The sequence below is a fragment of the Copadichromis virginalis genome, linkage group LG3 (genome assembly GCF_057382275.1).
Source record: "Copadichromis virginalis isolate Kocher_CV1m ecotype Utaka linkage group LG3, C_Virginalis_male_GT1.1, whole genome shotgun sequence".
Classification (NCBI taxonomy): Eukaryota; Metazoa; Chordata; class Actinopteri; order Cichliformes; family Cichlidae; genus Copadichromis; species Copadichromis virginalis.
Window position 1 is genome coordinate 12,922,708 of NC_140620.1, and position 142,162 is coordinate 13,064,869.

The window sequence follows — 142,162 nt, forward strand, 5'->3', positions numbered from 1 at the left end:
AAATAAGCAAGTGGTTCTTTTGGGCTTTCTGAACATTTGCTGAATAAAAATGCTCAAATTTTGATTTTTCAGCTGAGTGCTGTTTCTGAGGGGTTATTATTTGAGACCAGATGTTAGCCAAAGTGAGTAAATGCACTCACTGAATTAATCAAAAACCCAGAGAGTTACCAAGTTAGTGAAACAGGGGAACAACTGAGCTTTGCAATTGCTGTCGTTACCATAATGAGTCTGAGAGATCTGATGATGGTGTGCTTCACTTCACACACACACAGAAGAAATGTGATTAACAGAACTCATGTGTTATGTTGCCCCACAGCAGTAATAAACAGTAAAGTAAGGCAGCTATTTGTTCTTGTGCTCTGATCGGACATTTATCTGCTGTGTGACATGTTGTCTTACAGATCACTGGTGGACAACTTGACAAAGAACTTGAAAATGTATCTGTAGACACTTTGTTACCTGCTGCAAAAAGCTGTAATTTGCTCCAATTTCTTTAGTTGAATCTATAAAAATTTCTGGAGTTTGACAGGCATGCAATAGCATTTTTGCGCCAAAGATCTATCCAGTCTTTAAGTGATGCCGTGAGGAATCCTGCTTCCGGGCCCAGACTACCCTGCATTTAGTAAGGTTTTTGTGTTTTTAACATGTTTTAATGCTTTGTATCTTGTTCTATTTAATCTTAAAAAAAAAAAAAAGTGATCACTGACTCTCGGCCTCCCTTGGTTTTTATGACCACTATTCATTTTAAAGCTCAGTTTTTAAACCCTTACGATGTAACTCCAGCCCATGCAGCAGTATATTAGTGACTAACGAAAAAAACTGACTGACGAAAAAAGTTAGTGTTCATCCTCCAGCTTCACTATGCTAATCTCATGCTAACATAGCTGTGTAGCTATCATTATAAATCAGCTAGTCCAACTTCAGTAACCTTACAAACATCACTGCTGTTTAGTTTCCTGTTTTCATTTATGTCGGAAGTGAGAGCAGAGCTGTACGTCTTAATTTGTTTAAGAAATCTTTCAGTCAGCACAGGCTATATTATATTTAGATGGAAACTAGCGCGCTAAGTCTCTGCTAACTTCTAACTCTGTTAAATGTAATAAATTCTGTTTTCATGGATGCCTGGATGTTAAACTTAATTGTTACACCTGGTGGAGCAGAACGCTGATCATTTTATTACAGATGAAAGAATTTAGACAGTTTTTCAACTCTCAGTAATGCTGCAGTGATCATTTGACTTTGGGACCTGCAGCGGAGTTTGGGCCCAGACACAACTAATGACGTCAGACTTAAAGACCAGATGAAAACCTGGCCATGTGTACTGAAATGAATGTGGTTACCAAGGAACAAATGTGCGGCTCAAGCTAAGGCTACAATAACAATGCTTAGTTTGATAAAAGATGCTTCATCAATACGGTTAGGGGACGTTTTTTTGTTTTGTTTGGTGATCGGTGAAACATTTTGGGACATTTTCCCATTTCCATTATTCCAAATTGATTTTGTTTTAAAGAAGAAATTACTCATGCAGCTGTTTCTCTGTTTCTTTGGCCTCGTGAGTAGACGAGCAGAGACCGTTGGAAGAAGCAGAAGAGCAGATTTGGGATTTTTAAAAAGAAAAAAGCTTCCAGTAACTTCTTAACATATTCACTCCATAATTACTTTACTATGAAGAGTTCACATCTATAAACCTAGTGTTTCCAAAGTATAGGTGAATAAAATGCTCACATTTTTTTACTAACATTACATTCACACTAGCATACACACACACACAGGGCTGAACCTTACCACGACTGTGGGCTGACGTCCGGCAGGTGCTCAACACTGAAATGAAAGTCAAACCACACAGTGTGTGAGTGCTTCTGAAAACTCCCAAACATTTGAGTCTATGTATTTGTGTTACTTATATTTGACACAAAGTTACGGGTGAAGCTCAGTCGTTATTTAACTTTCAGAATCAGAAAAGGGTTCATTGCCAAATGTTGAGCAGATTTACAACAGGAAATTGCTGCAGTGCTTTGTGCGAAACATACTATTAGACAAACACTTAAATAAACGTAAAAACAGAAATAAAAAAAAGTGCTAAGCAACATCGGATAAAACATAACCAAGTATCACAATTACGTAACTCAGTGTGCCATGTAAACAAAGAGATCAAAATACATGTAGCAAAAATCCAAAACCATCTCTGTGGTTCTTAAGCTACAGTATAGTATATATAGTATGCTGTTTGTGATGAAAAAGTTTTGGGTTTGTTGTTCAGTACTTACAGAGCAGAAGCAAAACTGTCTTCATAGCGTCTGCACGCTGCAGTTTCACTGACCGTTTTGTAGCAAAAGTGGCGACAACATCCTGTTAAAAAACCACATACTGTTGGGGGGGGGGGGACTTTAGCAAACCAAAAAGAACATGAGACATTTTAACCTTTACCTTGCATACCTCTGGTATTCATTAACATTTTTTAATTCCAATCAAAGCATCTTTTGTCATAGATGAGCTTTTTCCTATTATACTATCTTAATGTGTTTGTGAACAGAGCGAACACAGGAAAATAAGACACAACACACATCCTCTCTCTGCATTTTTGAAAGGTCAGCGCTTGTTTTGACACAGAACAGTACAAACAGGCAAAAGCCAACTGCATGGACAAACTGTACACTTGTTCCGTGTCTGTGTCTGTGTGTGGTGACGATGGTGGTGGTGGTGGTGGGGGGGGGGGGGGGGGTCGTCACTTATTACTCATAGTTTCAAACCATGTGTAACAACAAGTAATCAAAAATCACAAGTTTCAAAAACTGCAGTTCCTCTGAAGTCCACTTGAGTCAGACCACAGTGCCCCTGCTGGGCAGCAGTTGATGGTGGAGGCCCCAGTGAACCAATTTCACTGTTAAAGTTGGCACAACGATCATCGGGCATCTAATAAGGATGCCTCCTGGGCATGCTGTTCTGACCATGTGATTCCGTGAAGTGGGAGATTACATCGCTTAGCTGGCTCTCTTGAACCCACCCCAGAATGCAGCAGCAGATGGTTATCAGGTTGTCTTTTTGCCTTCCTTCAAGTCACGTCAGGTTCTAGTATTTTCTCATGATTCTGTTTGGGGCATGTTCATATTTCAAGCCTTGTTTTGTCCTGTAGCGTCCATCATGCTCCTGCTCATAATCATGTTCATGTCAGTTATCATAGTTTAGTTTTTCCAGTTTAGTTTTACCCCTGTTTGCCTTTTTGCTTTATTTTTGTATTCATGTTCCGCCACAATAAAAGGCTCGCTTTTTGTTTGTGATTTAGTTCCTCCTTCTCTCAACGCACAGTCAGCTCGCACCTGCTCTGTCACATGATCCAGGATAGGTGGACATGTGGAGACATTTTTCATTTTGTACAATTAAATGAACCAAGCTGTTTGTTAACAGAGTCTTGCTATACAATATATGATTGGATACACAGAACTGTCACTGAACACTTTGAAGCTTCCCCTCTGGACTAGTTTTCTCACTTCGATAGTAAGATCCACCCTAACCAACCTCACGTGGGTTCAAAATACCAAGATGGTGATGTAAATATAGCTCGAGGCTTCATGCATGGACTTAACAGGGACTTGCATGTTTCTGCTCTCCCTCAGTGATGATGTCATGGTAGCTATGTCCATTACACATGCTTTCACTTGGTCTGCAGCAAATAACAATTAGCTCTTGAGGTTAAATGAATGCAGAAAACACAAACAACTTACATTAAACATTTAAATAAATCCAAAATTTCTTTGTGCCTACAAGTCTTGAATGACTTTCTTTCTTGTGGCCATCTGGACAAATTGCTACTCATGCCATTACTGTCCAGTAACACTTTTCTCTTTAGATGTCTTCCACCCACACTCACACATCTAGCTTCCTGAAAATAGCCACAGTTTGGCACCATGGTGCCAAACTGTGGCAAGTATTTTATCACAGTATGTCAAGAATTAACACCTGTAGAATTGGAAAGCCCATTGTTTGTGCTTTGTTGATTATTTCATCAACCTGAGCATTACCACCTGTGATTTATGCATGGCCTGAAACAGCGATATCACCTCAACCTTTTTGCAGCACATTTCAGTCATAAAGTATTAACTATGGTTGCAAAGCGAATGCTACAAAAGCTGATATTGGTGCCTTTATGCAAAAATTTATAAAAGACCACAGTTCCACTTCGGGGGTTTTCTTTCCACTGGTGTCTGTCTGACTGACTGTGGTTATGACTGAAGATGTTTTGTTTGAGGTGACGAGCAGAAACAGGAAACACACGCGTCTCATTGTGTTTGTCATGCAACTCAGTTTAACTCAGGATGGTTGTGAATCTGAGTGAGATATTTGAAAATGATATTTATTAGAATAGTTCAGAATAGAATAGGATAGAATAAACCTTTATTATCACAAATTAGACATTTTGATGTTAGATAGTTCTTATAGCAAGAGGAATATAGACACAAAGTAGTCCTATATACTTAAGCAACTGAAATTTGTTTGTACAGAACTAAACTGTGTTCTTTAATCTAACAGCTGCTGATGAGAATGACCTGCGGTAGCGCTCCATCCTACACTGTGGGTGTAAAAGTTTACTGCTGAACGAGCTCGTACAGGCTCAGGTGGAGATGGCTTAGACCCTTTTTGTGGAGTGCATTTGTGTTTGTGGACCAATGCAGTTTGTTATTGAGGTGAACACCCAGGTATTTGTACTCCACCCCCGTTTCAATGCCCAAATCCTGGATGTTCACTGTTGTAATAGGCGGTGACTACCGTACACTACGAAATCTCCATTTGCACTATTTGCCTATTTTGCACCACTATGCCTCCTTACTTGAATATTGTATATTGTATATTGTATATTGCATAGCTTTTTTTTTTGTTATACGTAAAATTGTATTGTATTTATTTAAATTTTTACTTTTTAATTATTTTATTTGCATTTTTCTAATCACTAGGGTTTGAGAGTAACGCAATTTCTATTCTGTGTATGTCCTGTACATGTGGCAGAATTGACAAATAAAGTTGACTTGACTTGACTTGACTTGACTAAGACCAACACTGCAAGTCTGGAGACACACAGCGTTTATCTGCATGTGGCAGGGTTGGGTTACAGACTACAAGTATGTGTGTGGGATGGTTTATAATCTGCACTGAAATCCAGTAGCTGTGTGATAATGGTTTGGTACCAATATTACATGAGATCCTAAAGAATATATGAAAAAATATTTTAAAATATGTGCGTGAATATTCTCACCTCTGTTCTTGACTGTACCTGGTCTTTGGTTCCTGTGGTAACGTGCTGAGATTGGTGCGAACTGTTTGCAAAATAAATGGTTTATGAGGTCTTGTTTCGAATGCCTAAGCTCTGGGATTTTACCATCCTTGCTCTTTTAAACCACATGTATTGTGGTATACATACATTCAAGGTTCAAGGTTCTTTATCTGTCACATGCATAGTTATACAAGTATAACACACAGGGAAATGTAGCCTGACACGCTCCTCGACACGTGCAAAAATTGGGGGGGGGGGGGGGGGGGGTAGAGGAAGAACATTATATATTTAAATATATGATGTATATACATTCGGTGAATGTGCAGTAGTAGCAGCCAGCAGGTGAATTCTGTACATTAAGTGAATTGAATAAGAATAGACATCTGACTATTTTACAGGATAGACAATGTAAACATATTTAAAATTAAAGGAATTTGAAATGTACATTGTTCCTTGGTTTAGTGTCTGGAAGAGAGTCCTGTCTCAGTCAATTATAGATGATGTGAGAGGGCGGGTGTGTGTGTTTAGGGCACGGATGGCTTGGGGATAGAAGCTCCTCTTGAGTCTCTCTGTCCTTGCCCGGAAGATGCGGAACCTTCTACCAGATTGCAGAAGTTGGAACAGTTTGTTGCCAGGATGGGACGGGTCCTTCAGTATCTGCGCTGCTCTAGTCCGGCATCTCCTGGTGTAGGTGTCCTGAAGCGGGGGGAGAGCAATCCTGCAGCAGCGTTCTGCTGTACGGATCACTCTCTGGAGAGCTTTTTGGTCCTTAACACAACTGTTCCCAAACCACGATGTCACGTTCTGTGTGAGGATGCTCTCCACAGCGCCTGTTTAGAAAATCCAGAGGATCTTTGGAGAGACCCTGAACTTCCTCAGTTGTCGTAGGTGATACAGGCGCTGCCTAGCCTTTTTGGTCTGGACCTGAATGTGGGCAGCCCATGTCAGGTCTGAGGAGATGTGGACACCAAGATACTTGAAGGACTGCACCCTCTCCACTGGAGCTCCATTGATGATAATGGGCTTGTAGTCTCTGTGCTGACCCCTTCTGAAGTCCACCACCAGCTCCTTGGTCTTGCTGACGTTCAGCTGGAGGTGGTTGTCCTGGCACCACGATGCCAGATTCTTCACTTCATCCATGTAGGCCGCCTCATCGTTATTGGAGATGGCACCCAACACCACTGTGTCGACTGCAAACTTCACAATGGTGTTGGAGCCATGGGTGGCCACACAGTCTGAAGTGTAGAGGGAGTAGAGCAGTGGCGAGAGGACACATCCCTGAGGTGCTCCTGTGTTGATGGTAGCAGGCTTTATATTTTATAATTATTATAGATGTTTTAAGGCTTTAATACCCTTCACTACATGCTTTATACACTTTTTTCAGACAGGCATGAATATTTTCACACTTTTAAACACTCTCTAAGTTCAAACCATCGTAGAAAAAAAAGTCCAGAAATAGAATGAAACTAAAGATCAAACCCTTTTTTCAGGTTTAGAACATAGGAATAGAGCAGCTGCCAGAGAATTCAACATTTATGAATCAATCGTACGAAGTAGGGGAAGCAAGAAGAATGAGCTGAGTAAAGTTTAACTTATCTGACTGTTTTGTTTCGCTTAATGCGCCTTATAATCCGGCGAGCTTTATAATCTGAAAAATACAGTAACTTCTACCTTTCTTTAGCATGTCCAGATGTCCAACTTTTTGTGCGATGGTTAGCATCTTCCTCAGCCTTTTGGGTGCTACCACAGATTCCTTTGACTGCAAAACGTTTCGTCAACATTGTTGTTTGTTGGGGGGAAAACTTACAGTAAAACACTTCAGAGTCACACTGCTAGTGATCGAAGATTTATGGGAATTTGACAAGCTGAATGCATTACAGGTGTACAGGAGACACGGCACGAGACTGATTGACAGTGGTCTACAGCCAATGAGGAAGCAGAACACTATGCGCTGTTTAAAAAAAACATGCAAAATTGCACAAGAAAAATCCACAAAACAGGGAGGCCACGAATGGTGAACAGCAGGTAATGTTATAGCGTTACCTGCTCTAAAGCACACATTCAGTGTTGTGGACCATGATATTTTATTATAGCAACTAGAGCATGTTGTAGGTATTAAAGGTACTGTGCTGCAGTGCTTTAAACGATATCTATTTAGTAGACTCTACTTTTTTAATGTAAATCAAAAGTCCTCTTCACACACTTAGATGTTGTGTGGCTGTCCTGGCACACCCAAGAGCACAGCTGGCTCATTCAGCACTCAGCCAGATAACCAGGCAGTGTTAATCAGGCTCTACAACAGTTACAGGTGTTCTCGTCCTACTATCCATTTTATTGGTTTATTAAGCAGTGTAGTGACTTATTTGCTTGCTTCTGGGTGTGGTGGGGAGTCTTGTTGCATTAATACTGGCACTTGGATTTAGCTATTAGCTTAAGCTACTGTTATTTCTAAGACCTGAAAGCTGCCAGTCATTGCCTCCATCAAGCGGTTGGTGTTTAAGTGCTTTGGTCCAGTCAAGTTGAGGAAACGCCTACAGCAGCTCAGTTTTTGCTCGTTTCCTGTTGACGTCCACTTTACTAACAAGCAGCATTAAAAGGTATTGATACTGCTATCACTGGTGGACTTGGGGGATCTTAAAAGTCCTCTATAATTAAATCTCAGTGTGTTCAGGCAGCAGCTGGTGGATTTGAGTAACAAACTCAAGTACATGTCGTTTTTCATCTTTAGACCCATGATTAGTGTCAAGTTTGTGCTGCCATTGGTTTTTCAGTAGAACATCCAAGGCACACATCCAGCCTCTGAGAGGAAAAGCATCAGTTACTGCCATAATTTACTTAATCTGTATCTAATATTTGCGTTTTGCATGTTTTAAACAAATATAACAGTAAAAAAAAATACCTTTTTATAACAAACCAAATCTGAAATCAGAAATGATTGCTTTGTTTTTTGTTATTGAATGTGGTGTAATTTTAAAGACCTGACTTCCAACATCAAGTCTATCTACATTACTCCACCACACCAAAATAACCAAAAAAAAACCAACACATCAGACTAGCATGCTAGCTAAACTCTACCACTCCCCATATGATGAATGACCTCAGCTGTACTTCATTTATTCAACAGACAAACAGAAAAACAGAAAAAACTGAAGTAAAAAAAATTAAATCTGATGTGGCAAATATATGTTAGCTTATATTGACACTAGCTAACCAGGAATTGGTTTATAAAACACATACTGTCACTGCTAATGAGCTGATAACATTATAGTGTAATGTAAAATTAATAATTGGATTAACAAAAACAAATGCTGCATAAAAATCAACACACCATAGTTTACAACACTACAAAGGACATGTTTGTGATGCCCTTGCAGAGCAAAACCACTGACATAGTAACAATACCTGTAAAAACATTTCACTGCCACTTGGCCAGGAGTGGACGAGTGCTTGCAGACGAGTCCTCATCTTTCATACAAATATGGAGGTTTCCACCAGTATATCTAAGACCGGTGTAGCTCAGACATGTGACGCTTAACAAACAGAGTTCATTTCAAAGGATTGTAAAATAGCTGAAATGTGTAAAATGTTATAACACAGAATATATCAGTACTTTTAACACATTTGCTTTATTAATAATAGCCTAATAAAAATATGAACATTTACAAATTTACAGTTTCTAACCTGAGTATATGAGACAATAGGAGAAACCTACAGCCAGTATATATAAATGAACTGCAGCTAAACTCTGATTATCATTTACATTATGTGTGGACATACTAATATATTGTATATACAGTTTGTATATAAGGAGTTTTTTAAGCGGTCTTTTTCTTGAACGGCCCCGTTGCGGTATGTTAAATACCCCAATTCTTTCATCTGTGGCGATCGTGGCTCAAGAGTTCGCCTTGTAATCAGAAAGTTGCCAGTTCGAGCCCCGGCTTGGACAGTCTCGGTCGTTGTGTCCTTGGGCAAGACACTTCACCCGTTGCCTACTGGTGGTGGTCAGAGGGCCCGGTGGCGCCAGTGTTCAGCAGCCTCGCCAGGGTGGCTGTGGCTACACTGTAGCTTGCCATCACCAGTGTGTGAATGTGTGGATGACTGGTTGCGAAAAGCGCTTTGGGGTCCTTAGGGGCTAGAAAAGCGCTATACAAATACAGGCCCTTTACCATTTACCATCTTTGGGCTGAAGGAGAAACAACACTCGGTGTATAAATGGTGTATAAATGCTCAATCAAAAATCTCTTTATTCTATACAATTCTTTCTATACAACACTTTGAGCATTACCGATGTCCAGACGGGAGATGTGCACAGGAGGGTGTCTGGCAACATCTCGAAGTGTCCAACAGTTACAAAGACTCTTACAGCTTTTTCCCCCTCCCTTCAGGGCCATAAAGCCTAAACCCTCACATTCTTTCTATCTTACAACGCCTAAGTGACGGCCTTGGCTTCCTGTTTTATCTCCTCCTGATGAGATGGGGCAGAAAAACTCTACAGTATGTTCTGTTCTCTTTGTAATCAGAAAAGGAAGGCCATGATTCTACACAAACAGCATTTCTTATAACTCAGCAGTAAAATGCATCATAAAACAGTGTAATGATTTCACAACCTTTAATCAAAGGCATAATGTGGCCTATGGCCGTACAATGATTCAACAATTATTTGATTAGAAGTATAAGGTGGATAAGATGGTGTAATACTCTCACAGGTAAGATGGTGTAGCTTCACCTTCCATCTCTTCTGCTGAGGTCGGGAAAAAAAGACATTCAGTGATTTTAGAGTAAAATTATGAAGCCACTACACAGTGTGTAGATGTGTATGCCTGCTGACCTTTGACCTGCCGGGCCAGGAGACGTGGTCCTGCCAGTCCGATACCCAGTGCACCAACTGGAGCTGTGATCAAGATGGCTAACACCGCTAATGTTAGCACGTCCAAACCAAACTTAATTAAGGCCTCGTCCCCTTCCTCCCTCGCCATGTCCAATGCCTTGGAGCCAATGGCAGCCTAGCACATACAGACATAAATAACTGCTCAGGAGAAGTGCAGATTAACAATGAAGGAGTTTATCGTTAAGATCACAGAGGTGGTTTTAAGGGAAACAACAGTACTTTTTTAGTTCTTAGTCATAACTGAGGAAGATGTATAGGACCTTGGGTTTCATGACTAATGAAAAACTAGAACATGTTTATGAGATTAACGTAGTAATTTAGGAGCCATGTAGGTAGCTAATCAACACCATTACAATCTAATGATTTCAGTGGTTACAAAGAAAAATCTATATGATATCTTAGTAGCTGTTTTGACCACCAGTGGCATTTTAGGAGTGTTTAGAGGCTTTATGCAGAAGTTTCTGGATAAGTCTGAGGTGCTTCTAGTTCTGGTTTAATAAAGTCGGGCACACTATTCTTGAAAAATGAATATCTTCTAGCAGTCTAATATCAGGATTACACACTCACAGACCTGCACAGTAGCTTTAGGCAGCCAGGCCACAGAAATGAAGAGCTTCTCTTTTAAGCTGAATCCTCCGTAATGAACCAACAGGAAGGTGACAAGTAGACGGATCACCAGACCAATAAGAATGCAGGCCATACCCAGACCTAAGGGCATAGACACAACAACAAAGAGGAAACCAGTATCTTAACTTTCCTCAAGCCGTGAAATTTTTTGCTCTGCAGGTTAAAGCTCTTTGATTACTGGGCCCACTGGGCTCCTAGTAACTGAGAACAAAATCTAGACACAAATGGAGCAAAGTCTAACTGAAATATACTGGTAGTATAATGTTCTTACCCACAGTACTTGGGCTGAGTGCTTTAATCGTGATCTCAGCTCCAATCAGACCAAAGAGAAGTGGCTGAAATACATCCCATGACCGACCAACTATTTCTGCTACTGGTGCCTGATTGCGAAGTTAGAGATACCTGGATTAACCACATTCCATGGTGCCAGCCATTAAAAGACATGTTGATTTAGGGTAAACATGACAAAATCCAAGGGGCAGGATGCAGGTTAAAGTGATCCTGATATATGATACCTTTTCAGTCTTCCAGCCCAGTGCAGCCAGGAAAGCCAGCACCAGTGTACAGAGACTTCCAGCTCCAGCAAAACCTATAACATTACAGGTGAAGACTGAAAATGTGGACAGACCCAGCAACATGAGGGTCCTCCTCAATACCAGATCCTCCTGCGATCAGACAGAAGATATTAAAGACACATTTTATGAACAATTAAAAAAGGAAAAATCATATTAATAAAAAAATGTCAAACCTGGTCATTGCTGGGGAAGCAGTACAAGAACATGCCCAGGATCATACCAGCTACGATGCCTCCCACCACCTCCAGCAGACCTTTCAGTATGTTCATCCATGTAGAACCTGCAGGACAAACACAACGAGACCATGTAGACTAGAAAAAACACAAACCATAAAGCACAGGACAGAAAAACTTTCTTTGACCTGTAGAGAAGGCGATTCCCAAACAAGTAGAGAATCCTGTTATGGCGAGAATAACATCAAAGCTTCCAGCTGCAAGCAGGAGGGTGGGGATTCCCTGAAGAACAACACACAGTGACATTAGAGCTTTAAATGTTCTTGACCCTTTGGAAGCTCTTGGGTTGGTGAAGCTTAACTATTAGTCAGTCCTGAAGGAGCCTTGAGCTCTTTTGGGTGATTAGGAGTGTCACTTTGATTTAAATAAACTTCAAGTATTTTAAGACTTTTAGTAGTAGCTGTAGCAGCTACTACTAAGTAGCTGAAAGTACTTGTGTATTACAAGCTTATGAATTAATTTGGAGGAACTGATCGTGGACTTCAGGAAGACCAGGAAACACTTGACCCCTGTTTCAATCCAGGGGGTCAGTGTTGACATTGTGGAGGACTATAAATACCTTGGAGTACACATTGACAATAAACTGGACTGGGCTAAAAACACCACAGCACTTTACAGGAAGGGCCAGAGTCGTCTCTATTTTTTGAGGCGACTGAGGTCCTTCAACATCTGCCAGAGGATGCTGAGGATTTTCTATGAGTCTGTTGTGGCCAGTGCGATCCTCTATGCTGTTGCATGCTGGGGGAGCAGGCTGAGGGTCGCAGATGCCAACAGACTTAATAAACTGATCCGTAAGGCCAGCAATGTTGTGGGGATGGAGCTGGACTCCCTCAAGGTGGTGTCGGAGAGGCGGATGCTGTCCAAGATAAAGACAATGTTGGATAACACCTCCCACCCACTCCATGACATGCTGGTCAGTCACAGGAGCACGTTCAGTGGGAGACTGAGATTACCGAAAAGCACCACTGAACGACACAGGAAATCTTTCCTGCCTGTGGCCATCTCCCTGTACAACGCATCCACTTAACACACTGTTTACTGCAACAGCTACACCCCTGTTGCACATGCTCTTCTTCTTATCCAGCTATTTATCAATAAGTGACTAATGAGTGACTAATACCTTATTGATAAGTGATCAATAAGGGATCAATAAAGTATTCTGATTCTGCTTAAGCTTGTAACTTTGTAGAAGGTATTAAGGGCCACAGTGGGTCTCCTAGAGGTCACTGTGGGTCCTTGTAAAGGGGCTAGGACACAATTAGGAAGCTTAGCAATCGCTCAGAATGTGTTGATGGAGCTAGAGCCATTACAGCAGTTCTAGAGTCCTCTAGAACTGCTGTAATGGCTGTTATTTTTAGGTTATACTTGCTCTACATACGCCTACACACATGTTTTCCCACGTCTATAGACTCATCTCAGGCTCATCTGTTTTTCCGCCCATATGCTGCCCCTTCTGGCAGGATGAACCTTTCATCAGTCAAATGTAGTGATGATAGTAACAGGTGATAATTTACCTTCTCCACTCCATATCCTTCTCTCTGCAGAAGCAGCATTGAAGGAAAAACAACTGCTGGAGAAACGGCAGCCAGTACAAAACTGCACAAACACACACACCACAGATACAGTGAGTGTCACTTTACTTACTTTGGATCAGCCATACAGAAAGAAATAGCTGCAATTAACATGCAGAAACCACCTGTTTAAAGTCTGTTTAAAGAGATTCCAACATGTCAACTAAAGTATTGACTAAGACCATTGTGTGTGTATGTGTGTGCGCAAATTACCCCAGTATGAAACCCCAAACCCATGGAAGACCCAGCAGGAAGTGAGAAACCACAGCAGCAACGCAGGCTTCCACCATACAGGGTCCAACTGCAACACGTACGCACACTGCTTTCAGTCGACTTAAAGCCTGCATGCAAACAAGGATTTAAGAGACTGCATTTGATTTTCTGTGTGTAACTACCAGCATGTCAGGAATTGTATGCTGCTACAGTATTTGACTGTTTGTGTACCTCAGGGTTGAGGCCCAGACCAGCTCTGGTCAGGATGATGGACAAGGCGATGTTCCTCAGAGCTGCAGACCAGTGAGTGTCAATGAAGATGGCGTCCGTTACGTAAGGAACATTACGCAACAGCAGACCCGCCAGCAGCATACCTACACGCACGCACACACAAGTTTGTACAGGCATGCTGTAGTTGTAAGGACCATAACTAACATAATGTGTGGTAGCACTTTGTGATATGGCCTGTGACTGAGGGTGTGATCCCCCTAAAATTAAATGGAATTTAATTGTATTTTATTTGAAATCACAATGTACGTCTAAGTATCTACATATACTTACTGATAGATACTGTACATAGGATAAGAGGACAACAATTCAAGTTTTACTGACATGAAGAAATAATAAGCAGTGAAGATTTTCAGGTAATATAGTGGAAAAAGTTTGTATGCATGAAGTACTGTTAGGGATGCAGGCTGTATTATAGAGTGGATTAACATTGCCTTTATACTTTCCTATTATGCATTATTTTGGTGTTTATCATGGATGTTCCAATATTCAAATGTCCATTTATGTCACATATGAGGACTGTTCTTCTTCTCCTTCTTATAAGAAAATAAAATAGCATTGTACACTGAATAGCAGAGGCCCATGTGAGAAAACTGAGCCAAGTCGAACTTGACTTTTTCTTTCACAACCACCAACCACAACTTTCAAATGGACTACAAAAGAACTTTAGTAAAACTACAAAAAAAGCAAAATATGTGGCAGCTTTTGTGTTTGTGTTTTTCAAACAAAAGCTGCTACATAACATTGCATACACCCCTGAAAGTAGAACATATTTATAATGCAAAACACTGACTGAAAGCAAGTGGTTGGATTGATGGAGAATGGATCATTCTCAAAGAGAGAAATCGCAGCACCCCCTAGTGTTCTAGCTGCACAATTGCAGCACATAACAGCGCTCGAGTATAAATGCTGGGAACTTGCATGTGCTACACTGTAAGCTCTATATTTAACACAGGAAGTATTTATTACGTTTTACATGACCTCTATTAATCTGGATGAGACTACAACACAATAAGTTACTGGGCTGTACCAAGTAGCGGAGGAAAGGGGGGCAGTGTGGGCAGCTGGATCATTCCCACCAGCTTCCCTCCCAGCACGGAGCAGATGAAGAGGATGATGATGCCGAACAGGTTCCCTCCAGGTAAACACTCTTTTCCCGTGATGGACCAGACGACTCCGAACAGCAGAGCAAACAAACACACTGCAAGCAGACGGGAAATCTTTTAGACTCGTTAAGTTTCATAGTTTCTCTATTTCTCTGATAGTACACATATTCACAGTCAGTGTTGGGGAGTAACAGAATACATGTACCGCCGTTATTTAAAATACAAAATATGAGTAACTGTATTCCGTTAAAGTATACAGCATTGTCACTGGAAGTGGTTTGCATTGTTTATATATTTATATTATTTACTGTAGATACCGATTAAAAAGGTTTTATGTTGTGAAAAACTGAAATCTGGAAATTGGAATTGGTGTGCCTTATTTTGTTGATGTTTTTACAATGTACAATTTTTGGATACTCGACCCACTTCTGGTCCTTGGGCTGATAATTCTCACATTATGAGTGTTTGTTACCTTTAGTGATGAGCAGGTTGACGAGTCCCTGAGGTCGAGGACATCTGTCCTTCAGACTGATGCAGGGCGCGCAGCATGAGGAGGGTGACTCAGATGATGGCATCGTCATCTGTCCACACACAGATTTTTTTTTTCTGTTTTTGATTTTTATTTAATACATATGATCAAGTTAGATAATTGGACCTTAATCACCTGATCACACTTGCCTAGATACTGCCTGGTAATTCCATGGCAACCACTAAATGCTAGGGAAAAAATATCTCAACAGATTACTGCAGTTTGCATAGAAGACTCCACCTTGTCTGAAATATTGCCGATTATCGGACATTTGTCTTTCAAGTAAAAGTTGTGCCTTTTTATTGCAACTTCCAACTGACAAAGAGCACAACTTGCAACAAATTTCAGCTAGAGATTGCTAGCAACTACTTCCTTTTGCAACCAGTTTCATAGTTACTACCTCCTGCTACCACCCACCAACCGGATGGGAAAATAAATTTTTTTTAGCAATTGATCATTTCCAGAACATTGCCAACCAGTCTTTATGTCTTAAGCTGGGCATACACTGTGCAAGTTTTCTTTTTCTTCAGTCGCGTTATTCAGCTTCTGCTCTGCTTTTGCACAATTGACTCGCAGGGTTTAGAAGTTCATAGGTCACGATGCAGGGTCTCACACTATACGGCCCGATGCTCAGATACGACCTGAGTGCTCACACTGTGCATCCATAACATGAAGCTTATAACACAAAATCTGTCGCTTGCTCTCCCTCTCTGTCTTTCACTCACACAGACACACACACCCAGTGGTCCTAGCCTGTTAGGCGCCCTGGGCGAACACCCCCTCTGCCCCCCCCCCCCCCCCCTCCACACACACACACACACACACACACACGCACACACCTCATACATATGAAGAGAGAGAGAGTATGCATAGTATGCAAACGGCTACTAAACAGACATCATACTTCGTCATGCAATGAGAACAGGACAAATCAACAATTAAAATTGACTAATTAATATTATATTATTGTATATATTGTTAGGAGTTTAGTCTGTTACTGTTGCTATTTTTACCATTTCTTCTTGGAGTAACTGTAACCCACATAATTTCCTTAGGGATTAATAAAGTATTCTGATTGTTTCAGGATGACCTGCCATTATCCAATCGCACATCTGCTTACCTGCATCTTTTGCTCGTTTCTCCTTGTAGGAGCCATAATTACAGTTTTTTCTGAATGCTTAAACCCTAACTGTGATTCCTGTAGCACAATTTCTAAAACTATTCAGACTTATAGCAAAACCACTCACTGAGTTTGCAAAACTAAAAGCACAAAAACTGCTTTGCACTCAGTTTGCAATTTTGTAACACACACTTTGCAAAACTGTAGGCACAATTCACTGCACAACACTCAATTACCAAATTTCCAACACACTCCTAGCAAAAGTATACACATGTATGGCTATCATTAACACTAATTTGCCAACTGTCTGGCACACTTTCACATGTGAAAACTTTTTTAGATAATTAGTTCACTTTGCAATCAGCCTAAGCACTATAATACAGGTAAGCTGTGTGTGCGGAGTACAATGGAGGGAGCAGAAAGAGTGAGAAGTAGAGGAGGCCGAGGAGGACGTGGAGGTGAAGAAGTAGGATGAAGAGGACGACAAGGACAAGGAGGAGCAAGAGGAAGACGAGGAGGGGGGAGAGGAAGACGAGGAGGGGGGAGAGGAAGATGAGGAGGGAGGATAGGAAGGGTAAGAAGAGTAAGAAATAGAATTGCTGATGACATCAGAGCTACAATAGTGGACCATGTAATCAACCGTGGAATGACCCTGAGGGTAGCTGGCCAACGGGTCCAGCCTAACTCGAGCCGCTACACTGTAGCAAGTACCATAAGGACATTTTGAAATGGGAATCGGTTAGTACAGTCACTTTGCACAAAGATTTGTAGCACTGCCGTATGCCAATGAGAAACACACCAATACCATTGATGTAAAAATACTGAAGTTGTTACTTTACAGAATTGCTAGATGACCAGATGCTGGGGGCAGAGGAAGCATGTTCACTGCAGACCAAGTAACCCATATAGTCATTATGGCGATTGCAAATGATCCTATACTTGGAAATAAACACTTGTGTTTGTTTTGATGTGTTTGAATAAACACCAGTTTGGATCCCTCTATGCTTATGGATCTATGACAGAAGTATGAGCTCAAACTGACATAGCCTACCTTGTGCACAGAGAAAGCAAAAGCCAGATGTGTTTTGTATTCATACCATCAGTGTGCAGTTGGCGCATTGTGTGCTTAGTAGATGATGGCTTGTGTGTACTGTTTGATACGGAAACACCATTTTTACGAAGGTGTGAAGAGTTAATCTAGCTGTGTTTGCTTTTGCAAGAGAACTACAATGTTTTGATTATTGGGTGACAGGTTTTCTTATTTGTGTGAAGAGTTTTGCAAAATTAGCCAATAGTTACAAAAAATGTGCTTACGCAATCAGAAAAAACTGTAAATGTATTGAATTTTAAGGATCACTGGGTTTTCATTTGTTTGGTTGCTATGGTGATGTGTAACGGGAGTCACGCGGGTGCTGGGTCGCCGTAGTTTTTGTTGACCGCAGCACAACGAGTTTCCCCTTAATTGTTGCATTAGAGCCTGTGATGTTTTATTGCTCTGTAAACTTTTCAAGCACTTTAATAAACAAGCAATTCCACCTCTCGCATTATGGCGTAAAGTTGACAGCGCGTCAGGCAAATAGGCAAGCTCAGTCCCCGGCCTCTAGCGACTGAGGAAGTCGCTACACTCCTCCTCTTCTTTTCTCTGTTTTTAAACTTTAAAAACGGGTTGTGTGTGAGACTTTAAATCAACAAAATATAAAATATACATTTTAAATTGTTATTGATCCCTTTACCCCGAGTCCTAAAGTGTATATTTATTGTTTGTTTACTTGCACTGCTGTCTCACTATATACTGGACTGTATGTAGCGGAGATGACAATAAAGTTTACTTTGACTTCAGCAGCGAGCAGGCGCACCGAGGGCTCTCGCGCTCACTTTTCACGTATAGAATTTCAAAAAAACATCGGTGCAAATTATAAGTGCTCATCTGTCCACATGCATTTGGCCTAAACCTTTATAATCACAGAGTCTGGAGCAAGAACAACCCCAACACATGCATATGTTTTCTATAAATAGCCTTTCAGGGGTGACTCATCAAGCCCTCACCGTGGTCGTGCCGTCCAGCTCCTCCGTCTTCCTCCGGGGCATTTCTCTGTCCTCTTGACCAGCCTGAACTTTATTCCCTACCTTTACCAGGAACAGGTGCATGCGCGCGCGCATGTGTAAGAGAGAGCGCTAACTGGGTTAGAGACATGGACTGTGAGTAAGGTGGTGTCCTTTATCCTCTTCTTGCCAAACCTCTTAAAGTGGGTGCATTTCATGGTCAAGAATTATTAAGACCCTAAAATGTACTCCATATAATTGCTGTTAACATTTAAAAAATGCTAAAAATAAAATAAAATAAAAAAAGCTAAAAAAAACAACAACAACAACTTCTTAAAAGGTATAAACATAACATGATAATGTGATTTACAGATTTTTCATGCTCAGAGATCTCTTTAGAGATGTAATTAAATAAAAATAAAAGTAAGAGGTAAGACACAGATTTTCCAGCACGATGGAGCACCGTGCCATAAGGCAAAAGTGATAACTAAGTAGCTCGGGGAACAAAACGTTGAAATTTTGGGTCCATGGCCTGGAAACTCCCAGATGTTAATCCCATTGAGAACTTGCGGTCAATCCTCAAGAGGCGGGTGGACAAACAAAAACCCATAAATTCTGACAAACTCCAAGAAGTGATTATGGCAGAATGGGTTGCTATCAGTCAGGATTTGGCCCAGAAGTGATTGAGAGCATGCCCAGTCGAATTGTAGAGGTCCTGAAAAAGAAGGGCCAACACGGCAAATACTGACTCTTGGCATACATGTCATGTAATTGTCGATAAAAGCCTTTGAAACGTATGAAGTGCTTGTAATTATGTTTCAGTGAATCACAGAAACAACTGAAACGACGACTGTAGACTATTTCGATTCAGAAAAGTTTAATTATTTAGCCTTGTTGTGCAAACAAGCCTGCATAACTTAATACATATAGAATTTGAAAAGTAACAAATGTTATCTAAAAAGTTCTGATGAGTTTTGGCAAACATCGAAGCAAATATCAATAGTGTCGATACCAAGTCGGCATCGGTATCGGATCGATACTAGCCTGGTGAGATTGATCCTTTACTTTGAGTTCTGCTTGTTTACAACGCTGTGCAAAGACGAAACAGCCAGGTCGCTGTGTCAGCGGAGAGCAGGCACACTTTGCTCCCTCTCCCCCAACGTTATGTTTCGGTGTTGCGCTGTCACGTCACGTGACTTAGACATTTTGGGGGTTGTTAAGTTGTTTACATATTAATTATATTTTCACCAATTGTTTTTGTTGTTGAGAATTTTAATTGTAATTTTTGTATTATAGTTTATCAACAGCATTTGTTTTAATTTGTTTACTGGTTTGCGTGCACTTAAGATAAAAAACAAAACAAAGATCACCACCACAGCAGACCCGATGGCTTTTTCATGGTTCACAGCATCGTTTATTCTTACAATAATCACACGGTCGCTGTAACAGTACATTCAACGGCTGCAGCTCTCCCACTGCCAGCTGTACACATCACCACCACCAAACCTGCAGTGGTATCGCAGAACACACCCCGCCACATACCCCCATCGCCCGCCAACCTGCCAACACAGACGATGATGCAATTCTACACTACAATCACCTCCTCCATCACCGTGTGGTACGCTGGAGCCACTATCAGGGACAAACAGAGACTGCAGCGTGTTGTGCGCTCTGCTGAGAAGGTGATTGGCTGCAGACTCCCATCTCTGCAGGACCTGTACACCTCCAGGACACTGGGGCGTGCAGCTCGGATCTCAGCTGACCCTTCTCACCCTGGACACAGTCTGTTTGACCTGCTCCCCTCAGGCAGGAGGCTCCGGTCCATTCGCACCAGAACCTCTCGCCATAAGAACAGTTTCTTCCCCTCTGCTGTTGGACACATGAACAATAACCGTATGACTGTTCCCACCACTAACACATGACCCTACGCTGTGTTCACTGCATCATTCCATGTTTGGCACTGATCACCACCTGCACTCATGTATATATCATGTATATATATATCTACTTAGCACTTTTTATTTTTATGTTCATTTAAGCGTGGTCCCTCCGGCGTGCCAGCCTCCAGCTAACCCCGAGCCGCACGCTGTCCACCCTTACAGTAATCACACGGTCGCTGTAACAGTACATTCAACGGCTGCAGCTCTCCCGCTGCAGCCGTACACATCAACACCAAAAACAACAACACGAGCAGAAGTTGACGAGCAGAAGCAGGAAACACACATGTCTCTTTGTGTTTGTTATGAGACTCAGGATGGTTCTGAATCTAACTTGAGATATTTGAAAATGATATCTAAGACCAACACTGCAAGTTTGGAGACACACAGTGTTTATCTGCATGTCCCAGGGTTGGTTTCACATGCTACTAGTATGTGTGGGCTAAAACCCATTAGTTGTAGCTGTGTGATAATGGTTTGGTACCAATATTACATGAGACCCCCCACGAATATATAACAGAAATATTAAAAAATGTGGCCGTATGCGGTGTAATGGCTTATTTGACGCCCTGTTTGCGGAGTGACTGATTTGCTGGAGTAGAGATTTTAGTGGTTCTTGTTTTTGCTACGTTTGCTTGTTTGTTTTTTATTGCAGTGACCGAGGATAAGCCAGTACCCACGGGACATCTCTGGTGGTGGAGTCCTCTTCCACACTGCTTTTGCTGAACAGCAACTTGGGTGTAAAATTTTAGGGTATTATTTTATTTTTTGTTTTTTTTGCTTCTTTGGTACATAAATGTTGGGTCTGCGCTTGCAGCCCCGCTGGTTGAAATGAAACAACCCCCCATTGTAAAACCATAAATGGTGTGTCATAACAGTTAAAGCACTGTGTGCGAGCATGTGTGCGTGTGTATGTGTGTGTGCGTGTTTATGCATGTGCGAGCATGTGTGTGTGTGTGTGTGTGACATCCTGCTGATCACAAAGGGTCATCTCCTCTCACCCTTTATATGGCTCAACTTTAATGGTTCACTATGGCTAAGAGTGATCATCCTTTACAGAGAAGACAACCAGAACCTTTAGATTGGAGTGTGCCTGCAGTTTAACACTATAGCCAATTGCTTCGATGTGTAGGGGAGGAACAGAAGAATATCTAAACATGCAGTTTAAGGCAAGGTTTACAAGTGTAAGTGCAACAATGACAACATTGATCAAAATGAACATAACAATGTGATTTTCCTCTAATGGTCCTCGCTGTTAGTCCAGCTCAATATTAGGCTGTTTTGCGTAATTTGGGACTCTACTATAGGATGGCCCTCCCACACTCATCTTTTATTGTGATCCATGCTGAAATTGTTTAAGGAAAAAAGCGAATATCTTAAAGGTATCTTAATACTGAAACCAGACTGCCTCTGTGTATTTTCATCTTCTAGTCGGTTTGTTTGAAAATCGCCTCTGTCAGTGCGCCCCAGAGCAGCTGTGGCTGCAACGTAGCTTGCCATCACCAGTGTGTGAATGTGTGTGTGACTGAATGTGTAAAGCGCTTTGGGGTCCTTAGGGACTAAGTAAAGTGCTGTACAAATACAGGCCATTTACCGTTTATATTTCCTACGTTGAAATTCCTCTAGGTGGCATTATTGCATTTTAATCATATCCACACCACACTTGTTTTTCACAATTTGCAGTATGCTTGTTTTCTTAGCATTAACTCGGCTTTTGCTCGTTTCCTGTTCACAACATCTACTCAAAAAGCAAACAACCAAATGAAACAATCTGCATTAAAGCAATGGATACTTTTATCACTGGGTTTGTATGGGTGTGGGCTTTTTGACTACACACAGCTGGCTATATACTTAGAATTCTTCACTCTTTTAACCAAATACTTTTGCAAAGAAACACAATGCTGCCATGAATCCCTCATTAGGGTTAGGCCCATTTACACAGTTAAAATAAAACTCCAGCTCTAGATGAGTTGCTTGAAACTTGGTGGTTGTTAAAAGGCTCATTCCACATCCATTAAATTTCAGTGTGTTCAGGCAGCAGCTGGTGGACAAGGATTTGAGTAAGAAACTAAAGTACATGTCATGTTTTTCATATTTAGGGCCAACTTGATACCAATCATGGGACTATCATTAGTTTTTCAGTAGAAAATCCAAAACACACATCCAGCTGAGAGGAAAAGCATCAGGAGATCTTACCTTCACAATCACCAACGTAATCTTAGGTGGAATCACTTGGATCAGTTGAACCACAGAGTGAAGGAGAAATGGTAAATGCTCAACTCACTGGCCAGACACAAAGTGTGACAATCAAACACATCAGATCAAGCATGGATCCATGGTGCAGGCTGGTACTGTAGATAACTGTGCCCTAAGAATCATGACACACTGACATCTGTGGTGAATGTGGCCATGTGAGCTCATAAACAGTTCAGATACGTGTGTCATAGCTTCGTCATGTCATCCCAGCAGAACCTAAAACCTTAGTTACCAATTAAGACTGTATTGTGTGGTTCTAGCTGCCATAACTTAAGTAAATAGCATGTAGTCTTGATGCATACAAAAGAGAAACCTTTTTTAATATTCTAACTTTATTGATAAATATTTATTGAGCTTTGAATTAAAGCTGCACATGTAAATTACAGCTGATCAATAGGACATCACACAATTACAGCATGCTTAATGATTACACGATTACTGATACAAGCTTCCAGGCTGGCAGCCGTGCGTGTAATGAAGTGTGTCTCAAAGATAAACATTCAGATTATTTTGTATGAGTATTATCTAAGAATATATTAATATATCTTTGAAAATGTCATTAGACAATAGATTACCCACCCAGTTAAGATTAGTCACTTGCACATTTGAAGCTGTTTAATGAAGCTATCTGTTACTGCCATTAATTACTCTTGTAAATAACCATGTTTTAAGCACACAAAACAGTAAAAATGAACATTTTAGCTTCTTATAACCAAACCTGACACCAGAAAGAATGTGATGTCAGTTTAAAGACCTGACCTCCAGCATCAAGTCTGCCTTTGTTACTCCACCATATCTAAACTCCAACACATCAGATTAGCATGCTAGCTAAACTATCTGCCAGTCCCCATATGATGAATGACCTCAGCTGTACTTCACTTATGCAACAGACAAACAGAAGAAAATAAAAAATGAAGTAAGAAAATGAAACCTGGTGTGGCAAATACGCTTTATGTTAACACTAGCTAGCCAGAAATTAATTCATAATATAGATTCTGTCACTGCTAATGAGCTGATAACATAATCTGAGTGTAATGTAAAATCAATCATTGCACTTTACCAAAATGCATAAATATCAGTATAGTACACTACACAAACATTTGCACATTTACAGTTTCTAACCTGAGCATATGAGAAAATAGAAGATATTGACAGCCAGTTTATATAAATGAACCGCAGCTAAATTCTGTTTATGATTTACATAATGTGTGGACATATATATATATATATTGTATATACAGTTTTGTATAGTCAGTTTTTCCACTCAGATGCTTCATAGCTTGCTCTCGAGAGTCCCGTTGTCTTTTTCTTGAACAACCCCGTTGCGGTAAGATGGTGTAGCTCCACCTTCCGTCTCTTCTGCTGAGGTCGGGATTTTTAGAAAGGGGAAGAAAAGACATATGTTGTTTACATATGACTACATCTGACACTGTTCAGTGATGTAAGCCACTACACAGTGTGCAGATGTGTATGCCTGCTGACCTTTGACCTGCCGGGCCAGGAGACGTGGTCCTGCCAGTCCGATACCCAGTGCACCAACTGGAGCTGTGGTCAAGATGGCTAACACCGCTAATGTTAGCACGTCCAAACCAAACTTAATTAAGGCCTCGTCCCCTTCCTCCCTCGCCATGTCCAATGCCTTGGAGCCAATGGCAGCCTAGCACATACAGACATAAATAACTGCTCAGGAGAAGTGCAGATTAACAATGAAGGAGTTTATCGTTAAGATCACAGAGGTGGTTTTAAGGGAAACAACGGTACTTTTTTAGTTCTTAGTCATCTAGATCTAAAGGCCTTTAGATCATAACTAATGGCGAACTAGAACTTCTTTGCGTGGTTATTGTAGTAATTTAGGTTTTCGAAGTCAATAAAGAGAATTCAGGAGCCATGTAGGTAGCTAATCAACACCATTACAATCTAATGATTTCAGTGGTTACAAAGAAAAATCTATATGATATCTTAGTAGCTGTTTTGACCACCAGTGGCATTTTAGGAGTGTTTAGAGGCTTTATGCAGAAGTTTCCGGATAAGTCTGAGGTGCTTCTAGTTCTGGTTTAATAAAGTCGGGCACACTATTCTTGAAAAATGAATATCTTCTAGCAGTCTAATATCAGGATTACACACTCACAGACCTGCACAGTAGCTTTAGGCAGCCAGGCCACAGAAATGAAGAGCTTCTCTTTTAAGCTGAATCCTCCGTAATGAACCAACAGGAAGGTGACAAGTAGACGGATCACCAGACCAATAAGAATGCAGGCCATACCCAGACCTAAGGGCATAGACACAACAACAAAGAGGAAACCAATATCTTAAATTTCCTCAAGCAGTGAAATGTTTTGCTCTGCAGGTTAAAGCTCTTTGATTACTGGGCCCACTGGGCTCCTAGTAACTGAGAACAAAATCTAGACACAAATGGAGCAAAGTCTAACTGAAATATACTGGTAGCATAATGTTCTTACCCACAGTACTTGGGCTGAGTGCTTTAATCGTGATCTCAGCTCCAATCAGACCGAAGAGAAGTGGCTGAAATACATCCCATGACCGACCCACCATTTCTGCTACTGGTGCCTGATTGTGAAGTTAGAGATACCTGGATTAACCACATTCCATGGTGCCAGCCATTAAAAGACATGTTGATTTAGGGTAAACATGACAAAATCCAAGGGGCAGGAGGCAGGTTAAAGTGATCCTGATATATGATACCTTTTCAGTCTTCCAGCCCAGTGCAGCCAGGAAAGCCAGCACCAGTGTACAGAGACCTCCAGCTCCAGCAAAACCTATAACATGACTGAAGAAGACTGAAAATGTGGACAGACCCAGCAACATGAGGGTCCTCCTCAATACCAGATCCTCCTGCGATCAGACAGGAGATATTAAAGACACATTTTATGAACAATTAAAAAAGGAAAAATCATATTAATATAAAAATGTCAGACCTGGTCATTGCTGGGGAAGCAGTACAAGAACATGCCCAGGATCATACCAGCTACGATGCCTCCCACCACCTCCAGCAGACCCTTCAGTATGTTCATCCATGTAGAACCTGCAGGACAAACACAACGAGACCATGTAGACTAGAAAAGAACAAACTGAACAGCACAGGACAGAAACATTTTGTCTGACCTGTAGAGAAGGCGATTCCCAAACAAGTAGAGAATCCTGTTATGGCGAGAATATCATCAAAGCTTCCAGCAGCCATCAGGAGGGTGGGGATTCCCTGAAGAACAACACACAGTGACATTAAAGATTCATATTAGAGCAGAAGACTTGCTCTTTCTTGACTCCCATGGAAGCTCTTGGGTTTGAGGAGCTTTACTGGAGGAGCCCTAGATCTTTTTGGTGATGCTTTCCCTTCCTTTAAATAGACTTGAAGTGATTAAACGCTTTGAGAAATAGCTGAAGGGATTCTAGTGGTGTATTATAGGTATTGGGGTTGTTGTGAAAACCAATAAGGTGTACAACGCTTTTAGAAGAGTATTGCTACTTAATCAGTATCCTATCAAAGTTTCAAGTGTTGCTTAAGCTGGCTTTAGTGACTTTGTATGAGGTATTAAGGACCACTGTGGGTCTCCTAGAGGTCACTGTGGGTTCTTGTAAAGGGGGTAGAGCATGATTAGGAAGCTTAGCAATCACTGAGAATGTGTTGATGGAGCTCGAGGATCTCTAGAGGCCCCTATATTGATTTTATTAATGGTGTCAATTGTTATGTAATGTTTACAGTCCTGCAGGTGGTTCTGCTGTTATTTTTATTTTATACTTGCTCTGCATAAGCCTACACAGATGATGTGTCATGTCTATAGATTCATCTCAGGCTCATCTGTTTTTCCACCCATACGCTGCCCCTTGTGGCAGGATGAACCTTTCATCAGTCAAATGTAGTGATGATAGTAACGGGTGATAATTTACCTTCTCCACTCCATATCCTTCTCTCTGCAGAAGCAGCATTGAAGGAACAACAACTGCTGGAGAAACGGCAGCCAGTACAAAACTGCACAAACACAAATATCACAGGCACAATGAGTGTCGCTTTACTTACTTTGAATCTAGTCATACAGAAAGAAATGGCTCTGTGTGTGTGTCTAGGGATGGGTATCGTTTAGGTTTTATCCGATACCGGTGCCAAACCGGTACTTTTGAAACAGTGCTGGTGCTTAAACGGTGCTCAAACCGGTGCTTAAATAATAGAGAACACAAAATTCAAAAACCTCTCATGTTCAGCTGTTCTTTTTGTAAAAAGATAACAATGTTAGCCTTTTCTGCAGCTATAGTGCATATATGGTATCACTCTTGGCTGGAAGCAGTGCTTAAACAATGGAATAAATACAAACTTTGTCCAAAAACTTCTCATGTTTAGCGGTTTTCCACTTTTTCTTTGGTCATTTTAGCCTTTTTGGCCAGGGTGAAGGGAGTATCTGCCATCAAACAAGAAGACAGCCGCATGTAGCTATGATGATGTTTGCTAGTTCACCTTACATGCATTAATGTAATAACGTGGTTAGCCTACTCAACGTAAATTACACACGAACAACATGAAGCTACTCACACAAAGAAGAACGGATGCTGCTGCATCATCATCCTCATCATTTCTGCTACACTGGCAGGGCTAGGGGCCAGGACTCTCCTGTTTGTGTTTTTGGGGGATGTTGCTAACTCCGGGTCCGATAACAGGCACCACACCCACAGTAGATGTGCTCGGTGTGAGGTCTCGCAGCAAGCTATCAAATACGGCGCATTTCTCGGCTTTTAAAAAAAAAACGCTATGCGTCGCCAGGTGTTTCATCGGATTTGAGGTGTTACCTCCTTTGACAGTATCACAGTATCAGCTTAAGGCGCTTGTTGCAGGCTGCTGAGTTTGTATATTTTGCTGTGAAGTACAGCCAGACTTTTGACCGCTTCGCCTTGGGCATTTTTAATCTGTAGCTCTGCTCTAAAAGAACCTACGTACCTGGGCCCGCCCACTATCCTCGGAAACGTAAAATGATTGGCTAGAATTCAAAGTGTATCACAGGTCAGGAAAAAAAAGCACCGAAATGTGCGCTGCTTTTCGGTCTGGTTACTACCGTTTATGTCAGAACCGGTGCCATCATGGCACCGGATACCGGTACCCATCCCTATGTGTGTGTGTGTGTGTGTGTGTGTGTGTGTGTGCACTTTACCCCAGTATGAAACCCCAAACCCATGGCAGACCCAGCAGGAAGTGAGAAACCACAGCAACAATGCAGGCTTCCACCATACAGGGTCCAACTGCAACACGTACGCACACTGCTTTCAGTCGACTTAAAGCCTGCATGCAAACACAGAGTTAAGAGACTGCATTTGATTTTGTGTGCAACTTAACTTAGACTGATATTTAAATGTACACGTACCTCAGGGTTGAGGCCCAGACCAGCCCTGGTCAGGATGATGGACAAGGCGATGTTCCTCAGAGCTGCAGACCAGTGAGTGTCGATGAAGATGGCGTCCGTTATGTAAGGAACATTACGCAATAGCAGACCCGCCAGCAGCATACCTACACGCACGCACACACATACACAGGTTTTTACATGGTTGCCACACCTGTAAGTACCCCAGCTAACATAATCTGTGCTAGCAAAATACAATGATTCAACATGCATCTGAAATTACAATTAAATTCTTTTTATCTACAAATGCTTCCTGGCAAATACAGTATGTTATAATAAAGGGGTAACAATTCGTGTTTTACTGGAATTAAAAAAAATAATTACAGTAATTTTAAGTAGTGTATCAATATTTAAGTAATTTACACTATGCTGTACTTTTAGAGATGCAGGCTTTATTATTAAGGGGATTCGCTTTGCCTTTTTGATTTCTTATTATGTTGGTGTGTATCACTATTCAAATGGCCAAGATAAAATTTCAGATAAAACACACAGAGAATCAATTTAATTCCAGGGGAATTACAGCCATATGCTGTATTATAAAGTTCTACCTAATCACTGTCTTATTAAATCATCATCAAATGGACCTACGTCTCCTCAAAGCAGTGATTGGTCCAGTGCTTCCACCTTTGCATTTTTGCTTACTTCTAATGTCACCATTTTCTCTTTTAATTGACTCAAGGAGAATGGATGAACTCCAAGAGAGAGCACAAACCACTCTCTACTGTTTATGCTGCATATTGCAGCACATCACAGACACACAAGCATAGCTGCTGGGAAGATCTACATCAGAGGCTCTTAACACAGATTTTATAAACTAGAGCTGGGCGATAAACGATAACGATATGTATTGCGAAATAACTTTTCCCGATAGAAAAATGAAACTATTGCGATAGACCTCATCTCTCTCTCTCTTCCTCTCTTATAAAAAATGAATAGCCAATTCAAATTAAGCAGCGCAGAGCCGAACCAATCACAGCCGCAGCGTCATGTCACCTAACTTGTTACGTACAGCTCAAGTGCCAAGCCGCACATGTGTATTTGTTTGGAAAGCAGCCAGCGGCCGGGTAATGGAGGAAATGAGTGTGCCGACTAGAGAAAAATCAACCGAGAGCGTGACCGAAGGTTACCGAAGAGAACACAGATGACGGATGCCGGAGAGATTGTCGAAAGGAAAGGCAAGAGAAGTTCCATAGTGTGGAGGTATTTCGGCTATTTCAAGTCTGACAAAAAACAGTAACGCGCACTGTAAATTGTGCCGAAAGCATGTTCCCACAAAGTCTGGAAATACAACAAACCTTTTTTATCACTGAAGCAGTGCCACCCACTAGAGCACGCTCAATCTCTGACTGAAAGCACTAATTCATCATCGAAAACAACTGGGGGAATCCCTGCGAAGCAATCAATTGAGTCGGCTTTCTCCGGCGTCTTACCATATGACAAAAAAGCTAAGAGACATAGCAACATAACGAATGCCATGGCTTACTGTCTTGCTAAAGACATGCTACCAATAAACACGGTCGACAATGAAGGATTCAAGCAGCTAATTAAGGTAATGAATCCTCGTTACCAACTCCCTGGATATAAACATTTCTCTCAGACAGCGCTTCCAAAGCTATATTAAATAAGTTAGTCAATTTTGTCTCTTCTTCTGTAAAATAAGCTAAGATTTATTTTTAGAATTAATATTTTGTTTCTAAGTGGACCTGACAATTTAGTAGTCTGTTTTGTTTGTTCTATTCCATCCATCCATCTTCATCCGCTTTATCCAAGGCCGGGTCGCGGGGGCAGCAGCCTAAGCAAAGAGGCCCAGACCTCCCTCTCCCCAGCCACCTCCTCCAGCTTATCCAGGGGAACACCAAGGCGTTCCCAGGCCAGCCGAGATATATAATCTCTCCAGCGTGTCCTGGGTCTGCCCCAGGGCCTCCTCCCAGTGGGACATGCCTGGAACACCTCACCCAGGAGGCGCCCAGGGGGCATCCTTGTCAGATGCCCGAACCACCTCAGCTGGCTCCTTTCGATGTGGAGCAGCAGCTGCTCTACTCTGAGCCCCTCCCGGATGGCCGAACTTCTCACCCTATCTCTAAGGGAGAGGCCAGCCACCCTTCGGAGGAAGCTCATTTCTGCCGCTTGTATCCGCGATCTCGTTCTTTCGGTCACTACCCACAGCTCGTGGCCATAGGTGAGGGTAGGGACGTAGATCGACCGGTAAATTGAGAGCTTCGCTTTTACACTCAGCTCCCTCTTCACCACAACGGACCGGTGCAGCGTCCGCATTACTGCAGCTGCAGCCCCAATCCGTCTGTCGATCTCCGGCTCCCTTCTCCCATCACTCACGAACAAGATCCCGAGATACTTGAACTCCTCTACTTGGGGCAGGAACTCATCCCCGTCCCGGAGTGGGCACTCCACCCTTTTCCGGCTGAGAACCATGGCCTCAGATTTGGAGGTGCTGATCCTCATTCCCACTGCTTCACACTCGGCTGCGAACCGTTCCAGTGCGAGCTGGAGGCCCTCACCCGATGAAGCCAACAGAACCACATCATCCGCAAATATCAGAGATGAGATTCTGAGGCCACCAAAGCGAAAGCCCTCCGCCACTTGGCTGTGCCTAGAAATCCTGTCCATAAAAATTATGAACAGAACCGGAGACAAAGGGCAGCCCTGGCGGAGCCCATCACCCACCGGGAACGAGTCCGACTTATTGCCGGCAATGCGAACCAAGCTCTTGCAACGGTTGTATAGGGATCGAATGGCCCGTAGCAATGGGCCAGACACCCCATACTCCCGCAACACCTCCCACAGGACACCCCGAGGGACACGGTCGAATGCCTTCTCCAAGTCCACAAAACACATGTAGACTGGTTGGGCAAACTCCCATGCACCCTCAAGTATCCTGGAGAGGATAAAGAGCTGGTCCAGTGTTCCGCGACCAGGACGAAAACCGCATTGTTCCTCCTGTATCCGAGGTTCGACTAGCGGACGAACTCTCCTTTCCAGCACCCTGGCATAGACTTTCCCAGGGAGGCTGAGGAGTGTGATCCCCCTGTAGTTGGGACACACCCTCCGGTCCTCCTTCTTAAAGATGGGGACCACCACCCCGGTCTGCCAGTCCACAGGTACTGCCCCTGAACATTGCAGAGGCGTGTCAACCAGGACAGCCCTACAACGTCCAGAGCCTTCAGGAACTCGGGGCGGACCTAATCAACACCAGGGGCTCTGCCACCAAGGAGTTGTTTAACTGCCTCAGTGACCTCGCCCCCGGAAATTGGCGGGTCATTCCCCTCATCCCCAGACTCTGCTTCCTCCTCGGAAGACGTGTCAGTAGGATTAAGGAGGTCCTCGAAGTATTCCTTCCACCGCCTGGCAATTTTCTCAGTCGACGTCAGCAGCGCTCCGCCAGCACTATACACAGTGCAGGTGGAGCACCGCTTTCCCCTCCTGAGACGCCTGATGGTTTGCCAGAATCTCTTCGAGGCAGTCCGAAAGTCTTTTTCCATGGCCTCTCCGAACTCCTCCCACACCCGAATTTTTGCTTCAGCCACTGCCCGAGCCGCATTCCGCTTGGCCTGTCGATACCTGTCGGCTGCCTCCGGAGTACCACAGGCTAACCAAGCCCGATAGGACTCCTTCTTCAGCCTGGTGGCTCCCTTGGCCTCTGGTGTCCACCATTTGGTTCGGGGATTACCACCGCGGCAGGCACCAACCACCTTGCGGCCGCAGCTCAATGCAGCAGCTTCGGCAATGGAGACGCTGAACATGGTCCATTCGGACTCAATGTCCCCAGTCTCCCTCAGAATGCTGTTGAAGGTCTGCCGGAGGTGTGCGTTGAAGATCTCGCGGACTGGGGCCTCTGTTAGACGTTCCCAGCACACCCTCACTACGCGTTTAAGTGTACCAGGTCTGTCCAGCGTCCTCCCCCGCCACCTGATCCAACTCACCACCAGGTGGTGATCAGTTGACAGCTCAGCCCCTCTCTTTACCGGAGTGTCCAGAACATATGGTCGCAGGTCTGGTGATACGATTACAAGATTGATCATCGACCTACGGCCTAGAGCGTCCTGGTGCCACGTGCACTTATGGACACTCTTATGTTCGACCAGGGTGTTCGTTATGGCCAAATTGTGATTAGCACAGAAGTCCAATAACAAAGCACTGCTCGGGATCAGTTCAGGGAGGCCGTTCCTCCCAATCACGCCCCTCCAGGTCTCGCTGTCGTTACCCACGTGAGCATTGAAGTCTCCCAGCAGGACAACAGAGTCTCCAGGTGGAGCACCTTCTAGCCGGTATCTCTCAACCTCACGCACTAACTCAGGCTCCTTCCCCACCAGAGAGGTGACATTCCATGTCCCTATTGCCAGTCTTGGCAGCCGGGGGTCAGTCCACCAGGGCCTCCACTCCTGGCCGCCACCCGGCACACAATGCACCCGACCCCTATGGCGCCTCCTGCGGGTGGTGGGCCTGCGGGAGGATGGGCCCATGTCTCCTCTTCGGGCTGTGCCCGGCCGGGCCCCATGGACTAAGGCCCGGCCACCAGACGCTCGCCCTCGGGCACCCTCCCCGGGCCTGGATCCAGGGCGGGGCCCCGGTAACCCTATCCCGGGCAGGGTAAACTGTTCCCTCGATAATCTTTTCATAAGGGTCTTCTGAATCGCTCTTTGTCTGGTCCCTCACCCAGGACCAATTTGCCATGGGAGACCCTACCAGGGGGCAAAGCCCCCAGACAACATAGCCCCTGGGATCCCTGGGACACACAAACCCCTCCACCATGATAAGGTAGCGATTCAAGGAGGAGTTCTATTTTGAAACTTAAATGCTTTAGCGGCTACCTTTTGTGTAGTTTGTAATATTTGCCTTTATTTATCTGAAACTGAAGCCTCATTTTAAGTACATCTGCCCTGTTGAACTTATTATGGGAAATAAATATTTAAATCAAAACAAGCTGCTGATTATTTCACATTTTACTTGTGCGCAACGGCACATTTAAATCTTACAAATATAGTTATTTGGCTTATATCGTGATAGATATCGTTATCGCCTGAAATGAAAAAAACATATCGTGATATGAAAAAATCTCATATCGCCCAGCTCTACTTGCTTAAACTATAAAAGGAATGAGTGATTGGGCTGTACCAAGCAGTGGAGGGAAGGGGGGCAGTGTGGGCAGTTGGATCATTCCCACCAGCTTCCCTCCCAGCACGGAACAGATGAAGAGGATGATGATGCCGAACAGGTTCCCTCCAGGTAAACACTCTTTTCCCGTGATGGTCCAGACGACTCCGAACAGCAGAGCAAACAAACACACTGCAAGCAGATGTGACATCCCATTAAGATTCAGTGTGACAGGACACATTTACACAGTGCTGCTGGTCAGGTAGAGTATTTAATGAAGACACATAGTTGAGGATGTTACCTTATACAAACACACAGGCATCATGAGTGTTCGTTACCTTTGGTGATGAGCAGGTTGATGATTCCCCGAGGTCGAGGACATCTGTCCTTCAGACTGATACAGGACGCGCAGCAGGAAGAGTCAGATGATGGCGTCTTCATCTGTTCATTAGATGTTTTTCAGTTTCTGATATTCATCATTCATTTGGTCACAGCAACAGATTGCTGCAGACACCAGTAGTTTGCATAGAAGACGCCAGCTTGTCTGAACTATTGCCAAATGTAGAACATTTGTCTTTCAAGAAAAACGTTTTCATTTTTGCTGCAACCTACAACTTGCAACTTATTTCACCTAGAGACAGCTAGCAACCACTGACCAGCTGTTTGGGAAATATACATTTTTTCATTTCCATTTTTATACCGGCCTTTCTCTCGGTCAGCGCAGTGACCTACTGAGTCTTCAGCAATAAGTTAAACAGTGTCTGCCAGCAAACTCCAGCAACCAGATGGTGAATTTTCATTTTTCCCTAGCAACGGACTGTTTCTAGGACATCGCCAACCAGTCTCTACACTTGTGTGACTAAGCACTTACATGACACAACGCCTAAACCACAAACTTTATTATCATTAATATTCATGAGAACTTTAAACCCTCAACTACAACCAGGTTGCTGAGGTTTCATTAGAGTGAGGTTGCATTCGATCCATCTGTAGTTGCTAAAAGAGCACAGATTCAGTAACTATAAGGTGTTACCCTTCAAATTAACTGTCTTATATGAATTTTGTCCTTGGAATTCTTATGTTCTAACATTTGGAAAGGAAAATTCCCAATAAATGGGTAGAAACTGCCTTAATAACAACAATGCTTGGTCTTTTTTTTTTTTTTTTTTTCCTTGTATGCATGCTGGTCTCCTTCACTCTGACTCCAAAGTGTTTTACACATATTTTCACATGTAGAGCCCACTGCCCAGAGGTTAGCTGCAGTTCTCATCTGTCCACCTACATTCAGTCTAAACCTTAAAAATTACAGAGCCCCAACACTTGCATATGGTTTCTATAAATAGACGGCCTTTCTCAGAGCTCAGAGGTGAATCACACTCACCGTGGTCGTGTCGTCCGGCTCCTCCGGCTCCTCCGCCTTCCTCCGGGGTAGGACGGTGATCTCTCTGTCCTCTTGACCAGCCTGAACTTTACTCCCTACCTTTACCAGAAACGTGCATGTGTACAAAAGTGAGAGAGAGAGAGAGAGAGAGAGAGAGAGAGAGAGAGAGAGAGAGAGAGAGAGAGAGAGATAGAATGGGTTTAAAGACATGGGCTGTAGGGTTTTGTCCTTTGTCCTCTTCAGCCAAACCTCTTGAAGCAGGTGAATTTCAATGGTTGACGAATTACTAAGGCCCTAGAAGTTACTCTGTTTGCTCTTTATGTTTTCCTCAATACTTCCTAGATTTTCTTTAAAAGTTGGCAAAAGACTGCTGATTTAGAGATGCAGGACTTTGTTCGTGTTCAGAGATCTTTTTAAAAATAGTAATAATTTTATTATAACATTTAAGTGATGAGATGAACAGAAAGAAATAGGAAAACCAAAAAAAAAAAGTAAAGAGAAATAAAACTGGTATGGAAGAACCACCAAAAACAGAGAGCACTGTAAAATAATTGAAAGCTGATTTCAAAAAGACAATCAAAGGCAGTAAAAGATCATAAAGGATTCAATCACAGCAAAACACCAATACTTCTGTGAGCCTTATCTCCTCAGGCTGGTCATTTCAAAGCTGGAAAGCCCTGATGGAAAAATTTATGGTCACCCTTTAGATATATAACAAGCCTCATCTTTGGAGGATCAGAAGGTGCCAACAAGCTCATAACATATGGGGTCAACTCTCTTCTGTATTACATCTTAAAAATCCATGCATTATTTAAACCACTTATCCAGCTTCCTGCAACATATATATCACCTATAAACCAAATACCACAAAGTTACTTTCGCAGTTTTTGAGTAAAGTCATGCTTTAAAAGTCTGACTAGTACAAGGCCAGCCACCTCATTCCTGCAGGTTAGTACAACGTCTGCAGAGGCACCAAACTGCTGTGAACCAAGTACATTAATTGGACTCGTGCTGCAAAAACTTGTCAGTGATTATTTTTTTCATTACTATATTGTATGACTACCAAGGTCAAAAACCTTTATTGAATATTGTGACTTAGTTGTGTGGTGTAATCTCTGATTGGGTCGTGTGATGGCTTCCTTACTGACATACCTCCTAAAAGTCAGATAACGCAGCCAAGAAACTGGGGTGTGTTCATTATGGTGTGCTGGTATTGGTTGTTGTTGGTCTGCCCATTTGCCCCACTAACCTGTGGAAGGCCACGCCTCCACCGTGAGACTGAGTGAGCACATGTCAAAGAGGAACGCACACCTATTCCTGTTTGTTTTCCTCCTGTTTGTCTGTTTACTAGACAAACAGTTATTGTTTCATCCCATCAGTCACTAAACGAGCAGATACACTATCCCACCTCTCACACACACATACAGATCATGAAAAATGTCAACATTCGACATTTTATGGCTCTGGACGCTCACTAATGTCTAAAGTCCACTGGTTTCCAGTTGATGTATCCAACCTTTTATGTTTTCAGAAGAACTTTGATGATTTCTAAACACTCTGCAGCCACATCGGTGATTTACAGCTTAAATGTGACAGACAGCCATGCACGTAAAGCTGACTTTGTTTCTAAGAATAACCGAACAAGTACACGGGTGTTTAATGTTTGGTGATCCAATTTCATGAACTTAACAACTTTTTATGACCAAATAGCAGCTTATCTGTACCTCTAAATCTGTTAATTGTTTTATGATCTGTCGTTGCCATACATTGGTCCACTGTGACATGTGGCATTACTGCTCCGGCCTTCATTCACTTTACATGGTTAAAATGACCTTTACTGAAGCGCCAAGGGCCAACTGGAGGTGGACGGTGGAGGAGTGAAATATCAACACGCTGCATTAAAACTATGAAATACGTAAGAAATCCTGCTTTACACAAAGTGTTGTCAACCTATTGTATTTCAAGTGTCACACATTGTGTTTGTTTGTTTAGTGCATATATGGCAGACATGGTTTATGATTTACTATCAATAGTCTTAGATCCTCTGCCCTCTTTTCTTGAACAGAGGTATCCATCTGATCATAAGCCCGTCAGCATTTCAAGTTCCAGGTCAATGACTCCTGGTCATTTATTAGCTCTGCTTTGAGTCGCTGTTGGTTTTTGGCCTCTGCATTCCCATATTCATAGTTAATAGTTAAGTCTGGCTTTGAGGCTACAACAGCTCAGGCAGGTCTCTCTGGTCCTTATTCTCACTCACTTGTTTTACTGTCAGTCAGGAAACTTGTGCCAGTTATTCAGTTGTTCAACTGCTCATGAATGCAAATATTACATCAGCAAGTCACTGGTGACGACTCAAGATGACCTGCTGAAACTCAAAGAGACTTTGGTTATCAGAGTATTTCATAAACTGCTGATCTGTTGGGATTTTTCCCACACAGCCAACTCTAAGGTTTACAGAGAATCATCTGAAAACATCCAATGGTCTTCAAGTCTCTGGATGAAAATGCCTCAGTGATGTCAGAGGTCAGACTGCTTCAAGCTAACAAGAAGGCAACGCTAGATCAAAGGCATGCAGAAGAGCACCTCTGAATGCACAGCGTGTTGAACTTTGAAGCTAACAGTCAACAGAAGTCTGCACTGGGTGCACTCCAGAGAGCTAAGAACTAAAGCTACAATTCACAGACTCATCAAAATTGGACAGTAGACGGTTGGACAAACATTTCCTGGTCTAATGAGTCTCAGTTTCTGTTGCAACATTCAGGCAGGGTCAGAGCGTGGATCCATCCTGCCTTACATCACCTGTTCAAGCTGCCAGTGGTGTGGGAGAGATTTCACAGGTACAGAAGAAGCACCCTGTCAGTTTGTTATCTCAAACAGACGTTAAAGTGACCATCTCCAGTCTTGGATGACAAACTGGTCACACGTACTGGGCTAGTTTGATGGCTGGAGCAGTTGTGTTTTCTTTACCATGTCAGAGCAGAAATAGAAGGAAAGATAAAGTTGTAGGCCACGTGACTCCACGTGTGTGGTTTTAATAGGTGGATGTTTTGTGTGATGTGAACAGTCGGTGGTACCTCAGCCTGTTCCTGCTGCAGCCCAACGTCGCTCACCCGAAGGTAACGCTTGGTGGCCTCTTCATCCATCATCTGAAACAATCACGCATTTCTTCTCATATATGTGAGGAGCCACATTTAAATATTTCAAATAAGTCTGATTTCAAACTAACAAAGTCCTTAATGCTAAATGCCATTGAAGTCCAATCAGTCTATTCAAGTAAGAATAGTGAAAATGTCATGGAAATCATGAACAAAATGAGCACCCAAATAAACTTTTTAAAACGTCTTAATGGACGGTGTCAGTTTACTTTGTGTGACCATTCAGAAAATCCTCATCTAAATCCTTGTTTCATTCACCTTTTTAAAATTTTAATAAAGATGTTCCACATTTCATCTGAGAGGATATTTCCGTTCTAAAGGCTCATGGACACATTGCAGGCGGTCCAGAGACTCGCAGAGCCGCCCTGTAATCATGTAAGTAGGTGCACTTTAGTCCCACCAACACCTTTAATCACGGACACTTTTCATTGTTGTTACCAATCAAATCTGCCCGCTGCAACCCTTTCGCTCTTCTCTGCGGTTGATGAATGGACCAACAGCAGTACAAGCAAGAGTGACGCACACACTAGTCGGTCCACATACAGGCCTCCATTTGTGCACCGCCTCCATCTGACATCAGCTTTTTGCAGGCAGACAGGCTATCCCAAGACTGCGGTGGACAGTGAACGCACCACCTCTGCTTCACCAGAAATTCCACTTAATGCTGTCCTGAGATCCCTTCTCATCCAATTTAATCTCCACTCACACCTTAGCCAATGTGCTCCTAATGCCTCAATGCCTCACATGACTGTAGAGCGATCAGCGACTCATAAGAAATTCACTTCAGTGACCCACGCCTTGATTCCCACCTTGGCCCCTGTGACCCCAAATGATTCTCATGATTATAGGGTTGAACCCTCTGCAAGGTGACTCTCCAACAACGAGTAAATACCTGAGAGTCTCCACCAGCTTTTAGACCTGAACAAACCTCTTGGATGGATAAACAGTGAAACTTCTCCAAGAACCTGAAAAGAAGTCCAAACTCAAGAAGTACCCGGAGTGACTTCTTCAAAGGTTTTAATGCCAGCTGATGATTGTTATTGTCAACATGCTGATAATCCTCACTATAGATTACCAGACTTAGCAGATTAGAAAAAGCTTACACTTGGAAATCTTTCATCTTTAATGCCACCCTTACTGTAATCTCTTAATCTACTGCATGACTAATAACTGAAGCCTTCAGAAAAGCAAAGTTACATACAATGTGCAGTTTTACCTGGAAATACAGTGATGCAGGAGTAAGACATATCAGGCAAGCTTTAACTTATTTCTAATAGAAATTGTTTTTTTAAATAATATATATAAATAATATATGCATATATATAAATATGCAGTTTTTTCTCTTAAAAATGTGAAAATTGGCATTTCAAGTAAAATAAATAGTTGGCCTCAGTACTTGATCAACACACTGCTTCATTAATTGTGCGTAAGCAAAAGTAAAACAGTATAGTCCAACTACTCTCCATTTCCACTTCAGGTCTTTTCAGCCCATCACAGAAATCTCCACGTAAACCCAAAACAAAGGACAAATGTTCCCTCCAGTCCCAGCTGACAGCTTCACTGAAACCTCACACACTTCCCATCACGTACCCATAAAAGCTGAATTATTCTCATTTTCTCAGGCTCTTACCTTGAGCTGATGAAAAGTTGTGTGACTGGAACAAAGAGCAGCAGGCGACTTAGTCATCAAGCAGCAACAAGAGACGGAGGAAGCGAGTGTCTGCCGCGTGTTAACAACAGACGGTTTTAACTCTGTTGTGTTTGTCGCTGTGCAGAATGACAGACGTCACACACAGACACACACGCGTGGTAAAGCCTGGCATTATGGGAACACAGGTCGCAGTAACCCTGAGTCCTCTGTATTAATGCCAGGCTGCAGGGCAGCAGACACAAACATTATCATACACATAATAGCAGGTGTGTGTCCGTGTGTGCGCACATGCAGCATTTACACTGGACGCCTGACGTTAACACGCCGCGCGCAGGTGCTGAGGTGACGGCCAGCTTTGACCTTTTTGTAGAAACTGAAATGTTCATGTGAGGAGTTAAATCAGAGCTGAGAGGCGCGATGAAACGATGAAACCACTGCTTTGTGATCCAACAACCACACCTGTGCACGCACGCCGTATCTGAGGATTAGTGGTTTGCTTCTGCAACTAACTATTAAACCATCAGGGTATTATCTTCTTAAGAGTCAGGAAGTTGTGACGAATACTGTTTGTGATGCTCGCCAAGTGAGACAAGATGTTTGGACGTTCTACTTTGTTTTGTTTGAGATGTTTGCTTGGAGAATCAGCGGTTACCAGACTGAGGATGTGAACAACAGGACGGCAGCAGCACTCTGGACTGGGAGTAAGATGCTGCCCCAATGAGGGAGTTTAAGTATCTTGGGGTTTGTGAGCGAGGGAGAAAGGAGGAGACTGGTGGATGGATCGGTGCAGCGTCTGCAGTAATGTGGGCACTGTAACTATCTGTGGTCGAGAGAGACCTGAATGTGAATGCAAAGCTGCTGATTTACTGATCTGCTCTTACCTGTCTGAGAGCTGTGGTTGCAGGTATGAGCTGCCTCTGAAGGCTGTCCACATCCACAGGAGCCTGCTGAAGTGGTTCAGGGACCTGACTATCATGCCTCGTGGATGCCTCCCAGCTGAGGTGCTTCCTTGTAAGTCAACAGTCTGGGCATCTCTGCTTAGATGCACACAGCAGTGACCTGGACCTGCAAACCTGTTCATTTAGACTGTTGTAGTGACTCCATGTAGCGCCTGCGATGTGACCAGCACCACTGCCAGCATATTCATGACTGTGCATATTCTATTATGTATGAATTAAACTTGTGGTCATGTCCTGGTGTTTTAAACCCGATGACAGAAACAACGGAAATGCAGGGACCTTTGTCGCTCTTGGCTCTCTGCTCTTTGTTTGCTGTGACATAGTCCACTGTGAGTGTCGCATCTATATGGCGTACACAAATATTTGATAAAAAAATACTACATTTTTTGCATTTGCATTTCAGTTTGAAAACATCCATGCATGGAAACGATATTTGTGTGTTGTGATTGGTTGTGCTCTCACGGGTTTTATGGATTATTCGACTCTTCCAGGCAAAATCAAAGTACTGCCTACTTCAGTCGTAGACATTATCTATACAGTCTATAAAGCATGTAATGGAAAAAGACAACGCTGGTAAATGAGCAATGCTTCATATGTTTATATTTTTTTACTGCAACTGCAGGACAGCAAAGTGGGCCTAAACAATGATGATACCCCCACTGCCGTCTTTTTCTGTGGTACCTTCTTCAGGTTATTTCCACCTCTGTTCTTGGTGGGATCTTTGCAGCACACTCAGAGTCGTGGGTTTCATCTGTTCATAGACAGTTTGCTTGGATTTAAATGATCTCCTGGGTTTTTAGAGAATATTTGTTAGCACTGATCTTGTGTTTGAAATACTTTGTGAGCAAAGCAAAGCAACACATTCACACACTGTAATTGCACTCGAAGTGTGGTTTCTGTGCTCAGTCTTTGTCAGCTAACAGACTTTCTCTGTCTTTATTTATTGGGGAAGGGACCCTCTACAACCCACACAACTAACTCCAGGCAGCTTTTGAAGGAAGCACAATTGATAAAAATGTGCACCTGTTTGTGTAGCAAGCCTATTGGGACGGTGCTCGTCTTTAACTAAACCAGTGTGTTTTTAAGGCTTTTTATTATTACCAGAGCACAGTTCTCCAGTCTGAGCACATTCTATTTAATCTCCATCTAAAGATACTTCTGACACTCAACATCTCCATTATTTATCTCTTTTTCTGGACTAGAGGAAGTGGAAAGAGACGTGACGCCTCTGCAGACACGCCGTGAGTCACATATGCAGTCGCACATTACTTAATCTAAACATAACCCTCGACAAACCTTTCATGACTTGCGTTTAGAGCACTTTAGGTCAAACACACACAGAGGAGAGAGTGTGTGTATAAGTTTATTAGTGTGATACAAGATGATATAAACCAAATATTCACTGTTTACACAAACATTAAAGGCTACAGTCTGTCCATAAAGCATTTGAATCCATATAATCAAACATTACTCATCATCATCATCATGATAACAAAGTCATAACAGCTAAATCAGGAAGAAACAAACACACAGTCCTTACATGTGACTGTGTGCTCACACACACACACACACACACACTAACAGCCCTGTGTAAGAAGCATGACATACAAAACGCTGTAGAAAAATACTCTTAAAAAACCAAACACACAAAACAACATCAGCAGCAGCAACTTGGAATGTTCTGGATGTGAGTCCGACCTCAGCACAGAAGGTCAACGGGGCAATTCGTTGGGCAACTCTTCCACTGGGTTAACAGGGAGTCAAAATGGGGAGAAGTGCTAAAATGTTGATCTCGCCAAGTGAAACAAATTCACAGCCTCCAATTATTCATTAGTGGACACGATGAGTGAAACATTTCCACCTTTGTTTTAAACTTACGTCTCAGGTTTAACAAACTCAGAGTTTTCACTAAACCTGCTTTCTGAAACAAAAGCCCAGATAACTGCAGGGTGTATTATGACCAGCATTCAGCCTTTTGGAGCCTCTGGTGGAGAAAAACAGGAATCACCACCTGCATGTCCACTAGCTCCACCAGATCTCCCAGAAGTCTAAGGCTCCAGTCACAAGGCCTAGAGACTGGTTGGCAACCACCGGGCAACCACTGTGTGCCAGGGAAAAATGAGAAGATGTCTTGCAGACAAATTAGGAGGAGTCACTGCAAACTGCTAACAACCAACCATCACGTGGAGATTTTTGGTGGTTCACCTTTGTTGTGACTGATTTCACCTGGCAACAGCTAGCAACCACTTGTCAACCGATTGAGGAATACACGTTTCCCCCTGTGACCAGAGGTTGCTGAGTGTCTCTAGGCCTGTGTGACTGAGGCCTCAGTATGAGTCAGGGTTTTACTCTGTTGTATTGATGCTTCTTTGCTGTCTGTGTGAGTATTTTTGTCACACATATGAGGCAAACAAAACAAACAAAAACAGTTACCATTAATATTTCAGTGAATTCAGTGTGAGGCAGTTAGCTTAAAGCATAAATGTGGTAAACATGTGTATGTAAATAGAGGCAACACCCCAGTGATCACTCGGAGTACTGCAACAAAGAAAATTCAACCTTTTTTCCCACAACCCTCTCCATGTTTGAAGAGTCATCTAAAAAAACGCCGTCAGAACACGTAAACTGCAAACAAACCGTCTGTTGTGAGTTTTAATGAAGTCTTAATATCTTTTTTCCTCCTTCTAGTTCAGCTACGGTGTGAAAACTGTTACTGTTGAACAGTTGGACCTAAACGGCTTGTAAATACACAGCAAAAGCTAATGTAGCTTAGTGCTAACGCTATGAAAACACATCATTAAACGCTCTATACTGTGCTACATTTGTGCTTCGTACTCTAGCTGGCGCTAATTTGGCAGTTAATCGTTTGTGTTAGTGAGTCTGCTAGCTTTAAACTACAGTCTGACCGTCTGATACATGAGATAAAGCTCATATGTCTTATGTTAACATTTGGATTAACACTAATGTTTCCACATTAGCAATACGTTAAAGTTATACTTCACAGGCAGTTTAAATATTTGCTTTTTTGCGCTTTATCCACTTTGATGAACATTTAGGTTACTTTTAGATAAAAACTGGGTAAAACTTTACTTCAAGTCCCCTGATTTATCATTTATAATAAGCGTGTTATTAACTGTTTACGTTACTAACGATATATCTGTAAGCCAGAAACTTTAAAGGCTAATGATCTGCATTGTTCTAACTTCACCTCTGAAGACATTTTTCATTATCGTAAACAAACATGAATAAACACGGCTTAAAACTACATCGGTGTATGCTATATACAAAAATAAAGCTTGTGTTACATCTTCATGTGCCATTATACAGCACGACTGGGGTCGGGGGGGTCAGTTAGAGGTTTCTGTCTGAAAGAAAATAAATGTAACTAGCAGCTGCGAGAACAAAGTTACATGTTGACCATCAAAGTTGCCTGATATAAATTGCCAGTGTGGTTTGAAGCACTTTCTGACGCTCACACAGCAGCTTACACTCACACACACACGTACAGTACGACATTGTACAAGTAACAAATTTTTTTTTTGTTTTGTCTCTTTTTTTTTTACTGCTAGGCACTATAGAGTGAAGCATTGTGGGAAAATGAGTGCTCGGCTGGTCTGTTTTAGCAGCTTCAGCGCTAAACGCCTTAATATCATTAAAATGTTCGGTTTCACAGCTACAGTCCGGGAAACAGTCCTCAATCTTCTCTGAAATAGCAGATTTAGCTTCTGCTTACAGGATGTTTAGCACAAACACAATTTTGTATCACAGCTGCAAAACTATCATTAATCTGTTAATTGCTGTTATTAAATAATTTTTAAAATAGGGATTAATGAGTTAGGTAAGTAAGTGAATCTATCCTGCTCATTTCCAGCTCCATATTTGTATTCCTTGATGTTTCTAGAGTAGCTGTGCATGAGTCACACTTTATAATAATCCTTCTTTAACTTATACTGGGCCATGTCTGAAACAAGCTGTTTTAGCTCCTCCTTAAGACAATGTTCTTCAGAAACCTTGAGGAGTATTTCCGGCAAAGTAGCCGGAGAAAATGACTGTGAAATGGAGTTTTTCTGCTTTAATGCTGATTTAAAGTTTGAACAAGTAGTTTATGGAGCTCTTGGAAACAGACCATGTGCCATCTGATACACATGAACATCACAATGTTGAGTTTGAACTACTGCTCTAAGTCCTCTCTCACACAGGGCTGGAGGCTGGTTCGCAACCTCCAACCTGCAACTACTTGCCGACTGCACGTCAAACATCACACTTCTATGTTTTCCTTCTGCTTGGCGAGCAGTTGCAGACAAGCTTCGATGCAACCTTTGCAATCTGTTTGGCTTGGACTGATTGAACTGGTCAAACTAGAGGTTTTGAGCAGCATCTTTTTAACCAGTTTCACCCATCCAACTCCAGTAACCACTCACCAGCTGATCTGGGGATACACTTCTTTGAGCAGTTGTTAGGTCTGTGTGAGGATAGTGTAGTTTGTGACAGAAGCAAAAAGCTGTGAAATGAAACCACTGCTGAATGTCTCATGATGGAGTTTAACCAGAGTTTAAACAGACTTTACTGTTTACCTTACAATATAAAGCATCTTGATGTATCTGTTGTTGTGATTTGGTTCTATATAAATAAAGTTGAACTGAAATAAATTGAATTGAAAAGTGAAAGTGTCCTGGGTGTTTTCTGTGACTTCAGTTAGCTGAGATGAAGCCCAGCAGAGGAACTGCCGTCTTTGATGCTTCGTCGTTTTTTCAGCCCCAGGAAGTTCAATGGTTGGTTCGAACTACATAATTTAAAAGTATCTTAGTATAAAGTCCAGCATGAAGCACTGAGCGTTGGTTAACCGTCACAGAGGTTATGTTTTTGTTTCTGTGATGTTTGTAGGTTTGAATGTGTCGAGTAATAAAAACAATAAGGTCAGAGTTCAGTGACTGATTGTATGGATGTAACTTTCAATCACCGACAACATCAGCTGCTGCTCACACAGCGTCTGAAGGCTATCAGTATAGGCACAGGTTAAGGAACTGAACGTGTGTTGTGGCTGATGATGACATCACTTCCTTCTGGAATGAATGAGAGCTTGGAGCAGGAAGTGTCAGGTGAGTGAGCGTATGTGTCAGTCGGTCAGGTATGTGTGGATGTAGATCTGCTGTTGGATCCAGGGGGTGAAGTGCGTGACGTTGCTGTAAACCCCGGGTCCGAGCACTTTACTGAAGCACACGCTGCCCCACGATGTCAGGCCGAACAGCGTCCAGCGACCGCTGCTCTCCTCACACACCAGTGGGCCGCCGCTGTCACCCTGAACACACACGTTAAACACACACACACTGAGAAACTGTGTGGCCTCGGTACTTCATGCTGGACTGGTGCAGATGTTACCATGCAGGAGTCGACGGTTCCAGCTTCATAGCCGGCACAAAGCATTCTGGGAGTGATGGTCTTCATGTCGAAGTAGGACTGACACTGAGACAGAGAGATGATCCGGACCTCGCCTTCCTGCAGTTTAAAGGGCACTGCACACAAACACACAGGATGAAGAGGAGGCTTTAAATATAATAAGAGCGCTCAGGCTCTCGAAGTACTCTGAGCTTTCCTTTCACAGGACGTTAAAGCTCAAAGATCAGAAGGAATGAGCGCTGTTTTCACACGGAGGACGCTCTTGGCGACTAACAAGAGCACGTCTTTTATGTCGTTTTGTTAGTTCCAAGTGTCCTTGGACATAAAAATGAACTCCGAGTTGCCCCTGATGCATCCACTGGTGTCTAAGTGTGTAAATGTAAAAGCTGCCTAGGCGTACATAAAATCACTGCATGAGTGCAGGATTAGGTGATTGAGACGTGGAGTAGAAAGCGTTTTGAGCACTTAAATTGAGTGAAAAGGCAGATTATGATTATGATTATGGAGACTGAGGTGAAAATAGAATAAAAACGATAGACTTGGTGTTATTTTTGGAGCCACCTGTGTGACCCTTCTGAAACATGCTGGTGTGTATCTGGTGGAACATCAAATATTTTCCTGAGTGGAAACAACCAGCTGCAGCAGCTGCATCGGAGCTGGAACGCGACCCGGCCACGCGACCCGGCCACGCCTGGAGCATTCCCAGGATCGGCGTCGGTCCTGTGACACATGTGTGGGTGCAACAGTGAGACCAGACGCGCTCCGAGCTCGTCACATTTCAATCCACACAATATCTTTGGTAAGCTACGCGAAGAGTCTTCTTGCTTAACTGCTAGCTAATCTGAAATGAATGAAACTCCCCAGTTTGACAGGTTAATGAAACATCAGTTACAACTTTACAAGCAGGAGAAAGGTTTGTGGTTTCAAACCAAGCTGCATGATTTCAAGTTTATGTAACTTTCGCGGGGATGGAGTCTAGATTTAGAGCGCTTGAGCACAGAGCAGCATGAGAAAGTGAGTTACATCCACTCTCTCTCAGAGTGAATCTGAATAACGAGAGCAGAGCCTCTCTGACTCGGCTCGTTCTTTCTGCTTTCAAAAAGAGCTGCCGGCCTGATGTTTTTCAACCAGCAGATGAAGACAGAGAGCAGGACTCTGCAAAGTCTAAATGCACCGACTCTACGTGACGAGAATAAAACTCTGGTAGACGAATGATTGAAAGATGTGTGCGTGCCTACTTGTGCTGCAAGTACAAAAAGCGAGTTTAGTCTAAGGTTAGGAGTGGGATACGGCCAAAGACTGAAGTGTGTATGTACTCACTCCTGTTGCCCATGTGACCCCAGCCGGTGATGTAACAGTAGGAGTCGGGTAAAGGCAGCTGGCCCGGCTGAGGAAGACACACCGGTCTGACGAAGGTCGTCTCCTCAATCTGCAAACATTAACACGCCTCATCAGTCCAGTGCGATTACAGCTGATACTCGATCCTGTGCAGCAGCACGCTCTGACCTCAGAGTCCAGCTCCACTATACTGATGTCGTAGTCCACCACCGCCCGGTTGTAGCGCGGGTGTACGATGATGGAGCGCACCCCTCGGCTCTGACTGTGAGCTCCTGGGTGGTCCAGGTTGTTAATGCCCAGCACCACCTTCCACAGGTCTGCACTCTCTCTCCTGTGACACACACACACCGTTAGTGTGTGAGGTTAAAATAAAATGTGGCTCACTGACGACACATCCTGAAGACTTACCCCTCGAAGCAGTGCGCGACTGTCAGAGCCCACTTCCGGGCGATGAGGACGCAGCCGCAGACGTGTCCGCTCTGACCGCTCTGCAGCGAGCACTGCCAGGGCCACGCCCCCCGCCGGGACACCCGGCCACCCAGAATCCGCTTCTTCCTGTGAGGGTGAAGGCCCACCGCCTGGCGTAGACCGCACTCTGACGGCAACAAAGAGACAAAGTGGATTTGTTTATGATGAGCCAGCCAACCAGCAACCTCACAGCCTGCAGTTCCTCCAACGTCCACTTGAGGCTCCAAAAGGGCAACAGCCCACATAGACTCCCGTGTTAAATGTCCACTTTACACCAGAAACAAACATGTTTACAGCCTAATACAGGAAACGGCTTTGGTCTCTGATGCCATGTTAATTATTAAAGTTATATTCATGGGGGCGTGGCCTCTTTGGCTGACAGCAGGACGGCGACTTGAGTTCCTGAGCTGTGTTTGTACAGTTGGAGCCTTTTTGAAGCATTTTTAATGCAATTATCTGATAAATAATAATAATAATGATGATAATAATAATATTGATATACCTGGTGTGTGGTTAATTGTACTAACAGATCGTCACTTCAGGCTCCAATATGGTGGCAGCCATACAGTTATAAGGTAAAGGCTTTAAAATGACGAGGCCTCTGCATCACGCTGTGATTTATACAATCTATAATTGTTATGTCTGCTTCAGTCAACCTACAGACAACATGCAGGTTGTGACAGAGAACGCAGTATAATTGGTCAGAAGGTGACCATCTCTGGAATCTGACAGTCAACATCAGTCAGACAGCAGCTGGACGTCTGAACTCCAAAATACCAAACTACACTGAAACCTTGAGTGCAGGTCCAGCTGTTGATCAGCATCAACAGCTGGGCCTCATACATAACGGTGTATAAGTGACTGTAGCGCTGAATGTGGCTGCTTTGACAGTTTTTGAGATTAAACTTTTAAATTTGAGCTCCATCTGTTGGTAGCAGGAGGAGTGACAGTGCTGATCTACTCCTGCTCATACAAAGTACCTCCGTTTGACTCTTCAACTCAACTACAGTAGCTTCAAAATCACACTTCTTTATCTCACACTCGGCCTTTGCGCAGCCCCTTAAAAACAGGCATTTTTAGCTCCATCCTTTACAAGTCAAACCCTGAATGGCTGGAACATCAGAGATAACGATATAGATGCTCTCTGTGACATCATACAGAGCCAGAGCAGAAAAAAAACCATTATTGACCTCATAATTATTTTATGAGCATCCACCACCAGAGCAAGACTATGAGGGAAAGGTTAAACACGTCCACTTTAACATGCTTCTACAAACACACTGATTTGAGAGAAATCAGTAAGTAAGGGATAAAAGAAGAAGGTTTACCTTCTCTGGTACACAGGACTGAAACTCTCTGCCTGGAGTGACACGCATGACTGCAGGACAGACAGAGAAACATCTGTTATAAACACATCACTGCGACACCAGCTCACAGTGATTCTTCAAAACAGCCAGGTAAGACAACATCCTGCCTGAACAGGTGTCCTGTTTCCTGCCTGATGGGCTCAGCCCAGATACTGCAGACAGCTTTTAACATCAGTGACCGGCAGACAGACTCCGTGCTGGACTGAGGCCCTCTTATTAAATCAGCCTCAGTTTGGTCTCTTTGACCGACTCACCACAAGCTTCTTACCTTCTCTTTTCCAGCCGGGCCTGCAGAGCAGAACCGTTCCTCTGGTGCCACTCGGGGTGGACGTGTAACCAGCGTCGACGGCCTTGGACGCCGGGCTGATCGGGCACCCTGGAAACAGAGGAGGGAACCCTGCAGAGACAAACACAATATGCTTATTCCATCAGAAACTCAGAAATGCTCACACTGCAGGAAACAATGTGTTTGCTTTAGGTCAGTGAAGCTGTCTGGGTGGAGTGTGCACGAGACAGAACACCGAATTCACCTGACAATTACCTGCTCTATTCTCACAGAATAAATCCACAAATAATTACTTTTACAAGGATAAATCTGACAGGATAAAGCCCATCTGTGAGTCAGACATCTGTTTTCACCTCCAGCTCCTCTGGGTAATGTCTACAAAGATCAATGCCTGCAGTGCACGTCTAAAAACTACTTTTAGATGGTTTGTGTATGTATTTAGAGTTTCCCTCAGAATAACGTGTCTCCAGTCAGTTTCTCATCCCAAGGGCAGACTCCAACTCCACTGTTCTGAACTGCAGTAACTGAACCGTCTCAAAACTGATTTTCAGAGCAGAGGACAGTCTGAGCCTGTCAGCTGCAGTCCGGGATGATGCAGCTGGAGTCGGAGGTGAGATTCTGAACGAATATCAAGGAGCTGGTCAGCCAGGCGGGGAAACACAAGACAGGAAGTCCAACTGGATGTTTTTACTTCACACTTTGGGGACTCGTCTCATTTCTCTCCACATCATAAATAAAAATATTTGAATGTGAAGAAAGTCTTTAATAACGTGTGCGTGTGTTACTAACCTTACCCTAGTCCCAGCTGGTTGCAGGTCAGTTCGCTCAGCTCGTCGTTCCACTCATCTGCACAGACCTGATACTCTGCCGCCGTCTTAAACACCGTCAGCACAGAGCCCGATCGATCGGACAGAGACACTGCAGAGAGAACAGATCAGCGCATGTTTGGATAGTAAATACTCATCAGAGATGAAATACTGTAAAATATTTAGAAGTCACGTCCGAAATTCCTTTTTTTAAAACCAGTAAATAAACCTGTGCAACTTTATCATGTTGAACTTCACTTCACGCAGATGATACACAGCTTCCTACTACAAATACTCTCTGCTGTTTCATCATTATCAATAGTTAGTGAATGTATAAATAAGCAGACACAGAGATTGATTTTGCAGGATGAAAAGTAGAAGGACCAAAGCTGCACTCAGGTGTCCCTGTTAACATATTAAAGAACAACCCAACGTTTTAAAAGTGGGACTATCCTACCACAGTTCCATTCGTCGGAGCTGTCTGAGCAGTGCTTCTTTCCATCACACCACAGAGTGCGATGGACACACTGATGGTTGTTACAGGAAAGCTCGTTATCCCTGCACACCGCTGAGGAAATATGAATGGATATCATTAATAATACAGTCAGGAAGGGGATTGTTGGCCCAGCGCAGAACAAAACATAATAACATCAACATCAGGGAGTCTTACAGCAGTTGGTCTCGTCCACCAGCTGGGGGCAGTCTGGGAACCCATCGCAGATCATGCTGGCTTTAATGCAGACTGTGCTGCCGGGACACTCCCACAGAGCACGCTCAGAGCAGCCTGACAGACAGAAAGGTGAGATCATGACCTGCTGCACTAAACTGCTGAAGCATTCGTCTCGATGAGGCCGCGGCGGCCTCGATGACTCTGACATGACTCACCGCAGTTGTCCTCGTCGCTGTGGTCGTCACAGTCCAGGTGTCCGTCACAGCGTTTGCTTGCCAGCACGCAGCGACCTGACCTGCACTTGAAGTGGCTCGGAGAGCACTCTGTCACCACGAAAACACACATCGAACAGAAGATTTTAGTTTTAGGAGCAGAAAGTTTCAGCGACCGTCTTCGGGACAAACGGAGTGTACCGTCGACTCCGGCCTCTGGCAGCAGGCAGGTTGTGTTTCCTCCCTCCTCTGGAAACTGACTGCAGTCTGAGTCTTCCGGCCACTGCAATCCCACAATGCTGAGCACCGACTCACACTTCTCCTTTGCACTACGACACAACGACCTGCAGGGCGAGAGGGTGAGGACAGAGTGAGAGAAGGAGAGAGGAAAGGTATCTGAAACCTTCCAGAGGAATAAAGTGATGATTAACTAGCTGACTGTGCGCTGACCTGCAGGGCGGCACCCTCTGCAGGCTGACCGGGTCACACTTTGGTACCAGCAGCGTGCAGGCGTAGAACATTAGGTACTGGTAGCAGCCGGTCTGGACCAAAGCGGGGAACAGAGAGGACTCCCAGGACACGGAGCTCTCTCTCTGGGACAGGTGACCCAGGTAGTTGGGGAAGCTGGTGAGGTTGTAGGGCAGATTCATACACAGCTCCAGGCTGATTGGCTCACAGCGAGCTGGGACACAGAGCGCAGAGTGAAGACTAATACGAGAGGGAAACCTACACACTGTCACCCACATAATGCATACGACATGACTAACTTCCATTTTTAGGTTTAAAATACATCCAAGCATGAATCAAGTTAGAAGCTAATTACTTTAAAATGTCAAAATAAAAGCTAAGAAGTAAAAAGAAGGAAACACACAGTGCAGAATGTTTTTAAAGTCATGTAGGAATATGTGAACATGTCATTTTAAGTGTGTGGGGACTGATGAGACCATTTCCTCAGGAGCTAAATGTTTCTGCTTCATACAGAATTCCAGCTGCTCAAAGCTCTGGACTTCCTTTATTGTGTTTTTCATCTGATAAAGCTCCAGATGTTTTCAGACAATAACAGGTCTGACCTGCAGACAGGACAGGTTAACAGTCAGACTCTTTTACTACAGAGACCTGCTTTTGAAATATGAGCAAAATGATTTGTTTGCCATCATCATGCTGAAACAATCTTTACAAACAAAACAAAAAAACATCATCTGGATGAAGCAGATGTTGTTCCTAAACATGAGGATATGGGTCGGCATTAATGGAGCCTCACAGATGTACCAGGCACAAGCTTCACTGGGCGATTCGCAGTATCAGATTAGGAGTATCAGATTAGGATATTGGATTCAGAAGATGCTGCTGTGTGAACACAGAGGCATCACCGCCTGCATTTTACCATCTGTGCACCTCATTACTGTAACTCCGCATTTTGGGTTAAATAGAAAATTCAACTGGAAACTGAAAGATGAGTTTTTTGTAATTTTACAGCCAAAATTAAAAAGTAAATCCAGGTATGATACTTGGGTGATAAAGGGTTAAATGTGACAAGCTTCTCATTGTCAGATTTATCTTTGTGAGGACAGTTTGTTGATGACTCACTGCAGCTGCTGTTGCTTTGTGGGTCGCACACGGCGTTGCCGCCAGCACACATGGGCTGACAGGAAGTGGCAATACAGCTGGGCTGACCGGGAACACATCCACCCTGACCTGGACACACACACACACACACAGGTAAGGCGCTATAGTGGAAATACTGGAAATAGGATGTTGGAGATGTGTGACAGAGGAGGATTGCTGGGACAGGGTGACATGCAGGCAGAAGGTGAGACTTTACAAAGTGAGTCAAACCAATCAAAAAGGCCCTGATAGCTAATGAACTGTGTCTAGTTTGAAGAACAGTCAGTATATATAACAGTTTGGCTCCTGTAACTTGTTTTAAGTTTTAAGAATCTGCCTCTGTGCAGGAAAGCTGCTTTATGAATAAAAGTGTTGTCTTGTGGTGACGATTAGGATGTGATTAGCTTTGAAAATGAATTATTATCTTAGTCATTAGGGATCTAAGATTTACCAAGTCATGTGTGAGATGTTTGTTCATCTGAATGATCTTCTGTCTTTTATAACAGCTTTTATGGTCAAAAGGTTAGTTTGTCTGAACTTTCTTTTAGTGTGATTTTGCTTCTAATGACAGACAGAGTCTCACTCTGGTCTACGGTGCAGTTGTCTTCATCGCTGCCATCTTTGCAGTCGTCCTCGCCGTCGCAGCGAAACGCGGAAGGAATGCACTGACCGTTCCTGCACTCCAGCAGACCCTGACTCTTACAAGCTGCAAACACACACACACTTACTGTCATTTTTGATGAGTTATAGTAACACGTGACACAGCAGTAAATCAGCTGAGCGCTCACAAGTTGTCACGTTTCCCTCGGAGTGGAAACCATGTGAGGCAGACTAAAGCTTTCTTCACATTCACTATTCAGTCCTTTCATCTATATGTACATTTGTTCCTGCTGCAGTTCCATTTTTTTTCTTTTAACTGATCCAAAGATGCTGTTTTTTGGTAGTGCACCACATGAAAGCACCACCAGAGGGCAGTGTGTACCACTGGAAAGTTTTGCTGAGCTCAGTGAGCTGTGAAAATGGGAACAACCAGTAGCAAACAAAGTGTAAGTAGTAAGTTGTTTAAATTATGAGCGAAGTTAAACCTCTCATTTCTTAGTTTAAATCCTTCTGTGGTTGTCTATGGACAGTGTTGGGGAGTAACGGAATACATGTACCGCCGTTACGTATTTAAAATACAAAATATGAGTAACTGTATTCCGTTACAGTTACCATTTAAAAAGGTGGTATTCAGAATACAGTTACTTTGTTGAAATAAATGGATTACACTGCGGTACTTTCCTGTTTCATTTTGTCGCGGGTCAGGACTGTTTGGGTTTTGTTTGACAGCTACGTTCTGTTGTTCCAGGCGGCAGCGTTACGGTTGCCATGGTTACAGGGCGACGCTCTCTCTCTCTCTGCGACTGTGTGTTTCCTGGGTGAGAGAGCGCCTTTTCGTTGTTGTTGTTGTTGTGCTAAGCTAACAGGCAGAATGCTACAAGCATAGCTCTAAAGAATGTAGCATCATGGGCAGTGTAGTCCGTGCTGCAGGGAGAATGGACTGCCATACACGTTATGTGTCTGTGAGCGCGAGGAGGGAGAAAAAGGGGAGTGGAAAGGTACGAGTTGTCATCGAGGAAAAACGGGAGCTGGAAGCATGTAAATATAATAATAACCACTGCAGCCAAGAAGAGTGCCTGACGAGCCCAGCTGTAAGTAAGCTATTAAGACTCGACTGTAAAACAATAAGTTCTGTTGGAGCAGCCTTTCAACGCCTCTCTCTGTCTCTCGCTAGCAAAGTTGACCCAGACAACAAAGTAAAGCTATTTCTCGGCTACGAGCTGACAGGGACCCCGCCGTATTAGTCAGAGGTCCCTTTACTACAGTTCGGAGTCGCGGACCTTCAGTAATAGTAATAAATCACACAGCAATAGTACATTCACGTTGTTGTAAAAAACATGATAATATATTAAGTAATCCAAAGTATTCAGAATACGTTACTGTCATTGAGTAACGTAACGGAATACGTTACAGAATACATTTTGGGGCATGTATTCTGTATTCTGTAATGGAATACATTTTAAAAGTAACCTTCCCAACACTGTCTATGGAAAAAGTCAGCAGTTGCCATGGCTACTATTTTCCTAATCAATTAAATATCGATTTGAACACAACTTTAGATTAATCACCAGTTATAAACATGACTGATGTCTCAAAGCTAAGCTAGCTGTCACTCACAGCAGTTGAGTTCGTCGCTCTTGTCCAGACAGTCGTGGTCCCCATCGCAGAGCCAGTCTCTGGACACGCAGCGCCCATCACCACACCGGTGCTCCCGGGCCACATCACACACTGTAAACATACAATTAGCTACACTCAGATAAAATAAATAACATGAACGACCTCCAGAGTCTGGACTGAGCTAATCTTCTATTAACATTTAACATTACAGTTAAAGCCTTTATTTAAAGGATAGGGATACAAAGACACGATATGAAATGATGAGACTCGGAAATTTGATTGATTTAATGCTCTAAGTGCTCCCTTTTGTCCCTATCCTGGATCTTTAGTGTCCCAGAGAGGGATTAGATACTGTTATATCCTTCTGCTGGTGAGGGATATCAGAAGATAGCTGGCTTTAAAGAGGAGCTAAAGTTTGTTCGAGACAGAGGATGAACTGACTGGCTTCACAGAGGACCAAAATAATACTTTTTAAAAAGTTGATTTTGAACTCATGTAAAGCTACTGTAGTGTATGAAGAACAGAAATACAAAGGTAAAAATGAGCAGAGCAGCTCCACTTTTAATGAATTTAGCTTTGTGGCGTTCCTGTAATTTAGCAGTTAGACTGATATGTTGCATTGCCTCAGTGCAGGAATGATAACTGGCTTCGATCTCAGACTGTTTATCTCAGCTGAGCCTGGTGATGCTTTCAGCGTGGGTCCTCACAGAGATACAAAAATGTGTCTCTGTGTGTGTGTGTGTCTGTGTGTGTCAGATGGACAGGTGGTGGATTCCCCCGGTCCACACTTCCCCTCTCTCTGATTTCACAGCTGATCCCGAGCTGCCAAACTGCGTCACCCTGAGTGTGTGATACTCTGTGATGGATGTGTGTGTGTGTGTGTGTGTGTGTGTGTGTGTGTGTGTGTGTGTGTGTGTGTGTGTGTGTGTGTGTGTGTGTATGGTCTTACCACAGTTGAGCTCATCACTCAGGTCTCCACAGTCGTCATAGCCGTCGCACACCAGAGCGGGCGAGAGACACCGACCCGTGTTACAGTGAAACTCGCCATCTGCACACACTGATAGAGAGAGAGACATGATCAGCACTTCTTCTTCATGTGTTTTTTCTTTTCATTACACTTTTCCTCGTGCTTTCCTTTATCTCATGTTAGATATTTATTTTTCTTCATAATAATAATCACGTTCCTGAGAGAGCACAGAGTAAAAAAACAGAAGACAGATGTAATGGAACATTTTTTAACAATCCACAAACCTTTTAAATAACCTGTTTTGTCAAATCTTGAAGCTTTTCAGCAGCACTGTGGTTCATTCGACTGATTTCTTTATTTTGTTTCCTCTTGTTTTGTTTCTGGCTCCCTGTTTTTGTTTTGCTTTTTCTTTTCTTCACATTTATGAATGGTTAAGTCTGGCCTCTTTTGCACTTTCTTTTGTCTTTAACCTCTTAAAACCCTAAAAATTATAAATAGTTCTAAATACTAGAAGATGTAGATTTGAAATCAGCTCTCTCGTGCCCCTGCAGTTTGTCTGTTATAACATTTCCATAGGGAATGTGAAACAGGTAAAGACTCCAAATAAAGGATGTGAACTTCAAACTAACGCGTCACAGGAGACCTGATGAATATTGGTTAAACTGTCTCATGTTTAATCTTCTCGTCCTCTCCCTCCTGTCCTCTTCAGTTCTTCCTGTTGTGTTGGTTTCTCACTTTATAGCCGTTTGTCGTTCTTCCTTCATTCGTTGTCATGTGTGACTTTTACAGCCACATAAACCTCTGCTGGTTAAAAGAAGGCTGGGGTCACAAAGAGGGAGAGAGACATTAAAAGACAAAGACAAAACTCTCTCTCTCTCCCCTTTTGCCTTTCTGATAGTCGCTGCCTATAGATTCTTTATATTACCATGGCGACCACCTTTCTGTGACAGAGCGACCATACCACTGTCATCCTCTCAATCACCTGCGAACACCATGACAACGGGCTGAAACGTTTCCTGCTATTTACACAGACCACAATACAGTGTGTGTGTGTGTGTGTGTGTGTGTGTGTGTGTGTGTGTGTGTGTGTGTGTGTGTGTGCGCTCACCACAGTGTGTTTCGTCACTCCAGTCATCACAGTCGTTGTGGCCGTTGCACACCAGTTTCTGAGGGATGCAAATCCCAGTCGCACACAAGTAATGATCTTTCCCGCCACATACGGCTGCCAACCAATCAGAGAGAGAGTACAGCAGTGATGTACAACAACGATATTTATTACGTATAAAAAGTTGCAGTCCCTCTAATGTCCACTTGGCCAATAGAGAAACTGTTTTCAGTCACGACCAGAAGTATAACTTAATGAGAGACCGAGACAAAAAATATGAATGCAGATGTAAAGGAAGCCTGTAAGGGTCATTCTATACTCGCACTGCCTCGTGAACAACGTTGATGTGAAAATTGACATCATGTCCACGTTTTGCTAACTCCCATGTCTTTAGGTTGTGTGCCTCTCAGTTTTTGTAAGCTGGCACGATGTGGTTTGAAGCTGGTTCGAAGACACGAATGTGTGACTGTGTTGGTTTTTACTGCAGTTTTAATGTCTCAGTATCATTATTAGAAGCTCGGAGTTTCACAGATATACAGACGGGGAAGTTGTACAAGTTTGAATACATGAGACTTTGTGGAAAAAAGACTTTGGCTACATGCATCGTAATAGCTAGCATAAATGGAAACTGTATTTACTGGTGACTTCAAGATCTCACCTGAAAACGTTCAAACCCAAATCATTTTTACTCAGTGCAGTAACCAGCAGATTAACTGAGAGAACAGGGCGTCACAGACTGTTTTCAGGTTGTGGAGTTCCACAAGGCTCTATCATTGGTCCTCTACCTTTTATTCAGATTCGAATCATATTCTTGTCTAAGTCCATTTCCACAAACTCCCATTTTAAAACTTTATAGGAGAAATTAACATGTTTACTACAAAAATAGGTCAAAAACTGGTCTCTGTAGATAACGATTATAACAACAGGTGGAAATTTCATTCACCTTTAAGAAGTTTAAGGCTTAAAGTTTGTACTATTACGGGTCAGGTGGATGATAGCTGCTAACTGGAGTTCCTGACCTGGACTCTGGATTGAGTTTGGAGCCTTTAGAATGTTTTAATGACATTATCTGAGCTAATACATTAGCTGATTGGCTCATTTTTCCAACTGGCGGTCCCTGAGGTCTGAGCTCCAGTTTTTGAGTGAAGGATTTTATGTGTGGTTTGTACTCACAGGGTTTCCCTTTAATCTGTCGCGGTGTGTAGCAGGCAGGTGACGTGAGGAGACCTGTTGGCGAAGGTGACGATGGTGATGACGGTGGTGACAAAGCAGAGGTGGTGTTGCTGAACTGGGAGCAGCGCAGGAAGTCAGGCCAGGAGGCGTTGAACATCTGTAGGACTGGCTCGCAGCCTTCTCTCGCTGCCTCGCAGAAAGACGCACAGGGCAACACGACCGTCCTGCACACACACATACGCGGACGTCAGGGAGCAGTTAGCTGGTAGCATCATTAAAACATTAAAAGTCCCATAATCCTCCTGTCAGAGGTCGTCTGGAGTTGAAACCACTGACACTGAAGGTGTGTGCGTGCGTGCGTGTGTGTGCGTGTGTGTGTCCTCTGAGTTTGGAGGGTGTGAGGGTGTTATTATTAGCCATATACACACATACAGCTGCTGTCCCACTTACTGTGTGAACAGCTGAGTTTCATGTTCTTGTTTGTGTTTTATAGGAAGACAAAGTTCAGTCTTTGCTGAATGTGCTGGAACTGAAAGACAACATTCGCATTAGAGATTCAAGGTTTAGGTAAACTGAAAGAAGCTGCTCGGCACTGTGAGGCTTTTAAAGAAGGCCTGAGCATTTTGGTACCTCCAACATTCCTGACGGTCACCTGACAGCTTTGGAGAGATGCACTTTATTCTGTGTCTTATCAGACTGTAGCTTCCTCCTATGGTTTGGTTGTTGTCAGCAGCAGCTGGACATTCGCTGAAACTAATCCAACATGCTGTCGTGCTGTTTGAACAAAGCAGCATGCTAGGGAACGAGGACAGGGAAGAAGAAACGCTGTTTCACTCTGGACCGAGTTTGCACCTGGAGCCTCTGGCACTGTGCTAAAAGCTGAAACTGAGACATAATAAGGGCGCCACCTGTTTGAGCGTGCAGCGCGCTGACGGTTTATTAATGCCCTGGGATCTCCCCTCACCCTGAGCAGCAGAGCAGCTGGATAGTGTTGCTGATGAGAACATTTGACACTGCGATCAAACAGCAACCTAACACTGAGCTCTAATTGTCTAATTATGAGTTTTATGAGTGTCCAGAGACGACTGTGATATCTGAGAAACAGATAAGACCATATTTCAATCTTCTCAAAGTTCCACTCAGGGTTCAGGCTGCTTTTCTAGTCACAGCAAAGAAGCTTACAGATAATATAAGGGACAATCTGTGGTAACAAGTAAAGGAGCAAACATCAGCTTCAGTTCTGGACAGATTAAAATAGGTGGACATGTTGTGGATTGAGAAGAAGCAGACGGCAAATAAACAGCTTGCACAGTGCAGCAGGACTTGTTTTTTCTCACCACCTTTCTCTTAATATAAATAGTTTCTATATTTTTTAGTTTTTTATGTTTGTCGTCTGGTCAGAGCGGCCCTCCAGCTCACATCAGACTCTTCAATCAATCTTCAATCCCAGGTCAAGTCCAGAAAGGTCGACACTGACGACTCCACAGCAACGAGCTGCTTATATGGAAACTGGAGAGGCTGTGAAATAGGCCAAGTAAGGTCTGTGTATGGAAACAGCTGACTGTAGGTTTGTGTGTGTGTTACCTGTTGTGTGCGCCGTCAGCTGCGATGCACTCGGGCAGAGCCAGCGAGCAGCCAAAGAGCATGATGTGTCTGTAGCATGAGAGTCTGCTGAGGTAGCTGAAGAACCTGAAACACACACACTGGCGTTCAGTCACCGCCGGGAGCCCAGCTAACACTCATCTACTCATCGATTCACTGATGAATCGTTTGGATCATTTAAATGTTAAAAGCAATGAAAACCTGACATGACACAACCTGAGGTGATGCCTTTAATTGTGTTGTCTTCTTTGCAGTATGAAATAGCTGTATGTAGATAATTCAATGACTTTTAGTGGAAGTAACTGTTACCTTAGCAACATGTCGACTTCTGAGCTCTTCACCACGGCGACGGAGGAGGACAGCCACGTCTGATTGTAGGGCAACATGTGACACTGAGGCTCCACGATCAGCTGACAGCTACCTGCACAGAGACAGCTGGTCACCAGGATCAAACCCCGAACGCTGCCCCTGCAGGCTGCTGTCGTCATTACAGCCTCGTTATAAAACAACGTGACATTTGTACCTAACAAACGTCTTTTTTCTTCCTTTTGAAATCTGATCTATGCTTGTTTAGGACATGCTTATGTTATAGTTTCTAATATTTTATGCTTCTCAACAACAACTTTTTGGTGCATGTTTGGTTTTCACAGATCTTTGTTTTATTAGTGATATTTCACTTCATTGTTGCCCATGGCGTGATGTGTTTGGTGGACGTTGAGCAATACCACTGTCATTGTTGTGTTTTGTTACCCAGATGGAAGCTGTGCTTAGTGTGAGAGAAGTGGCATAAAAACCTAATTCTAGATAGAAACATGGGTTATTACTGGCTTAGTATCCTCACTGTTTCATAGAGCTGTCACAGACTCTTTGCTGCTAGCTGTCTGCTAGACTTCACCTCAGCTAACTGGAGTCCCTGAACTGGTCCCTTGGATTGTGTTTGTTCTGTTAGAGTCTTCTGGAGAATTTTGATGGCTGCTCTGGAGTTAATTGCACGTGCAGCGTCTGGTGGCTAAAGTTTGCTGATCTTGTGAAAATGATGGCAAACAACACTGAGTCCAAAACCAGCAGGTGAAACTCACAGTTATCAGATTTGAATCCTCTGAAATCTAACCTGTCAGACAGGTGGTTTATATTTTTTACACCTGTAGCTCCCGTAACTCCTGAACCATTTGGTCAATTGAAAGAATTCCAATGGTTCCTGAAAGCAGTGAAATTCGGGTCATTACAGTATCACAGGCATGGTGCTGCAGCAGTCAAAGGTTGGGTTGAAAGTGAGGGAGTGTGATGGAGCTCTACAGGAAACAGACATTTTATCAGACATTTGAGTTTTTACTGTCTGTTTATTGTTTTGTTTTGCTGTTTGCTTTTCTTCTCTGGGTTATTTGCCAAGAGTTGGATGTGACGCCCTACTTGGGATTACCATAATAACCCTAATATCACTGAAAAATCTATGCAGAACATTTGCATTCAGGAACTGTTGAATTCATTTGACTGTGCCAGTGGGTTGGATTGACCTAAAGCCAATGGGAGCACCCGTGCTTAATACGTGTTTGATCTAACCAAAACTGTACTGGTATTTTTCACCTGCATGATTTTCATGGAATGTCAGTGTTTATTTTTAAATACTATGGTTATAACCAAAGCGAGCGTCTGGATGGATGGATGCTTATAGTAGGCCAAACTAATGCCTTCCAGGATAAGTGAGATCATCCTTCTGAGATTTTTAGGGGCAAATAACTTAGAAAGATAACAAATAACTAATAACAAATGACAGTAAATTGAGGTCTTTCTGTGTTTAAACCTCGCCTGTAATTGGTTGGATTGTCCACAGTTGGATGTATCAATGTCAGTGCTTTAATAAGACACTTGTAGCTAGCATTAGCAGGACAAACAGCCAGGTGACACCACCGACACCTTCAGGGCCTAACTTGTTGTCTCAGTGGGAGAAATCTAAGTCATCAGAGAGTCGGTTAATCACAGAGCGTGACCTTTTTTAACAAGGTGGCCGAACTGGGCAGGAGGTCAAACGTCCACCAAATCTGGTGAGTGTCCAGTGTCCAATCAGAGCGCAGGACAGACTGAGGCTCATTAGCATTCACCTCGACTGCACATTAATACATGGGAACAGACAGAGCGACACTGAAGGACAGCAGAGGAACAGAGAGAGACGGAGACGAGGGGAATTTTAAAATAGCAACCCAACAAACGATTTATCAGCACAGATGCACACACACACTCTCGCTCAGCCCATCAGGTCAGCAGAGGAGAGTAGAGGACAGCAGATCTGAATGCAGCTCATCCTCTGCAGCTACTCTCAGGTATCAACTCGTCCAGTCGACACTAATGGAGCCTAATAAGATTTTACTGTTTGACGGGAAAGGACACAACAACAGCAACAGACAGACGGATAACAGGAAGGACACAGACTGCAGAGGACTGTGGGATTTGTAGTTCATCCTTAGCCCTGGCATTACTCAGGTCTTTTAAAAGCTGCGTACGTTTCCCACAACCCCCTGCTGCTTCCATCTTTCCTGCTCACACCTGATACCTGTGTCGGGTGCAGAGGCGGTGCTGCTCGGCCAAGCGGTGCTCAGCGATGTCACAGAAGCAAGCCAATCAGGGGGCGTTGTGTATGGCTGAGTGGGCGGAGCCTGAGAAGAGGTCACCGGGGGAACGCCGGTGGCGGCAGGTGTGCTCTCACTGCGGTTCTGCGGTGAAGACGTGACGGTTTCCACCGTGAATGAGGAGGAGGGGTAGGGGTCACTTGTGCTGTTGCTGTGGTAACCAGGGTTGCTGTCGGCGATGGGTTTGGGTGAGGGGAGGAGGCTGGGGTCCAAGTGAGTGCTGCCAAATATACCTGCAGAGGAAGACACAGGTATCAGCCAATCATAGGAGGCGGTTCAGGCATGATTCTGAGCCACGCTCATGAACGTCCATGAGCGTGGCTTTAAGGCTTCAGTTCATGAACGAATGAGTGCTGTGTGGTGTCACACATTTCAAATAGTTTTAAGGAAATAATTTGACAATTTAATAATTTAGAAGATATAAAAGCTAAAAAGTGCTCTCCTTTCACAGAAACCTAAATCTCTGTATTCTCCAGGCATGGTCACATTTAACCTAAACGTCCATGAACATACTGACTCTTTTCCACAGGTGTGTCATCAATAAAGGACCCCAGAAGCAAAACTCTCAGTTATGGCGAGAATGGAAAATTCCACAAAATGAAGGACAGGAATCCCAAGTTCTTAATGGAAAAGAAGCTTTTGAGTTGATAAATGTGTTCCCCTCTCTGCTTTTGAGTCAGGTCCTCTTTGGCTTTCTCTGTTTTCACTTCCTGCCTTTTTTCTCTTCCTGTCTTGAATATTGCCTTGACAGACTTCCTTGTTGCCCCTCGCCCTGCTGGTGTGTGGTTACAGTACATCTTACAGTGTCGATCTCACAGTGAGTCTCTGTTGTTTGGGTGCATTTTGGACCCCACCCCTTCCTCTCTTCCTCCCTTTGTTACTTTAGAGTTTTTAAAGCACTGTTTTTCGTCCCCGGCCGCGTCCGTCTTTATGAACTTGAACAACCTGACATTTCTGGCAAAGAAAAAAAAACTATTAATGAGACAGCACAGCCGTGTCAGACAGAGCTGGTTACCATGGTAATCTTTTTACATATTTTCTGTCACACACAGCCGTGGGTTTCATATTTGCATTTCTGGTATAAATGTTACAAATGAGTCACTGACAGATCATCGGCTTCACCCCCTCAAACACTACACAGCGAATTACTGCCGACATGTGTGAGATTCCTCTCAGCTCAAACAACAAACAAATCAAATGAGGAATTTTCATTTTGCACGTTTGTTACATCAGTTTATGACAGAGACGTCTTCGCGTATGTGAAGGAACATGTTTGCGTACATAAGTCATGCACTTGGAGGTTGTTTTTTTTGCAGTGTAAGGAGGGGAGTGGGTGGGCGAATGCGTGTGCTGTAAATATCAGTGGGTACGAGTCCCAAGTGTCTCCCTGAAATCCACACCACATGACTGTGAAACAGGCCACTCATCACTGTATATAAATAATATAGCTACTGATAAACAGCTACTGAAGCTCTGCCTACAGACACAGATCTCAGGTCAGCCAATAATTCAAAAATGAACGTGAGTGGTCTCTGTTTGACTGAGCAAAGCGGCGCCTGACTTCCATCAAATAAATAAATAAAACTGGTGCCAAAGTGTAAGTCCCACAGCTGGAGCCATTAATCAGAGTGAATGCCACAAGAAATTCAGGAAGGAAATCAAGAAACGGAGCGCTGGGACAGACAGACCTGTCCAGGTGTACCCTGCCGCCGGATCTGTGACAACTTGAATAGGATGGATGGATCCAAAAATGATAGTCGATGGTTTTCAGACTGCGATTTACCGAAAGCCCTCCTTCATTTGCTCTGTGCTCAGGCTGTTTACCTGCATGCAGCAGAGCCATTTCAAAATCATTGGTCAGTAGATCTCGAACTACAAATATGGTTGTCAGACGGTGAGCTGGTGTGAAGGACCAGAGAAAAGCTCTGCAGTGAAGATGAATTAACCAGATTTTATCTGCTGATGTTCTCACGCTGACTTTAATTTGACTAAAACTGAACTTATCATTTTTTATTTGTTGATTAGATTAAAAAAACAGCCTGATTCCTTCCCCCCACGCCTGCAGCAGATACAGGAGCAGATATCTGCAACAACCAGGAGTACTAAAAGCTGTCGGTGTGATTGGTTTCCTGCTGCGCTCAGCAGAAAGTTCACTTCACGCCCCTGAGGAGGACACATGTGAGGCTGCGGGCTGCTGCTTTTGATAAAGCTCAGAAGAACACTCTGAAACCTTCTGCTGCTGCTTGTGGAGACTCAACAACACCATCCAACAGTGAGAGCCAGGTGTGCTGTGCACACAGTGTGACTGTGGATCATCGTTCAGTCAGAGGCTGAGAAATAAAAACTGCTGAAGAGTGAATGTGAAGGCTCTCACTCACAGCCTCACATTAAAGCTGAAAACAGACGGAGGCAAGCAGGAGGCACTGCAAAGACCATTAAGTGTGTAATGGGGAGAGAAGCCACACACACACACACACACACACTGTGTGCAATGAGTCGCGAAGAAGACAAAAGAAAAACAGCTGCAGAGGGAGAAGAAACCAACGAAGAAGAAAGAGGAGCGGAGCTCTCACTGCGAGGAGAATGAAAATAAGTTCTCAAATTTTTTAAAAAAGTTTATTCATTCAGACAATGTTTGTGATATTTGTGTGTGTGTGTGTGTGTGTGTGTGTGTGTGTGTGTGTGTGTGTGTGTGTGTGTTCAGAGAGAGAAATAAGACTGAATTGAATACATTTGAGAAAGAAATGAATCATCAAAGCAGACACGAGAAAATAAAGAAAGGAAGGAAAATCCAGTGGAGGAAGAGAAACGATGAGGGGGGAGGCTGAAAAGGTGATGGAGGTGAAGACCATAGCTGGGGGAGGAGGAGGAAGATGGTGAAGGTCTGGATGGACAGATGCTGCCGCGTCTCTTTTACTACCTGCGTAAATATTTGAAATCCTTTCAGTCTGATCCTCATGCTGATTGGCTGAGGGACTCCCTGCTGTCATGGTGACACACATGCACACTTCTCCTCCTACACACATCAGTCTGTTCTCCGTGCCTCCATCATTCCCCCCTTATCCCTCTGTAGCTCCTCTTCATCGAGAGAAAGGAGGGATGAAGGAAGAAGGAGGATGACTCAGGGGAAAGAAGGAGGACGTAACAGCGACGGAGGGAAAGATGGAAAGCAGGGAGGAAACTAAACTGAGGAACATAAAAAGAGAAATAATGAAATAAAAGCCAAATAAAAAAGAAGGAATGATGGTGTGAATGGGATGGAAAAAGAAGGGAAAAGGGAGGAAAGAGACAAAGGACGGGTGGAGATTAGAGGACAGAGAAGGAGGGGGATGGAGTGATATCAGGGTCGTGTCCAGACTGAAAGTGAAGGTGGAGTCTTTGTCAGGTCACTGAGAACACCTCTGACCTCAGAGGTCATCAGCCAGACTGTGTGTTTGTGTGTGTGTCTCTACCAGTGAGGACCAGGACGAGCAGCAGGAGGCCGGCCAGCAGGCTCACGGTGGGAATCAGGATGTAGAGGAGAAGCCGAAGGTGATTGGTGGAGCCCAGCTTGTGGGGACACGCCTCCCCGCCCATCCTCGCCTGGGGTCCTCGAGCCAGATTCTTTGTGGGACACAGAGAGACATTCAGAGGACTCATAAAACACCAGGATCCAGGTTATCAGAGCACAAAAGAGGAGGCTTCTGGCTCTATACTGTCTGTTTAGCCCCGCCCCTTCTTCCACTGAAGGTTATTTTTACAGAGAGCAGAGGTGTGGGTGCTCAGGGTGTTTCTGCCCTCTCAGAGTTTCCGTTGGACACGCTGAAGTTATTTTTGAAGAGATATGACAACGAGCCGACACCTGACACCACACAGCAGCCCCCCGCCTTAAATACTGCTCACTCCACCACCCTCTCTCTCTGTGGAGCTGCTCTGTCTAATGTGCTGATTGGCTGATTCATTACCACAATGTCTGCCGTGCATGTGCATCTGAAAGAGTGTGTGAGAGCTGCAGCTTGGATCATTTTCTTTTTATTGCATGACAATAACAAGAAGCTCACTATTTGGGTTAAATAAAGTACAAACCAAACATGCACGTTATGTACATCTTACACCTTTTAGGACTTTTAGGCGAGGACTTTTACTTTGAAGGGTAAAATTAAGTAAGGAGTAAAATTAAGATCAGAATAACAACAGCTTGGAGTACGATGTGAATCATATATATTTAATCTCTGCAACACATATTTAGAATTGAGCTATTTGTATATATTTTGTAATTTTATTTGTATTTTATTTATTTCAGTCGGTTACTGTTCGTATGTCTTGGGGAAACTGAAATCACACAATCCTCAGGCATTAACCTCTTAAGCCCCAAGCCTACCTGATCTCCTGCATTTTGCCCCCGTATCAGGGGGCGTTGGGCTTAAGAGGTTAATAAAGTAAATTCTTAAAACTGTTCATATTTATTGGTTCTGATATTTTCTGATGCCTGATATATTTAAATCATCAAAAACACCCAGTTTACTGTCACACAACATAAAGAAAACACAGTTTAAATGTCAGCTTTCTACAACATTATCATTATATCTTAATCTTAATAATGTTTTTATTTAAGAAAAAGAGTCAAAAATAATAACTGTTTGTTTTGTTTTGTAAATCACTACGTGATTATTTTAATTATTAGCCGTAGTTATTAAACTTGCTCTAATTCTTCCAGCACTACAACTATCTGTTAATAACTAAGTTTGTAATCATTTAGTCTCCGAAACATCACAAATGTACTGATTAGGAGGACGGCGACGACCGTGTTTAGCAGGTAAACGAGTGCACATCATCAGGTCTGAGAGCTGAGCGTGTGTGTGAACTTTCAGCTGTTTTCTGGATCATCTTGTAGAAACGGAGACGCGTCAGCCACCCGAGGAGCTTCAGCTGGAGCCACAATTAATATGACTTCTTAAATTTTACATCAAAATAAATCAAAGTCTTTATGAATAAACAGAGATCCACGAATCACCCAAACATGATCAAATCTAAGGTGTCATTGAGAAAAGAAATGAAGTTTATTAAGAAGAAATTAAATTTATCAGAGTTATTAATAAAGAAATGAAAGTGTAGCTGGGTGCAGTTTTATAACCATCAGAGCTCACATTCGCTGAAAACTCTACACAGACGGACATCACTACATCACTACACGACATTAAAAGTCAGATACTGGAACAACATCCTGTTTCCTACATGCTTCATGCTCCTGAGCACACCTGTGCCCTCGGGTAAATGTTACTGCAGGAGACAAAAGTGCACTGACTTTTGCACAAATGTGACAGTAACATTTTTTTATGTTACTGCTTACCTTTTTTGGTAAGCAGCTGATAGATTTTTTTAAACAGAAAATAAATCTGTAATTATTTCTGTGACAGGTTTCAAACAGAGATGACTCAATGAGATTTGACTGAAATAAAACAGAAATAAAAACATATTTGCGTCAGTTTTCTGTTGACGCTTCTCTGATTAAAGCCTTGAAATATCTTTGAAGTGTTGCAGAATAAGAAGAGTCTGCAGCAGCAGCAGCAGCACAGAGAGGCGGAGAGGACAGAGGACGGACACCAAGGACAGCAGCAGAAGCGGGGACAGAGGTAGAGAGAGCTCCGCAGACAGCGGGGACACAGAGAGAGAGAGCGAGGGGGGCACTCACCGCCGCAGTTCCCGCTCCGCTGAAGGTGACACGCGGGCAGGTCTCCAGCCGCGCGGACAACATGACCTGCTGCTGCCCAGCGCCGAGCGCGAGACCATCCCTCTGTCTGCTGCCCGCGAGCTGCTCCGCTAACTAACCGGGCACGAGACACGCTGGCTCCGCCCCTACCCCGTCTCCTCCCCCTCCGCTGTTTACTGTCACACAGCTCAGGTCGTGCCCACGTGAGGAGGTCTTAACGTGGGATTAAAGCTCCTGGATTCAGGTTCAGGGCCGGAGCCTCCTGAGCGCCAGCTTCAAAGCTGCTGCCGCACATGTGCGCTCCTCAGCAGGGGGGACCCGCAACGGGTGCGAGACACCTCCGAAAGTTCTGTCAGGAATACAAACACAAATCAGACTCTGAACTCTCTGGTTACATCTGCATCCACCTGGGGAAGTGGCAGGGAGAGGGTGGATGGGTGGGTGGAGATGGGTCTGCCCTGGAGACAAACAGAAGCAGCATAGAGAGTATGAGATGGGTGGAGTTTACTATCATAGGATGGAGGTAAACAGGTGCATTAAGAGTATTAAGAGGTGCCCCAGTTTCAACAGCAGGGGCGTTTCCAGGAGTCTTTCAGAGCTGTGACCCACCAGTGAGGAGTGGAACCCCACAGAGGCTGTCTGTGCTCGCTTAATGTTTTAAATGCTAAAAAAAAGTCTGACAGCACCCTTTACAACATACATGTAACGTATTCATGATGCTAACTTGTAATAATGTTTCTTTTTTGATGACTTTGATGGTCGTAGTCATAGTTACGATCTTCTATAATGTAACTACAATGTTGCAGATAAATCTGTTGTGTGGTGATTTTGTCACCAGCTGTTGCAAACTCAGATGGGGAAGAAATGCTTTTAACCATGGATGGAGCGCCTCCTTCTGTAAACATTCACCATGATCAAGCTTCAGTGAGAGGGGCGTTTCCTGAAACTTTGTTTTAAAGGTCACACAAGGGGGATTACAAACGAGCAAGGAGGGGCTCACAGGAAGTCAGAACATTAACCAAAAAAAAGAAGGTGGTTGGTGTAAAGTGATGGACATAGTTTTTGTTTCTGAACTGAAGCCAGCACACAAGTGCATCAAACCTTCTGATTGGAGAACAGAAAGACTTGTGCTTATTGAACGCTGCTCCTTTACTCAGTGACCTGATTAAGTCTGAATGATTTCACAAGTTTATCGGTTGTGGTATTCAGCTCAAACTAAGTGAAACAGGAAGTTCAGAGAGAGTGTGCTCGTTGCACGACGCATCGTTGGCCTCACGACGTCCCTCTCTCACCACCTCCAACTTCCCAAGGCAGCTTGAGGCTTCATTAACCAATGAGTGACATCACAGTGTCCATCATTTATGTACAGTGTGTGTACAGAAGACATTTACATTTATTTTGATGCTGAAAAGTCATAATCCTAAAACTTGTAGGATGAAGATATACAGCAGTACTTATTGTACTCAAGACTCATATTTGTGATGTGACGAGATCATAATTTTTGATATCTTAACATTTGCATCGCTTTAATATTGCAGCTGAAGGTGGTTTTAATTACTCTGAGAAGCGTAATACAAACATAAATGGGTGTAACCACGGTGACGCAGCCCATTAGTTTGTTTTTCCTGTGATTTCACACCGTATGTGATGAGCGAGCGGTGGATCTGACTTTGAACAACAGAGTAGCCAAGAGGCATTTTCCTGTTGACTTCCTTATAACGGGAATGTTTTTGAAACAGCAGAACTGGCGTTCATACTTCAGCATTAGTTTGAAGAGTGGGCGTGGTCTGCCTAACAGAATTCTGAAGGTTACAAAAAAGCTCAATTAGGAAAATGAACACAGGGGTTTTTGTTTCATTTCGATTTATTTTTTAAGTCTTTAGGACAAAAGAATGAAAAATAAGAAAGAAAATTTTTAAATCAAAATCAAAACAATTGAAACGTTTCAGCATGAATATTAGACAGTTGAGTTCCAGTATCTGATGGATTCCTCACAAAAATGACTCTAGATTTATTTCAGATTTTTCCAGTCAGAAACTTCCTGTTGTTCATTTTCTACTTTAAACTTACACAAACAAAGATTACACATTAGGGAGAATAATGAAGGTACATTAATGAGGAAAAGGGAACCAAAGATATCAATTACTACAACTTAAGCGTCAAAATGTTCATCTCTTATTTTCATTTTGAACTTGAAACACATTAAAAAACAATTATGGAGAATATTAAAGGTTGATTAGAGGTTTACCAGGATGAAAACAGGAATCATTAGGCTGTGTTGTTGTTGCAGCATCAGTCTCTCTACTACAACCTCAGTTTTCACGTGTGCATGCTTTCTGTGCAGGCATGCACACACATCAGTGAAGACACCCAGCAGGACAGCAGGAGCTGGTCTGCAGGTGGGCACAAAGCAGCTTCTAGACACAGAAGCTAACGTATGCAGTTTCAATATCGCCCCACACTGATGTGTAGTGAGGCATGAGCTGACTTCATGGCCTGCCTGATCTAACACTGCTCCATGTCAGTGTGCATGAAACTGATGATGAAACTAGACCAACCCAGTGGTTCCCAAATCTTTATTTCTGTCCCAGTTAAACCTCCACCACGAAACAGACCCAGTCTCCAAAGGCTCCAACAGCATAAAGACAGCCTAGAGGTCCCACAGAGACCACGACCCACTAATGCAAACGTCAACCCTTTAAACAGGTGAGACATCATAAGAGCCAACAACCTTACAGTTGTGATGAAGGGGTAAAGACAGCATACTTTGAAAAACAAGAATATAATTTAAACCAGAAGAAAAAGTAGAGGACCTATGATAGAGCCATGTGGAACTCCACAAACAATGTTTAGCCCCGCCCCCTTCTTCCACTGAAGGTTATTTTTACAGGTTTCAGGTTTTTGATACTCTCAATTACCTTGTTGGTTACTGCATTTCTGTACATGTGTTATGCTATAGAACCCAAAAATATATTTATATCAGATTGTAAACATGTTTATTTCTGTAATGTTAGACAAATAAACAAAGGACTGGCTCACTGGAACCTCATGGGACATTATTAAACTGCAGTGCTGCTTAGTTTGGGAACCACTGGATCAGGATCAGGCCAAATAATTTGACCTTTTTTCACATAATTGAGATATTTGGTTGGTAGCAGAGGGGAAAATCACGTTCCCATAAGTTTTGATCAGCCTGAGTCAGTCATGCCTGTTACCATGGTCACTGTGTCACATCAGATTATTCCAGAGCCACAAAGTCTTACTTTATGTGATGGAGTGACAAACCACACGTAGCTCATCTCTCACAACAATTTAGTCAGAGTCACACTTAAAGCAGCTATTTTAACGTTTTTCTTCACTGCTTTCAGACTAAAAATCAATTAAACTTTTCACTGAATGAAAAAGGAGAAACTTCCTTTTGTTCTGAAACATGAGGCAGCGCTGTGTTCAAAGTTCTAACCATCCAACCTAACCTAAAGCCACTGCTGCTATGGTTAACACAAGGTTCGCAAGGGAAGAGTCGCAGCGAGCGTCTGAATGGCGGCAGGAAACAGAAGCTTGCACGCCGCCGTCTGCTCAGGCCGACTCCTGCAGGTAGTAGTAGGTGGCGGCAGACAGCAGCGCGCCGCCCAGCGGGACAAGGACAAAGGCGGCACACCTCCTCCACCACCTTGCCGCCTTTGAGCGCTCGTCGTCCACCTCTTCCCTTCTACCCCGCTTCTTGTTCCTCCGCCCTCCTCGCTGCTGCCGCTTCTCGAACGCCTCCAGCTCCTCCTGCACAATAACACAGTTTGAACCGACTCCGACCACATCAATTCAACATCCACCGTCATTAATCACTCGCAGTTATTAGCTTTACATGTTGAAATGAACGTTTGAAAGTCTGAACCTTCTCCAGAGCTAAAAGGTGGTGCAGGTGGAACAGCATGAAACTCACCTGAAGCTTCCTCTGCTCCTCCTCCTGAGCCGCTCTTTGCTCCGCCTCCTTCAGCTAAACACACAAACACACGCAGAGTGTCAGTGTTTGTGTGTCCAGGTGTGAACCACTCAGAGTCTGTACAGGTGTGTGTTTATACCTGGCTGACTTTCTTCTGCTGTTCTCTGCAGATGTCGTCACACTCAACAGCAAACTGAGGCGACAGCGAGCACAGCACCTCCTACACACGCACACGCGCACACACACACACACACACGCACGCACGCACACACACACACACACACAGCTAATGTCAGAGTCCTGCAGTGTGGAAATGGTTAGTAGAGATTCAACCCTTCTGATCCTGACAGATGTCCACAGTTACATTATCATCAACACTTACACTGCACAGGTATTCCTAATAAAGTGGCCACAGTGCGGAGTGCTACTTTTGGTTTTACCTTCTTGATTCTCTTGCAGGGACACCGGAGCTTCACCTTCTGCTGACACGTCTCCTCACACACACCTGGATGGCACACCTGCTTACAGCGATGGCCACAGCTCAGCTGCACGCACACACACACACACACACGCACACACACACACACACACACAGATTAATTGTGGCTGCTGCTGTAGCGAGGCAGAGCAAACTTCAGCTCTGTCCAAGAGAAACATGAAGCAACCGTCGAACAGTGAAATGAAACACTGGCTCCGCCCCCACGGTCGCTTTGATCCTTTCACGGTGGAGGAAACGTCACCACCATCAGTCTTTAGCTCCGAGCAGCTGGACCGCAGCTTGTAACGGACTCTCAGCAATGTCACATAAACTAAAGGCTGAAACTCAAACAAGTTTTTTTGTGGTTTCTTTTTTGTTTTGAAATGATTGTGAAGAGTTTCAACATCTCCAGAGGAGACGAGCCGACTTCTGAATTTATTTCTTTTAACCCGGCGAAGTCCAAGCCAGCGTCTGACGTCTTTGATGCTTAGCAGCACAGAAAACACTGAAGCTTAAGAACCATCAGCTGGAGTTTGTTTTCATGAAAGCGTCACAGACGCCACCTCTGTGCCAGATAGCTCAAGTGTCACCTGGACATTTGTAATGCTGACAGCAGCAGCAGCCACACAGTGACCAACAGTCTGACATGTGCTGGTAGCAATGCAGTGCACAGGGAGGAGCTCAGATCAGGTGATGAAAGTTGTACAGGATGAAGCTTAGATAATAAAATAATGAGGATGATAATTCCTCAGGGAGGCTCATCTCGCATGCTGCAGTCTTATTGGCCTTTACAGGCTCAAAGATGCCCCCCCACACACACACACACATACACACACAGACACACACACAGACAGAGAGGAAACACTCTTCATAGAGTTCCTAGAAGACCTGATGTGGAGGTAAACTCAAATCCTCATGCTTTAACTTCTGTACGATATGAAAAAAAGAAAAGTTCTCTTTTTCTTCTGTAATGATTTATGAAAACACACATCCACTGCTTCAGGACTTCACAGGGTTACACCGATCGACACGCTGAAATAAACACCTGAAGGGTCTTTAGACACTTTATGTTTCTTACTTCACGGGAACATTTTGGGATAAATCATTTTTCAGATCAGCCAACTGAACGGAGAGAAAATCGAACTGAGAGGCTGAAACCTGCAGAAGAAGAGAGTCTAAACACCACAGCGCTGCGGCCGCTCCATGTTTGTTATTCCTGCTGTGTGCGTGCGTGTGTGTGTGTGTGTGTGTGTGTGTGTGTGTGTGTGTCTTGGCTCTTCAGAGCTGAAGTTACAGCTGAATGAAAACAGTGTTCTGACAGAAGGACGCACACGAACCACCGCACTGCTCAAACATTTTACTTCAACTGTGCTTGTGCGTGTTTAAGTCGCAGAATGAAAACACTAAATCACTCCCAGGTGAAAGGAAAGCACGAGAGCGAGACTGTTGGTGTTCAGCTGGCGCCACACGGCTAAAGCGATCAGAGCGATGGCGCTGAGCGGACGGCGTTGTGTTACTTCTGCTGTGTCACTGACGATTATTGACGATTGATAGGAGGAGGGAGAAAAACAAGAGGCGGGAAGAAGAAGAAAAGAGGAAAGGAGCGTAGCAAGAATGGAAAGAGCTGGGACCTCCAGAGCAGTCACACTTTAATGGCACTCAAAGGCTGATAAACTAGTCCCATGATGCACTGGGGCCCTTAGGGAGGACACCACAGATGGAGTGGGGTCGGCGCTCATACCTCTTTGGGACACTGGTTGTTGCAGGAGCTCAGGGCCTCCTTGGTCTGCTCGTCGGCTGCGGTCAGCTTCCTGCAGAGAGCGATCGATCGGTCAGCAGTAACACTGTTAGTTCACACACGTTTTATTAGTGATGAGCTGCTGATCACCCGGAGCTCACAGCAGATAAGGAGCCTCTGTGTTTATGCTGCTGCACAGTGACACTGGCTGAGCGTCGGTACCTGCAGACGGGCTCTGACACACACCTGGAGCAGCGACGCTCTCAGGCTGCCCTCTTTAAAGCCTGCTCACTGACACAGCTTCACTGATCCAGGCCTCACCTGAGCAGCACTCACCTTTGACCTTCGTGTTTCAGACGTGTTAATGTGCAGGCCAGCGGGTCTCAAACACCTTGTCCACACACGTGTTTATATCAACAGAAAACAGCCTCACACACATCGCCGGGCCTTCTTTTCACAGCCTGAATTAGTTTGAAATTGAACCGACTGTTCAGAACGTCTTGTGAAGCTCGATGTCACAGTTAAAAACATCCAGCTGGAACAAGCCTGGACTTGCCTCACGGCACGGTTTGGAAACCACAGCTGGAAGTGAGTTGGGCCCTACAGAAAACCACTTCACACTTGTTCTGTTGTTGTGTTTTGCCCCTCGGGGCCACCGAAGACTCGGGAGAAGTTCCAGATTAGTCGCCAAGTGTCTGAGTATGTGCCAGACTTTAAAAAGGACTTCAGTTTCCTCGTAAACAAACACGCCTCCACTCATACAGACATTATTTTACACATGAAGGTAGGCAAGAGTGCTTCAAATAAATCTCCTATTGACGAATAAGTCAGACCACAGAGTTACAGTCCTGTGCAGGTCTTAAACCACCCCACACTTTGTTGTCAGGTTTAAAGAAGCAATGAAAGGTCTTAAATAATCAGGCCACATCTGATCTTAATGAGCTTAGAGAACTGTAGCACTAGAGCACCTTCGGTGTACACCGGGTGTTTCATCTTTCCTCACTGTGTGTTTGCCACCTCTGTCCATTGAATTATTCATTTCTATTAATCTCCGGCTCTCTCCCTCAGCTTGCCTTCGTCCTCACACCTCTCACAGATGCCCCCCTCCCTGAGTCTGGCTCTGCTGGAGGTTTCATCCTGTTAAAGGCAGTTTTTCCTTCCCAGAAATGTTTCTTATTTGTTAAACCACTGATCTGTAAATCATTCCAGTGCTGCGGCTGCACATAACAGAAAACCTAACAAAGAACCAAATTTAAATGGCGTCTTTGTTCCCTAAAAAACAAACACACATCACTCGCTCTCATTCCTTTAGTTGAATCTATGAAAAATGCCAAAGATAAAACAGTTTTACGGACATCAAATGGGATTTTTGTACCAACAAGGTGATTCCCAAAGTGCTATTAGCTGAAAGCTTGGCATATCTCAGCATGCTGCACAGTGTGTCCTTAAAGAAGGAAACTGGACACGTGGAGGACAAAAGAAGAAGTGGCAGACCTAAAAAGCTATCTGCAGCAGCTGGACGGTGTCTGAGCGCGACACAGGGCCTGTCGCTTCCCCTGATCCAGCTCCACGTTTTAATAAATCACTGTCGCACATTTTCTAAGCAAAACAAAGAACGATGGGTGACGCGAGACTTGCTCTTACTCATCATTGCAGTCTGACAGCTGGCTCCCTCTCCATATAAAACACTGATATTACTTCTCTTTAAACGCATTAACATCGACCATCCTGTTAAAGCATTTTTGTTCCTTCTGCTTCAAATTATGCAGCAAGAAGCTCCGCTTTGATTTAAAAAGAGGAAGTTAAGAGAAGAAAAAGCTTCTGATGAGTCTGCCACCTTTACACAGCAGTCGTGACTTTATCGTGCTTTGTTTTGTCATTTCAAACGAGGCCGTTCATGTTTCCAGTCATGCCATCACTCTGCCTTTGTTTACATCATGTAGTGAGTGACTGGTTTTGTTTATTCAGGTATGATAAATCATGTGTTTGTACTGACGTGCACTCCACGTAGAGCAGGCTGATCTTGCAGTGGCACCGCTGGCGGATCATCTGGCTGCAGGGGGGGCAGGTGCCTGGGTGACAGGGGCGGGGGCAGGAGTGAGGGCAGCCGGATGGGCGGGGCTTAGAGCAGCCCTCCTCACACACCTCGCACTGCAGAGAGATGAGATCAGGTGAAGCAACCAGTAGGATTACTGTGAGTAACAAACACCAGAACACTTCACAGTTTCTCACAGGTCGCGGAGTTCCACAGGGCTCTGTTACCGATCCTCTACCTTTTAATTACTAAAATATATACATGCTTGCAAAAGCACAAGGTGCCTCATATTTAACAACTGTACTCTATAAATTACCTGTTTAAATTTTAATTGGGCTTACAGATTGTATTATTAAGGCCTGGCTTCTGTAACTGACAGGTGGATGATGACATCAGCTATTTGGAGTCCCCGGACGTGACCTCGGCGCATTGGAGCATTTTTAATGCACTTATCTGACCAATAACATGGCTGCTGTGTTTAACTTTACCAACAGGTGGTTCAAGACGTCTGAGCTCCAGTTTTGGTGAAATTTGAGGATTTATTTGAATATTAGAGCACCAGTTACCAGGTTTCTGTGCGATGGCAGAATCCAATGGGTAGTGTCATAGTGGCTGTTAGTGGAGACTCAAAATTAAACACAATATTTCCAGGATGTTTGTGATCATACTGGATGATGTTCTGTTGGTGACTGTAGCTTTACTAGTGCAAACAAAAACAAGGGGATTTTCAGCCTCTTCCAATAAGATACTGTTACTGATGAAGTCTAAGTGTGAATGTATTGAATGTATTGCTACAAGGTGCCGCCAGCAGCAGCATTACATCCTGTAGTCCAGGTCGTGTTCTCAGTAAAGTACAACATGAGTGTTTAACACTTTAACAACAGAGTAACTAAATCTTGTAATAAATTACATTTCAGTCCTGTTGACCTTCATCGGGGACTTGATTGCAATTCCTTGAATGTGTTAGTGGTAACCCAGACAGTGGGACTTACATTTAACTGTAAACATCACCACCGTCAGGCTGCAGCTCCAAGCAGCTCATACCAGACTCAGTGATTTTAACTGTAATGTAAAGGCCTGTTTAACTGCACTCCTTCACCTGCTACACCCGTCGCACAGTCAGGTGATCATAAACGTGTAGTTTGTCACATAAAACAAAACTATAATACATTTCCTGTTGGGAGGTCGTACTCTTGGGTCGCTGTGTATAACCAGCTGCTTACGGCCCTGCTTTTTCGTCACCAGTATCCAGTGTCATTTGAAATACAACTACAGCGCTCCACCAACGCTCGCTGGGTCAGTAGTTTCCTGCTTCACAGTCCAGTGGTGCTCAGTGGTGTGTTTGTTGTTTCCACCTTCAGCAGGACTTTTCTTAGATGTGTGCAAAGGATTCTGTTGGTGCCATCATTCATCATCTCATCAGATTTCATTGACAGACATCTAAACAAGGTCCTTACTGGATTGCTGTTAACCAGATGACACTCTCTGCTGCAGGAGTGGTTGCCGCAGGTCAGAGGTCGTCCGCAGGGTCGCTTGCAGGAGAAACGACCCTGACGATGACACGGCACCGGGCTGACCTGCCGAGCACAAACAGAGGTCAGCACAGACCCTCCATCATTAGATCTGATGACCTCGTCTGGAGGTGAACGAGCGCCTGTATACGAGTGTGCTGAATACCAAACGACTAAATGAGATGAAACGCAAGAGACTTAAAAGAGCGAGAGAGATACAGAGAAGGACAAAGCAGATGAATAGAAGGAGGAAGGAGTGAATGAGGAAGAGGAGGTCAGAAGGACAAACTAATAATAAACGGCGTTTGGAACGAGGGAACATGATGGAAAGGAAAACATTAAGGAGGGGAAGGACGGTGGGAAAGTAGCACAGATAAAAAGAGGAGTGCAGGGAGGAAGTAATAAATCTACAAAGACAGATACGTGGAGCCTTCGTGCTGGAAACCAGTGTCGATGACCAGAGAGGAAGAAGTGCTGAAAGCGTTAAGCCGCATCATCGTCACTACAGTTTAAAGAAACAGAAGAAGAGTGAAGATGGAGGCTGTGACCAGGCTGGCTCTTACCTCGTGTTCTCCAAAACAGGCCCTGAAAGACAAAAACAAAGACTCACTGCACCGCTCACCTCCACTCACTATTCACACGAGTGTCCTCGTTAGGCTTCAAATGTTTACTGCAACCACTCAAACTCAGCGTTCGCTCGTTTGCAGACGATCAGATACTCAAAGTCTGTGCAGTTTTATGAAATTCTTCCACAATTTGTAGATGCAGTTTATTTCCTCCGATCGGTGACGCTCTGCCTCTATAAGATGCTCTTCTCGTACCCACTCATGTCACTGACCTGCTGCAAAACAACCTGATCATCTCTAACATCTCCCTGCAGCTGATCGTCTCTAACATCTCAGCTGTTCTCTTTTGTTGGGACGACGTGTTGGTGCCAAATTCACTACAATATTTAGAATATTTTTCATTAGATTTAAAAAATAATAATAATAAGAAGAAGAAAAGGTGTATCTGTTTAAACAAACAACTTGGATATGGTTTTACGATCACAGTATTCTGCTTTTTGTGAGTCCAGACTTCTCGTAAACATTTTTTAGCCGTTTGGGGCTTTTTCCTTTAACTTTGCTTTTTATTTTAACCTTAAACGTATCCACCCGTTGCAGGCATCCATTCACTTCCATTCAGCTGATTTATTTCCATATTTTCCAGTGGACGAAGAGATTGACATTGACCTTAGAAAAGGTCAGAAGCTGGAGCAGCTGGAGGTCGAGGGATGATGAGAGACGTGATGGAGGAAAACAAAAATAAATAAAATCATTGACTTAATTAAATTGAGTTTGGCTTTTTATATACGTCATCTTATTTTGACTTCGTTCAATTAGTATTTTAATGGCTGAATTGTTTTATTTGAATGTGCGCTGAAGTCAGAATGGACTTTACTGCATTTATTTTCTTTTATAATGTTTACAGAACATCACGGGGGGTTGGGTTGAAATGTGCTCGGCTGTTGGTTGATTATCTAACGCTTCCTGTTTTTCCGTCGGCGCAGATGAAGACAAAGTGTTGATACACGCTGCTTTGTTTGCCGAGTTGCTCCGATGCTGTTCTTTCCACATTTTAATGAACTTTTATCACATCTTTGCACATTATCCATCGACTTCCATGCATCTAATTCACCTCCATATCTACACTTGCCTCGTCAGTTTTACATCACAGTCCATCACTTCTCTCACATAAAGTCCTTTCGCTCCCATTCTTCCCATTTACTTCCATATTTTCCAGTTGGTCCACAGCATCACTTAGTTTATCTGATACTTTTTTCACACTGTAAAACAACATATCATCACCCATCAATTTAAAATCACCCACTTTCCAGCTGCTCATGCTTTTACGTTCACTTCAAACTTCATCTATTCCGTCCTTTCTTTTGCGAGCATCCTTGTTATTTGTATATTTCCCAGCTGCCTCAGCTTCTGCTCCGTTCATTAACTTTATTCCGGTTAGCAGCTCACATCCTGTCACTACTGTGAAAAACTCCATTTATTCTACTTAATTTCAAACATGTGTCTGTTTTGTTTTTACCGACTTCAATCACTTTTTTAAACGATCGTTTACTTTGGCTCATTACGCGCCGACCTCACGTCACCTCAGTCAGTTCGTGTAAACGCTGTGTGATGGTGAAAACAGCTTTTTCACTTCGCTTCTTTCAACTCAATCGACTCCCACCATTCACGGCCGCTTGGTCACATCACACGATCACTTTCTGGCACATTTTTAGAAAACGTGACTCTGTGCGACCCCCGGTTCATTTGTGTTCGCTTTGCCTCGACATGCCGACGGAGAGCCGCGGACGACCGGCTCCAGCAGAAGTTTGACTCAACATCGTGTGTGCGTGTGTGTGTGTGTGTGTGTGTGTGTGTGTGTAGGGGGGATACGGCGGTTCTCACACACCCACACAGATGGCTGATGTTGGTTGTTGGCTGCGTCACTGAGCTGCAGGCAGCTGGCAGGCGGAGTGTTTTTTAATCTCAGGTCTAATGATTCGTGACGGGACCAAAGCACCTCAGTGTGTGTGTGGGTGTGATTTCTGTGTGTGTTTAGGGGTTCTGGGCACCACATGATGAAAACACTTTCATTATTTAAAAGGCCTCCAGCTCCTCGGTTAAGCGTGGTTCGGCGTCTGCAGGGAGCCCGGCGCGTTACATCATGTTTTACATATTCATTGAAATCTAATTTAAGGAAATGTGAAGCACTGTGCGCTCGCCCCGGCACAGAAACACTTTGATTTTCTGGTTCTGCACATGTTCAACGTTCTGAAAAGTAAACCGATCCACGTTTGCTTCTTTGGCGATGCTGATCAGAAACATGTGACTGCGCTTTCTTCACCGCTCTGCAGCAAATGTTTGCCTTTCATGGACGTACGGCTCAATCCTAAAAGGAAAAACACTTTTCTGAGACCAGGTTCACATGTTGGCGAGAAGCATGCACTATGAAGCAGGTTCACCGCATCCAGGACATCTTTCTGTTATCGGGGCTCTTTTACTGTGACATGACGCTGGTTGTCAATTACAAACTCCATTTAAAAGAGTTAGCATGTGTGAAATAGAGCAACGTGAATGAAGAGCTGTCGTTAAACAGACTGAAGCACCGGCCAGTAAAGTCCAGCAACCTCCACCAACCAGTCATTCCAACTTTCATTCACAAGGAGATTGACGTCGGGAATATACGCTTTCCTCGAGCGACCGCTGGTTGTCATGGATGCCTGACAGGTCTCTAGGTCTGTGTGATGCTGCTTAGGATAACATAACCAGTTTAAACTTGTACGACATTAAGATGTTTTCAAACACTCTGATGAACAGAAAAAACCAGGGTAAGATTCCTCCTAACCGTCTCTGACCAGCTACAATCTCAGGGATCTTCCAGAAATGGTGATGCTATTTTCCATAGATCTGATTGGTCAGTAGGTGCTGATGTCATACCTGTTAACCTCTTATCTAAAGTACGACCTACACTGGAGCAGGATAGGTGTTAACTCAACAACCACTAATCCTGTTTTGTAGGTGTCTGCAGACTGCTCTGTGTTAGAGCTCACGTCTACCTGCTGCTGTGATCAAGAAGTGTGTGTGTGTGCGTGCGTGTGTGTGCGTGCGTGTGCGTGCGTGTGCGTGCGTGTGTCTTACGTCGGTAGGGGGACTTGGCATGGCGGGCAGGGCAGAGCCTTCTTGACAAACGCGGGCTCAGACGGCTGCTCCCACGGTCCAGCTAAGTGAACCTAAACCACACGGAGAAAAAACTTGTTGGTGGAGCAACACAAACACTTTGTCCTGTGTTTTCTCTCTGAGAGGAAACGGGACATTTTCTGCTTTATGGAGCTCGTGATGTTGATAAGATGTTTGACAACGGCGCTCGCAAACACACAGAAGTATGCGCTCGAGTCCACGGCATCCAGATCTGAATAAAAAGTACTTCAGCATCAGCTTTAAGCACCAAAACTCTGAGAACATCTGCAGATTATTAAAGACGCACTCAGATTTATGAATTATATTTCATACTAACCATCTAAACCACGATACACGTGCAGTGTCACACAAAGTGAAACTTCCTGCTAAATCTGACTGTATAAGAAACAGGAAATGGAAGTAATAAAGTATTTAGTTACTTTCCAGTAAAGCAGTCGTTGTTTTTTATTCGTTTAATTCACTTTATTCACTTTTAAAGCTCTGAAATGATTCTGGTGATTGATTCTATTTAACACAAAGAATCTGGAAAATAAAATAGTCTCAGCGCTTTCAGAGTAAAAGCATCTGAAGCCACAGCTGCTGCCTGCACCTCAGTGTTTGGTGGTTTTGTCGGAGGTCAGCAGGCTGCGCATCATTTTCCTCTCTTATCACACAGCCTGGGATCAGCACAGATCCCAGAGAAACAAGAGGACCTGAGGTGGTCCTTTACCTGCTGGGACTTGACCAGCACCACGTCGTGGCAGGGCTGCGGGCAGGTGTGGCTGCAGCTGGGCAGCGGCAGCAGGCAGGGCTGCTTGCAGGGGGGGCAGGTGCCGGGGTGGCAGCGGTGAGCCTCTCGGGTCGGGTGGTGGCAGGACGGAGGACACCTGAGGACAGCAGATGAAACTTTAGTGAGACCTTTCTGATTCCTGCTTTTCTTCTCTGCCCGTAGCCAAAGCCAACAGGAGCAGCTCATTACGGGTCAACGATCGGCCTCGTTACAGCAGAGCACGACGAATAAGGGAGTAAAAACAATTAAAACTCAGTTAAAGCATAACCCGCTGTGGCTCTCAGGCACATTTTAATCAAAGCTCTCAGGAGACGTTGCATAACTGCAGAACTGTTATTTAAGACTGCAGGAAAACATAGGAGTGCTGCGCTTTTAACCTCCTCACTGCAGGTTTGCCCTCAGGATCTAAAGCACAGGTGTGTGTGTGTGTGTGTGTGTGTGTGTGTGTGTGTGTGTGGGGTTACCTGCAGGCCTCCTTGCAACGAGGTGGTTTGGTAGTCCTCTCGCGGCCACAGGGGACGACAAGGACCGTCGAGCCGCACGTGCACCGGACCTCCACCGACTCTGGACACGGATAACAGCTGCCTGAGTCGGAGAGGGTGACATTAAAGGGCAAATTCACTCATTTTCAGATAAACCGGGGGGAACGTGATCATCAGTAACAGAGTTTATCATATCCTCCTATTAAAAATCCTCCACTGAGCTGAGCAGACCGCCCACCTGTAAGCCACACAGATATAAGCGAGGCTGCCATATCGCGGCATCGGCTCCTCTGGCCGTCACCAGTAGGCGGCAGGTGAAGTGTCTGAGCCGGGGCTCGTAGATATATATACAGTGGGGCAAAAAAGTATTTAGTCAGCCACCGATTGTGCAAGTTCCCCCACTTAAAATGATGACAGAGGTCAGTAATTTGCACCAGAGGTACACTTCAACTGTGAGAGACAGAATGTGAAAAAAAATCCATGAATTCTCATGGTAGGATTTGTAAAGAATTTATTCGTAAATCAGGGTGGAAAATAAGTATTTGGTCACCTCAAACAAGGAAAATCTCTGGCTCTCACAGACCTGTAACGTCTTCTGTAAGACGCTTTTCTGTCCCCCACTCGTTACCTGTATGAATGGCACCTGTTTGAACTCATCATCTGTATAAAAGACACCTGTCCACAGCCTCAAACAGTCAGACTCCAAACTCCGCCATGGCCAAGACCAAAGAGCTTTCGAAGGACACCAGGAAAAGTATTGTAGACCTGCACCAGACTGGGAAGAGTGAATCTACAATAGGCAAGCAGCTTGGTGTGAAAAAATCAACTGTGGGAGCAATCATCGGAAATTGGAAGACATACAAGACCACTGATAATCTCCCTCGATCTGGGGCTCCACGCAAGATCTCATCCCGTGGGGTCAAAATGATCATGAGAACGGTGAGCAAAGATCCCAGAACCACACGGGGGGACCTGGTGAATGACCTGCAGAGAGCTGGGACCAAAGTAACAAAGGTCACCATCAGTAACACACTACAACGGCAGGGAATCAAATCCCGCAGTGCCAGACGTGTTCCGCTGCTGAAGCCAGTGCATGTCCAGGCCCGTCTGAAGTTTGCCAGAGAGCACATGGATGATACAGCAGAGGATTGGGAGAATGTCATGTGGTCAGATGAAACCAAAGTAGAACTTTTTGGTATAAACTCAACTCGTCGTGTTTGGAGGAAGAAGAATACTGAGTTGCATCCCAAGAACACCATACCTACTGTGAAGCATGGGGGTGGAAACATCATGCTATGGGGCTGTTTTTCTGCCAAGGGGACAGGACGACTGATCCGTGTTAAGGACAGAATGAATGGGGCCATGTATCGTGAGATTTTGAGCCAAAACCTCCTTCCATCAGTGAGAACTTTGAAGATGAAACGAGGCTGGGTCTTCCAACATGACAATGATCCAAAACACACCGCCCGGGCAACAAAGGAGTGGCTCCGTAAGAAGCATTTGAAAGTCCTGGAGTGGCCTAGCCAGTCTCCAGACCTCAACCCCATAGAAAATCTGTGGCGGGAGTTGAAAGTCCGTGTTGCTCGGCGACAGCCCAAAACATCACTGCTCTCGAGAAGATCTGCATGGAGGAATGGGCCAAAATACCAGCTACTGTGTGTGCAAACCTGGTAAAGACCTATAGTAAACGTTTGACCTCTGTTATTGCCAACAAAGGTTATGTTACAAAGTATTGAGTTGTATTTTTGTTATTGACCAAATACTTATTTTCCACCCTGATTTACGAATAAATTCTTTACAAATCCTACCATGTGAATTCATGGATTTTTTTTTCACATTCTGTCTCTCACAGTTGACGTGTACCTCTGGTGCAAATTACTGACCTCTGTCATCATTTTAGGTGGGGGAACTTGCACAATCGGTGGCTGACTAAATACTTTTTTGCCCCACTGTATCTTCTTCCACTCGATGATTACAGAAAGCATTCCCTCATCCGGTTTTGTCTAAAATGTTTAGTAATATTACTACAAACACATTCATGACAAATACGAGTCTTTCCTGTTCAGCAATCAGATAAACTGCTGCTGCTCTGTGAGACGTTGGCAGGTCTGCCTGCACGGCGTCAGTCGACACTCACTGCTGTGAAGACTTCCATTAAAATAACACACCGAATGTTTGGCAACAGACAGGACTGAGTGGGAGACTCGTGTCTCACAGCTTGTGCAGATAAAGCCTGAACAGCAGATGCTTTTCCTTCTAAAGGAGAGACGTCCAAACCAGGAGCTCTGCTTATTTTAGACTGTGGGGCAGGAGAACATCTGTAGTGCCATCGATGGACAAAGTAATGTAGGCTGAACTTAAAGGGGACATCCTCTTGGGCTGCAGCTGGTGGTGCTAGTTTTGTTCTGCACTGGAAGCTCGAAGTTTGCTCGGGCTGATGTGAAGAGGTTAGAACAGGTTCATGAGCCGATCAGAGGCCGCAGAGTGGAACAAAGACAACCAGCTGCAGTCCGAGACTGAGTTCCTCTGCAGGATGAGAGACTCAACCAACCAGCTGAATCTGGTTACCTGTGTCTTCCTGGGAGAGCCCAGACATCCTGCTGTCAGCACGTGCAGCTGATGGATACAAACGCAGGTCAACCAGAGAAACCATCAGCCTGGAACAGACGCCAACCCCTCACTTCCCCTCTGCGCCTCTCTTGACTTTTTCAAGATCTCGACACACATGAAGATCTAAACTTGCAACTCCACCCAAACCACGAGCACCACTCAACCCTTTAGCAGCCAAGAACCTCGGAGGTGCATTCCAGCCGGTTTGACTTTGACGTAAACTACCCAAGTGCAGGTCAGAGGTCACTGCTTGATGACCTGTGCCCCTACCAAATGAAGGTCCCGAGAGCACCGAACAAAACCGGCTGTCCTGAAATATCCTGAAACCAGGGCAGCGTGGTGGAGTCCTGCAGTCCAGCAAGGAGGCAGCCGATTATGTCGGCCTGTTATTTACTTGTTGCAAAGAAATCAGCAATTAAAATCTCTGCAAACTTTAATCACTGACTGAAGAAAACATGTCCTCCCCTAACACCACAAACAGGATCCACATCTGTGGGAAACAACGTTCCCACTGAAGTGATGTTAAAAAGTAAACACAGGGTGGGGTGGTTTTATAGTTTCCATAGTTACACCAGTCACAATATCAAAGTTCACCTCTGCAGGTCAAAATATACCGAGTGAGGACACACACACACACCCACCCACCCACCCACCCACCCCCCCAGTGGCAGCTGTTATCTGTGTGGCAATGCGTTGGCAGTGCTGCAACCTTCTCCCTGCTCCCTCTTGAAAGGTCAGAGCAGCCAATCAGCACGCAATCACACCAATAAATTGACTTTAATCTATTCAGCCAATCAAGAGGCGGATGGATGAATAAATTATCTGTTATCGCCCAATCAGGGAACAATAGACGCAGGAAGCTGTGTTATTCAGACACAGACACACACAGAGCTGAATGTTTGGGAGAAAGTTGACCTGTTTCCTGCTGATCGTCATTAATTCCCTTTATCAAGGACTCGAGAGAGTGTGTGTGTTTTCTCCTGTGCTATCAGCTGGAAGAAATGTCAGCGCACACACACACACACACACACACACACACACACACACAGTCTCTTAAGTAGGCCAGAACTTCTCGGTTTGACCTCTCACCTTCATCCAGCTGTGAATCCTTCAACACTTCACAGCCTATCTGACAGACAGGAATGTGATGTGACGTGTGTGTTGAGAAGTTTCAGGTCCGTCCACGTCTGCTCAGAGACTCAAACTTTCTTTACTGCTGGCCCCTAAACGTGTTTGTTTCTGCTGTGACGTTTAACACAGGTAGTCTGACTGCTGGAGCCTCCGGTGGACACGAAAGGAGCTGCAGCTGTTATCACCTATGAACCTGAGCCTGTTACCAAACGAATGATCATCACTGATCCATTCATTCCAACTGATTTGAATCCCGCTGTGATTCTGCACGTAATCTAAATGTAATCAGATTACTTACCTTGGTGACAGACTGAGGGACACTTGTGGTTCCGACAGCCCAGGGTTCGGCCGCAGCTTTGGTCGCAGGGGGGACAGTTACCGGGGCAACACTGAAACACAAAGCATCGTGGGAAACAGGTTTATCTCTGAGGCACTTCTTCTTCTACTTCTTTAATACAGGCGACCGCAGCTCGTCCTGCTCTGCTGTTTGGCGCCAAAATCATCAAACATGTGCAACAGACGTCATCGCGTCGTGTTATTTCACACAGCTACGAGTAACTCTGTTCACACAGGACTAACAGAGGTGGAGGGCGGATGCAGGCTCGTCTGGGTTTTGCACCCTAAAGGTCATCTCACGAGAGAAAGCGCCGGCCCCCGCCACCCTGCAGCCTCCGTCAGGTGATAAGGAGCTTTTATTATGGAAATGGAACTTCCTGTGATTTAATGTATCAAAGGTCATATGAGCTCCGCCCCCAAATGTTCCAGATTAATAACAGTTATATTAATCAGCCGACTACTTTGTACTTGCTGTCTACACTCTGTTAGTCATGAAGCGTGTGGACTCAGTGTTTATTTGATCAGGTTAACGTCACGGCCGCTCCTCTGCAGGGAGCCGGGACTTTAAGAACCGGCCGTTTTGAGCTCTGCACATTGAAGAAGCTGCAGGTTTCTGACTCCCTCGGTGAGTTCAGATGTAACTGGGACTCCCACGTAGCTGGACTAGAGTTTGGCACAATCCATTTTTCCAGCTTTAAAATCCTGTAAATGTCACGTCTCCACTGAGAAAGAGATTTTCACGCTGACGTTATAAACGCTCTGCTGGGTCAGACGGAGTAGAGGGGTCTCAGGTGGCAGACACCAGCTGCTGCTAACCATCTTCCACAGCTTCATAAACATCTCTTACTTCTACGAACACGCTGTTGAACTACACAAAGAGCGACTGTGGGCTTTCAGAGCGGGGCTCACTGCTGAGAAGCAAACAGATGAAGTAGATTTATGAGATAAAACGAGGAGTTTGATGGGAAAATGAAAGCTAACGAGACCGTTTTATAAAAGAGCAGGTGCAATAACATTTACAGTGCCAGAATAAAAAGGGAAAATCTGCAGCTGTTTGGGCTTCATTAAGTATTTAAATGCTGTTGGTACCAAACAACAGGCTGAGCCACAGGATGAGACAGCGAACATTAAAATGACTGAAAGCGCCCATTTACATCTGAGCAGGTTGGCCCCACGGGTCTGACAGCGGGCGGATTATTAAACCTCATCATGTCACATGTCAGACGTGGCGTCAGACAACCTTTTCCTATCACATTAAACTGATCCGATGCCATCAGGGTGACATTTACGCCACAAAAACGAGACATCGTTGCCGTCACGATCAAAGCGAGACACCGGGACGAAAGCGTGGGGTTCCCTCTGCGAGTGGGTCCTTCAGTCACTGCTCAGACGTTTCATCAACCCTGCGTTGAGCTCGCCTTCGCTCTCTCCGAGACCTTTAATCCACCAGAGAAGAGGAAGGCGGAGGTATGAAGGGTCTTATGTGTGTCATTATGCAACCAGCCTCCCCGCAGCTGATGGAAAATCATTTATTTAACACCGAGAAGATAACAACTCCAGAGGCTCCAGATGTTTCACTGCAGGAACCATCAGAGGATTTGGTGGAACATTAATGTGATCACACTCAGAGTGGAACAAATCTGAGACACTACACACTGAGTGGGCGATCCACACACACACACACACACCCCCCCCCCCCCCTCTGGGTCTAACTGTTCCTGCCTGCTGCATCGCTTCCTCACTATTCTGATTCCCACCTGTGCAGACTCACAGTTTGTACCCTAGAGGCCATGTGTAGGAGTTTTACTGGTGACGTGATGATTTCTTTGTGCAGCTCTGCTTGTTTTGTGGTATAAATCAAGTGTACCTGCTTTCTTTATAGCCGTGCTGTTTCACTGCTTCATAAAAACTCAAATTCGCTGAGTTCAGTTGATCTGGAGCCAAGATGAAAGCTCCAAGGCTCAGCTTCCCACATACGGATTAAATCCAGGACCACAAACCTTAAAGAAAGTTTTATTTTATCCTGGGAGTCGATCCAGTCGTGTGTGGGAACCTGCTGAAGGGTTTCTGTAGGTGAACCAGGAGGATTACTAACAGTGTGTACTGTGGCTGCAGCTCTCTGTCTCCCTCTGCTGGTTACTGTGCCGCTCTGCTCGCCTTCATTTGAATTGTTTCATCCACATTAATGACTAAAATAATCCTGATTATCTTTTTTTTTTTCAATAATCTAGAAGCCCAGACTTCACAAATGTGATGCTAACCAGTGAGAGCCGAAACAGGTGAAGCATCTCCTGCAGCCAGGTGTGAGTTCGTGCAGACTGATAGTTTCTAATGAGAACGTGGACTGACCTTCCTCCTGCACTGGTGTCTCTGACAGTTCCTGGTTTTGGGACACTTGGAGTCGCACAGGTATTCTTTATGACACGGCATCTGCTTCCTGTATCGGCCACACCTGCACTCCTTCTCCACCTCCTGCAGAGACACAGAGCAGGGCTCAGCGTGTGTGTGTCTGTGTGTGATCAGTGTGTGTGTGATCAGTGTGTGTGTGTCTGTGTGTGATCAGTGTGTGTGTGTCAGAGACCTGTCTGCAGGTTTCGCAGCTCCCTCGGTGACACCTCATTGAACAGGTGTGCTTCAAACATGCCAGACGGCGATCGCACGTGTCGCCGCATGGCTGCACTTCCTCTGTACACGGCAGAGACGACTCTACACACACACACACACACACACACACTTAGAAAACAGTAGCATGGAGTGGAAACCTGTGCGTGTTTGCGTGAGCACTCACTGGTCTTTCCGCATGGACACGTCCTGCTGATGGAGCGAGGACATGGAGGACAGTCGCCATCGCAGCACACCTCCTCACAGGTGTGGTTCCCACAGGAGAGCGGAGCGCCGCACACCTGCGACAGACAGACAGGTGAGTGAGAGGAGGCGGGGCTTCCTGCTCTCAGAATAAAACTAAACACATCAGACGAACCACACCGTCTCCACAGCTTTAATGACTCATGTTACACTTTCTGACCCAGCGAGCAAAGACCACACAGAACATCTCGTCTGGAACATCTGCAGATTCTGGCAATAAACAATCACAAATCCAGCTGTGCGCTGCTGCTGACACACTGCAAACACACCTGCTGGCAGGTCCAGCGGGGGCTGGCGCAGGGCCTCTCTGCCTTCTCTCTGCCGCACACACACTTCTGAACGCTGACTCTGGGACAGGGCGCGCACTCTGACACACACAGGAGAGGGGGGGGTTTCAGGCGGGCATTTTGGACAGCTCACTCGGGACTGTGTTGAGTCACAGTGAAGCTTCACACATGACTCCGTGTGTGTGTGAGAGACTGTGTGTGTACCTGTGTGACACGGCTGTGAACACTTGTGCTGTTTGCAGAGCAACAACTTTCCACACGGCTGCTGACACGACCAGGCCTGCAGAGAGAACACACAGTGAGCATGTCACCAACACCCACAGCACGCTGTAAACCTGCAGACGGCGAGGCTCACCTTGTTGCTACAGCGACGGGGGAGGGGCTGTGCTTTGCCACACAGACAAGACACCGACACCATCTTTGGACATGGAGGGCAGGGGCCTGAAACACACAGCTTTAGGAACATTTCCACACTCCCAGCTCAGAGCAGTTTGTGTGATGTGTTTACTGAGGATGCAAAACTGTAAACCTGCTCGTCCTCTGGGGACAAGGCCCAGTTTTTAAGGATTTCCAGGATAACTCCATTTATCCTTTCTGTGTGTGTGTGTGTGTGTGTGTGTGTGTGTGTGTGTGTGTGTGGGGGGGGGGTTACCGGGGTGACAGAGCAGCAGGCAGGTGTGTCCACAGGCAGGTTTGAGCTCCTTCTGACAGATGGAGCCGCACGAGTGAGGAACCAGCCACGGATCAGCTGGAGGATCCTGAAGCTTCCCACAGTAACACGTGTACCTGAACACACCACACAAAAGCTTTTAAACTCTGAAGTTTACAGCCAACATTTATTTTTTTAATTCAGCGCCTTCAACACACCGACCTGTACCATGTGATGTGTTTAAAACTTCCCACAGTCTGATTAGTGATTATTTACTGAGATAAAAGATTAAGGACAGAAAATCCTCAGCTGGGAAGAACCCAGTCAGCAGAGACACAAAGAGACACAGGTGAGACATGCTTAAACTTTTAAAGTGACTGAAACTAAACTGAAAACCTAAATTCAAAAGACAATAAAATGAATCCATGACAAATAATTACAAAAAAACTATATGTAATATAAATTAAGCATTTCTAACAGTAAATACTGAGATTGAAGCACAAACAGCATGAAACTACAGTAAGTGTGGAGTGTGGCTCCCCCTGCTGGAGAGCAGCAGCACAGCTGCGTTGTGTGAAGCTGGACAGCGTTCACATGAGATACAACAAAGTGATGCACATTTGCTCTTTCTCTCCAACCTATGGGGCGATAAATACTGCAGCAGGTGGCAAGTTACAGACACTTCACTCGTCAGAGCTCACGTCCAAATAACCTCCCACAACTGGAGCTCAGACTCCTAAATGGCCCGTTGTTATAATTAACAACACATTACAAAAAGCTCCAAAAGGCACCAACAGCACGAACAACAGCAGCCACCTGTCAGTCAAAGAGGCCATGCCCCCAACAACAACAACTTCCAGCCTTAATATAGTTTAAACTGAAACAAGTGAACCAAAACATCTTTGTGTCAGAATGTCAACATGTTTATCTGTGCTGTAAAGCTGGAAATGTTAACATGGGCCTGAGTGAACAGAGTGTATTTCAGTGCTTCAGTGTTCAGCCATACAATCTGTTAAACAGCTTACTGCTCTCTGTCTGCTTCAAGATGGATTTAACTCGGAACTTTGAAACTTTGATTAAACACAGGAAACAAAAAATATCAATAAAATAAAAAAAATCAATAAAAAAAAAAAGAGTACAAGTTATAAAATCGTTTCCAGAAAGAACTGAAAACTGAATAAAACAGAAGACTGTGGAAAGACAAACCGATACTGAGGATACAGGAACACTAAGCAGCATCACCTCACAATGATCGCATGAAGGTTCTGTAGGGATTTTGACATTAATAGATTCAACGACCGTGTAACACCTCCAGCAGGGACAAAGTGTTGAATGAACGTCAGATATTTGAAAGAGTCAAACCTTAAAACCAAAGAATTTAAAAGTCTGTGTTCATATTCTTGGAGCCTGTTAGGAGTCGGTGGGGCAAGCTCTCACTAATACTTTCAATAAAACAACATTTCACATTTATATTTAACACATTTGAGTCAAAATATCAAATATCTGTACTTTAGCCATATTTGCTTCAGCCTGTGGGGATGAAACATGAACTCAAGCACTCACTCTCCACAGGCTGACATGTTACAATATCCAACTTTACAGCCAGGAAAGCTGTTCATACCCCCTTTATAACAGCTGTACAGCCGAAACAACCTGCAGAAGCTTCACAGAGTGTTCGTGGAGTTCCACAGGGCTCTATTATTGGTCCTCTACTTTTTAAAAAACTCACCTCTTTAAATTGTATTAAGGCTTAAAGTTTGCATTATTATTGGTGTGTTTTCTTTTAATGACACAGGCAGCTATAGCTGTTAGGTAACTGGAGCCCATGATTTGAACCTTTGCACTGTGTTTGTGCTGTTTTAATGCAATTATCTGACCACATTATCGCTTAATGTTTGTTTTTAATGCTACTTGATTATGTTACTGTTAAAGTGAATTTGCAGAGTGGATTTAGCACTGAGCGTGGCCTGTGGTAACTCTAAAGGGCGGGTCGATAAAACTGGGCACACAGGATAAAGAAATCAAACGTACCTGTTGGGGGTGGCACTGGGTGGATACTCTGCACGGCACTTTGGACTGAGGGGAGACAATCAGACGCATTAACTGATGATTATTTCCTTACAACCGCCCAATCTCAAAGTGAGATTTTTTATTAACTAACAAATGAAACATTAGAAAACACGAGTCCATTATACAGACAAGTTTAGCTAGTAAACAGAAACCACAAAGAGGAAAACCAAAAAAACCCAACTATTTCCAACAATCAATTTTAAACACAAATGTAACACAGAACTTTTCTCTGGTTAGACAGCTTTATCAGTGTGATTTTACCAGCTTATCAGTAATTAGTTCCATTTAAAATGATGTAATTGTACTGAAGATTCACCCTCATGCCAAATAATATTTAACCCTCGCCCATGTTTATGGATTTATCACGTTGGGCTATAGTGGTAGTGGAAGGGCTTTTGTTCCTCACCAGGGCCACGGGTGCTGCTTCTGACCAAAGTCTTCATCGGTGACTGAGGAGACGAGGAAGACCGAGTCTTTGGCCCACTTCTGGATACAGGGCAGGTGGAAGAGGGAGAAACAGCTGGAGCAGCTCCACACCTGGACGCACACACCAGATATCAGAGTTCAGTCTAAAGTGGTCTCCCTCTCTGGGCCTTTTAATATTTATAAGACTTTAAAACAAACTGTGTAAAGAGCACATCACATTACAACCAGCCAATCACACAAATTCACAGGTTTGTAGAAATACTGGAAAAAGTCACTACAAGCTGAGACTCATGGGTAATGTAGTATTATCTACTAGTAGTGGTTGACTAGAGAAGGAAATAAGTGATGAAAGCAAACAGTCTCCAGGGTCAAAAATAGTTCACTAACTTTTACACAGAGGATGTCTGAGAAATTATCAAAGAAACATCTTGAAGTGACCAAAATGACCCCAGACACCTCTCAAAGATATTTACTTTTTCCAACTACTTACTTAAACCTTTTACATAAATACAATCAAGAAGTAAAAACTAAAGAGAAAAAGACAAGATGGAACAATTCTTTTTAAAAAGCACAAAAACCTGAGAACCACATGATTACAATGCTTCTGACTTTCTGTGAGATCTGCTTCTATGAATGTGACAAAAGGAGAAAATCTGCCTCAAGCTGTCGTTAAATGTTCTTCAGAAACCAGAGAGGTGACGTCAGATCAGTGAAGCTGAATCAACACACAGCAGGAGATCAAAGTGCACGTGTCTCACCGCCTGTGTCCTCTTCACCGAGGCGATGCAGATCAGACAGGTGAGCGCTCCGGACTGAAACAGGTCGCTGACGTACTGACCGGTCCTCTGCAGGCCAGTGGCATCCCCGCCTACACACACACACACACACACACACACACACACACACACACACAGGGAGTGAGCGGGAATACCACAACATCTGCGCAGCTTCATATCAGGCTCACCTTACTGTCTTCAAACATCTGCACACCCGGTAAAAACACTGGTAAAAAAATCAATTTAACCAGTTGATCTTCACAGTGGTGTTGCCACGGCAATGCCTGGCTGCTCACCTGTCTGGTCGGTGTAGGTGGTGAAGGCGGATGCCAGGATCTTCCCTCTCTTTCCTTCCTTGTGGTCTCCATCATCGATGCTGTTGTCGTCTTCATCAGAGGAGGAGGAGCTGAAGTGGCTCTCGACCAATCGCTGAGCAGCAGCCTGGTTGGATTTCCTGATCTCCTCAAACTTGGATTGGACAGCCAAACCTGAGGACCACAGGGAAGAATTAATAAACTCACACCAGCCACACAGCCGACAGGGGTGGTTCATGGAGTGTTTCATCACCATGCGGAGGTTCAGGCGCAGAGCCCGTCTTCGTCCTGACTCCTCTTCCCGTAGCAGTGCCTGGCCTCTCTCTCTCCCTCTGCAGGGGTCGCGACCTTTCAACCTGAGCCTCCTGACTCCGGCCACGCCCGCGGCCCTGCTGTCGCCAGGCGGGCTCCATGGCAACTGCCGCTTGCCTCTGCAGAGAGCAACATATGTGAGAAATGATTGAAAGAAGGATTCACAGTTTATCAGTTTACCCACAATGCACCTGAGATTTTCTCAGTACTACAACTCAGCCTCCACCAGGATTTACTCTGAGGGTGCAAATACTGGATGGCTTCATCAAATCCTCAAAAGTTATTTTTTGGACACAAACAATGAGCTGGGGCTGAGGTGAGAACTTTTCACTGATCTGCCTGACTTTGTATGGATGCAGCAGCACAAGAGTTTCCTCTGTACCATCAAACACACACCAATACTCCAATACTGCATTTTATCAAGGATACATCAACAAGCTTAGAAAACGAGTAGAAAATCCAATGAAAACACTGCAGCAGTAAAAACAGAAGTTCTGAGAGGTCTCTGGTGTAGACATAGAATGAGAGCATTGATATATGTACAATTTTCAACTATTACAGTACTTTTGGCCTTGCATGCATTTAACCAGGTATCGCCTCTCTCAGGAACTTTAAGTGTTCAGCTTTGAGCCCGACGTCTGCAGATGTTGCCACTCATTCATGTTTATCTGTCTCTGCAGCAGCAGCGTGCCTTTGTTAGTGGATTTAATGCTGCAGAGGTGAATTAGCAGATTTTTGGCTGGACCCTGGTTTGCGCATTAGGGCACGTTTCCACGCAGCAGAGGGGTTTTATACGTGATTCAGAGCTGCCTCAGCCTCACCGGAGGCTCTGCGCAGCCTCAGCTTGCCCTCCTCAGGTGCTCACAGCTGCCTGACAGCTTTACCTGACACCTGGCTGGGTCTTTAGCGGTTACCTGACTACCCCAGCTGTCCCGCTGAGTCACAGCGACACGAAGCCGGACTGTGTCTCTCTCCGCCCGTGCACCTGACCGCTGCACCTGAGCACGTACACCGCAACACGTTTACACCGCGCATGCTCACGTTAAAGGCCAAATTCACTTCAAAAGTGCTGCTAGCCGGCTAGCTGCAGCAACCCAACTGCCATTCAAACTCCAAGAAAAACCAGGCGGAAACAAGCGTCACTTCCGGTAAACAACATTCACCAAACTCTAATTATCCACACAAGCTTCCGGAATGTTAATATTTAACTCCAAAGACAATCAGAAAACCTCATTTAATGAGCAGTTATGAGCTAAACACACCTCAACACTCAGCACAGTGGAGCCAGGTGCCTGATTGTCATGCGTAGTGCAACGCGGTGCATGCCGGTTCTTGTAGTTCTCACAACCAAACGTCGTCTGTTTAGCGATTTATCCAGGAGTAAAACTACATATCCCACAACCTCACACACACGCACACGTGTACGCAAACGCACACACATACGTGTCACTGCGCAGCTGCAACTTTAGTAACTTTTTGCTTTTTGGTTGTTAATTTATTAACAATATAAAAAGCTCATTTAGGGCTAGGGTCTTAGATCAATAATACAAAAATGTGATCAACAAATCAAACTTTATCGATCCCGTGCTCCGCGGTAGTATTAACATTTCCTACAGCACATTTACCTACATTAGTTTCCATCTGAGCTCATCAACATTTCTATGTACTTTTAATCAACAATAATAATAATAATGAGAATGCACTGGAAATGAAACAAGCCATTCTGATTTTCTTATAAAATATCTTTATTTCAGCTTTTTGTTCCAGATTCAACATAATTATCATTCATATTTTTTGCATAGTTTAAAAAGCACAAGTTGCAGCATAAAAAAGGCGATGGATGTAGAGAGCATTATATGCTTTGAGTCTGGGGTTTATTCAGGTGTGCAGCAGCTAACCACAGACTGTATATGTGAAGATGGATGCAGCTGCCCAGTATGAAAAATGATGCAACGCTTAAGTGTTAAACCTGCATTCTTTCTAATAGCCAGCAGGGGGCAACTCTGATTGTGTGGCGCCTACTTCCCACTCTGACCTGAGTAAACATGCTCCCAGTGTGTTTATGGGGGGAGCTGATACTTTGAAGTCTTAATGAATAAAAAATATTTATTTAGTAAATGACAGTATTTATTACAGTCAGAAAGGATTATAGTATGCTGTGGTAGAAAACAGCAAAGTCTTCACAAACCAATATGTATGACCATTTTTGGTATGTACACATTTAATAATGTTGGGTTTTTCCCTGGGACAAACTGGGCTGATCTTCAAATCATCTGTACCTCACCCCAAATTCACCTTAAAGCTTTAAATCCCTTTCCCGTGTGATAGCCACTGCTTTAGTTGAACTGTAAATGACAAAATATTAGGTGCAATTTAAATCCCATGGCTGTTTTTAAATCATCTCTTAAAAAATGTTTTTGTAATTACAAAATTGAACATTGCAGTTCTTTCAAGGGTCACTGGGAGGCACTGCGTCGCACTTTAGGAGTCACTGCTGCAAAGCAAAAGCTTGAACTATGAACAACCTCTGTAACATCCAGAAAAGTTACTGCTCATTATTTATATACATTACAGTTACAATGTTTTACAACTTAAACATGGAAACAGTACTACATGGTGTCACATTAGTTTCTTTTGAGGCCTAGTTGTCCTTCTTGTGCTCTCTGAGTGTAATCTGGAGTCAGCTCCACTTCCAGTTGTAAGTGCTGACATCACAAATCCAGCAGGTGGTCGATACTTTACGAAGAGAAGTTTATCTCTAGAAGATGTCATGTGAAGGGATGTTACATAAATCTGAATGCAAGAAACAGATTTTGTCCTCTTTTTTCCAATTTGTCTTCAAAACTTTAACAGAAACTCCTCCAACTTTCCACCTGAGGTTCAAACATCTTGATCTCCACCCATCGAGCTGACTCAAGCTCTAAAATCGAACACTCCAGTCCTCTTCTTTGTTGTCTTCTCCTTACTTCTCCTCTTATTTGGTTGCCTCTATCTCAGGTGTTGGGGGTGGAGCTTCACCTGACGGATCAGCTTGTGGGGGCACCAACTTCTTCTCCAGCCGGGTGACTCTGTGTTTGAGCTTGCTGTGAGTGGCGTCGTGCTCGGCCAGCAGCCGGGCGTAACGGGTCTGCAGGGAGTCCAGGGTGCTCGTCATCCGGTCCACCTTCTCCTCGATCTCTTTGGGGTCTGGGCCCTGCGCTGCCACCTGGAGGACAGAGTTCGTTTTAATAAAGTTTTTATTTCTGTAGACTAGATGTTTGCTAATGTTTCTAAACGAGATAATGTGACTGTACCTCGAGGTCCAGCAGCCCATCCTTCATTAGAATCTGCCTTCCTTTCTCCTCGAGCAGAGCTTTAGCATCAGGATATTCTGTCAGAGCTTCCATCAGGTCGTCTTTGGAAAGACAGAACAGGTCGGAGTAACCGATGCTTCTGATATTAGCTGTCCTCCTGTTTCCTGCCTTACTGCCTGTTGGAGAAGACGCGAGGCTGATTAGGTAACAGAAGCAGTCAGAAGGAAACAGCGCCCAATCCATCGATAACATTTTATGGGATTTTCATTTTTCCCCAGTTTTCTGCAGAAACAAACGTACTTTTATTAAATATTAAACCAGCTTTGGCTCAATAGCAAAACCCATTCTAAAGTTTTGTACATATTTGGGAAAATCTTTTTAAACAGTTCGTCCAAAGGTTTTGGTTTTCTAGCATTAGCACATTATCATTCTAGCATTAGCACATTATCATTCTAGCATTAGCACATTATCATTCTAGCATTAGCACATTATCATTCTAGCATTAGCACATTATCATTCTAACATTAGCACATTATCATTCTAGCATTAGCACATTATCATTCTAGCATTAGCACATTATCATTCTAACATTAGCACATTATCATTCTAACATTAGCACATTATCATTCTAGCATTAGCACATTATCATTCTAACATTAGCACATTATCATTCTAGCATTAGCACATTATCATTCTAGCATTAGTTACTGCCATTGTGACCGAAAGGATTAGCTTGCTAATAAAGTCATAAGGCTTACCTTTGATAGCAAGAATGCTGATCTCGCCAAAGTAGCTTCCGTCGCTGAGAACAACAAACTGCTTGAGACCATCGTCAGAAACGACAGCTAGTTTTCCCTCCTTGATGATGTACATCTCTCTGCCAATATCACCCTTCTTACAGATGTAGTCTCCAGGACTGTAGACCTGAGGCTGTAGTTTTAGCACCAGTTCCACCAACAGACCAGCCTCGCAATCCGCAAAGATACGGACCTGCCACACCACACAGAGGAGAAGACCTCATGCTTAGACTTTTTACATTTCTGTTGTATTTATGAGGGGTGCTTAGGAGCGTGCAAAGACCTTCTTCAGTGTGTCCAGGTGGACGTTGATGGCGATCTCAGCTCTCAGTTTGTCAGGGAGGTATTTCAACACTTCCCTCTCATCTACTGCTTTCTTATTGGTCCACAGGAAGTCAAACCACTTGATCACTCGCTTCTCCAGGTCTTTTGTTACCTGGGTTGGAAACAGAAGTATGGGGGAAGGGCTCAAGCAGTGCTTTGATGGGCTACATTACTGGTGTACTGATCATCAGGTGCATTGATACAGAATCTGTTTTCTGGTAAGTAAGAGTCGTTTTTGTCATTAAAAAAAGACAAAAAAGCGAAGCAGGTGTTATGTACAAGCTGAAGCAACTCAAATGGGATGTAAAAAAATATTTTATTTCAGACGCAAATACTATTAAAGGACCATTATGATAAAAATCACAGACTAACTGACCTTTCGGAAACTCATGTACTGTTTGATGGCATCAATGCGAGCCTGAAAGTCAGCTCTGGCAGCATTCATGTTGGTGATCATGGAGCCAACGTTACCGACAATGGTAGCAAAAATCAACACACCCACCTGTAGAAAAGCACAGGATATCCATAAACATCTATTTATTGTTGTTTTATATAGTATTAAATAAATAACATGAAAGCAAACGCAGATTTTTCTATTTTATAATCTCTGTATTGTATCAGTAAAGAAATATTGTCAAATTATGCCTAACATCTTACCATCTGTCTGTTTAAGCTTTCAAAACCAACCAAACCTCTTCAGGTAAATCCCCCACAACGCATCTGCTCTCAGGCTTGGGCTTTTTTAGCCACATGCTACACAGTCATATACTAAAGCTAAAGTTAGGCCGGACCCACCAGGAAGTCTGTGACGACGAAGAAGTACTCAGAGTTCTCTACAGGTGGTGGTGTTTCTCCAATGGTGGTGAGTGTTAACGTGGACCAGTACATACTGTAGGCATACTTCCTCACCAGACGACCGAACTCTGGATCGGTCGGGTCAGGATACACAAACCTGTCAGAACCGAAACCTGAAAGGACAGGACAGATTAATATGTTACAGCCTTTATCAGGGCTTCCTCGGGGCTTAAATCCAGATAAGGAATGAATCCAACAACCCCACCGATGGCTTTGGAAAAAGAGTAGTAAAGACAGGCATTCCAGTGGATGATGATGAGGATGTACATGACGAGGTTGGAGATACGCAGAAAGTTGGGGTAGTTTGTCCTGGTTTCTGTGCGCTGGAAGAACTCCATCATCCTGAAATGATAGGAGGTTAGTCTTGTCACTGCTGAGAAATTCTTAGTTATGTTTGCAGAATAGCAGTAGTGAGGGTTAGACAGTCCAAAACCTCTGTGACATTATGTGTGTATTCAGTATCCTTAGAAAATCATTCTTATTCATTTTATCATCAAATCTCTGACTTTTAGGAAAAGGAAAAGATTCATATTTGTACCTTTGAGTTAAACATCACAACAACTTTTAGTTAAACTGTAAAAAAATGTTGTTCATAAATTCATGGAATTCAAAAATATCTTCCTACTTAGTCCAAAGACTGGTTAGCAGTGATTAACCCTTGTTTACCTGTTAAACCTGAAGAGTTTGTTGAGGCGGATCTCGGGGTAGGTGACGCCGATGGCAAGGTAGAACACGTCAGTGGGAATCATGGACACCAGGTCCAGTTTGAACTGAAAGCTTTTCATGTACCGTTCACGTAACTTCAGCTCGTCCTTCACCAGCAAACCCTGCTCCAGGTAACCTGCAATCACATAAACAAGCATTCAAAATTTGTACATGTTTGTACCATTATATTTGTGTGCTTACATTAACGTCTACAACAATCTGTGTGTGTGTGTTCAGACCGGTCCTAGTTCTGAAGACCATGTCACCAAGGTAGATGAGATCTGCCAGGAAGTCCAGGAGGAACCAAAAGATCAAGTAGTCAGTCTGCAACTCCTCGAAACATGCCCTGAAATGGACATGCATGTCATTCAGCACAGTAGTTACTTAAGTAACCAAGCTCTCTGGCATTGTTGGCTTTTATTTAACGGCACTGGGAACTTATTGTTGATATTAAGCTGTTGTTCTTCTGATGCTGTGGGCACCAAAGCCTTTAGAGCACTGACACAAACACATTGTTAGTAAGAAAGTGTGGATTTCATGTTACCTGGCTATAATCAGGGTCCAGTTGTACATGACAGGGATAGTGATCACACCCAGCCAGTAGTAGTACATGTTTCCTGCAGGATCAATCACTGTGATCTCCTTGGGACTGCAAACACATAACCAAATATAATTTGTATTTGCAGCACATGTGTACTTCAGCCTTACACAAGCATTCATAAAATCAGTTTTTCAAGACAGAGCCAGTGTTTCTGTTTAAGAAGATCAACTAAACATACGGGGCCTCCTTGGCTTTCTCCTTTTCTTTCTCCTTTTCTTTCTCCTTTTCTTTCTCCTTCTCTTTTTCTTCTTTCTCTTTCTGCTTTTTCTCCTTCTTCTCTTTTTTCTCCTTTTTTTCTTTCCTAGGAGAGATAATTACAAATAAGCAGTTTTCAGTGTTCATTAAAGTTGAAATATATTGAGATTTATGTGAAAATCTATATATCTGGATATGGACTCAAATTTACTCCTTTTTCTCTTTTTTCTCTTTCTTTTCTTTCTTCTCCTTCTTCTTTTTCTTCTTCTCCTCCCTGCAGGAAAGCAGGATATAAGAGATAAGTTTATATATGCCAATACATTTTACATGTAAGTGTATTTAGTCTGTGTGCGTGTCTTACTCTTCTTCATTGTTGTTGCTGTTATTGACGTTGAAGAGAAACCCCGGTCCAGCTTTTTGGGAGGCTCTGAAACAAAGAAAATGATCCGTTAACCTTCCCATCCATCAATAACCCTGAACAGTTGCCACTAACTGGTGTCATTCTTCAAGAAATTATGAAACTTTAACTTTAGACACTACAGCAGCTGCTAATGGCCTCTGAATCACGATAAAGGTCCATTAGGGTCTCTTCACGAGGCCCACGGGCACCTAAATCCTCTAAAGGACTCCAGAACCTGTTGGAAAATTTGTCTGTGAATACATTTTTGGTCCAAATGTCTTTCAGGTTACTATTTGTTGTTTGTTTGGATATAACTCTGGTAGGCCATTGGCTGGTACCCAAGCCCGATAAGTCCATGAACCTGCTGTCCTATGGCCTACACAGATTTAGCAAGAGGCCCTGAATCATTTTAAACCCATTCGAAAACCTCTTCGAGGACCCACTGAGCCACACTTGAACTACACTTCCCACAGGTGGCTCACAATCATCACCTTCATTACAGTTTTTGAGTCGCATTTGTATGATACTCACCTGTCCTGTGCACCGACTTCACCTGGCTCCTCGTCCATATCTTGTAGAACTATGGAGGGTGGAGTTAATCTGGAGACTTGGTGTGGGAGTAACGGTGCTACCTTGGCCATGGAGATGTTTTTCTTTTGGCTAATTTATGTCCAGAAAGGGAGAAAAAAATGAATTTTGGTGAAACCTTTGCAACACAGAATGTCATAAAGTCAGGACATATCCACGGTGAGTTTAGCATGATGGCATTTTATTTGAACACTTGGATGTGTCCAACCGGGTACCACGATGTCATAAAATACTGTCTTTATGCAACATCATTACAAGTTTGCTTTCCCAGCTGTTCAGTGCTGATGTTAAAAATCTTCCTGGGCCTAAAGAAATACAAGCCTTGCAAAAACTTTAGACCTGACAATAACGTGGTCATCGGTACCTGAACTGATTAGCCTCTGGCATCCCTCTGTGATCCACATTTAGTAGGCCCGCTGCACCATGTTTGCAGCACAAAGTTAGTTGTCTGACAAATTTTCTTTGACCCAAAATGGTATTAAAATAATTGTATTTAAACAACACGAAATTGTCTTATTTTAGCTTATTAAACATTCTTTTCATGAATAATTACTAACGGTTAGAGCTTTACAAAGACTATGAGACTAAAGGAGACCCGGGTGGAAAGGATGGTTTTTAGAAAGACGTTTCATTACCAGGCGTTGTTTGGCCCTAACTGGTCGAACCACATAGGACCTACACAGGATCCAAAGCTGGCAGCTCAATGGCATTTTTGAGGCAGTGCCAACACCTGTATGAGCCATATTTTGCAATATAAGGGTAAGACAGATTTTGTTGTTGACACCTTATCATCTAAGTAGGCCATGTGTGGCTAACTAGGAGCCAAACTGGCTGCTTTATGGACCTGAACCTGGGAACATAAACTGTTTTTATTAGAGATTATTACCGGTTCTTTCTTAAGAACTGATTAGTAACGTTTTATGAAGATTCAGGTAAATAAAGACCCTTTGGTAACACGCAGGTTTTTGTGCTGTAGTGTGGGGTCACCAAGAGTTTAAACAAAAGCAACAGGTAAATTAAGATCACACACACATGAGTATACAACATATCCACTATCAACATTGGACCAAATAAACCTACATTGTTCCATCACGTTTCCATTTTTATTGTTATCAATTCTATTGAACGAAAACGTGTATGATGTTTAAAAAATGTCTTGCATAATGTGCGGCCTTCTACCCTCAGTCCATTATCTCCTTACTCACCAGCTGATAATCCAACACCTGTGGTTATGTGGCCTAGATCCACCAGCAGCCCATCAAACTCATCTCCATGGAAACAGAGGAGTAACCTCCCATAAACGCACTCCTGTGGAAGCTGGGACCCTTTAAATCCTCACTGGTTTAGAGTCTAGAAGGAAAAAAGGAGAAAAGGGACGGAGGGATGGAAGGAGTGGAGCGTTCGGAGGGTCCAGCAGACGAGTCTCCTCAGTCACCCTGACCAGGATAAAGAGATTAGAGGAGGGATGATACTGTGTGTCTTACGTACGCCTGCACTCAGAGGTGGGGAATGAAACTACTACCATGTGGTTACACATGAAAATATACAACTCCACCTCGACAACTTTAATATTTGTTTCAGTGTTGAGCAAAGACGTAAAACAGCATGTAAAAGTGAATGTGATGCAACGGAGGAGTTCAAGTTAGACAAACAGGAAGCTAGGAAAGAAGGAGAAGAAGTGAAATGTGTCACAGAAGGAGGAGTTAATCAATGAAGCGATTAGAAAGGAAAGAAACGGCTAAATGAGAAACAGAAGAATGTATAACAGCATTACAGGAAGGAGGAAATAAAGAGAAGGATGAAATATGGTGGAGGAAAAAAGGGGACAGAAAGAGTGTGAGGAGTGGTGTGAAAGTAGTGATTGCAGTAGTGAAAAGTGAGGAAGAGCAGATTAGAAAGAGCCGTGCTGGTTTTCCTCTGATCCTCCTGAGTCAGCAGTGTAGCCTTAATAACACACAGCAGCCTTTAGCGGGCAGCTCTGATTGGCTTATTGGGAATTAGTCCGTGTGTGTGTGTGTGTTTGCAGCACTGTTACCTTTACTGTCACCACACAAAGACTATAATTCATGTGTGAGTGAAGTACCATCGGCTCTGCAGGGCTGAATCTTCATCCCTTTATATCGCACTAGGAAAATGAACACATGTGTGACATAATCTCCACCACAGTCTTCAGTAACAGGCTTCTTGAAGCTTTTCTTTGGATGTTGGCAGCCTTTCTTTATCATGATGATCCCACACTGTTGAGTGGAGGCCAATCCTATGATAGTGTTTTCTATCCATGCTTTCACTGCACTGGCGGTGTGTTTGGGATCACAGCTGAAAAACGAAGCTGTTGCCAAGCAGGCTCTTTCCAGATGGTATTAGATGGTGGATGGTGGGACATCTCAGCCTCTTCTCCCCGATTCCCTTCCTGAAGAACGGCTTCTTCTTCCTCTGAGACCATTTCTGGCCTCAGCGAGCACCTCGGCAGTTTTAGGCAGTTATTTTAATTCCACTTTAACCGCTTATGCACCAGTCGCCTCAGATTCATTGAAGACATTGACATTAACACTTTGACGTTGAAGAAAATCTTTGGAGTCTTGCTCAAAATTTGAGAGCTGATAATAGGACCATGTTTATAAACTATTTCTTATAAACTTCCTGCTGTTCCAAAAGTGGCCACAATCCAGAAACACGTGGCTGCAGATGCAGTTTTTCATTTTAAACTGGGATTTATCGCCCTGCGCTCATGATCCTAAAGCTCCTGTTTAATTTGCAATTACATTTGAAAGAGGGAAACCTGGACCTGGTATTACCTGCTCTGTCATTTCAACAGAGAGTTTATGGCTATTGCTAATTTCCAAACTTTGTCCCTTGTGGGGCTTTTACATTCACACACATGCTCGGAGTGATGAGCTGTGTGGATCCTGTGTCTGTGACTCCCCCCTCATCTGCTGCCCTCTGCTGGATGCTTCTGTAACTGCTCTACTTTGAACCAATGAGTGATTTGTGATCAGTGAGTAAAGCAGTTGAGAATTCAGCTCGGATGCTGTGACAGGTTGAAACCACTGCAACAAGTCCTCTTTGATGTTCCACGATCAGCTGGATGTGGTGTTACTGCAAAGGTGAAGCACAGCAGCTCAGCATTCAGGTGTCAGACCACGAAAAGACACAGATCCACTGCCCTGCAGACCTTTTATAGATTTTTGAAAGTTTAACCTGACATTGAAACTGTTTTTAACAACAACCCCACAGTTACTGATTTATTGTGTTTTACATTATCTGACATTTCTGATTAGTGCTGATGTGCATGAAGTGAACTTCTTCCACTGTTTTGGCAGCCGTTCAGTAAATATGTACACCAGTCCCTCACACTGTTGCACAGGTCCCATCAGTAATGATGACAAAGGATGCTGTCGGTGTGTGTGATGCTTTCATGTGTGTGTGATTTCACTGTGATGAAGCCAGTTTATTGTGGCTATTTCACATTGAGCTGTGATACGGGGCTGTCAGAAATACTCACACCATTAGAAAAACACAAAACCACTGAGCTATGGTGGCAAGAAAAGAGGAAGAAGAGGCTTTTTCCCCTGATCTAGTTTTTTTCTCAAGCTTTTAAAAAAGATTTTCAATCCTGTTGAATAATTTTGACCTATTTTCTTCTGTTTTTTTGGATACAAAATAACAATCGTATATTTGAATGTCTGTTTGGACGAAATGTCCCCGAGCATGAATAAAAGACTTCAGAATTTATTTTTCACTTCTGAGAGAAACTTTCTAACATTTCTGTTTCAGGTCATCTTTTTGTAAAACTCTTTATAAACTTACCTAAAACGTAGTGAACAAAACTGCGATCTCAGCCAGACGAAGAGTTCAGTAGAACCACGTTATTCCTAAAATAAGTTGTATCACCGCGGCTCTAATTCTCCGTCCTTCCATTAAAAGTCTTTAATCTTCAGTTTCTTAAATGAGTCACGTGGTACGACCAACTCGCGAGACCGTTAACGTAGCTAAATTCGTCATCGACACAAACTTCCACGCGCGCTCCGAAGCCTCACAGCCCCGCGGAAGGATACACTATCCATCGACTTCAGCGGAGCATCCTCGCGCTGAGCCGCAGGTAAGTTCAGCGCCCCCGGTCCCCCCGGTCACACACACACGTCAGACTCAGCTCAGGCGAGAAACGTGTTCTTTTATTTCTCTGGTGGAAGAAAAAAAACCTGTCGCGTTAAATAGTGCCGCGTTTGTAAGGAAAAAGCGCTCCGGGGGGAGAAAATTGTCATGCTAACATACTTGTGGGGACCAACAGTCACTAACGGGGACAACGTGTCTGTCCGCACGAGTTTGAAGTTATTTTTGAGGCTCAAAATGTGGTTTTAGTGTCAGGGTTACAGTTAGCATCATGTGAATAAGATGTCCTCACTAAGATATGAAAACGAGTGTGTGTGTGTGTGTGTGTGTGTGTGTGCGCGCGCGCGTGGGCCGCTGTGACCTCTGACCCTTAGAGGAGCGGGAACATTAGCTGGTGTTTTTTAGAAGCTGGCTGCAGTTAACTGCTTACAGGCTGTGGTTTCCCTAACAAAGCTACAAGTTCACCGACTCACCGGCTGATGCGTTCCAGATTAAATGACCTGTGGGTGTTTAAAACCACAGTGAACAGCTACAAGTACAAAGGGTTTTTACCTGCTGCCTGTATCATGACATACCAGGTGAACAGGCCTCGCCTCAACATTAGACTGCTGTCAGCTATCCAGTGACTTCTGAGCCTCTGACAATGAGAGACGCCTCATGTCACAGTTTAAGTAAACGCCTTAAATAAAAGTTGTAACTTTGCACTTCAGTCACATGTTAACGTTTCATCTAAACGATGTACAAAACCCGTGTCTCGTCTTTTATTTCGCAGCTCACAGGTGGAGGTGACATACCTGGGGAGGAGAGGAAGGTTGGCGGAGGTCAGGACCACTGAGGGAACAGAAGCAGCAGGATGGCTTCACCCGAAAAGGTGCCTAGAAATAATTGCTGTAAATAAAAAAAGGAGCATTTTCTAAGTTAAGCACGGCAGCGTACGAAAAGAAACCACATGACGAAGCGCTGCTGCTTGCTGAGCCTGAGAGAAGCGAGACAAAATCTAGACTTGGAGTTTGAAGAATTAGTGGCTTCATGATTTGTATTTTCACATGAAATAAATAACAGAACAGCTTTTCTCAGTGGAGCGTGCTCTGGACCTGAGACTTGTTTGTAGGGCTGGACGATGGAGAGTTTGTAACATATACTGATTAGCAATGAATCAGGAGTATCACTCGACTTTTATCTGGGAAACTTTCTGTAATGTCTCTGATAACTGACTAATAACACACTAATTAAACAACATTGCACACTCAGTACTCTTACCAGGCAAAATAGCCAACACCATTTTCAGTGTGCCTGCAGGGAAAGAGTTTAAAACCAGGACAAATAAAGATTAGAACAAATTAAATAATAACACTAATGGCAGTTTAAGTCGTGTAACTCTAGCCTGTGAATCATTCAAGCATAAAATAAGGAGGTAATACAGGGATGTTCCATAAACATCATTTGTTTTCATTTCTTTAGTCAAATCTATGAAAAATGCCAGAGAAACAGTTTGACAGCATAAAATATATTTTGCGCCAACAATGTGATTTCCAAACAGCAGTTAGCTGAAGGGTGTCATTTTGGACACGAGTGTTTCTGGGAATAATAAAACATAGATGACTTGTTTTGACAGCATTTCATTTGGATATTTACTGATCTTAAAGTATATATGATCAAACACAGCCGAGCATTTTAGATGTTTAGTAGAAACCTTTTACTCACCTTTCCTGTTTCTTCAGTTTTTGTTCTACTGCAGAATATTTTTAAGGTTATCTGCTATAAAAAGTCAGGAAAATCTCCTTCATGTTTTTTTGTTTTGTCCTCAGTTACTTTGACACACAGACATCTGCTGTGATGCTCACACCTCTGATGAAGTCTCACAGTGTCAGTACTGATAAATGATCAGAACTATAATACTTCTGACTGTCTGATTTTAAAATTGAACCGAATCGCATCGGGACCTTGTGAACCTGAATTGAATGGATTATAGAAATCAGTAACGATTCTCACCCAACAGAAGTGGATGTAGCTCTGGGTAAGGATGAAAAGATCACTTTTTCGTTAAGTTAAGGCCTGATCTGTCTGAAATTCATAGCCAGTGCTCTGACACGGAGCCATTAAGCTTTGAACGCTGAAAAAGCACTGCGTATCCAAAAACAAAATTATATGTCGTGATAAATGCACTGCCCAAGTGTCCCCTCTCCTCACTGCCTTTCAGCGGCAGGTAGCAGCAAAGATGATGATGATTAAGTTTAACATTGCCAAAGCACTTTAAGCTCGAGCACTTTTTCAGTAACTTATCTTTCTTGTAGATCTGTGCTCCAAATAAAGAACTTTGTGTTCACAAGATTGTTAGTTAATCATCATTACAAAAGATTGAAAAAGCATGCTGTGAAGTTTAAGGTTTGTTAGGCCGTGTTTTGAGTTTTGTTTGAAAAAGAATAGCTTCATATAAGAAGAAAATATATATCACATATGCAGGACACCTTAAACTAGTGTTTTTAATTAAGCAGCAAGGCAGAACAAAATCAGGGCTGTATCAAGACGCGAGGACTAAACCCCAATTCAACCAGAACTGAACATATTTGTTAACTTTAAGAGTAAAGAGAGAAACTATCTGTATTTCTTAATTGTAAATGGCACCAAATTGTATTCAAAACTTGAGCCACACTTATGGAGCTCCACAATCCTTTTCCTGGTGTTTTGGTTGACATCTCTTAATTTTCCCATGTCAAAGAAACAGGCTCTGTGTTTTGCCTTATATGCATCCACAGCTGTGCCACCAATTTACTCACATGGACTCTACTAACCAATCAGAAGCTTCTTCAGCTCAGAATGGAGTCGTCTGGAGTTTTCTTATTAATTAACAATAAACTTAGTGTATATGTACTCCTAAATTTGATGAAAGTGATAAAAAACAGAAAGCTCTGTCTCTCTTTATTCTGACATTTAACTAATTCAAAAGATATTTCAATATTTATTTATCTAAAACAAAAGTTTACTCTAAATTGATGTTTAACAGTAAAAAAATGTTTTTATGTTTTTTTTTTAATGTTTTTTCACTAAAGTTTATGTAAATATCTGGTTTCAACTGTGAATATACTGCTGTGTATTGAAATTCCTCTTGATTTGCATAGAAATATATTGAACAACATCCAAAGCATAATATATAAAATTTCTAAATTATTAACTAACAATCTTGTGCTTAAAGTGCTTTGTCAATATTGTAGAAAATGTTAAACTTAATCATCATCTCGGCTCCTCTGACGACCTGTTTGCTGCTGCATGCTGCTGAAAGGCAGTGGGGAGAGGGGACACTTGAGCATTTATCACAGCATATAATGTGTTTCCTGGATACACTGTGCTTTTTCAGCATTCAAAGATTGATGGCACCATGTCAGAGCACTGGCTATGAATTTCAGACAGATCAGGCCTTAACTTAACAAAAAAGTTATCAATCGTTCTTTTCATCTTTTCTTATTACCCACAGCTACATCCACTTCTGTCAGGCCTAGGCTGCTCATAGGGCTGGGTATCATCACTGATTTCTATAATCCATTCGATTCCGGTTCTCAAAGTCCTGATTTGATTCAATTTAGCCTCAGACAGTCAGAAATATTATAATGAGACTTCATCAGAATTGTGAACATCACAGCAGATGCCTTTGTGTGAAAGTAACTGAGAATAAAACACAGAAAAACATGAAGGAGATTTTCCTGGTCTGGCTTTTTATAGCAGATAACCTTAAAAATATTCTGCAATTTTGCATAATTTTAAGAAGTTTAAATTTCTTCAGTATTGAACAGCAGAAATTAGGCTTTCTTGTCCGAGGTCATTGAAGTGAAAAAAGAAAAAGACAGCGCTGTAAACAACAGTAGACTGGTGGGTAATAAGCAAACAAATAATGCAGAAAACAGAGATTTGAGATTGGAAACTGTTCCTGAAGTACACACAGAGAGAGAGCTGTGCAGGAAGTGTGATTTTTATCGTGGCGGAAGCAAAACAGCAAAAGTCAGAGGGAATTCATGACGACATTGATCAAATGTGAAGCGCAGTTTGCTGCTTCTTTTGCTGCTGGCTCTGCAAATTTTGGTTGGAGAGAGGCAAAACCTGCAGCTCAGAATCAGCGCAAAAAAGACGTAAACACAGCGTGGACCGGACACATCAGGATCGCTAAGCTCCGACAGCGTGTCCGTCTACGGGCCGTCGGGTGAGAAAGCCAAGAAAGACAAAGCTGATTCTGATGCGTCCACTCTGTGTTTACGTCTTTGTGTGGAATCCGTTAATGAATTGATATCGCTTTATTCAAGCTACTCACCTCTCTCTTCCACCTGCACTTTCAACTGGACCATGGCCAATCAGAGAGGTCCCGCCCCTGACTATCTCTGATTCGTTTAGTCCATGATAGGGGCAAAATGTGTGTCTGTTGTTGACCACACGGAGAGTTGCAGAGATTTTTTTTTTTTGTTACCCGAACAGTTGGTCGCACACTCCAAAAGACCCCGGGTTTCTGAAAAAACAACCCGGGCTTAAGCCCAGTAAGCCACCCCCCGCTCCGCCAATGGTGCTGGCGCACCAGTGCAACCATGGGAAAAAGTTAGTCTAGAGCCCTGCTGACTTCTGGAAGTGTCACCATGTTGCCAGTACCTGAGTTATAATCTGTTTTTGTTTTTCTGTTGAATTAGGACAAGACCGGCAAAGAAATGCGGAAAAAACACAGATGTCAGCAATGCCAGAAGGCTTTCCACAACCTGAAGCAACTAAAGAGTCATCAAAAAAGTCACACTGAAGAAAGACTGTACAGCTGTGATCAGTGTGAGAAAACATACAAAACAGTACGCACGCTAAATGTTCATAAGAAAACGCACAGTGGAGAAAAACCACATATGTGTCAGGAGTGCGGCAGTGAATTTATCTCATTGAGAAACTTATCGACTCACATTCAACGGTATCACACTGGAGAGAGACCGCACCATTGTCAGCAATGTGACAAAGGGTTTGTGACCCAAGGAGAATTAAAGCATCATCAGAGGGTTCACACAGGAGAAAAGCCCTACAGCTGCAGTGAGTGCGGGAAAAGTTTTTCATGGCTTTCGAGTCTTGTCTATCACCAGCGCATCCACACTGGGGTGAAACCGTTCAGCTGTGAGGAGTGTGGGAAGAGTTTCACTCGACTATATTATTTAAAGCGCCACAAGAACATCCACACAAAAGAAATGATTTTCTCCTGTGAGCAGTGCGGTAAAGATTTATCTTCATCATCTAACCTTAGAAGGCATGTTGTTATGCATACCGGAGAGAAATCACACAGATGTGACCAGTGTGGGAGAAGATTCACCTTGAGGGAAAACCTGAGACGCCACACACGTATTCACACTGGAGAAAAACCATACAAGTGCAGACACTGCGACAAGACTTTTAGTTCACAGACTCAGTGCACAGTACATGAACGCATCCACACTGGAACGAGACCGTACAGCTGTGAGGAGTGTGGGAAGAGTTTCACTCAAATAGGTACTTTAAAGGTGCACAGGAACATCCACACAAAAGAAATGATTTTCACCTGTGAGGAGTGCGGTAAAGATTTCTCTTCATCATCTAACCTTAGAAGGCATGTTGTTATGCATACCGGAGAGAAATCACACAGATGTGACCAGTGTGGGAGAAGATTCACCTTGAGGCAAGACCTGAGACACCACACACGTATTCACACTGGAGAAAAACCATACAAGTGCAGACACTGCGACAAGACTTTTAGTTCACAGACTAAGCGCACAGTACATGAACGCATCCACACTGGAACGAGACCGTACAGCTGTGGGGAGTGTGGGAAGAGTTTCACTCAAATAGGTACTTTAAAGGTGCACAGGAACCGCCACACAAAAGACATGCTTTTCTCCTGCGAGCAGTGCGGGAAGGTCTTCACTTCTCACAGTGCATTAAATTATCATAAAAGGATCCACCGACAGAAACAGCAATAATGTGAACTTTGCAGAAAAAGATTTGAAGGAATACAAAGTCACTGCTGTACTCTCACTGAAAATACAACCTGAAAGTGTAAAAACGCTGTAAACAAACCTTCATTATGCAGTTGTTATGTCAACATACTTCGTCTTTCCTGTTTGCTTGTTTTAAAAGATGTTTTTGTTGTTGGGTGCTTTATTTCATTAAAAAACGAATTAATTCTATAAATATCATTATACATCGATCTATAATTACTTAACTACAGCTTTCCAAAGTGCTGTCTTTTATATGTCATACATACGATTGTTAAAAATGGCAGGTTTGTTTGAACCAACAGATTTCTTTTAAATGAAGCAGTTTGTCTTTCTAAGAATATTTTATTTGTTTATTACTGTGAGTTTTGTTGTGACAGAAACATCATTTTCTTGAGGTTTTCATTATATGACACTTGCTATGTACTTTTCTTTGAAACATGGATGCGAGTTGTTTTAGGCACATCGTTCAGGCCTATATCATTATTGTGTTTCTGTTGCATCAATAGAACTTCGTTTTGAGGCAGCTAAAGTTGCAGATGTTGCAGACTTTGTAAAGTTACTTTGATGTTAACAAAGTTTTACACAAACTGATGTGTTTGTTTAAACTGTTTTTGGAGGTCCAAACATGGCCGACCGAAGTGTTTGTTGTTGATACAGTTACTGAAAATGATTTGATTTGTCATTAGGACTCAGAGAGGACCTAACTTCTGCTGTCAGTGACGTGAAAATACTGACTGCTGATGTTTGTCAGGGTTTTGTTAACTTACAGCAATGTTGATAATAATAATAATAATTTTAGGATCTTGCGTTTAAGTTTTTTCCTTATTGGCTGCTGTCCAGTCATTTCTAACATGCACTGTTACAATGCTGTTTGTTTCTTGCATAAATAAAAAGTATTTATTGATCAGTGAGTAGAAGGATGGGTGACCCCTCCCACTCACTTTCTTTGTATCCCATCTGTTCATCTGTTTTCAGTGAATCTCCTAAATATAAATAAACAAATACTATGTTCAGGAATGCTTGGACTCTTATTTCTTCTGAACAAACATTTCTGTAACTCGGTGTAAGGGCATTGTTTCTTGCTCATAGAATCGTCTAGAATTCAGATCTATGACATTGAGATAACTTATCATTAAAAGCATGAGGCCTTCTGATGTGATCTTGGAAAACCGCGACATCCTTTCCCCTCGTGTGTCCACACAACGTTCAGATGTGTGACCAAAGCATTTTATTCCAGTCAGTTTTTTATATTGTAAAGGTAAAACACTGCGGGAAGGAAAAACTCCCTTTTAACAGGAAGAAATGTTTTGGCATAAGTAGAAAACTTCTGCTGAGATAGTATAAATATCAACACTTTACCGAGTTCTTTTGATTCCTCAGAGGCATCCAATAGAAGACAAAACACTGGTCAGTAGACCATTTAAGACTTTATTACTTCTAGAAGGGAGATGCGTCCTGCATGACACGCTGCCGCGGATCTGAAAATTGTGGTGTGCCCCTAACAGTTTTATTAGAGAAGCTCTCTCATTTTAGTCTAAACAACAGCTTTCCAGTAAATTTCCACAGACAATGTTCCCTCTTATCTATATTTTCCCAGGCAAGCATGAGCGAGAGTCTGCAGCTTTCTACTTCTCAAGGACACGTGGTCTCATGCCTTTATTTTTCAGGCTGTGTCCACTTAATACTACACTATATAACTTTATAACACTTTTTAATAAAAAGCATAGCATTATTGAGGCACAAAAATAATGACAACAATAGTCATAACCTCAAACCCAACCCCCAGCATCTTTTGTTTCTTGTGTTTTGTTTACATGTAAAGTAAATGTAGGAGCGTGATGAGCCGTGCTTGCGGGTCCCGTGAAAATTTGCAAGCAGATTTGCGTCGCAAAAACGCGTTTGGCTCGCGAATAAAACCACGCGTGTCAGTTTTTGTGTTGCATTTTGTACCCCTCGAGTTTGAAAAATCTGAGCAGAGTGAAGCTGACCCCCCAGCCACTTGAAACGTAAAGGCAAATAGGCGGAGCGGTTAGTGCTACGTTTGTGCAGATTTGTGCAGGTAAAATGAGCGTTTGTGCTGCTACAGTTTCTGAGATATTAAACTTTATTTTATAGGTCATTCAAAGGTCACCATCCCCCCAGACTGCTCCAAAACCGGCCAAAATGGTCTACTTTTTTAGTGCTAAGTTTGTAAGTAAGTTTGCTAAGTTAAGTCCCTGTCCTCCTCTTCAGTTCGCCTCAACATACGCTCGTCATATTCTGTGACATGATTTACTCTGAGGTGTTTGACAAGGTTGGTGATGTTGCCACAACCATACATGCCAACCGTCCCGATTTTTCCGGGAGAATCCCGAATTTCAGTGCCCCTCCCGAAAATCTCCTGATTTCCCACCCGGACAACAAAGTTGAAAAACCATATCACAGAATTCAAAGCGCGGCCCAGCCAATTCCAGTCTCCAACAATGGCGGCAGCTGCTTAGTTTTAATATTACTCTTATTTCTCTTTCTGGGTCGCAAAAAAACCTTTAACATATTTTCAGGTGAGAATGTAGCTGTGGAAACTTCAAATATCTGAGCCGACACATCGTCTTCAAATCCCCGCGGTCTTTCACTACTCGAGTTAAACATGATATATGAGTCACTTTGATAACAATAAAATGTTCTTGTTTGGCTTTTTCAGTGTTTTATTTGTGCGTGAGTAAATCGGTTTGGCAGAGAATAAAATTATTAGATTAGATTAAATTTAACTTTATTAATCCCTCGGGAGGGTTCCTCCGGGGTTTTCACACAGCTGAATAAATGTCAAACAGAAACTGACTAAACAGAAGTGTGAGAAGGTCGAGAGTTTACGTCAGTGCCCGGTTATATTTTAGATAGCAAGGAGCAGACGGCAGAGTTTCACTCCACCGAGGGAGCTCGTGACGTACTACCCGGCTTTCTTTAGACCGCGAAGGCCGGTCCTCAGGTGGAAGCAGCCTCTGAATTTGGACACCCCGCTGTTTCCGGGCCGGCCAATAATAACGGTGACATTTAACGTATTTTATCCGATAAAGAAACACTGTAAAATGTATTTATCACCCCAAAACAGCCCTTTTGAATTGTCTCCCTAATTCTGAGGTCTCAAGGTTGGCAAGTGTGGCTACAACACCTGACTTTTTTGCCACATGTATCGCAAACCACGTCTCAGCTGTTTGTGGAGGTAAAATATGTCCGCACAGTTACGCTCAGCCATTGTTAGTGCTTTTTAAAATTTGTTGAAATGTATTTGATGTTTATTGTATTTTGTTTCTAGTAGTGATTTTAGAAGACAAGCCAGGTGTGCAGCAAACACAGCTGTCTGCTGGAGGTATGTTAACTTAATATATTTGACGTTTTAAAAAAAAGTATATTTATGCACTATAATCTAATTTATATTGTACTGCCTCCTGCAGGACAGGCTGCACATGTGAATTTGTCACTGTTTTTTTCCTCCTTCTCCTTTTTGTTGCGTTTTTCTCTCAAGTTGGTTTGAGACCATGGTCACCTTTTAAAACTGTTTTTTATGCCGGGTTTGTTTTTATTTCTACTGGGCTGGTGCAATATTAGTCGGGCAATGTGCAATCCCTGAGCTGGGCTCTTACCTTAGGGGAATTAGGTCTTTTTAGAGGTGCTCCGTGTGGATTTGCAGTGAATACGTTTTATTAAGAGTGATTTTAGTGCCACCGATTATTGCCTGAACTAAAACACTTAGTGCATGCGATAAGTGTTCTGTTGGGCTTGTATTTATTTGCGGTGGATTTATTTTCTTTTAAAGCAATGAGCATCTGGGACCGCCGAGGGAGAGCAAGCCCTCAGGTGATAGTTGCATTGTTGGCAGGTTGCACCAATAAGACTATCTTGTGGTCGTTAGTGACCTTTTCCATTTTAATGTTTTAGGCCTTTTGCAAACCCTTTGTGTTCTTTTAAAATAATAAATTTTAACATATCTGACTGATATTGACCCTCTTGTCCCGTTTATTCTGGGCTCGTTCCTGTAAGAGCTTTGGGCCTGAAAGTTTGCACAAGTAGTATAGAGGCCCTTAGCGGTTACTCGGTGGCTTTTACTCGCTACACATGAGAAAGGATCCTTGGGCAAGATACTGAATTCTGAGTTCCTCCGATGCATATATCAACCTCATGGCATGTTTAAAGAAGTTGGATATGTGTACAGTCGATCGATGCGTAGCGATCTGTTAGGAACAGATTCAGAACACCCAAAGCCAGCAGGCCACAGCCAGGCTGCACCATCAGCCAGCAGGCCACAGCCAGGCTGCACCATCAGCCAGCAGGCCACAGCCAGGCTCCACCAAAAACCTGCCATTATTATAAGATTTGTTAATAGGAAGCAGAAAAAAGAGCTACTGAAGCAAGGAAGAAAGTTGAAAGGAACGAATGTGTATGTTAATGAATACCTAATCAAGAAAAACGCAGACACTGGGGTATGATCCTGACTGTAATTTTTTTTTACCAAAATGTTAAAGGACAGTAATTATTATACAATGGAACAATTTAATAGGAACATAGAGCGGGGTAAGAATATAACCATGGTTCATTTCAATAGTAGAAGTCTATATGCAAACTTTCAATTTATTAAAGAATATATAGCACAGTTTAATCAACCATTTGGTGTGATAGCAATATCAGAGACTTGGATAAACACTGGAAAAGAAGATTTTGAGATAGAGGGATATGAATTCCTCCACTTAGATCGGACTAATTAAAAAGGAGGTGGGGTGGCACTCTATGTTGATGAAAATCTAAGATTTGAAAAAATGAGAAGAATGACGAGGGTGGTAGATGGAGTGATGGAATGTATAACAGTGGAAATAAATATGAAAAAACAGAAAAATATGATTGTCAGTTGCATATATAGAACACCAGGGTCAAAGATTGAGACTTTTAAGGACATTATGGAGGACTTGTATACAAATCTGAATCAGAAAAGAATGTTTATTTGTGGAGACTTTAATATTGATTTATTGAACCCAAATCATAATAAGAGTATTGAAGAATTTATTGATTCAATGTATTGTATGGGATTATTTCCCCTGATAACAAGACCGGGGAGAATAACCACTCATGGCGCAACTCTATTAGATAATATTTTTACAAATGTAATGGAAGAAAATATAAAATATTGATAAATTATATAAGTGACCACTTACCAGTTTTTTGTAACTTATGACTGTTGCTATGAAGTTCATAGAAATGAATGTAAGACAATATATAAAACAATTAGAACAGAAAAGACAATGCAGTGTCTCAAAAATGAGTTAATAAAACAAGATTGGACTATTGTATATAAACACAAGGATGTCAATAAAGCCTATGAGGCATTCTTAAGCATATTCATGGCCTTATTAGAGGAAAACAGCCTACTCATTGAAGTCAACAGGAAAGATAAGTATGCAGGAAGACCATGGATGACGAAGGGACTGCAAAATGCCTGTAAAAAAAAGAACACCTTATATAGAGAATTCATTAAAAAGAGAACTACAGAGTCTGAAAAGAAATATAAAAAGTATAAAAATAAATTAACTAACATAATGAGAACTTGTAAAAAAGATTAATTCATCAAAAAGTTAGAAGATAATAAAGATAGCATGAAAGGGATATGGAAGGTATTAAATAGTATAATAAAAAATGGACCAAGGACTAATGACTACCCTGGGTATTTTATGGAAGGGACAAATACTATTAGTAAAATGAACGAAGTAGTAGATGGATTCAATGAATTTTTTGTAAATATAGGGCCAAAACTGGCTGCAGAAATAAAGGTTGATATGATAGAAAGCGAGACTGGAGGAAACATTGAAAGGAATGCAAGTTCAATGTTTTTAGGATCAGTGGAAGAGAAGGAGATACATGATATTGTCAGTGGACTTAAGAACAAAACGAGTACTGACTGTCATCATATTGATATGGTAATGGTAAAGAGAGTAATTGGTGTTATTGTAAAACCGCTACAATATATTTTTAATTTGTCTTTCCAGGAAGGGGTTTTTCCACAAAAAAAGAAAGTTGTAAAAATGATTCCCATTTATAAATCAGGTGAAAAGCATTGTTTTACAAATTATAGACCAGTGTCGGTACTCTCCCAGTTTTCTAAGATACTGGAAAAACTATTTCTAAAAAGATTTGACAGCTTTGTGGATAAACATGATTTGTTGGCAAATTGCCAGTATGGGTTTAGAAATAATAGATCAGCAGTTTTGGCATTGATGGATTTAATGGAAGAAATAACAGAATGTATGGATAACAAGATGTATGCACTTGGAGTCTTTCTAGATCTAAAAAAAGCATTGATACTGTTGACCACGAAATTCTAAAAATCAAACTGGAAAAATATGGGTTCAGGGGTGTGGTACTGGATTGGATAAACAGCTATGTGATGAATCGACAGCAATATGTACAAATAAATGACTTTAAATCTAAATTGATGGATATTGAATGTGGAGTACCTCAAGGATCAGTATTGGGTCCGAAAATGTTTATTATGTATATAAATGATATTTGTAAAGTATCGAAGATACTAAAGTTTGCAATTTTTGCAGATGATACCAATATACTTTGTTCAGGTGTGGAATTTCAACAGGTTTTGGAGGTGATCACACAGGAGTTAAAGATATTAAAGAAGCGGTTTGATAGAAACAAATTGTCCTTAAATTTAAATAAAACTAAATTTATGTTATTCGGAAACTATAAGAAAAACATCAACATTGAAATTTGTGTCGATAATATATATCTAGAAAGGGTTAATGCCATAAAATTTCTTGGTGTGATCACTGATCATAAGGCCTGTTGGAAATCACACATCACTTATGCGAGGGGAAAGTTAGCACGGGGCATTGCTGTCTTGGGGAAAGTAAAACAATTTCTGGATAGGAAAACATTGTATATGTTACACTCAACAAAAATATAAACGCAACACCTTTGTTACTGCTCCCATTCCCCATGGGATGGACGTAGAGACCTAAAATTCATTCCAGATACACAATATAACCATCCCTCCCAAACAGTGGTCACAAATCAGTCCAAATGTGTGGTAGTGGGTACATCTGCTATATTGAGATAATCCATCCCACCTCACAGGTGTGCCACATCAGGATGCTGATCTGACATCATGAGTAGTGCACAGGTGTACCTCAGACTGCCCACAACAAAAGGCCACCCTGGAATGTGCAGTTTTGTCTCACAGCAAAATGCCACAGATGCCACAAGCAATGAGGGAGCGTGCAATTGGCATGCTGACAGCAGGAATGTCAACCAGATCTGTCGCCCGTGCATTGAATGTTCATTTCTCAACCATAAGCCGTCTCCACAGGCGTTTCAGAGAATATGGCAGCACATCCAACCGGCCTCACAACCGCAGACCTCGTGTAACCACACCAGCCAGAATCATGGTTCACATTGTTCAGGGCAGATGGCAGCTGAGAATGTCCCAGTTCTTGCATGGCCAGCATACTCACCGGACATGTCACCCATTGAGCATGTTCGGGATGTGCTTGACCGGCATATACGACAGCGTGTACCAGTTCCCACGAATATCCAACAACCTCGCACAGCCATTGAAGTGGAGTGGACCAACATTCCACAGGCCACAATTGACAATCTGATAGACTCCATGCGACGATGTGTTGCACTGCATGAGGCAAATGGTGGTCACACCAGATACTGACCGGTTCTGGGTCCCCAGACCCCCAATAGCGCAAAAAACTGCACATTCCAGGGTGGCCTTTTGTTGTGGGCAGTCTGAGGTACACCTGTGCACTACTCATGATGTCAGATCAGCATCCTGATGTGGCACACCTGTGAGGTGGGATGGATTATCTCAATATGGCAGATGTGCCCACTACCACACATTTGGACTGATTTGTGACCACTGTTTGGGAGGGATGGTTATATTGTGTATCTGGAATGAATTTTAGGTCTCTACGTCCATCCCATGGGGAATGGGAGCAGTAACAAAGGTGTTGCGTTTATATTTTTGTTGAGTGTATATTGTGCTTTGCTATTACCATACATGAGTTATTGTGTAGCGGTTTGGGGAAATACATATAAAAGTAATATTCAGACTATAATCATAATGCAGAAAAGGGCCATTAGACTAATAAATCAGGAGGGGTATAGGGCTCACACAAACTCACTCTTTATTAGGACGCAAGCTATAAAATTCCAGGATTTGGTGAAGTTTAAAACAGTGCAAATAATATATAAGGCAAGGAAAGGGATGCTCCCAATCAAAATAAGTAAATGGTTCTTAGAAAGACAAGGGAGGTATAATTTTAGAGGGAAGTGGAATTTAAAATTACAAAGAGTAAGAACAACATTGAAAAGGATGTCTATTTCAATAGCGGGAGTTAAATTCTGGAATGAGTTAAAAGAAGAAATAAAGGTCAGTAGTGATATAAACCAGTTTAAAATAAAACTCAAAAAAGAAATTTTAAATAAGTATAAGAATGAAGAAAATGCAATTAACCCAAGACAGCAGTCAAACCAGGGGCGATTTTAGCCCATTTTTGGGGGTGCTTCAGCACCCCCAAAATGAATCAAAGCACCCCCAAAGATTTCTTACTTTGTTGACAATATTTGCTGTTTGTGTGACACACTACTAAAAATATAAAAGCATACAGTACTTGGTTGAGACGTAACACTTTAACAACAAAAGTATAGATAACCTCCCCCCTCCCAAAGTGGTTTGTTCCAGCTCGCCTCTCCCCTGCTCTGGCTCCAGCTCTTGCTGCCAGAGCGATGGTGGCTGAGACGCAGCGGAGCGGAGGTGTAAGTGTCTGGCTTAAAACAGGACATGTTGGCTGCATTTAACCTTCAGTTACTCTTTATATAGTTGGTAGGAGTCAGACCATGTTTCTTTTTAGCTGAAAAACATTACACCAGGTAACCTGCAGTGTTGAAAACGTGTTTTCCCACGATGTTTGCTGCCCTACAATCCGTCCTGCTCTGTAATAAAATCAGCGACATTTGACCGTCCTGTTGCTCCCATTGAAATGTATACAGCCTATTTAAAATCTAGAACTTTAGATTGTCCGCAGCCTGCTGTTGTTACCACTGTCCTGTTAGAAATGGATACTAACTGACTGAATGCCCATTAACCTTATAACTCCTGGTGTGTGTGTGTGTGTGTGTGTGTGTGTGTGTGTGTGTGTGTGTGTGTGTGTGTGTGTGTACAGAGACACAGCCAGGTTCATAATGGATATGAGGAAGTTTTTTCAAAAAAAGGAGCCACATTCAGGTAAAAGTGTAAAATCAAATGATCCGTGAATCAGGAATAATGTTGGATCAATGTTTCAATGTTTATATCTTTTATTAGATGTTCGTGTGGTTTGGTTATTTGCCTTTTGGTTGAAAGTAGACTGAGAGAGGACTTTTTGTTAGTGATCTTAATAGAATTTTTTTTATATTAATTTAATTTATCACCTAATTGAATCTATTTGTGTATGATTGTCAGGCCAAAGAGGGAGAGAGGAAAGAGGGAACATGAGGAGAAAGTACAAGGTCAGGAAGAACCAGGTAAGCAAACAGACAGGGAACAGTGACGGGCACAACAGAAACTGTTAAACTGACAAGGAGAACAAACCTGATTTTAACTCACAATCTGGAAGTTGTGTCCTCCCTATATTAAAGCTGCTATACAGAATCTGCTAAACAAACTGGGTTGGAACATTTTGACCCTCTTTAACAACATTCCAACATAACATTATCATTGATTGGGGAGATTAAAATCAATGATATATTTTTATGTGGTTCAGCCACAACTCTACTAAAACCTCAGCCAGTAATAGGTAGGCCAGCTTTTGGACCGTCCAGTTGTCTGTATGACTGCCGCAGTACGTGCATCACATTTGCACACTATCAGAAAGTGCCAAACAGCCCTGGTGCAGTGAGGAGCTGTAAAGAGAAGCAGATGCTCTGTTTATATTCTAAAAATGTTTTAAGCTTGTTTCAAAGATTCTGTACTGCAGCTTTAAATGTTTTCCAAAAGCACACACACACTTATCAGTGTTTCTCAAACCTTTTACAGTGTGCACCACCTGATAAAATGTCAAGCTCTCCTAAGCACCACTATGAAAGCATGAAACTCATAAATCTTACAACACAAAATTAGTATCTGCAGTAAAGACTTTTTCATACATGGTATACATTCTACCACAGGCAAAGTTGCCTCCATTTTTATAGTTTTTATTAATATTTTGTAATAATTTATTTGTAATAATTTATTCTGTTTCAGGAGTGTTTTTTATGTGTCTGTATTACACATTATACACATTAAAAGTGAATCTCTGTCCAAAAAATGCACTCAGTTTACTTTTTACTCACTATGAGCGTCATTCATTATTCTCCCCCAGTAATTCAGGTTAGGAAATGTTTTTTTGGGGGGGCGGGGGGGCTGGGAGGAGATGTTGGCTGTCCGATTGGCCTCCCTGCTGCTGTGGAGCCTGGGACGGTCTGCTTGCCTCCACTCTGGGGGGAAGGGTAACATCTCTTGGGTCTGGGTTCTGTTTCCCCCTCTGGGGGCGAGGGTACCTGGACTCGGGGTATAGAGTATGTTTGGGGAGTGTGATTGTGTGTACATGTCCATTTATGTCAGTCCTTACGTTGGGTGAGTGCTGAGTGTTTGTATATGTGTGCACGAGGGTGGGAACGCATGTTTGTGTCTGTGTGTGCCTGTTTGTCTGTGTCTATATGTCAGGTCGGGTCTTAGACTCCACCTCTCTGGGAACTCCCAGGCCCTCCAAGGCCTATCTCCCCTCACCACACTCCCTGCCGGTGACTGATGCCCTCAGGGGTCGGTGCATTGGTGGTTCTTGGTGTCCGGGGCTGGGCGCTCAGGTATGTACCGGCTCACTCCCGGTGGCTGCCTGGCGGGGCCTGGCGCCTGTTGCTCGGTCAGGCCTCCTCCGGGGTGCGGGGGGCCCTCGAGCCTCCGGCCTCTGGGCCTGCGGCTCGGTTCACTCTGGCACAGCTGGCTGCCGGCAGAGCCGGCGGGCACGCCGGTGCAGCCCCCTCTAGCTTCTGCTCGGTGGCTACTGGGTGACGCCTCGTCTGGGGATCCTCAGCCCTTCCCATGAGGGTGGCACGGATGCCCCTCCGGTGGTCCTCCTTGGGCTCTCGTGCTCTGGGGCCTCTGGATGTCTGGGGCTTGGATCTCCTCCATGCCTGCTTCATGCCCTGGGGGACGGGGCTATGGCTCTCTACATCCTCTTGCAGACCATTACATGTGGAAACCATTTGAATACAAGCGCGCTGATCCACACAGGTATGCACACGGATGTTCACTGCTCGTAGACTTAAATTACACCTTTCTTGGCTGCTACTTCAAAGCACATTGTGCGCTGTCTGTCCTGCCTGCTGCACAACAACATTGAATTTTTAGTATTTACTGCTGTTTACACTTAGCTAGATTAACGTGATGGTGTTGTGTTTAGTATGTTGCTTTGTTTTTTTTTTGTGCTTGTTTTCTATTCTTCTCTCAACAGGTGATCCAGGAGATTTTTTATTTTTTTTCCCCTTTCTCACTGTCCCTCTCCCCTTCTGTTTTTCCTTTCCTTCCTCTTTCTCTCTCCCTTTCCTATCTCTCACTCATGTCTGTCCCGTCTGTAACATCTGAAAATAAAATATAATAAATAATAAAAACAAAGGTCGATCAAATGGACCAATACGGCAATGCCACGATGATCCATTTGGCAAAGTAAATCCACTGGGTATCCTTGTTGGTCTTCAGACAACAATTCTGACGGCTAAAGAACCAAATGGGACAGGCAAAAAAAAAAAGGAAATGTTTTTTTTTTATTCCAATCCTTTCTTCTTTAGCAGCATTTAAATAACCTTTATCAGATTTGATGGTTTTGTTACAGACTTTTCAAGAAACTGTTTTGCTTTTCTTTCACAAATGTGTGGATTAAATTGTTAAAATGTACAAAACAGTGATGTCATGTTTTGTGACGAGGACCCAGGCACAGAGAGATTGATGAATTTAAGAATCTTATGATTTAATAAAGAAATTTGCAGACTTGCACAGAGATGGTAAAATTGATGACTGATAAAGGAGATGAAGACAGCAGACGATGAGGACAGGGAGGATGCAGGATGAGTAAAGTGTATCTTAGCTGGCTGGGCAGCTCTCTGGGTGCTTAGCACCCCCAAAGCTCTGATCCTAGAATCGCCCCTGAGTCAAACTGATGTTTATTTTCTTCTGCAAATTAGCAAATCTAAATATAGTTTTAGTTGAACATGAGAAAATATTTTTTTGCGATGTTATGTTCTAAGTTGAAGGCGTGGTATACGTTTTTGTGGTTCAAATTTAGATGATGAGGACGTAAACCTGAGGGGGCTAAATAAGTATATACTTCTGCCTACTCCTTTTCAAACAACTGCATGGAATGATTTTATGAAACGTTGGTGAATGTATATGTTTGAAATAAAAAAAAGCACTGAACTGAACTAATTCTCCGTCCTTCCATAAAAAGGTTTACTTCAGTTTTTTAAATGAGTCACGTGGTACGACCAACTCGCGAGGCCTCGATACATCATCAACACAAACTTCCACTCGCAGTCCGAAGCCTCGCCACGCCGCGGAAGGATACACCGCACATCGACTTCACCGGTGTTCTGAGAAACAGGAGCAGCCTCGCATCCTCGTGCTGAGCCGGAGGTAGGTAGCACGCACACGCCCCCATTCCTCGTGTAACGGGCACGCACGCACGGCACAGTGGACACAAACTGAGCTCAGACGGGAAACGTGTTTTTTTTGTTGTTTTTTTTAATTTCCCTGGTGGAAGAAAAAAAAAACTCGCGTTAAATAGTGCCACGTTTGTAAGGAAACAACGCTCCGGGGGAACAGAAAATTGTGATGCTACCATACTTGTGGGGACCAGTCAGTAACGGGGACAACGTGTCTGTCCGCACGAGTTAGAAGCTACTTTTGAGGCTCAAAATGTGGTTTTAGTGTCAGGGTTACAGTTAGCATTATGTCAACGAGATGGCCTCACTAAGATATGAAAACGAGTGCGCGCGCGTGGGTTGCTGTGACCTCTGACCCTTAAAGGAGCGGTGTTTTCCTGCTGACCGTACAGGCTGTAACTCTGACCTCTGTAAACTCAAACTAGGATCACAGAGATGTGTCTGAGTCTGTCGTCTGTGTCAGGTCTCCACACAGCGCGCACTCTTTGACAGTTTGACGGTTAGCTCTTAGCTCAGTGCAAGACAAGCAGCTTCTCCACACCAGTTTGAACCGGTCAGATAGACGCACACTGTGCTATAAACTGAGCTGCTAAGAGAGGTCATCCTCTTTTTAGAAGCTGGCTGCAGTTAACTGCTTGCAGGCTGTGGTTTCCCTAACAAAACTACAAGTTCACTGAGTCATCGGCTGATTCGTTTCAGAATAAACGACCTATGGGTGTGAAAATGTTTGAGTGTTTAAAATCACAGTGAACAGCTACAAGTACAACACTTTAAATCAACTCCAGAGTTTTTTTTTACCTGCTTCCTGTATTCCTACAGTTCTTAGACAGTCACACCATTTTTGTACACAGTGAAGTTTATATAAAACATTAACATGTGACTGAAGTGCAAAGTTTCAACTGTTATTTAGGGCGTTTAACTAAACTGTGACATGAGGCGTCTCTTATTGTCAGAGGCTCAGAAGTCACTGGATAACTGACATAAATAATCCAGCATCTAAATCTTATTTCACAGCTCACAGGTGGAGGTGACATACCTGGGGAGGAGAGGAAGGTTGGCGGAGGTCAGGACCACTGAGGGAACAGAAGCAGCAGGATGGCTTCACCCGAAAAGGTGCCTAAAAATAATTGCTGTAAATAAAAAAAGGAGCATTTTCTAAGTTAAGCACGGCAGCGTACGAAAAGAAACCACATGACGAAGCGCTGCTGCTTGCTGAGCCTGAGAGAAGCGAGACAAAATCTAGACTTGGAGTTTGAAGAATTAGTGGCTTCATGATTTGTATTTTCACATGAAATAAATAACAGAACAGCTTTTCTCAGTGGAGCGTGCTCTGGACCTGAGACTTGTTTGTAGGGCTGGACGATGGAGAGTTTGTAACATATACTGATTAGCAATGAATCAGGAGTATCACTCGACTTTTATCTGGGAAACTTTCTGTAATGTCTCTGATAACTGACTAATAACACACTAATTAAACAACATTGCACACTCAGTACTCTTACCAGGCAAAATAGCCAACACCATTTTCAGTGTGCCTGCAGGGAAAGAGTTTAAAACCAGGACAAATAAAGATTAGAACAAATTAAATAATAACACTAATGGGAGTTTAAGTCGTGTAACTCTAGCCTGTGAATCATTCAAGCATAAAATAAGGAGGTAATACAGGGATGTTCCATAAACATCATTTGTTTTCATTTCTTTAGTCAAATCTATGAAAAATGCCAGAGAAACAGTTTGACAGCATACAATATATTTTGCGCCAACAATGTGATTTCCAAACAGCAGTTAGCTGAAGGGTGTCATTTTGGACACGAGTGTTTCTGGGAATAATAAAACATAGATGACTTGTTTTGACAGCATTTCATTTGGATATTTACTGATCTTAAAGTATATATGATCAAACACAGCCGAGCATTTTAGATGTTTAGTAGAAACCTTTTACTCACCTTTCCTGTTTCTTCAGTTTTTGTTCTACTGCAGAATATTTTTAAGGTTATCTGCTATAAAAAGTCAGGAAAATCTCCTTCATGTTTTTTTGTTTTGTCCTCAGTTACTTTGACACAAAGACATCTGCTGTGATGCTCACACCTCTGATGAAGTCTCACACTGTCAGTACTGATAAATGATAGAATAGAATAGAATAGAATAGAATAGAATAGAATTCAACTTTATTGTCATTGCACATGCACAGGTACAGGGCAACGAAATGCAGTTTGCATCCATCCAGAAGTGCTTTAGTGATATAGATATATTACAATATATATTAGCAATAATATAGATATGTAAGTATATTACAGAAATGGGTCTATTATGGTATGTTATAATGTACACGGTATGAAGTATGTTGTGAATATTCTATAACTAAGTATGTAAAGGCTGTAGTGAGTACAAGCTATGTACAGGATATGAACAGGATATAAATATGAAAAACTATACAGAATATGAAATAAATAACTTTACAGAATCTGAGATATACAGCTATACAGAAATGGGAACTATGCAAGTTGTAAACAGTTGTAGGATTAAAGATTATTGAATGTACAGAATGATTATTTACACAGAGCTATACAGTAGTGCAGTTAAGATAAGTGAGGGTGTAGATAGTTTCTACAGAGGCTATATAAAGTGCTAGTGGTTGTGAGTGGTGGTTCAGTCCATGTTATTATTGTGTGTTTGAGGGTACAGTTGTCCATTGTGTGTGTGTGTGTATGTTCAGTCCATGAGTTTAACGTGGGTCAGATGTCAGGAGGCAGAGTTCAGGAGTCTGACAGCTGTGGGGAAGAAGCTGTTCCGGTACCTGGTGGTCTTAGTCCGGAGGCTCCTGTGGCGCCTCCCAGAGGGCAGGAGGGTGAAGAGTCCATGTGATGGGTGACTGGGGTCTTTGATGATTTTCCCAGCCCTTTTCAGACACCGCTTCCTGTAGATGTCCTTTATGGCAGGAAGTGGTGCTCCGGCGATGCGCTGGGCAGTTTTCACGACCCTCTGCAACGCCTTCCGGTCCGAGGCAGAGCAGTTCCCGTACCAGACTGTTATACAGTTGGTCAGGATGCTCTCGATGGTGCAGCGATAGAAGTTCACCAGGATGTCTGAGGACAGGTGGTTCTTCCTCAGAGTCCTCAAGAAGAAGAGGCGCTGGTGAGCCTTCTTGACCAGCTTGGAGCAGTTGGTCGTCCAGGTGAGATCCTCGGAGATGTGGACTCCCAGGAACTTGAAGCTGCTCACACGCTCCACAGCCGTCCCCTTAATGTGGATGGGTGGATGTGGGTCAGCATTCCTCCTGTAGTCCACGATGAGCTCCTTGGTCTTCTCGGTGTTAAGCAGCAGGTTGTTTGTGTCGCACCACTCAGCCAGACGATCCACCTCCTCCCTGTAGGCGGCCTCATCGTTGTCACTGATGAGGCCAATCACCGTGGTGTCATCTGCAAACTTAATGATGGTGTTGGAACCATCAGCCGGTCTGCAGTCGTGGGTGAAGAGGGAGTAGAGGAAAGGGCTCATCACACAGCCTTGTGGTACACCGGTGTTCATTGTGATGGTAGATGAGCAGTGGTTATCCAGCCGGACATGTTGGGGGCGGTTGGTCAGGAAGTCCAGTAACCATTTGCAGATGAGGGAGCTGATGCCCAGGTCTGTCAGTTTCCTGATGAGTTGTGAGGGGTGGATTGTGTTGAATGCTGAACTGAAGTCTATAAACAGCATTCTGGCGTAGGTGTTGTTGTTGTCCAGGTGTGAGAGGACAGAGTGCAGTGCGATGGAGACTGCATCCTCTGTGCTCCTGTTCTGGCGGTATGCGAATTGGTGGGGGTCCAGGGTGGGGGGGAGACAGGATTTGAAGTGTGCTAGATCAGAACTATAATACTTCTGACTGTCTGATTTTAAAATTGAACCGAATCGCATCGGGACCTTGTGAACCTGAATTGAATGGATTATAGAAATCAGTAATGATTCTCACCCAACAGAAGTGGATGTAGCTCTGGGTAAGGATGAAAAGATCACTTTTTCGTTAAGTTAAGGCCTGATCTGTCTGAAATTCATAGCCAGTGCTCTGACACGGAGCCATTAAGCTTTGAACGCTGAAAAAGCACTGCGTATCCAAAAACAAAATTATATGTCGTGATAAATGCACTGCCCAAGTGTCCCCTCTCCTCACTGCCTTTCAGCGGCAGGTAGCAGCAAAGATGATGATGATTAAGTTTAACATTGCCAAAGCACTTTAAGCTCGAGCACTTTTTCAGTAACTTATCTTTCTTGTAGATCTGTGCTCCAAATAAAGAACTTTGTGTTCACAAGATTGTTAGTTAATCATCATTACAAAAGATTGAAAAAGCATGCTGTGAAGTTTAAGGTTTACTAGGCCGTGTTTTGAGTTTTGTTTGAAAAAGAATAGCTTCATATAAGAAGAAAATATATATCACATATGCAGGACACCTTAAACTAGTGTTTTTAATTAAGCAGCAAGGCAGAACAAAATCAGGGCTGCATCAAGACGCGAGGACTAAACCCCAATTCAACCAGAACTGAACACATTTGTTAACTTTAATAAGAGTAAAGAGAGAAACTATCTGTATTTCTTAATTGCAAATGGCACCAAATTGTATTCAAAATTGAGCCACATTTATGGAGCTCCACAATCCTTTACCTGGTGTTTTGGTTGACATCTCTTGATGTTCCCATGTCAAAGAAACAGGCTCTGTGTTTTGCCTTATATGCATCCACAGCTGTGCCACCAATTTACTCACATGGACTCTACTAACCAATCAGAAGCTTCTTCAGCTCAGAATGGAGTCGTCTGGAGTTTTCTTATTAATTAACAATAAACTTAGTGTATATGTACTCCTAAATATGATGAAAGTGATTAAAATAGAAGCTCTGTCTCTCTTTATTCTGACATTTAACTAATTCAAAAGATATTTCAATATTTATCTAAAACAAAAGTTTACTCTAAATTGATGTTTAACAGTAAAAAAATGTTTTTATGTTTTTTTTTAATGTTTTTTCACTAAAGTGTATGTAAATATCTGGTTTCAACTGTGAATATACTGCTGTGTATTGAAATTCCTCTTGATTTGCATAGAAATATATTGAACAACATCCAAAGCATAATATATAAAATTTCTAAATTATTAACTAACAATCTTGTGCTTAAAGTGCTTTGTCAATATTGTAGAAAATGTTAAACTTAATCATCATCTCGGCTCCTCTGACGACCTGTTTGCTGCTGCATGCTGCTGAAAGGCAGTGGGGAGAGGGGACACTTGGGCATTTATCGCAGCATATAATGTGTTTCCTGGATACACTGTGCTTTTTCAGCATTCAAATATTGATGGCACCGTGTCAGAGTACTGGCTATGAATTTCAGACAGATCAGGCCTTAACTTAACAAAAAAGTTATCAATCGTTCTTTTCATCTTTTCTTATTACCCACAGCTACATCCACTTCTGTCAGGCCTAGGCTGCTCACTAGGGCTGGGTATCATCACTGATTTCTATAATCCATTCGATTCTGGTTTTCAAAGTCCTGATTTGATTCAATTTAGCCTCAGACAGTCAGAAATATTATAATTCTGATCACTTATCAGTACTGATACACATGAGACTTCATCAGAATTGTGAACATCACAGCAGATGCCTTTGTGTGAAAGTAACTGAGAATAAAACACAGAAAAACATGAAGGAGATTTTCCTGGTCTGGCTTTTTATAGCAGATAACCTTAAAAATATTCTGCAATTTTGCATAATTTTAAGAAGTTTAAATTTCTTCAGTGTTGAACAGCAGAAATTAGGCTTTCTTGTCCGAGGTCATTGAAGTGAAAAAAGAAAAAGACAGCGCTGTAAACAACGGTAGACTGGTGGGTAATAAGCAAACAAATAATGCAGAAAACAGAGATTTGAGACTGGAAACTGTTCCTGAAGTACACACAGAGAGAGAGCTGTGCAGGAAGTGTGATTTTTATCGTGGTGGAAGCAAAACAGCAAAAGTCAGAGGGAATTCATGACGACATTGATCAAATGTGAAGCGCAGTTTGCTGCTTCTTTTGCTGCTGGCTCTGCAAATTTTGGTTGGAGAGAGACAAAACCTGCAGCTCAGAATCAGCGCAAAAAAGACGTAAACACAGCGCGGACCGGACACATCAGGATCGCTAAGCGTGTCCGTCTACGGGCCGTCGGGTGAGAAAGCCAAGAAAGACAAAGCTGATTCTGATGCGTCCACTCTGTGTTTACGTCTTTGTGTGGAATCCGTTAATGAATTGATATCGCTTTATTCAAGCTACTCACCTCTCTCTTCCACCTGCACTTTCAACTGGACCATGGCCAATCAGAGAGGTCCCGCCCCTGACTATCTCTGATTCGTTTAGTCCATGATAGGGGCAAAATGTGTGTCTGTTGTTGACCACACGGAGAGTTGCAGAGATTTTTTTTTTTTTGTTACCCGAACAGTTGGTCGCACACTCCAAAAGACCCCGGGTTTCTGAAAAAACAACCCGGGCTTAAGCCCAGTAAGCCACCCCCCGCTCCGCCAATGGTGCTGGCGCACCAGTGCAACCATGGGAAAAAGTTATTCTAGAGCCCTGCTGACTTCTGGAAGTGTCACCATGTTGCCAGTACCTGAGTTATAATCTGTTTTTGTTTTTCTGTTGAATTAGGACAAGACCGGCAAAGAAATGCGGAAAAAACACAGATGTCAGCAATGCCAGAAGGCTTTCCACAACCTGAAGCAACTAAAGAGTCATCAAAAAAGTCACACTGAAGAAAGACTGTACAGCTGTGATCAGTGTGAGAAAACATACAAAACAGTACGCACGCTAAATGTTCATAAGAAAATGCACAGTGGAGAAAAACCACATATGTGTCAGGAGTGCGGCAGTGAATTTATCTCATTGAGAAACTTATCGACTCACATTCAACGGTATCACACTGGAGAGAGACCGCACCATTGTCAGCAATGTGACAAAGGGTTTGTGACCCAAGGAGAATTAAAGAATCATCAGAGGGTTCACACAGGAGAAAAGCCCTACAGCTGCAGTGAGTGCGCGAAAAGTTTTTCATGGCCTTCGAGTCTTTTCTATCACCAGCGCATCCACACTGGGGTGAAACCGTTCAGCTGTGAGGAGTGTGGGAAGAGTTTCACTCAAATAGGTACTTTAAAGGTCCACAAGAACATCCACACAAAAGAAATGATTTTCTCCTGTGAGCAGTGCGGTAAAGATTTCTCTTCATCATCTAACCTTAGAAGGCATGTTGTTATGCATACCGGAGAGAAATCACACAGATGTGACCAGTGTGGGAAAACATTCACCTTGAGGGAAGACCTGAGACGCCACACACGTATTCACACTGGAGAAAAACCATACAAGTGCAGACACTGCGACAAGACTTTTAGTTCACAGACTCAGCGCACAGTACATGAACGCATCCACACTGGAACGAGACCGTACAGCTGTGAGGAGTGTGGGAAGAGTTTCACTCAAATAGGTACTTTAAAGGTGCACAGGAACCGCCACACAAAAGACATGCTTTTCTCCTGCGAGCAGTGCGGGAAGGTCTTCACTTCTCGTGGCGCATTTAATTATCATAAAAGGATCCACCGAAAGAAACAGCAATAATGTGAACTTTGCAGAAAAAGATTTGAAGGAATACAAAGTCACTGCTGTACTCTCACTGAAAATACAACCTGAAAGTGTAAAAACGCTGTAAACAAACCTTCATTATGCAGTTGTTATGTCAACATACTTCGTCTTTCCTGTTTGCTTGTTTTAAAAGATGTTTTTGTTGTTGGGTGCTTTATTTCATTAAAAAACGAATTAATTCTATAAATATCATTATACATCGATCTATAATTACTTAACTACAGCTTTCCAAAGTGCTGTCTTTTATATGTCATACATACGATTGTTAAAAATGGCAGGTTTGTTTGAACCAACAGATTTCTTTTAAATGAAGCAGTTTGTCTTTCTAAGAATATTTTATTTGTTTATTACTGTGAGTTTTGTTGTGACAGAAACATCATTTTCTTGAGGTTTTCATTATATGACACTTGCTATGTACTTTTCTTTGAAACATGGATGCGAGTTGTTTTAGGCACATCGTTCAGGCCTATATCATTATTGTGTTTCTGTTGCATCAATAGAACTTCGTTTTGAGGCAGCTAAAGTTGCAGATGTTGCAGACTTTGTAAAGTTACTTTGATGTTAACAAAGTTTTACACAAACTGATGTGTTTGTTTAAACTGTTTTTGGAGGTCCAAACATGGCCGACCGAAGTGTTCGTTGTTGATACAGTTACTGAAAATGATTTGTCATTAGGACTCAGAGAGGACCTAACTTCTGCTGTCAGTGACGTGAAAATACTGACTGCTGATGTTTTGTTAACTTACAGCAATGTTGATAATAATAATAATAATTTTAGGATCTTGCGTTTAAGTTTTTTCCTTATTGGCTGCTGTCCAGTCATTTCTAACATGCACTGTTACAATGCTGTTTGTTTCTTGCATAAATAAAAAGTATTTATTGATCAGTGAGTAGAAGGATGGGTGACCCCTCCCACTCACTTTGTTTGTATCCCATCTGTTCATCTGTTTTCAGTGAATCTCCTAAATATAAATAAACAAATACTATGTTCAGGAATGCTTGGACTCTTATTTCTTCTGAACAAACATTTCTGTAACTCGGTGTAAGGGCATTGTTTCTTGCTCATAGAATCGTCTAGAATTCAGATCTATGACATTGAGATAACTTATCATTAAAAGCATGAGGCCTTCTGATGTGATCTTGGAAAACCGCGACATCCTTTCCCCTCGTGTGTCCACACAACGTTCAGATGTGTGACCAAAGCATTTTATTCCAGTCTTTCTGTTAGATCAAATTTTACTGATATATGATATGGAATAACAGTTTTTTATATTGTAAAGGTAAAACACTGCGGGAAGGAAAAACTCCCTTTTAACAGGAAGAAATGTTTTGGCATAAGTAGAAAACTTCTGCTGAGATAGTATAAATATCAACACTTTACCGAGTTCTTTTGATTCCTCAGAGGCATCCAATAGAAGACAAAACACTGGTCAGTAGACCATTTAAGACTTTATTACTTCTAGAAGGGAGATGCGTCCTGCATGACACGCTGCCGCGGATCTGAAAATTGTGGTGTGCCCCTAACAGTTTTATTAGAGAAGCTCTCTCATTTTAGTCTAAACAACAGCTTTCCAGTAAATTTCCACAGACAATGTTCCCTCTTATCTATATTTTCCCAGGCAAGCATGAGCGAGAGTCTGCAGCTTTCTACTTCTCAAGGACACGTGGTCTCATGCCTTTATTTTTCAGGCTGTGTCCACTTAATACTACACTATATAACTTTATAACACTTTTTAATAAAAAGCATAGCATTATTGAGGCACAAAAATAATGACAACAATAGTCATAACCTCAAACCCAACCCCCAGCATCTTTTGTTTCTTGTGTTTTGTTTACATGTAAAGTAAATGTAGGAGCGTGATGAGCCGTGCTTGCGGGTCCCGCGAAAATTTGCAAGCAGATTTGCGTCGCAAAAACGCGTTTGGCTCGCGAATAAAACCACGCGTGTCAGTTTTTGTGTTGCATTTTGTACCCCTCGAGTTTGAAAAATCTGAGCAGAGTGAAGCTGACCCCCCAGCCACTTGAAACGTAAAGGCAAATAGGCGGAGCGGTTAGTGCTACGTTTGTGCAGATTTGTGCAGGTAAAATGAGCGTTTGTGCTGCTACAGTTTCTGAGATATTAAACTTTATTTTATAGGTCATTCAAAGGTCACCATCCCCCCAGACTGCTCCAAAACCGGCCAAAATGGTCTACTTTTTTAGTGCTAAGTTTGTAAGTAAGTTTGCTAAGTTAAGTCCCTGTCCTCCTCTTCAGTTCGCCTCAACATACGCTCGTCATATTCTGTGACATGATTTACTCTGAGGTGTTTGACAAGGTTGGTGATGTTGCCACAACCATACATGCCAACCGTCCCGATTTTTCCGGGAGAATCCCGAATTTCAGTGCCCCTCCCGAAAATCTCCTGATTTCCCACCCGGACAACAAAATTGAAAAACCATATCACAGAGTTCATAGCGCGGCCCAGCCAATTCCAGTCTCCAACAATGACGGCAGCTGCTTAGTTTTAATATTACTCTTATTTCTCTTTCTGGGTCGCAAAAAAACCTTTAACATATTTTCAGGTGAGAATGTAGCTGTGTAAACTTCAAATATCTGAGCCGACACATCGTCTTCAAACCCCCGCGGTCTTTCACTACTCGGGTTAAACATGATATATGAGTCACTTTGATAACAATAAAATGTTCTTGTTTGGCTTTTTCAGTGTTTTATTTGTTCGTGAGTAAATCGGTTTGGCTGAGATTAAAGTTATTAGATTAAATTAAATTTAACTTTATTAATCCCTCGGGAGGGTTCCTCCGGGGTTTTCACACAGCTGAATAAACGTCAAACAGAAAACTGATTAAACAGAAGAGTTTACGTCAGTGTCCTGTTATATTTTAGATAGCAAGGAGCAGACGGCAGAGTTTCACTCCACCGAGGGAGCTCGTGACGTACTACGCGGCTTTCTTTAGACCGCGAAGGCGGGTCCTCAGGTGGAAGCAGCCTCTGAATTTGGACACCCCGCTGTTTCCAGGCCGGCCAATAATAACGGTGACATTTAACGTATTTTATCCGATAAATAAACACTGTAAAATGTGCCCTTTTGATTGTCTCCCTAATTCTGAGGTCTCAAGGTTGGGAAAGTATGGCCACAACATCTCACTCTTGGAGCACTTTTTTGCCACATGTATCGCAAACCACGTCTCAGCTGTTTGTGGAGGTAAAATACGTCCGCACATGACTCCAATTACGCTCAGCCATTGTTGGGAGTGCGCGCGCCAAGGGGCTGCGAGACATTTATACAGCCGTATTTCGCACATGACTATGAAAGGCGGAAGAGGAAGTAGTTCCTTTGAATGTAGACAATCCGAATGATATACAGTGGGGCAAAAAAGTATTAGAATTAGGGGTAGAAAGAATCTAACCATCATGCATTCTCACTAGCAGGTTTCAAAAGCATTATGTTTAGAAATAGAAATAAATTTTTAGAAAAGAGAGAGACCCAAACAAGTAAAAAGATGTATTTGGACAGTGACTCAGATTTTAGTTTAAAAATGACACGAGAAAGTTTCCAGGAAATAAAATAGTCATGAATAATAAATCTGGAATGCACATGTCCTGTTAGCTGTTTGTTTGGTTTAGTCATTTTTTATTCCTCTTTAAATACCCCTAAGCATAGAAAATAAATACAGATTTTTCAGGTTCTCCAAACTCTCAAAGTCACAAAGTCACAAACATTTAAAAGACAAAAAGAAAAAAAAAAAAAAAAGAACAAATAACAGAAGAAATAAATCTTTCTGTTCGTTTCTGGTTTTCCCATCATAATTGTTCCTTTTATGTTCTTACTAACATAAAATACTAAATATTAAAGACAGGTCTTTAGCCCAGTTCTACCAAAACCAGAAGAAAACACAGAGCTCAGATTTCTTCTTCTCTGGCCGTTTCCTTTTGGGATCACAGTTTAATCCAGTTTGAGTTTTTCTGGAGCTTTTTGCTGCTCCTGCTGGTTCCATAAAGAAAGCAAACATGCAGAATAAAATGTGAATTCAGCAATCTTTAATAATTTTGTTTCCAAAGGTTAAACCAGTGCTGTTGTATACCAGTAAACCTGCCGTTTAAGGGGGATTTAAAGCTGATTTATGGAGGTAGTTTGAATGTGAGTGACGTGATAACAGCGCGCTGGCTGTCTCACTCTCTGTGGATCTGCTACAAAGCTTACAGTCTTTAGTTTAGGAGTCTTCAGTCTGAAGATGTTTCCACCTTAACTTGCTCTGAATATCTTTGTGTGGTGCCCGGCCACTCTGAGGAGTTCCCCAGACATCAGTTTTGGGTCCTCATCTGTTCACATTAACCAGAGATACAATTTAGCTTATCTGCATAGATTGCTGTTTTTTGAAAAGCTAAATAACTGGTTGTTCTTATTATTTCATGTGATGATATACACTGACCAGGCATAACAGTATGAGCTCCAGCCTAATATTGTGTTTTCCCTCCTCTTTGCTGCCAAAACAGCCCAGTCATCAAGATATGGACTCCACACAGGCAGTGTGTTAACAAAAGATCCCATAAGTCCTCTCAGCTGGGAGGTGGGACGTCAGACATGTTTGTCCAGCACGTCCCACAGATGATTGTGTGAGTTGAGATCTGGGGAATTTGGAGACCACCTCAGACTTGTTGTTGTGCTCCTCAAACAGTTCCTGAACCATCTGTGCTTCATGGCAAGACGCATTATCCTGCCGATGGCAGTCACAGCCATCAGGGAATACTGTTTACCAGCAGACCAATACTCAATACCATCTTCTGTTTACTTTCTATCAGAACCAGGACTTTATGTCAGCAATCTGAGCTACAGCAGCTAAGGTTTGGACCACAGAGCCAGCCTTCACTTCCTACGTGTATCAATGAGCCTTGGCCACCCATGACCCTGTCTTTGGTTCTTTCTGTTGTTTCCTTTGACCACTTTTGATAAAGACTGACCACAGCACACCAGGAACACCCTACGAGTCCTGCAGTTTTTCAGATGTCCTCACTCGGTCATCTAGCCTCACAGTTCAGCCCTTTTCAAACTCGTTTAAATCCCTACACTTGAATTTTTCCTTTACCTCAACTTAAAGACTAACTATTCACCTACTCCTGATGTAGCCCTCACACTAACAGGTGCCATGATGAAGCGGTAATCAGTGTTATTCACTTCACCTTTACCTTCACCCATGATGTTATGCCTGATCGGTGTATGTCGGACAGCTGAGCCTTCATCATTTGTGTGGATGCGTGCTCTGACACTGAGCATTTGTGTGTTCACACGCTCAGCTTAAACACACGTCTGTGTGCTTTCACTGTTTGTGAACGAGTTCTTGAGTTGTTGGTGAAATTCACAAGTGATGCTCTTTGTTAGCATCATCATCATCCTCAGTTCAGGTGAGCTCCTGCAAGACACGAGGTCAGAAAGGAAATCCAGATTCTTGTTATTATGATTGTTATTGTATTATTCTAACATGAAATATTAACAAATTAATTCAATCACCCACAGTTCATTGATTGACTGACAGGTTAGAGTGTTACCTGTGGCTCTCTGTCGATATAAGGACACCATAAGAAGAGTGGAGATGAAGTACGGACAGAACACCAGCAGGTAGCGCATCAGTGCAAAGTCAGAGTGAAGATGACTCGAGTTTGGGTGTGGAGCTCCTGAAATGGGCGGGTTTGCAGTCTTAGGTTTACCTGCAGAGAGAATCACACCTGTTTAGGTGAAGGTGTTGATGAAAAAAAGAGCTGAAATCAGAGTGAAGCTCCTCACGTTTGACAGTGATCCAGCTGGGTGGAGACTCTCCATGACCGCTGATGTCACACTTGTAGAGGCCTTCATCAGACCTGGAAACATGCTGGATGGTCATGCGACCTGTAGACTGGTTCCCAATAAAGACACCATCTTTATAGAAAGCAGCTGGGAGGTTGGAGCCGGTGGTGTTTGTTTTACAGAGCAGAGTGACGTCATCTCCCTCCATCACAGGGAGGACAGGACTCTGCAGGATCACTGATCCACCTCAACACAGAGACAAACTACAGCATTTCATCCATTTACACACAGCTTCATCAACACTAACTCCACACACTCAGCTTACCAGTGACTGTCAGGTTAACCATGTTACTGATGGGACCCTCTCTGGACTCACACCAGTAAACTCCACTGTCCAATGTGAAGATGTAGCTGATGTTACACGAAGAATTAGTCGAACCAGCTGGTTTTCCCCACCCATCTCCACACCGAGTCCTCTGTCGTTTGCTTGTGTTTCTCCTCAGAGTCCATCCAGCAGAGCTGTCGTCCTCCTCACAGCTCAGAGACACAAACTCTCCTTCAAACAGCTGAGAGCTGCTGGGACTCACAGTCAGGCGAGCTGTGAGGAAAAGTAGTCAGACATTACTCACTGAACCTCACACTTTTACACTTTGAGTCTGTCTGTCGTACTGTCAAAAATGTATTTTATTGTCATTTATTCCAATAATCTACAGCAGGGGTGTCAAACTGCAGGCCTCTAGAGCCGCTGTCCTGCAGGTTTTAGATCTCACCCTTGGCCAACACACCTGAATGACATGATTAGTTTATCACCAGGCTCCTGGAGAACTTCAAGACATGTTGAGGAGGTAATTTAGCCATTTAAATCAGCTGTGTTGGTTCAAGGATACATCTGAAACCTGCAGGACACCGGCCCTCAAGGCCTGGAGTTCGACACCTGTGAGTTACAGTTTTCTTATTTATATATAAATTGTATTTTACCAACTTATACGCTTTAACTCTAAGCTAATGTAGAATTGTATTCACTTTTTTAAAATCAAGTCTTTGACTTCATGAAAAGTAAAAGTGGAAATTCTTATTTCTTCCATCTCAGTGATTTTTATTAAATTGAATTAAAGATCCTCACTGGTCTCTGAAGCTGATGGACATGTAAATAAACTGCAGTTTAATTAAACAGATTTTATGTTTCTGCTGATTATTTGAAGAATAATTCTTGCTACAGTAACAGGTATGCACTGCTCATAACTGAACCTCTCATGCTGAGCACATCTAATTACAATTACTTTCCAGAAACACTAAAGTCAGACATGGTGTCAGAAAGAAAATGCAATACTACCAAACAACCAGAAGAGGTCAGGATACAGACATTTGTGAAACAACAAGTGGACGTACACGGCTGACACAAACACACTTACTGTAGTACTGAGGTCCAGGATCTAAAAATGATGCAGTGGGACCGACTATCAAAAGATTCCAGTGAGTGTAAATACAATGTCTTGAAAAAGGATTCATACCTCTTTACACATTTTATCACTTTATAACCACAAACTTAAATATTTCATTGAGATCTTCTGTGACAGACCAACACAAAGTAGCACATAATTGTGAACTTGTATGACAATGATACATGGTTTTAAAAAGTCTGAAGAGTGTGGCGTGCATTTGTATTCAGCCTCCTGTACTCTGATACCTCCAAATAAAATCCAGTGCAGTCAGTTGCCTTCAGAAGTCACCTAACTAGATCATAGAGCTCACCTGTGTGTGATTTAGTCTCATTATAAACACATCTGCTCTGTGACGGCCTCAGTGGTTTGTTAGAGAACATTAGTGAACAAATCATGAGGACTGAGGCACTCACCAGACAGGTCAGGGATAAAGATGTAGATAAAGTTATAGTAAGGTTAGGTTATATATAAAAAACAAAACAAAAAGCCAAAAAGGCACTATTCAATCCATCATCCAGAAATAGAAAAAGGATGCTGCACTCCAAGACATGACCATCCACCTAAACTGACAGACCGAGGAAAGAGAGCACTTATCAGAGAAGCTTCTAACAGGCCCACTGTCCATTTGGAGGAGCTGCAGAAATCCACAGCTCAGGCGGGAGAGTCTGTCCACAGGACAACTGTGAGTGTGCATTCCACATATCTGGCCTGTATGGAACAGTGGCAAGAAGAAAGCTATTGTTGACAGACAAACAAAGGCAGTGTTGGGGAGTAACAGAATGCATGTACCCGTGTTACGTATTTAAAATACAAAATGTAACTGTATTCCATTAGAATTACCTTTTTTAATCGGTGGTAATCAGAATACAGTTACTTTGTTGAAATAAATAGAATACACAGTGGTCATTTCCGGTTCCATATGTTTGGCTGTCCCCTCTCTATGCCTTCTCCAATTTTGTGGATTGAAAGCAGTCGGGCGCAGGTTTAGCTGGGCATATGTCATATATAGCATGGCTGAGAGCGGGTTAGAGAAAAACACGTGTCCTCTTTTTAAAACATTTCTATACTCAATTTCCATATGGGATGAATACAGTTTCTCTGATTCTGATTGCTGGAAACCGAAACAAAACACACAGTAAGGCTCTAATGTAAGCGTCCTGTTATTGTTGGTGGCGTCAGTTACACAATGGACCCAGAGCCAGCAGTGCACGGGCAGGAAGGCATTTCTTCATTGGAAATGGGCTGATCAACGTACTATTGCTTTGCGGTTGTTATTACTATTAGTGAAGGATACTCGCGAACAAGCTAACATTGTTAGCTGGCGTTAGCTGAGGTTAGTTCATAGACTGCAGACTGTTAGGCCAAATACTCATGTACGCCCGTGTGTACTTGTGTTTTCGCCGGACTTCATAAGTTTATACGGTGTCTAGAACGCAGTGTGTGATGAAATCACAGCTCCTGAGTTTTTGCAGCCATCTCCTCTTAATTCATTTGTGATTATTATTTGCAATGGAATGACACATGGCATAAAAAATATACATGATGTAGAAGATTTCTTTAAGAAAGAAAAAAAGAATTTGAACTGATTTGAATTGCACAAATCTTTAAAATATAATTGATCATATTTGGAGCAGCTTTCAGGATCTCCACGTATTAACATGCTGGTTTTAGACTTGAAGGATGGCATTAACAACCTGCTAGCAGCAAGTAATCATTTTTGCATAAGTGCTCCAATGTTTTTGGTTACGTCTGATACCCACCAGCTTGATAGCTAGCTGGGGGTTCAAGGCTTGCTAGAGACGGCGAGAACACCGAATTCCCAGCAAATCATTTTCAGACCCCCGCGATCTTTCGCTACTCAGGTTGAACATGATATAAAAGTCACTTGGATAATTGAAAAATGTTATTGTTTGACTTTTTTCAGTGTTTTATTTGTTCCTGAGTAAATCAGTTTGGCTGAGATTAAAATGATAGTTTTCACAGCTGTAGGAGGCTACCAAGGACTTGAGACTGGGAAGGAGATTTGCCTTTGAACAAGACAATGACTGGAAACATACAGCGAAAGATACAATGGAATGGTTTAGACCAAAGAATATTCATGTGTTAAAATGGCCAAAGTCCAGATCTAAATCCCATCGGTGGCGAGACTTGAAAACTGCTGTTCACAGATGCTCCCCATCGAATCTGCCTGAGCTTGAGCTGTTTTGCAACGAAGAATGAGCAAAGATTTCAGTCTCTGGATGTGCAAAGCTGGTAGAGACATACCTCAAAGACGTGTAGAGGAAGGTGGCCCTACAAAGTATTGATGCAGAATCCAAAACACGGCAAACCAGATTTGATTTGCTTAAAATTTTGAAAACCATGCATCTTCTTTTTCTTTTTTGTACCACTTCACAATTGTGTGCTACTCTGTGTTGGTCTGTCACAGAAAATCACAATAAAAATTAT

At 43.0% G+C, this 142,162-nt stretch overlaps 9 protein-coding genes across 15 annotated transcripts in view; 2 read left to right on the forward strand and 7 right to left on the reverse strand.

Moving 5' to 3' along the window:
* LOC146712872 (Fc receptor-like B) overlaps window positions 1-2,319 on the reverse strand; it is a 12,291-nt gene extending 9,972 nt beyond the window's left edge. For both annotated transcript variants that reach the window (XM_085445037.1, XM_085445028.1), the window contains exons 1-2: window positions 2,268-2,319; window positions 1,786-1,821 (exon numbers count right to left, since the gene is read on the reverse strand). In XM_085445037.1, coding sequence (XP_085301163.1) covers window positions 1,786-1,821; window positions 2,268-2,292 — 61 coding nt within the window. In that variant the 5' untranslated portion in view covers window positions 2,293-2,319. The remainder of the gene's footprint in view (window positions 1-1,785; window positions 1,822-2,267) is intronic.
* A 6,057-nt stretch (window positions 2,320-8,376) lies between these two features.
* On the reverse strand, window positions 8,377-18,564 carry LOC146712873 (sodium/hydrogen exchanger 9B2-like). 3 transcript variants are annotated; one of them, XM_085444943.1, is made up of 13 exons: window positions 18,463-18,564; window positions 15,240-15,348; window positions 14,692-14,862; window positions 13,605-13,747; window positions 13,374-13,501; window positions 13,104-13,185; window positions 11,718-11,811; window positions 11,530-11,636; window positions 11,297-11,446; window positions 11,053-11,161; window positions 10,726-10,862; window positions 10,095-10,269; window positions 8,377-10,007 (listed from the first exon to the last, which is right to left on the reverse strand). In XM_085444943.1, the coding sequence occupies exons 1-13, from the start codon at window positions 18,562-18,564 to the stop codon at window positions 9,967-9,969; spliced, it is 1,548 nt and encodes a 515-aa protein (XP_085301069.1). In that variant the 3' UTR covers window positions 8,377-9,966. The 3 variants fall into 3 exon arrangements, with proteins under 3 accessions (XP_085301069.1, XP_085301087.1, XP_085301078.1); XM_085444961.1 differs by having other exon boundaries at window positions 13,605-13,666; window positions 18,463-18,537; XM_085444952.1 differs by having other exon boundaries at window positions 8,377-10,004; window positions 18,463-18,537.
* A 4,421-nt stretch (window positions 18,565-22,985) lies between these two features.
* LOC146712874 (sodium/hydrogen exchanger 9B2-like) lies at window positions 22,986-34,620 on the reverse strand. Its single transcript, XM_085445069.1, has 13 exons — window positions 34,545-34,620; window positions 33,502-33,604; window positions 33,185-33,355; window positions 28,019-28,161; window positions 27,809-27,936; window positions 26,559-26,640; window positions 25,776-25,869; window positions 25,589-25,695; window positions 25,356-25,505; window positions 25,112-25,220; window positions 24,785-24,921; window positions 24,135-24,309; window positions 22,986-24,011 (listed from the first exon to the last, which is right to left on the reverse strand). Exons 2-13 carry the CDS (start codon window positions 33,602-33,604, stop codon window positions 23,926-23,928), a joined length of 1,485 nt encoding a protein of 494 aa, XP_085301195.1. The 5' UTR covers window positions 34,545-34,620; the 3' UTR covers window positions 22,986-23,925.
* A 7,034-nt stretch (window positions 34,621-41,654) lies between these two features.
* corin (corin, serine peptidase) lies at window positions 41,655-67,941 on the reverse strand. The gene is made up of 24 exons (XM_085444973.1): window positions 67,818-67,941; window positions 65,599-65,749; window positions 62,071-62,379; window positions 59,832-59,943; window positions 59,505-59,609; window positions 57,921-58,144; window positions 56,751-56,864; window positions 55,625-55,732; window positions 54,676-54,786; window positions 53,042-53,164; window positions 52,441-52,548; window positions 51,304-51,535; window positions 51,055-51,197; window positions 50,857-50,964; window positions 50,642-50,755; window positions 50,429-50,539; window positions 49,960-50,083; window positions 49,148-49,276; window positions 48,841-48,890; window positions 47,453-47,639; window positions 47,213-47,375; window positions 47,027-47,135; window positions 45,689-45,822; window positions 41,655-45,608 (listed from the first exon to the last, which is right to left on the reverse strand). Exons 1-24 carry the CDS (start codon window positions 67,878-67,880, stop codon window positions 45,426-45,428), a joined length of 3,315 nt encoding a protein of 1,104 aa, XP_085301099.1. The 5' UTR covers window positions 67,881-67,941; the 3' UTR covers window positions 41,655-45,425.
* A 1,746-nt stretch (window positions 67,942-69,687) lies between these two features.
* On the reverse strand, window positions 69,688-95,604 carry nfxl1 (nuclear transcription factor, X-box binding-like 1). Of its 3 annotated transcripts, none has more exons than XM_085444983.1 (25): window positions 95,564-95,604; window positions 94,243-94,420; window positions 93,972-94,163; window positions 93,658-93,767; window positions 92,880-93,010; window positions 92,435-92,479; window positions 90,407-90,540; window positions 90,110-90,195; window positions 89,959-90,034; window positions 89,737-89,834; window positions 89,391-89,505; window positions 89,184-89,308; window positions 88,952-89,074; window positions 86,565-86,655; window positions 82,508-82,628; window positions 81,984-82,140; window positions 81,215-81,306; window positions 78,098-78,119; window positions 77,481-77,600; window positions 75,985-76,139; window positions 73,992-74,061; window positions 72,213-72,317; window positions 71,912-71,992; window positions 71,773-71,826; window positions 69,688-71,609 (listed from the first exon to the last, which is right to left on the reverse strand). In XM_085444983.1, the coding sequence occupies exons 2-25, from the start codon at window positions 94,400-94,402 to the stop codon at window positions 71,412-71,414; spliced, it is 2,661 nt and encodes an 886-aa protein (XP_085301109.1). In that variant the 5' UTR covers window positions 94,403-94,420; window positions 95,564-95,604; the 3' UTR covers window positions 69,688-71,411. The 3 variants fall into 3 exon arrangements, with proteins under 3 accessions (XP_085301109.1, XP_085301118.1, XP_085301126.1); XM_085444992.1 differs by lacking the exon at window positions 95,564-95,604 and adding an exon at window positions 95,216-95,309; XM_085445000.1 differs by lacking the exons at window positions 69,688-71,609; window positions 71,773-71,826; window positions 71,912-71,992; window positions 73,992-74,061 and having other exon boundaries at window positions 72,255-72,317.
* Window positions 95,605-96,397: 793 nt separating this feature from the next.
* On the reverse strand, window positions 96,398-103,963 carry cnga1b (cyclic nucleotide gated channel subunit alpha 1b). Its single transcript, XM_085445014.1, has 15 exons — window positions 103,265-103,963; window positions 102,003-102,131; window positions 101,433-101,498; window positions 101,283-101,345; window positions 101,055-101,177; window positions 100,820-100,924; window positions 100,515-100,621; window positions 100,237-100,411; window positions 99,776-99,912; window positions 99,511-99,683; window positions 99,092-99,217; window positions 98,675-98,827; window positions 98,353-98,584; window positions 97,595-97,770; window positions 96,398-97,506 (listed from the first exon to the last, which is right to left on the reverse strand). The coding sequence occupies exons 2-15, from the start codon at window positions 102,110-102,112 to the stop codon at window positions 97,276-97,278; spliced, it is 1,977 nt and encodes a 658-aa protein (XP_085301140.1). The 5' UTR covers window positions 102,113-102,131; window positions 103,265-103,963; the 3' UTR covers window positions 96,398-97,275.
* Window positions 103,964-106,059: 2,096 nt separating this feature from the next.
* Window positions 106,060-113,163, forward strand: LOC146712878 (uncharacterized). 2 transcript variants are annotated; one of them, XM_085445048.1, is made up of 3 exons: window positions 106,060-106,158; window positions 106,942-107,040; window positions 110,837-113,163. In XM_085445048.1, exons 2-3 carry the CDS (start codon window positions 107,023-107,025, stop codon window positions 112,130-112,132), a joined length of 1,314 nt encoding a protein of 437 aa, XP_085301174.1. In that variant the 5' UTR covers window positions 106,060-106,158; window positions 106,942-107,022; the 3' UTR covers window positions 112,133-113,163. The 2 variants fall into 2 exon arrangements, with proteins under 2 accessions (XP_085301174.1, XP_085301183.1); XM_085445057.1 differs by lacking the exon at window positions 106,060-106,158 and adding an exon at window positions 106,492-106,840.
* An 11,512-nt stretch (window positions 113,164-124,675) lies between these two features.
* Window positions 124,676-133,487, forward strand: LOC146712879 (uncharacterized). The gene is made up of 3 exons (XM_085445074.1): window positions 124,676-124,838; window positions 125,882-125,980; window positions 131,512-133,487. Exons 2-3 carry the CDS (start codon window positions 125,963-125,965, stop codon window positions 132,469-132,471), a joined length of 978 nt encoding a protein of 325 aa, XP_085301200.1. The 5' UTR covers window positions 124,676-124,838; window positions 125,882-125,962; the 3' UTR covers window positions 132,472-133,487.
* Window positions 133,488-136,112: 2,625 nt separating this feature from the next.
* Window positions 136,113-142,162, reverse strand: part of LOC146712880 (Fc receptor-like protein 2) — a 9,125-nt gene continuing 3,075 nt past the window's right edge. The window contains exons 3-6 of the mRNA XM_085445075.1: window positions 138,598-138,870; window positions 138,273-138,518; window positions 138,038-138,196; window positions 136,113-137,901 (exon numbers count right to left, since the gene is read on the reverse strand). Of these exons, the coding sequence (XP_085301201.1) occupies window positions 137,885-137,901; window positions 138,038-138,196; window positions 138,273-138,518; window positions 138,598-138,870 (695 nt within the window). The 3' untranslated portion in view covers window positions 136,113-137,884. The remainder of the gene's footprint in view (window positions 137,902-138,037; window positions 138,197-138,272; window positions 138,519-138,597; window positions 138,871-142,162) is intronic.

Excerpts from the sequence above, each read along its gene's own strand:
- LOC146712874 (XM_085445069.1), bottom strand. The coding sequence starts at position 33,604 with ATGAAGACGCCATCATCTGACTCTTCCTGCTGCGCGTCCTGTATCAGT. Across the intron at positions 27,937-28,018 it reads GTCTGGGCCTCAACCCTGAG|GCTTTAAGTCGACTGAAAGC; the intron begins GTACGTGTACAT and ends GTTTGCATGCAG. Across the intron at positions 25,221-25,355 it reads TGGGCTGGAAGACTGAAAAG|GCACCAGTAGCAGAAATGGT; the intron begins GTATCATATATC and ends CTTCACAATCAG.
- cnga1b (XM_085445014.1), bottom strand. The coding sequence starts at position 102,112 with ATGGCCAAGGTAGCACCGTTACTCCCACACCAAGTCTCCAGATTAACT. Across the intron at positions 100,925-101,054 it reads GAGAAAGCCAAGGAGGCCCC|TCCCAAGGAGATCACAGTGA; the intron begins GTATGTTTAGTT and ends ATGTGTTTGCAG. Across the intron at positions 98,828-99,091 it reads AGTACATGAGTTTCCGAAAG|GTAACAAAAGACCTGGAGAA; the intron begins GTCAGTTAGTCT and ends TTTCCAACCCAG.
- nfxl1 (XM_085444983.1), bottom strand. The coding sequence starts at position 94,402 with ATGGAGCCCGCCTGGCGACAGCAGGGCCGCGGGCGTGGCCGGAGTCAG. Across the intron at positions 90,035-90,109 it reads CCCGTCGCTGTAGCAACAAG|GCCTGGTCGTGTCAGCAGCC; the intron begins GTGAGCCTCGCC and ends TTCTCTCTGCAG. Across the intron at positions 72,318-73,991 it reads ACAACCAGTGTCCCAAAGAG|CTGAGCTGTGGCCATCGCTG; the intron begins GTATGAGCGCCG and ends GTGTGCGTGCAG.
- corin (XM_085444973.1), bottom strand. The coding sequence starts at position 67,880 with ATGTTGTCCGCGCGGCTGGAGACCTGCCCGCGTGTCACCTTCAGCGGA. Across the intron at positions 65,750-67,817 it reads GCGGAGCGGGAACTGCGGCG|AATCTGGCTCGAGGACCCCA; the intron begins GTGAGTGCCCCC and ends TGTCCCACAAAG. Across the intron at positions 51,536-52,440 it reads ACAAAGCAACAGCAGCTGCA|CTCGCTGTGAGCCAATCAGC; the intron begins GTGAGTCATCAA and ends TCTGTGTCCCAG.
- LOC146712873 (XM_085444943.1), bottom strand. The coding sequence starts at position 18,564 with ATGCACCTGTTCCTGGTAAAGGTAGGGAATAAAGTTCAGGCTGGTCAA. Across the intron at positions 11,812-13,103 it reads AAGGATATGGAGTGGAGAAG|GGAATCCCCACCCTCCTGCT; the intron begins GTAAATTATCAC and ends GTTGTTCTTCAG. Across the intron at positions 10,863-11,052 it reads ACTCAGCCCAAGTACTGTGG|GTCTGGGTATGGCCTGCATT; the intron begins GTAAGAACATTA and ends CTATGCCCTTAG.